This window comes from Nycticebus coucang, chromosome 15 (assembly GCF_027406575.1).
Source record: "Nycticebus coucang isolate mNycCou1 chromosome 15, mNycCou1.pri, whole genome shotgun sequence".
Classification (NCBI taxonomy): Eukaryota; Metazoa; Chordata; class Mammalia; order Primates; family Lorisidae; genus Nycticebus; species Nycticebus coucang.
Window position 1 is genome coordinate 41,484,375 of NC_069794.1, and position 144,179 is coordinate 41,628,553.

Genomic DNA, 144,179 nt, shown 5'->3' on the forward strand with positions numbered 1-144,179 from the left:
CAAGATGGGGGTAGAGGTAGGGGAATGAGGGAGGGAGGGGGTCACATTGCAGGGCACATGGCTGAGGGGAGACACACAGTTATAAAAGAGACTTTAGCTAACAAATGCAATAAGTATAACCTAATTCTTAGTACCTTCAAGGAATCCCAAACAATGAAAAAAAAAAATTCACTGATCATGCAAGTAAGGGAAAGAACAGATTTTATTTATAAGATGAGGAAGCCTCTACTGCAGACAGTGGGTCCTAGTGGGTAGCCCATATGAGCCTCTGTCTAAGGATTTATCTACAGCTTTTCCTATCCTGCAGGCAGGAGGGTTTGGGGGAGATGGAATGCCACACTCTTTAGTACCAGGAGCTTGTGGGCAGAAGTTAATTTAAAACTGTCCTTGTGTAGAAATGTAGTCTGATTCGGGTATGTTCTCTGCTTGGGAGTGGCAGCCTCTTTGTGTGTGTTTCCTGTTCCAGAAGAGGTGCCTTTAGCAGAACGCTGGACAGGTTGATTTTTATGAGCCTGTTTGTGCCTAGAGATGGAGCCTGTGATGAGGCTGATTTCTGAGCTCACCCAGGCCTAGAAAATAGGGACACTCAGTCTATCCTAAAATGGGTGGTCTCCTATATCAAAGGGATTAGATACTTGGATGTCTGAGTGGTAGGAGCTCAGGGCAAAGACAAAATGGGTAAAGGCCAGGATGATTAAGTGGAATGAATGAGTGATACGGTAAGTGATTTGTGGGAGATGAAATCTAAAAAGCAATACCATCCATATATTACTTGGGTAGGGTTTCTCCTACCTGACTCTCTTGGACTGGACTACTCTTTGCTGTTGGAAGGCTGTTTATTTTGCCTTCCAACAGCAAAATTTTATTTTAGTCAGGTTTCTTGATCCTCTGCTAGGCTTATGTATACAGTTTCTTATAAAATCTAGTTTTAGCCGATTCAGTTCACACAGAAGCCTCCCTCCTTGATATCTGGGCATCCTCAATAGCTGGTCAGGCCCCTCATTTTCTATCATCCCCCATGTGATATTTGATCACTGTGCTCTGTCTTTAGCACAGTTCAGTTAACCCCCATTAACCTCTGTTAACTCCTAATGTTTCCTCTTAGTAATCCTTTAAACCCCATCCTGCTGGGACAGGAGCAAAGAAGAAAGAGATTGGGCTCAACTCTGAATACAACAGTTGCCAGTTTTGTATTCAGAGTTGAGCCCAATCTCTTTCCTTCTGCAGACTCCATGGTAGTGGTTCCTCTACTTCTTGTGATGATCCCGAGTAAGCCTTCCTTCTTGTGCTTTGACAATTACGGTTGAATAATTTCTCTTAAACAGTTAATGGCATTGAAATAAGGATGCATACTGGGACTCCAACTAAGTTATATAAACTATAACATTTTCTCAAACCAATTTGAATCAGATATTCCTTTCCTTATGTTATCTGTGTGACATCTTATGAATATAATATTCTAAGGAAAACAAAAAAAATAAAATAAAACCTACTCTACTGTGTCCCCCAAATCAATTGTGGCTTCAAAATTTATGTCTTTCTATTATTTTTCCTTTGGAGAAAAACAAAAGTCATACTTTTTAAAACCCTTCTGCAGTCACATTACCATCCTTTAACTCCCTGAGGCAGGTTCTAACATTGCCTCTGCTCTCATCTGGTGCTCATAACCATGCACTACCCCAAATGTCATTGTGTCTTTGCATTTGCTTTTCTCTAACTCTTTACTTTTTGAAAATTATCTAATCACTTTAAATCATCCTTTCCTTTTATAATGTATTTTATCTTTCCATTCAAAGAAGATATTCTCTTTTGTAGCCAACCCTATAGTTTTGTATTTTCTAATAGATCAATCATCTATTCACTGTACTAATTAGTTGTTCACATTTTTTTCCTGACTGTTTAGATGGTAAGCATATGGTATTATCAAAAGTATATGGCTTTCAAGATAAAATACTATTTGTGTGAATTTGTGATTATAAAACTTTTTGTGCCTTGAGTTCTTTATTTGTAAACTGATAAAAAAATTATTTGTTTACGTACTATAACTTAGATGAGATTTAATATCAGAGTTTTGATAGTTCAGTATATTTAAAAAACACCTGTTTATATAAACTCCTCAGAATATTTATAAATATCAGCCACTTACTCTACATATGATATATGTAATAGGTATTGTTAAGCAAAAGAGTAAAATTGCATTTCCTTTCCATTCTGTTTCAAGAAAACTAGAGAAAAATATTTATTTCATATGACTATTTTGGTTCTTTTAGAAAAATATCTGATGAAGAACAGACACTTAGTAATTGCTGAGATATAAATCAAAAAGGTTTTTACAACAAAAGTAACAAATTCAGTTGACTTTTTAAATCATTTATTCCAAAATGACTTTTCTTTTTTTTTTAATCATTTTTTGAAGAATTCTGTTCATAGCTCTAAGGCCAGATAACAATCATTAGCATTTATTGACCTTTTGCAGTAGTAATTTAATCTTTTGGGGAATAAAGTTGATTAATCACAGCTTGACATATTGAAATTTGGCATAATTCTTTCCCAAAAGTGCTTATAGGGCAGCAAGTTCTAGGGCATTCAGTGTAATAACTAAGGCTTACATTACAAATAAAATATGCTCAGAAAAGTTTGCTGAAATTTGAGGTCATCAATTTTGGTAAAGTCATTCAAACCTAGAATGGTTTTACAAGAGTTGAGAGAATTGATCAGATGTATTAATCTTATCACTATCCAAAAATTAAAAAAACATTATGTATTAAGAAACTAAATAAAATAAAAAAAGTAAATATGTAATACAGATAAGAATTGAAGGGACTCTGTGAGTGAATGAGAGATTTTAAAAATATGAACAAGACTAAGGATTATCTCATTGACAAACATTCATCTTCATCTTCTAATAGGAAGAGTTTATTTTTCATCAAAAAATGTATTTTTAAGATCTCAACTAGAGAATTGTATAAGATTTTATCAATAACATATACTCACGGTAAACTTAAATTTGGAACTGAGACAAATGGGAGAAAGGCACAGAACTGGACATTTATTTTCCAGAGTGTACCAGGGTGGTGATATTCTTGCAAATTTCCAGTTAAGCAAAAAACTTCACAATTACAGAAGATAATCTTTCTTAGTTTACTTATATTTCTGTAACAAAATACCTAAGACTGGGTAATGTATAAACCAGTGAAATTTATTTCTTACACTTTTGGAGGCTGGGAAGTTTAAGAGCAAGGTTCTGGTGTTAATTGTTTTGTGAGGACATTTCTGTGCATCCTGACATGGCAGAAGTGGTAAAAACGGTATCCTCACATGACAGAAAGGCAAAAAGGGGTCTGGTTAGTTCCCTCTCATCCTTTTATAAGGTTGCTAATCCTACCTCTGAGGTCTCCATCCTTATGATTCAATCACCTTCAAACCAAAACATAAATCATGGATCTGGAAAAAGTATTTATATCAGAAATCTCCATAATATTTTCATAGTTTTTATTCTTTTCTACTCAGTCCTGTTTTATGATATTTCTAAGCATGGTAGGGATATATTGAATGTCTTCGTCACTTATAGAGTTTCATCCTTCACTATTTCTAATGTTCCTTTTTTTCTGTGTACTTTCATACATGGCTATGCACAATGAAAATTAAGTGAGATGAACGATGTGTATATTATTATTCAAAATAAAGTTTCATTCACTTTAAAAAAAGAAAATTTGGCTGAGTATTTATGGATAATACAAATTGGTGATTGTGATAGGGAACATCTTCTAAAAATGACCATTTTGGGATATGGCTTTAGAAGTTAGAGATCAACCTAGAGTAATTTTTTAACCACCCACATCATTCAGTAAGCTACCTAACACTGTCAGATACATCTCCCATTCCTGTGCTAGAAGAAAGGAAGTTTTCCTTAACCTATGTTCGGTATAAAAGTATAATTATATTAGGAATTTCTTTAACCAACCACATTTAGCACTATGGGAGTTTGGATTTTCTTCTCTGAATAGGTAGTTTGAAAAAGATCCAAATGTGCATTATGGATGGGATATTACTTATTCACATTACATAGAGGCCAAACAATTACGTTATTATTTCTACTCCCTAAAATGAAGATCCTAGGGAAGGCAAGGCTTCTGGAGATATGGCAACTGCTGTGATGAAAACTTATAGTGAAAATAAAGCTTATCTTGAAGGTTATTAAGCTATAGTGTAATTTCAGTAGCTCATTTTACTCAGTCCCTTATCTAAAAGTTGGCTGGGAATGAGTTGGACTCTGTGAAGGCAATAGGACATTGGGATGGAATTGAGTAACAGTGAATATCACAGTCCTCTCAAAGCCTCTGTGCCTGCCTTGTCAGTATAAGAAGGTTTTCTGTCTTTGCTTTTGAAGGTTGTCCCTGATTATCTTACAATGGTCTCACTTAAGGTCAAGGCTTTCCTTGACATTCACAAGTTTTCCCTATTTATAACCTGAAATAAAAAAAAGTTTTACATAGTGAATAACACAATATTTGTCTTCTTTTCAGAAGCAAAAATATATCTCTGGTAATAGGCAGTAAAATAGTTTAAATCAAATATAATATTGTATCGAACTTCGCTATAGAAATAAGACTTCAAGAAAAATTAACAAAGATTATGAAATATGTATCAGAGTTTTTACCAGCATGAATGGTTCCATCTCTTTACTTGGATAGTAGATTAGACCAAAAAAGTCAAACTGAATCTATGATTATTGAAATTGTGATGGCTGGAATTCCTCGTGCATGATAAAGGGGAAGGAACTACAAAACTTAAGAAAGGATAAATAGGAAAGACCATTTATTATATGCGACTTTCAAAAAGTTATGTAACAGTAAACCAATGAATTGTTTATTTTACAATGACATTGAGGAATACATCATAGTATTATCACTGAAAACACTGTAATGGTTATTCCCTATAGAACAGGAATAAATATGTGAAGTGCTTGAAATTATCTAATTAATTCCAGTGCAGATGATGAGGCCCTAGAGTGTAAGAAGGAAAGAAACATCACCAAACATCTGTAGGTGACATAATTACCTCAGGTGTACATAATTACCATGGTAGACGGCATGATTATAATTAGGATGTGTGGCATACTAAGCTATTGGTGGAAATAATTTTTCCCCAGGACAGAAAGAGATGACCAACCACCTAAGATACGAATAATGAGAATATAGAGTCCTGCCCTTTTATCCAAGTTTCAGACTTATTAAGTTGACAGTGGCAGTGTCCCTTGAAAAAAGGTAGAAAAAGCAAGGAACTTAAGATTTAAGGAAATATCCCGTGTTATTATAGGTTTATCTTAGGTTTATACTATAATTCCACCTAATTCCATTTTAACAATCCATCTGAAGAAACATTTGGCCATTTATAACTGTTCGTGTTTATTAAGGAAGAAACATTTACAATTATTTTATTAATTATTAGACACTTTTTCTGAGCTCTCAGTAATCCCTGGGGATACAGAGTGAAGACTGTAGTCTTGGAACTCTTTCCATCTCACTGTAGATTTTCTCTATCTATCAACCCAACCAATGAAGACTTTCTCAGATCCTGATATATTATTCAAATACATATATTTAGCAGTTAACAGAAACACCACCTTATTCTCTGACCTTAGAAATAGAAGTTATTATCTCGGAATGGGATAAGTTGGACCTCTAAAACTAAACTTATTTAACAAAATAGTATCACAACATTCCTGAGTAAATTGCAAAAAATAAGTGCTACTATTAAACTTTTGAAAAGTAGATAGCATATTCATACTTAGCTAACCTGATTTGTCTTTACAGATGGGGGTCTTGAAAAATTACAGTGGAGAAAATTAATGCATCCCCTGGTATAAAGCTATCCATCTGCTAAAGGCTTTTACTTCCTTCTTTAAGAGGAGACACCAGATGCAATTTGATTAACTCTATCAGGAAACAGCGGTATACCCTCATTTTCCTACTTCTGTGTCCATCAACCCTCCTGTTATAAGTTCTAATTAATCCATAGGGGCACTGATCATTGCACTACCATGTATCATAGTATATCGGTCTATGACATTTATGCTGTAGAAAGAAGTAGGTGCCCTGAATGAGGTAGTGGGACTTAACACATTCCAGAGGCTGAGAGATTAACCTCATGAAAATTCAGGACTCTTTTTTCCTAAGTGAAGTTTTTAGGAATCAGTTCCATTCTCCCACTATTACTAAAAGAAGCACAGTAATTATTGGGATTTTTCAAAGTTATAAACAAAATATACTGTTTAATTATATTGTTCTGACCCATTTTACTAAGTAGAAAGAAAAGATTTCCAGCTTATATAAGAACCCAAAGCAAGAAGATATTCTTCAACTTGCCTAGAGTTCATTTTGAAAGGTTCAGTCACTAGAACTCAGGACCCAATGGACTGAGTCGGAAGACAGGCAATAACCTCACAAGTAATGGTTAGGCTGCAAAGCAAACAAACAGAAGTCTTTTAATTCAAAATACATCTTCAGTACTCTGTATTTGTTTTGGAAATAAGTTGAAAATTTATTATTGTGATACTAGACATGCAAATATAGATAAAATAGAAAAATGAAACATAATATGGATGAGTGTAAACCATCTGGTTCTAGAGGGAATAGATATTAATAATATTTGAGAAATAAAAAGTTTTGCACAATACTTTTTATCCAGAATATAACGGATAAAAATACTGTAGCTATTACTCACTACACTTTCAAATACTTATTTAGAGAATGAAATGGAAGGCTTAGTCCCTATTTATGGATTGATTTGGAATCCTTGTTTGTTCTTAACATTTGTCAACCACTTTTTGAGGTTTTGCTTGCTAGCGGAGGTCTCCCATTCTCACTCCATCTCTGTATTTAACTCAGTCCAACTACATGCACAGAACATTTTTCCCACTGTGCTGCTGGGAGAGGTAGAGGTTCTCTGCTGTCTTGACAGACGATCCGAAGATATGTTTCATAATACGTGTACATAGTGATGAATCACAAATCACAGCAAGCAATAACCATTTCCACATGAGGACAGGAAAATTTATTGATATAAGCCTGGGAAAAAGTTATATAAAAATGTTTATTTAGGCAAAGACTAGACATTTAGAAGGTACGAACACTGAGCTACCAATCTCTTGTGCTTGGAATCATAACCTTTCAAAGGGGCTTTCCTTGGCCAGATTGCTCAACATATCTTTCAGCATAGTTTCTCTCTTAGGTCTTTCTTTCAACTTGCAATTTCACTGTATTCCTAGCCTACCACACAAATCTTTTTCCTTTTTTTTAGAGACAGTCTGACTTTGTTGCCCTCAATAGAGTGCTGTGGCATCACAGCTCACCGCAACCTCCACATCTTGGGCTTAGGCGATTCTCTTGCCTCAGCCTCCCGAGTAGCTGGGACTACAGGCAGCCCCCCACAATGCCCAGCTATTTTTTTTTCTTTTTTTTTTGTTGCAGTTTGCCTGGGGCCGGGTTCGAACCCATCACCCTCAGCATATGGGGATGGCACCCTACTCACTGAGCCAAAGGCGCCATCCATCTTTTTCGCTTTTTTTAAAAAAAATTATATTAACTTGTTTTGGCAAATGTAGTTCAAACAGAATGCATTGTTAAATTTTCCTACAACTCAAATCATTAAAGAAAGATGATTCTGCCTTAAATAAAGGTAAGGAAGTTTCATTCTTCATGAAGAAAATCAGTCAAGAATCAATCTCTGGAGACAAGGTAAGGAGGATACTTCTTAACATCCAAGGAATATGTTTATTTCTGTGAGAAGCACAGAAACCATACCTTCAAATGCATTAAGGTTAAAATAAAAAATGTTTTCCTAATAAAACTGAATATGCACATTATACTGTATAGTTAGATGTTACGGTTTTATTTCAGAAAATATTGATGAAGTGTTTCTAATTTTAAGAAAACCATTCTCATTTGTTTGTTTATTTATTTATTTTTTAGACAGATTCTCACTCTTATGTGCCAGGCTAGAGTGTCCTGGTGTTAGTCTAGTTCACAGCAACCTCAAATTCCTGGGCTCAAGTGCTTCCTGCTTCAACCTCCCGAGTAGGTAGGACTACAGGAGCCTTTGACAACACCCAGAAAAAATTTTCTATATTTAGGGGAGATAAGATCTCTCTTGCCCAAGCTTATCTCGAACTCCTGAACCCAAGGAATCTTCCTGCCTCAGTCTCCCAAAGTGCTAGGATGACTGGCGTGAGCCACTGTGCCCACAGAAAACATTCATTTAAGAATATACGAGATTTTTCTGATATAGCCTGGTAGTAATTTGAGAAGGGTGTCTTGTACATTGAAATTGTCCGTGCATGGGCGGTGCCTGTGGCTCAAGGAGTAGGGCGCCGGTCCCATATGCTGGAGGTGGTGGGTTCAAATCTAGCCCCGGCCTAAAACCACACACACACACAAAAAAAAAAAAAAAAAAAAAAGAAATTGTCCGTGCAAGTAATACATTACTTACAGGAACTGGAATCCTGTTTTGACCCTTTAAGGAATACATGAGGGATAGAATAATTGGGTAGAATTTTTCTCCCATACATAGTATGTGAGATAGTGGCAAGAGCGTTTCTTCAGATGGTTCTGGTGGCGTTCACTCAGTGATTTGGTCAAGAGACGAAGGCCAGGCAGTTTAGTTATTGAGGAGAGCAGTGTATAACAACTGGAGAAAAGAACGGTATAAACCATGCAACACATAGTTGAAATAGGCCATTGTAAGGAAAATGATTACAAATAGATTAGGATGATCATTAAAGCTTCTCAAATTGTGCAAAATAAGAGAGGATGTTACAGCGGTAAAACATTTTATAGAGCAGACATATATGAACCATATTTCAACAGTGAAAAATTGAAGTAAATATTATTTTTGTCTTTCATATAAAACAAGACAAAACTGAGCAAAGAACAAGAATATGAAGGCATCACTCTGCTCCGAATTAGGTAAACATTTCAGGTTTTCCAAAATCTCTGTGTGTATGCATGTGTATTTGTATCTGTGACTTTATACTCAAGCACGTACATTTGTTTACACACAGATGAGGGTGAGAGTGAGAGAGAAGAGAGACAGAGATTGTTTAATAATCTGACTGATATATTTGTTCAGATATTAGCATTTTGCTATTTCAACTGTGAGATTTTTAGTGTAGCTTTTTGGCAATCACCTTTTGAAGTAGATTATTTTTCCATCATGACAGGATTCATAGTATCCTGATTTTTAATAGGTAAGATTAGCGTGCATAATTTAATTTCAGACAAAGTAATAAATCTTATTGGGTAGAGCTACTAATTAGTCATTAATTTTGAACAGCTCATGTATGCAAAGCCCATGAAGGGATGATTGACAGACCTTCAAGACCCATAATTTGTGGTAGTATGTGAAAATGTCTTTATTTGATAATGTCTTTATTTTTCTTTTTGGTGACTGTAATGTCACTTTAAAATTATTTAAATGTAGCCTTTAAAAAATGCTCTTTACATTTCTGAAGCAATGCTTCCTTCATGACATTTGTCTTTGAGCGTTGCTAATAAGAATCTCTTCCATTACTTATTTTTGCAAATTTAATGAAATAGCTATAACATTTTAATACTTGCATCTTTATCACTTTTCTAATCTCTAAATCACTTCTATATACCTGTAATCAGTTTTCACCATTTATTATTAATAAGTTTCCATAAGGTTTGAGATAATCGTCTAAATCACATCTTGCTTTATACATTATAATTTTATTTTCATTAAAATTAGGAGCTAAGCATTAAACTCTCCTTTTTTCTTCCCTTCCCGTACCTTCCCATAGATAGAAAAATGACTACAACATATGAAAATCCCATTAAACGTAAATACCCCAAAGAGGACATCCACTGTGGATAAGAACCAAAGAACCAGTTAGATACATTAATTGGATCAGTTGATGGCAGCCAACTACTGTTGTTGGCTATCCTAGAGTTAACACAGAAAGGCACAAAAAAGGAAGTCACTGTGGTAGCAGCGGCAGGTATGTAGTGTCCTAATGTAATGAACTTCCATATATAACATGATGAAGTTATTACCATTTTCAATATTCAAACTGTCAGCAACAGAAAGAAACAGTAAGCCTCCAACTGTTGAGGGTGGCGTCTGGATACCTGGTGGAAAATTGGCTACTTTGGACCTTTTACACACTAGAAGGTAAAGCCATTCAGTTTTAAAAGGAACAGACCCATATTGCAACTAGTATTGGTTCTCTCCTCCTTCAGACAGCGTTACTCTTCACAGACTTACAGAATTTTTTGTTTCTTGCACAGAATTTCACATAACACGTCAGGTGAACTGGCACTTATCCAGCAAATATGCATACGTGTACCATGACCATTCTATCTACTGAGTGTCCCAGGACCATAATACCCAAAATCTAGAAGATTGCAAGAGCAATGGAGTCACAGGCGTAGCAAAAACACCAAGATGGTGCTTTTGTGGTATTTTACAACAGTAGGATGCCATTCTGCAGGATCTATCACAGATATTCTTATGGTGATGTATCCCAATAGGACATATACACAGTTCAGAATCCAGGAGCTGGAGGCAGAGATAATCTCACTTAACATCATTCTATGTGATGGAGGGCTCTTGGGAGGAATTTGGTGAAAATTACAGTAAGGAGGTAGGATTGGGCAGAAGAGAACTGAGCTATGTTACACATGACAGCTTCAGCTGCCTCACTGAAATTATCCTTGAAGAGTTTACCTGTTTGTGGAGTGAGTTGAGAACAGTAGACAGACTAGGGAAGGAGGCATTCTTCTGGTGAGAAAATTGAGTTGTTTGTGAAATTCGTGCTTCATGTCCCTGGAACTTTTGCTCTATGGATTTTGAGTTTTTGTATCCCAAAGGGGAACCATTTGCCTCATTTACGTTGTGAAACATGTAGCAACACCCTTATTTAATAAAAAGTACTGATGATCTTCAGGAAAATCAAGAACTTTGTGTTAGAAATCTAGCAGGCAGGAAAGGGATTCATCATCTTGTTAGGAAAACATGAACCTGACTATTGGGAGGAGGTAGGGAAGTAAGAGGGAATGTATTTGGCATTCAAGTGGGTCATGATGGGCTCGGTGCCTGTAGCTCAACAGCTAGGGCACCGGAAATATACAGTGGGGCTGGTGGGTTTGAAACTAGCCGGGCCTGCTAAACAACAATGACAACTAAAACAAAAATGCAGCTGGGCATTATGACCAGTGCCTGTAGTCCCAGCTACTTGGGAGGCTTAGGCGGAGAATCGCTTAAGCCCAAGAGTTTGAGGTGCTATGATGTGTGATGCCATGGCACTCTACGAGAGCAACATAGTGAGACTCTGTCTCAAACAAAAAACAAAAAACAAGTGGGTCATTATGGTGCCTTTCAACACTGCTTTGCCTACTTTTGAGGTTTAATAGATAAATCTAGTTACTCTGACATAAGAAGATCATATGAGTGATGGCTCAAATTTCTCAGAGATGAATGAAATCTAGGCTATGCCATCAGTAAGCCACCATCGTCATCATAAATTCTGTCTGAGCATAAGATGACTTTGAAAGAGACATTAGAGCAAACCACGAGTACCTAATACAGGCCTAAGGTTATTTGCAATGCCAGGGACTCTAGTTGAACACCTAATCTGCCTCTTTTCAGTTTAACCCAAGTCCATCAGAGTTATGAAGAAAATGTTTCTGGAATCTACATAAAAAATGTATCTGAACAATTGGTGACTGGATTGTGGCATCAGCTTTGATGCACTATGCCGCTGTCATTCCTCTTTTGGACTTATTTCCCTGATGAAAAACTACATCACCTAGGGTCATACCTCTTCCCTTGGACATCTTGTATTCGATGACTAATAAATGTAGATTAATCCCCTTGTCCCAAATTGGAACAACTCTGAAGGGAGTTCCGACTGGGTCAGTCACATTATTACTGATAATGCACATGTACAACGTGTGGTGAAGGCGATGTTAACCAGTTTGTTGTACGTATTTCAAATTGTATATAAAACAAGCACATTCTACCACATAAATGCATTATTGTACACAGCAATGATTTAATTAAAAAAAAAATCTAGTAAACCTCTTGGGTGCTAACTGCCCTCCCAATGTCTGCTTTCTTAGCATTCCAACTTAATAAAGGGCTTACAATAAATTTATATGTGCTCAGAGATATTATAAATATTATATATGTACAATATATATACAAATATACATGTAAATTATTTGCATTAATAGAAACATGGATATAAATGTGCTACTTACTGTTAATAGATATTTGATAGATAAGAATGTTCAATTATTTATGCCAGATAATCAGGTCGTCAATATAAATAAAATCATTTTCAAAAGCTATCAGACATAAGATATTATAAAATATGTATATAGTCAATATGTTTTTAAAACTACTGGGAGCATTGACTATTGTACAGTCGCAATCATAATATATTGAAATTTCTTTGGAACATATTTGCCAGGGATTCAGTTTTTTGAAATTAAAATTACATATGAGACATAAAATCATCTTAATCTTAGTGCTTAAAACATTTTTTTGCATGTGTGGGGGTTACGGGTTGTAAGCAGCAGTTCTATAGCCAATATACATAATATAAAAATAAAGCGGAGTATCAAGTATTAATATTCTAAAGATTCAGTGCTCCTGTCTGTTATTTGCTCCTTATCATAGTTGCTAATACTTACTCCTTCATTTCCAGTAAGGAGAACATTGTTTTAAATAAATGGGTACTTTTTAATGAAGTGTTAATTTATACTAACATGAAAGTGAAAATAAGCTGTGACAGAGCCTCATTAAGGATTCTTCTAGGAGGATAAAGAAACTGTAGAAATTAGCACAATTTTATTTTTAAATTAAATGCATTAAATTTAGAAAGAGTTTAGAAAAGCTATTTTGTTTCAGTAGCAAGTTTCTCAGAATAAAGCCTTTCAATTTACATTTTTTTATGTTATGACAGGAAGTAGAGGAAAACGCCATCGGTGATAAAATGCATGAGCCTTAGATAAAAATTGCCGCTTTGCTTTTTAACCTTTTCTCCTCTTTCCAAGGTAATGTAGAAATGGTTAGTTTTACTTAGGGAACTGTAGGAAAAAACTAGCTTTTATGTGTGCAGGATATATGTGAATACTGTGATTTTATTAATTGACATATAACATTGCATGTTTTTATTGTGTATAACATTATGCTTTAAAATAGGTATATACCTTGAAATGGTTAAATTTAGCTAATTAACAAATACACTACCTTGAAGGTTTCAATGTTTTCATAGAACACTAGGTATTGTTTTACACATGATAACTATGATTTTCATTGCTTAGTCTTGAAGGGATTCAATGTCATATTTATGTATTTTTTACATATCAAACTACTCATACTTCAAAATGTTTTTAAAAATAAGAAACAATCATTCAGAGCTACATAAATGACAGTAACTTAAATAAGTGACATAAAGTGACACATAAATCATTAATGAGAATCATCAGGAAGTTATTTTGTCAATTTGATGAAAAGCTTAATATATAAATGTATTCTCAAAGAATTCTTGGTAGTGTGGAGAATAAAAAACATGTGAAATCTTCTATAATTTAGTTGGAATACATGAAATTATGTGTGATCACGTTTGAAAATATACTAGTGCTCACTAACACAGAGATGACTAGAAATTTAATTGAATAAAAATAAATATTATCCCTGGGAAAGGATATGTTGGAGAAGATATGGTCCATAGTCCTGTCATTCAGCAATTGATAATTAAGTGTGGACCTGGATGAAGCTGTAGGGAGTGGTAGGATTCTCACATTATATAATTTTTTTGTGGATTACCAAATGCTTAGCCCAGAATCTTACATAGTGAGCTATTCAAAATGCCATACATTTGTCTTTATGTACATGTTTCCCTTTCTACAATATATTATTTATTTCTCTTTTAAGGAAATATACTTTTAAGTGAATAAAATTGAAAGTATAATATATCGTTTTTTACTCTATTAAAAATTAATAACATTACTGCTGTCTAATAAATTGATCTGTTAATTTGAAGAAAGTTATTTTCAAATGTGAATATTACAATCAATTTAGTTAAATACTAAATACTAGTCACATTCATAAAACACTATCATCTTATTATAACCATAAAGAATATTTAAATACTTACAAGCATGTAGGAATGCTTTAAGTGTAGCATTTGCAGGCAAAATTTATCTCAACTTTGGCCCTGAATCAAGGCCAGCAGTTTGCTGAAGCTGTTGGTTTCAAGCAGGAGCCTAAAGAATTATCTTTCTGTGGTCTGTTGGCCATTTCAGAACTTTGGAAATGTAATGGTCAATTCATTAGAAAGAAACAGTATGAGTCATTGGTGATAGATGTAGGCTAGTGTGATTTATAGTCTTAATACTGGGGTTCCAAAATACCCATAAAATATTATTATATTTATCTCACAAGGATATTTAAGTTATTTGTTAGAATTATAATGCTGTTAAATTTTAATTACAGCTCCCCAAAATGACTGTGGGTTTTTACCCAAAATAAAAAGATAATTCTACAGTAAAAAAAAAAAAAATTATCTCAAGTAATATTTTTATAATTTGAAAATTGTACAAGTATTACAGATAGTTCTCCTATTAAAGATGATCTTCACACAGAATTGCAGGTAGAAAACTTATTCACTGATTTCTTAGTAGTCATTCTTTATGTAAATATATACTAGGTACAATTAGGAAACCTGGTAAGTTGAATGGAATATTATTACAAATAACTTGAATATTTAATCAATGTTGAAGGCCAGTGCTTATGTCTCATTCCAAAGATTGAAAATAGTGAACAGTATCCAGAATATCTCATGATCATCAGGACATAAGTCAGAGGATTTTAAAGCATCAAATTATTCTATACCCCATACCGAAAAGGTTGAACATAAAACAATATTGTTCTTTATTTGGTTATTTATGGAAATGTTGTGTATATCAAAATCATCAAAACAGACATTATGAGAAATATTATGTAATTAAATATTTAATAAACATTTGTTTTATCAAGCATATAAAAGCATTACATCATCATTCTAAATACTAAGTTTTTAGAAAAAGTGATGCATAGTTTCTTAGTCTATGTATATGAAAATATAAGTTACAGTCATTTAAATAATGTAAAATAAAAATGCAAGATTTTATGCATAGCATCTTACTAATACTAAATGATCAATACATACATTCTTAGTTAATTTATTGAAATATTTAAAAAGTACCTGGAGAGTTCAAAAACTTGTTGTATTCCAATAAGCTAAATTAGCTATCTGGAACATAAGTTCCGAGTACTTATTCTTTTATAGGAATTGAATAAACTACTTCATTTACTTAAATAATAGACACATTGAAAGGATACATAAATTGGCCAAGAACTGAAGAGAGAGAATGGGTATTTTAAAAAAGAAGAGACAACCCAGTGATTTGTGTGATGACACAGGCCAGCTTTACATGAGCATAGAGCTGAAGAATAAAATTAGAAAGGTTTGCCAAGGCTGATTGTAGAGGGCTTATATTTTAGACGGGCCATGTCTACAATAGCAGCTATATTTTATTATTTAGTTACTATGTATTATAGCTTTTATTTCTACAAAAATTGCATAAATAACATTAGCATTTCTCCCCCCCCTTTTATTTTTGAGACAGAGTCTCACTTTGTTGCCCTCAATGGAGTGTTGTATCATCACAGCTCACAGCAACCTCCAGCTCTTGAGCTAAGGCAATTCTCTTGTCTCAGCCTCCAGAATAGCTGGGATTACAGGTGACCATCACCACATTTGGCTATATTTTTGTCGTTGTTGAAGTTTGGCTGGGGCCGGGTTTGAACCTGCCACCTCCGTATATGGGGCCGACATCCTACTCACTGAGCCACAGGCGTCGCCCTCTCCCATATTTTAAATAAGAAAATTAAAAATACATGAAATGAATTGACTTGCTTGAGGTCACGTAACTACCAACTTTCATAAATAAAATTTATAACCAAAACGTTTGATGACAGAGTCTGTACTCTGAAATGTATAGTCCAGGGCCATTGCAATGCATTAACTTATTTTGACCCCCTGTTTTATGAACTTTAGATAGACTAGTTCATGCTATTCTATAGGCAAATTAAGTTGGGCATCGGTTTAAAGTATACATTATCTATTATTAGGTTATGATATTGTTCACCAGTACTGAATTTTTAAAACATTGAAATTTATCCACATAATGTTTTCTATTAGGCAATAAAGCTGTAATTATAATTTTATTTCTTATTAGATTTTTTTTTAGGATATGGATGAATCTATACATGTATGATTTATTCCATTGAATGAATAATCATTATTTAAAAGATATTTATTATTAAAACATCAAATCAGAATTCATCATTATATTTTACAGTACTCAGTTTTCTATATGCAAGTTAGACAAATTAAAGCATAATTTAGTTCCATTACATTTTCATTTTCATTATTTTTAGATTACACAAATATTCTAGTTGTAAATATGCTGTGCATAATGGAAATAGTCTCTCTATTTTTTTTTTTTTTTTGTAGAACAGAGTCTCACTTTACTGCCTTCGGTAGAGTGCCATGACGTCACAGGACTCACAGCAACCTCTAACTCTTGGGCTTACGCGACGCCTCAGCCTCCCAAGCAGCTGGGACTACAGGCACCCACCACAACACCCGGCTATTTTTTTGTTGCAGTTCGGCGGGGCTGGGTTTGAACCCGCCACTCTCGGTATATGGGGCCAGCGCCCTACTCACTGAGCCACAGGCGCCGCCCAATATTCAGTCTCAAAACCACGGGTCGGGTCAAGCCGAAAAAAACTTGTCACCAGTCTTATGTGTCATTCTGAAAATGTCTGCACTTATACGTATTCTCCTGTGTATGTATATGCAAGTGGAGATTTTTAAAATAAAAATAACGTCATACTGGGGCGGCGCCAGTGGCTCAGTGAGTGGGGCGCTGGCCCAATATGCCCAGGGTGGCGGTTTCAAACCCAGCCCCGGCCAAACTGCAACAAAAAAATAGCCGGGCGTTGTGGCGGGCGCCTGTAGTCCCCGCTGCTCGGGAGGCTGAGGCAAGAGAATCGCCTAAGCCCAAGAGTTGGAGGTTGCTGTGAGCCGTGTGACGCCACGGCACTCTACCCGAGGGCGGTACAGTGAGACTCTGTCTCTACAAAAAAATAAATAAATAAATAAACAACATCATACTGTACATATGGCTTTATATTTAGATGTCTTTACATTTAGTTTTATTATAATTGGGTTATAAATATTTATTAATATACAGAAATGTAACAAAAATACATTATATTCCATATTATGTGTATGCAGAAAACAACAGCTTATCTATTGATGATCATTTAAATAACCATAATATGTATGCTGTATTTGCATATGTCACAGTGGGAAAGAAAAATATTTAGCAACTATGTGTAAAATTTTACTTTACAGCTACTGTAATCAAAATTTTCTTTAAAGTAGAATTGATTACACTTCCTTTAATAACCCTGACCCTTATATATGTTGTGAGACTTTTAAATTTACCAAAATAATTTCTCATTTATTATTTAAGAAGGCTCAGTAAGACAAATAATAAATAATGATTACTGAAAATATTACAATACGTATACCCAAAAATATCAATAAAATGTAAATACCTCCTTGAATAATCTAGGAACAAATAATCTATTTGTAAAATAGTAAAATAATATAAACTATAATTCAGAAAATAATAAATAGAAAGACAAGTATAAAAGAAGGTACTCACATTGCAGGAAATTAGAAAAATATAAATGTGTATGTGTATGTGCGTGGTGTCCTAACTGGTTTCCTAAGCTTTCTCCATCTATTGAACAAGGGATTGTTGTCTTTGTTATGGTGTCTTTTCTCAAATTATTTAGTTATTTGTTAACCAATTTTAACAACCACCACAATACATACTCATTACAAACAAGAAAGAAATAATCTAGAATTTTATAAAAATTCCAGGAATGCTATCACAAAATGATGCTATATACAAGCTTTAAGATATATTGAGTATTCTTCAAATAAGCAATTAATAGGATCAGAAATTTGCACACTAATACATGTTTTAAGAAATACGTTCAGGGGCGGCGCCTGTGGCTCAGTGAGTAGGGCGCCGGCCCCATATGCCGAGGGTGGCGGGTTCGGACCCAGCCCCGGCCAAACTGCAACCAAAAAACAGCCGGGCGTTGTGGCGGGCGCCTGTAGTCCCAGCTGCTCGGGAGGCTGAGGCAAGAGAATAGCATAAGCCCAAGAGTTAGAGGTTGCTGTGAGCTGTGTGACACCACAGCACTCTACCCGAGGGCAGTACAGTGAGACTCTGTCTCTACAAAAAAAAAAAAGGAATACGTTCAGTAGTTGTAAAAATGAAAGCAAGAATAAAAGATAGCTATATAATTTTACTTCTCAGAACATGTAAACATATCAGTAAGATATTAATGCCAAAATAAATCACAATAGTGATCCTGATAAAAATGAACCTGTATGAAAATTATGAATATTTTTGGTTAAATTAATATATATATATGTTTCTGTATTCATGTTCTGTTTAGTGGTGCATATAGAAAATAAACAGATTTTTATCTATGAACTTTAAGTTGCAATATAATACCCAATATTTCAACTGATTTTCTTGGAATATTCAAACAGATAATACCAGAAAGTGATGAATTAGAACCTTCCTTGACAAATATATCTTCTTAACTTCTCTTGTAACATTAGTTCTAACATAATTGTTCAGTGCTAATAGGAATTATATTTATCCAGTGTTGAATTTTTAAGCTATGTCTGATTTAGTATTTGACACAAATTTATATCTATATAATTAGATACATATATCTATCTATATTTCATAAAATGGCATTCTGTTAATTAAAATTACACTTTTATATTTGCTTAATATTTTGAAATATTGAAATAGATTTTCTATGATTGAACCATAGGCTAAAGTCCTATTTGCCGTATTGCATAATTCTTTGAAAGTTCTTCAAGCTTTTACTTTCTAATACTTTAATTAAGATATTTGCTTCAATATTCATAAGTGAGATTGTTCTGTACTTTTAGGTTTTGGCATTAATATCTTACTGATTCTGTCAAAGGAATTTCAAAGCACCTCTTTCCTTGCTGGGTTCTGAAACAGTTTAAATAACATTTGGCATTATCTATTCCTTGAAGTTTTCATATAATTGGCCTCGGAACCCAGCGCTTTTGAGGAAAAGTAATTCTTTGACAACATTTTCAATTACCTCCAAATTAATTGCCCGGTCTGGATTTTCTATCACTTTACTGAATATTAATACAAATAACTATAATATAAAATAATTCAGTACATCAGTCTTATTTTCGTATACCCAACTACTATAAAATACTCAGAATTAATAACTATTTAGAAAGAATAATAAAATAAAAACCTCCCCCAAAACATAAAAATACATAACAACTACAAATAATTTTGTGAAAAGTTGGGTAATACCAATGTAAAATAAAAAAAAAACTCTTGAAATTATTAATAAGAAACAAAGAAATTTTTGAAAATATTGGAAGACATACAATCATTTTCTACATGGATATACTCAAAGATATCAATTATGCCAACATTAATCTAATAATGTAATTCAGATACGCAATGCCACTTCTGTGGAGAGAGGATCAAAAGTGGCAAATGGATATCCAACCTTTGGATGGATTCTCTCAGCAACAGGCTCCAGGAATCCATGGACAGAAGGTAGAAGGGAAGTGAAGAAGGTAGAAATGGGGGGAGCTGCTCAACTGGACCAGAGATGACTGTGGTAGGTACCCACGTGTGTGAGAAAGACAGTGGAGAAAATCCCAGGCTCCACAGTTCCCCCAAGGATACTGCAGCTGGAGCAGGATGAGAGTTCTGGACTGATACAGAGACCTGATTGGAGGCTGTGCAGCTGTGTTAACTCCAGAGAGAAGAAACAGCTAGCTTGTGAGCCAAGGGTGCTACAGCTGATACCACTGTAGTATCTCAAACCAAGAATGCCACTTTTTCCCAAGGGTCAGACCTCTGATTTGTACTTCCTTCTCTGCTCTGCCAGGAGGGGATAGAGCAGGGAATCTCAGTATTTGTGTTATCCTGTAGGTGGATGATGTGCACCTCTGTTGCCATCACCACCATCAATATTGGGAGCCCTGGGCAGGGCAGGAGAACACAGGCCTGGAACCCACTGATGTGGCCTGGGTGATCCTGTCCAACCATACTTTCCGTGGGACCTGGGCAGAACATCCACCCATAGCCCTCAACACCCATTGCCAACTGCTGCAACAGCTTGGATCACTGTTATCTTTTCTGCTTGAAAGACCCCAAGGGGGAGACAAATGCCAGTACAGACACAGCCTCTGGATCTAGGTGTACTGTGTACTACAGACCTGCACCATCCTGCATAGACACCATGGATGCTGCACCTGACACATTCCCTGCCTTGTCTATGAACCGCCACCCCCCACCCCGCCACACACACACAAGCTGTCCTGGCCAATGTGCCTGAATTCTGGACCCTGTGGACCTACTCCAACCTATGTAGGCACCCTTCCCCACAGGTCCACTCTGTCAAGCCATCTCATTTGGCCCTGCACATTATCTGTGATCAACTAGCTCATTCTGTACTGGTGGGACACTGCCTAATGCACTGTGGGCCGGTGGGACCAGTACAACCTGTGATCTGCTGTATCCAGTGGCACCCAACATCAACTGCCACTCTCCCACATGCTGGGTACCTGACTGCCCAGGCCTGTATGCATGTGTATATGTCCAGTGGACATCCTCAGTCCCATGCATACATCATGTTCAGCAGCCCAGTCTTAACACATATAAACATTTGGCATCAGAGGCTGGCCCTACTACATTGGCCTGGTGACAACCACATGAGAACAGGGTGCACAGCAGAGCAGCATCATTACAGGCTCACAGTGCATTAAGCTTGTGATTTTGCCTGATTAAGCTTCCAGAGTAGTACCCAAGCATGGCATCTGTGGAAGGACCTATTTCTATTTTCACCAAATAACATGTAAAAGAGAACAGGTGTACCATGTCTGTGATCTGTTTTCAGATGAGAGAAGTGGCCCCATGTGGGAAGGAACCCACATAAAACTCTGGTAACATTAAAAAACAGGCTGTCTGGACATCCCCAAAAGATCACAATAGTTCTTCAGTAATAAACTTCAACCCAAAGGAAATTGTTGAAATGACAGAAAAAGAATTCAGCTTATGGATTTATCAAGTTAAGTAAAATTGAGGAGAAGGTAGAAAATAATCTCAAAGAAATGAAAAAAAAAAGACATTAACAAAAAAATTATTAAAGAGAAAGATAACAGTAAAGAGATACAGGAACTCAAAGAAATTTAAGAGTCAATTAGAAAATTTTAATACACTCCCCCAAAGCTTTAACAATATGTTGGACCAAGTAGAAAAAAAAAAAAATGGAGATTGAAGATTATGATTTTGAAGTAACCCAGTTAGCAAATATGTAGAGAAAAAAAAAAAGAAAAAAGAATTATCGGTAACTTTGAGGAGAATAAGGAGGAATAATCACTGTGAAAAATATGGGATTATGCTAAGTGAGCTAATATAAGAATTATCGGTAACTTTGAGGAGAATAAGAAAAAGAAATAGCATGAAAAACCTATTTGAGAGAAATAGAGGAAAACTTTGTGGTATTGCTAGAGGTTTAGATATCCAGGAACAAAATGATTATCGAACACCTGGAAGATTCACAGAAAATATACAGTCATCAGTCTGACCAAAGTCAAAGTGAAGGGGAAGATCCAACAAGTGGTGAGATGAAAACAAGTTACATACCAAGGAAAACATGTCAGAAAACAGCAGAACTCTCATTAGAAACTATTCAAGTCAGAAGAGAATGGGATGCCATTTTATTTATTTATTTATTTATTTATTTTGAGACAGAGTCTCACTATGTCACGTCGGTAGAGCGCTGTGGTGTCACAGCTTATAGCAACCTCAAACTCCTGAGCTTCAGCAATTCTCTCGCCTCAGCCTCCTAAGTAGCCGGGACTACAGGTGCCTGCCACAATGCCTGGCTATTTTTTTGGTTGTAGTTATCATTGTTGTTTGGTAGGCTCTGGCTGGGTTGGAACCCACCACCTCTGGTGTATGTGGCTGGCAGCCTAGCTGCTGAACTCAGCTTGGCTCCCGGCACCAAGCTGGGATTCCATTTTTAATCTTTCTAAATAGAATAACTGTCAGTCAAGAATTCTGTATCCTAAGTTTAGTAAATGAAGGAGAAATAAAGTCTTTCCCAGAAAAGCAAAGAATTTGTCACCATCAGATCTTCCCTACAGGAAATGCTTAAAATGTCCTATCCACCGAGAATAACAGTTATCACCAAAAGTAAAAGCACCTAAAAGTTAAAGCTCAGAAATCTTACAAAACAGTAACACAAGGAGGGGGAGGGAAGCAATTACGTATTATTCAACATGATGCACGGAACATTATCTCACATATTAATACTAAGATTTAATATAAATGATCTTATCGCTCCATTTAAAAGATACAGAATGGCTCAATAGATGAAAAAACACAGCCCAAGTGTCTGCCGTCTCAGCTCATCTAACTTGCAAAGGTGCTCATATACTCATGCTAAAGGAATGGAAAAAAAAATCTCCATGTATGAAAACCATAAATGAGTAAGAGTGCAAGTTCACAAACTTAATTATCAGACCTCATATATGTGTATATGTAATGTATACAATATTTCTTATATACAAATTTTCCATGCTTAATATTTTATTTAATTTTTGTCATAATAATTATAAGAACATGTTTATAAATATAATGGAAATTTAGAGCTATTTGGAAAATAATATTTAAAAAAATAAATTTTATTTATAGTGCAATATATCCTTTATTCCAATATTCGTTGAAAATCATGACTCTATTCTTCATCTCTATAACTTCTTATGTTACATTTTTATAAAAACGATATATAAAATTTTATATATTCCACACAATATATAAAATTTTGAGAGTTTGATTTTTTACTCAACATATTTCTTTTGATAGCCATCTAAATGATTGTATGTGTCAACATATAAACATATATTTTGAAACAGAGTCTCACTATATCACTCTTGGTAGAGTGCCATAGCATCACAGCTCACAGAAACCTCAAACGCCTGGGCTTAAGTGATTCTCTTGCCTCAGCCTCCCAAGTAGCTGGGACTACAGGTGCCCAGCACAATGCCCGGCTATTTTTTGTTGTAATTGTCATTGTGGTTTAGCTGGCTGGGGCCAGGTTCAAACCTGCCAGCCTCAGTGTATGTGTCTAGTACTGTAAGCACTGCGCTACAGGCACCGAGTCGTGCGTGTTAACATATTTTAATTGCTGTGTGATTACTGTATATCTGGTGATAAACACAAGGAAACTACTGCCAGAAATTTTACTAAGCTGGCTAAGCTGAAACTGTTTCAAAAATTTTTGACTTTTATCTTATTAATTTGAAATTCAATTCATATACCTTTAAGGCTATTCCTTATAATACTGTCTCTCACAAATAGACCATGATTTGGGGGGCATTCTTACTCAATTCATTGAGAATATCGGTAATATTATTCATCCAAAACCAGAAAAATGGTCTTGCCAAGAAAGAAATATTCCTTTAACTATACATGAATGAAGATGTAAGCAAAGTCACCATTTATTTTCTCTCATCACAGCATCATTGTTTTGCTATAGGCATTCTCTGAGTTACAAACATCTGACTTATGTACAATTTGCACTTATGAACAGAGGCAATTACAGGTAATAGGTAAATGTACCTGTGCCAACTTACATACAAATTCAACTTAAGAACAAACCTGGAGAATCTATCTCATTTGTGACCCAGAGACTGTTTGTACTTCAAAGTTTTTTCAAACTTTCTCTCTCTCTCTCTTTTTTTTTTTTTTTTTTATTTTCAGTTTTGGCCAGGGACAGGCTTGAACCTGCCATCCCCGGTATATTGGGCCAGTGCCCTAATCCTTAAGCCATAGGCGCTGCCAAGCTTTCTCATTTTTTATAACCACTTATTCCATCTATAAGCATATATTCTCTTTTAATTGTCCTAATTGAGAGCTTCATAAGATTTTAAAAAATTATAAACAACTAAAGATTTTTATTTTTAATAAAGTATATGAGTACTCTTAAGGATTCTCTGTCCTATTATTGGCTTCTCCGGGTAATTATTCAAATTAATACTAACGTTTATTAATTAAACCAAGACATGAATTTAAATAATTATTATGTATTAAGAACTATTCTCAGATCTGAAGATTTCCAGATAAACTGAAATAAAGGTTATCTTGGATCTCACAATGTTCAAAGTTTACAGAGTAAGACAGTTGTTAATCATATAACTGTACAACACAGAAAGGAAATCTTAACAGTAACTACAGAACAGAAATTAACATGTTAAGGAGAAAACAATAAGGAAAATTACAGACTTTTAATTTGAAATAATGGAAATTAGAAGACAATGGAATTACACCTTAATTTGATCTTTCTAGCAACATATTAATGACCATTAAAAACAAACTTTGCTACAAATATATGAATAGTATCTGCAGTTAGAAAGAGATAGGAAAAGCTCAATTTTATAAAATCTTATTTTTAGCAGGACATAAATATACTGCTAGATGACTCACTGTAACTTAAGTGCAAATTAAAGATTTGTCTGGCATGGCAGGTTGGAGAAGAGAAAGTAGTGACATTAGCATGTTAAATATGTATAAATTGACAAAATGTAATGCTGTGAATTTCTAAAAGTGAAATAACATACTTTGAGAGTGATGTTCCTGCATACATTATCAGAATTTATCTTTTCTTAATCCCAAACCAAAGATATCCTAGGAAAAGACCAATTTTAAACCTGTGATCCATATATTATGGTTTCTCCGGAAAGAAATTCTATGACCAAACACTATAGACAACATTTTATATTTTTCATTGAATATGATGCTATGTAAGATCAATAATTATATATCATTTGGATAACTGAACAAGTACTAAGAGAAAATGCCTCATTCACATATGACATAACTGTGTACACAGCAAATCTTTAATAATTGAAAACAACTAGTACAATTAACACGCGAATCTAACGAAACTACTGCTTAGTAAGTTAGTATACAATGCTCAATATATTTACACATGCTTGTACCATCAAATATTAAAAAAAGATAATTAAAAATAAATAACATAAAACAGATATGTGAAAATAATTTTAATGATGCAATGCCTGATCACCTCACACCAATATAAATAATATTGCACAAAAAGGAAAGTTTAATAATTTGAAGACATAACGTAGCTCCAGTTTGGAGTAGTTAATATTGTTAAGTTATCCCTAACATAATGTATAAATTCAACATAATCTATAAAGTCAATTTGGATCTGGTCACTTTTTAGAAATTGATAAGCTTATTCTAACATGTATTGTACATGGTAAGGACTTAATAAGGGTAAAACTACATTGAAAAAGAAGAAAATCAATGTTAGAAGATGTACAACACTAGATTTCCAGACTATTAAAATACTTTAATTTAGAGATTTTGGTATTATTCTAAGGATTGACAAAAGATGAATGAAATATAAATATACTACTCAATAAAATGACCTATATCTAGATAATCACTTGATATTTGACAATGACATCAATGCAATTAAATGGGGTATGAAAATCTTAAGAAATGATGGCAAGATAACTGAATATTCATATATGTAAAAGTTAACCTTGTCCCCTCCCTCATTCAATATACAAAATTTAACATGAAATGGATCAATGTAAATGTTAGACTTAAAATTGTAAAGCTTCTAGAGCATTTCAAAGAAGAGTAGATTTGTGTGGTGATTTCTTGGTAATCTTTCAAAACCTATAATAGAAAAATGAGACTTATTATGAATAATAAAAAATATACTTTTCACAAAAGTTGAAAACTGAAAGCAAACCAAAGGATAGATGAAGGCAAATGAAATTTATTTATCTGGCAAATGCTGATATTTAGAATATTTAAAGAACAATAAACTGATAGGAAATATTTTGATAATCCAGTTGAAAAAAATTGATGAATACTTTCAATATGTATGTCCTCAAATTTCTCTACATCATTACTTAACAATTTTCTTTTAATATATACTTAAAACATAATGAATTATAAGTACACACATATACTATCAGAGTGATTGGAATAGAAAGAGTGTTGAACCCAACTAAAGGGTAGAAAGTAAGCTGCAAAGAATACAATGAAGTATTTTTAGGTTTCCAATTAGTTTGAGCATATGCTGACTTTGACTTTTTTCACTTCTATATGTATGCGTGCATGCAAGTAATGAGTGCACATGTACACCAAAATACATAACTATATATTTTCAGGATTCCCAGGATTATTTATAACAGTTTTATTTTTAATAAGCTCAAATTGGAAATAGTCAAGATGTTCATCCGTAGTACAGATAAACCACATGTATATTTATTAAATTGAATGTTACACAAAATTAAAAGTGATGCAGGCAGCTGCATGGATTTAAATTAATGAAGATAACTTGAACCAAATAAATCACACAAAAGTTTAATGTTTACATTAAGTGGTTATATTTATAGAAATTTCTAGAATAAGCAACGCTAATCTATTTTAACAGAATTCAGAGAAGCAGTTATGAAGACCCATGGGAGAATTAAATGGAAAGGACATAACAAAATCCCTATGTTGAAAAAAAATTCTGTTTCAATCTGGATGACGGTCACCATAAGTAGGCATACATTAATATCCACCAAGATGCCTTCTTAAGAATTACGCATGTTATTCTTTGTAAATTGTACTTAATTTTTAAAGGGAAAAAAAGAAAAGAAAAGAAAACAAACAACCCCCTCCCACTCTTATGACTGAGAAGTCTATCTGTCTATCTATCTATTTGCATATAAATGTACATACTAAGGACTTAATAAGGGGATACATTGTACTTAATTTGTATATATAAATGAAGTGGAAAAGAAGGGAAAGAAAACAGAAATGAAAAGATGACATCTCCAAAAGCCCTAAACACGAGAGAATTTATTATTAGCCACATTGATCTACAAAAACAGAGAGGATATATTCTTCTAGACACAGAACAAAATTGATTTTATAAGCAGAATTTAGCTGCTTGAGCTCACTATATCACCCCCATTTATTCTCAGCATGCCTTCAACAAATAGCTGTCTGTTTTCAAAGGAAGTAATAACTTGGAAGGAATCTTCATAAAAATTTTTAAGCTATGCTATTTGATGTAAAGATGCTATAACGGGGTAACGTAACATAAAAAAAGGATATTTAAAGATCTCATAAAATTACCCTGAGAAGCAGGAATATTGTCAAGGAATAGTTCCATAGATTCACAAAGAAACTAATAACAAGATGATTTCCTCACAAAGACAGAAAAGTAGAGATATCAAGCAAAGAGAATACAGAGAAAAAATATATAAATGCAATTTTAGAAAGTTAAAGTCATTTTGAAGCCCCCATGAAAAGCAAAAATAAAACTGAGAGCCTTGCTTGGGAAATTGCAGCCAAGCTTGAAGAAAATACAAAAGTAAATGAAAATAAAATAAAAGTAAAACTATTCAATATGAAGTAAATGTAAAGAGGATCACTACATGAATAAAACTTGTTCTTTTTTCCACTCATCATGTATAGACTGGGTACCTATTATTTGCCAGCCATTATTCCAAGTTTTTCGAATCCAAAAATTTCTATCCTGATTTCACTTACATTCTAGTAGAGAAGTTAAGAGGATTCTAAGTTCCAAGATTGGAATAATAACCAACACTTGATTTCCTCTTATATTCTAGGAAATATTCTAAGATTTATGCACATAATTCCCCTATAATCCCATAAATCAGTATATGTTATTGCTAAGATTTTTATAAATAAAATGAGATACAAGGAAGTTAAATCCCTTGTCCAAGGTAATGAAACCAGTATTCAAGTCTAAAGCTATATGTTTCCAAGGTCCACATTTTTAGCCATTATATAATATACTACCCTCTCAGAGAAGAAAAAAAAAATGGATATGACACTAAAGTTAAATGAAAAGGAAGAGGGGATCAGGGAAGAACAATAGTGTCATAAACACACACATGTGCACACTTGCACACACAAGCACATCGTCAGACAATTAAGTTTCTGAACTCATCCTAGAAAAAGTGTTGCATACCTTCTTGCTGAGTATCACTAAGGTCATCTTGGAAGTACTCCTCTTGTCCATCTGGTGACCCCAGTGACCCTAGTGATATTCAGAAATGAGGTACATAGCACTTTTTCTAGGATGAGTTTCTGAACTTAATTGACCAACTTCATGTAGGTTTACATAACTCACTGATAAAATATAATATTAAACATACATGGATGAAAGGAAGATGGAGTTGGAATAAACAATCAGTATGTGAATTTTCTGCTATTTTTATAGCAGAAATTTGATACTTTTGTATGAAATTTAGGTGTATAGGTAAAACACAATGTCCTCAGCTCATTGTTTTTCCTTATGACATTAAGCCTTTTGGGGATTTTAAGTAGCAAATGCCTATAATGTAAAAGAATTTTAACTTAGTTTCCAAATTTATATGAACTTTATGAAAATTTCCTTTTTAAATTCATTGAGAAATAAATTAGCATATATGAAATAATTATGTTTGGTAAAATTATTAATATTTCTTCTTCACTAATTTTTCATAGAGGGGTATCTAATTCAATATTTTTTTTCTCCTTTTAAAATTTTGCCTAATAATATGTCAAAATTATTGAAATAAAATTACTTTGAAAAGCTAATCAACATGTCATTAAGATAGAGGGATTTATTTTTCATTTATAAAATAGAACATTTATTAAATTTGCTGTTTTCTGATATTACATAAAACATGTATTTCCTAACAAATATTTCATATTACTTATGTCTTCTGCTCTTCTTAATTATATACTTATCCTCAATTAAATTACACATATACACATACATGTATGTTTTAGACATGCATGTTTATATACTTATATGTATAAATATGTGTAAATGTGTGTGCATATGCCTACACATATATAAATGTGCATATTAAATATATTAATTTTCATTATAACTAAATGTGCATTCATATATAATTATGTATAATTCAAATAAATGTGTATGCATACATATATACATACTATACAAACAATTTGATAGATATACATTGATCATCTTATATATACACCATTTTTATATATAGTTCATATAAATGTATATAATAATTTTACTTTATTTGCACTCTATCATTTTTTAAAGTTTTTTCTTCATCTAATTATTATAATTTTTAATTTTTTAATTTATAGTTTTATTTGCATAAATTTAAGGGGTGTAGGTGTATTTTTGTTACATGTAATCTGGGCCTTTAGTATAACCATTACCCTAAAAGTCCTTGTTTTTTATCATGTTATTAAGATATATTCAGTAAAAATAAAGTGAAAAATTAGTTTGTTTTTATCCTTAGTTCTATAGCAAAAATTATTTATAAGTTCTTTTGTATACCTTCATAATATACCTTCGGTATGTGTTTTTCCAAAACCTTTCAGAAGCACCAAGATAGAATTTGTGGTTATGATGCTTAACTTCAGCTGTCAACCTGGCTGGAAATACCTAGAGAACTGGTAAAGCGTTAGTTCTCTCTGTTATGTCTATGAGGGTGCTTGGGAGGGGACTGGCATGATAGTCAGTGGATTCAGTGGATAAAATTCATCCTCAGTGTGGGCATCCACCATCCAGTGGGCTGGAGGCTCAGAACAAGAAAGAAATGAAAAAAATGTCTTCTTTATTCTCCTCTCATATGTATAACATGTGCGTAAATATAAGAACTCATGCTATCTGGTCTTGTAATTCCATTACCTACACCAGCAGCTCTGTAGTTTCTCAGGCCTCTGTCCTTCGAATGAGAATTTACACTCTTAGCTCTCCTGGTTCTGAGGCTTTTTGACTTGAATTGATCCTAGCTATGATATTCCCTGGATCTCCAGCTTGCAGACAATCAGCCTGTGGTGGGACTTCTTAGCCTTCATTATTGTCTATCTATATCTATAAATATACTGTATCTAAATATCTATCTATCTCTATCTATAAATGTACTGTACTGGTTCTGTCTCTCTGGAGAAACATAACAAATAGAAATGTGCAAAGATTTTATTAGGAATATAGCTCCATAAGAGAAAATTAGTTGGGAAGAGTGTAAGAACAGTCACATTACAATGGAAGTTTGACCATAAATGAAAGGTCATAAAATTGATATCCTAGAGTGCTATGTAGTTTAAGAAAGTTTTGGTCAGGATGTCAGGGGAGAGTTTAGTGCCTTCCAGAAGTGGACTTGCGGTAGAAGCATCCTGCCACACTCTATAGTTAGGTGGGAGCAGTCTGTGAGAAATTTGTGTGGAATGGAAATCAGAGAGCCACTTCTGGTGACTTTTGTCAATTGACTTTCTGAAGTAAAGAACTCAAAGTCAAACTTTAAGATGTCAAACTACTAATAATGCATAAATGGTAACTGTTTATTATAGAGCAGTACTTTAGTACTTCTTTTCTTTCCTCTGAAGAACCTGACCACTCATTATAGTATGTTATCCTCAGTGTGTCAACCATTCTTGTAATAGCTGAATCATCAACAAATATCTAGTCCAAAATGCAACATATAATGCAAGACAATTAATTGTATGCTTTTTTTTCTTTCTGGTCGGGGCCAGGTTTGAACCCACTACCTCCAGTATATGGGGCCAGGAGCCCCACTCCTTTGAGCCACAGATACTGCCCTTGTTTTTTCTTTTCTTTACCAGCATTTACTTTACTAAGTTTGTAACTCTGAGTACTTTCTTCTCTCTTTTATTTTTTTTATTAAATCATAACTCTGTACATTATGTATTTATGGGGTACGATGTGCTGATTTTATATGCAATTTGGACTGCTTACATTAAACAGATTAACATAGCCTTACCTCACTTACTTAATTGTTGTGTTAAGATATTTATACTCTACTCTTAATAGATTTGACATGTACCCTTGCATTATGCACAATAGGTGAGATCCCACCAATTGCTGTCCCTCCACCTGGCCTCCCACCTCCCCTCCCCTCAACCTCCTCTTCCCTCCTTCATTCTGGGCTATAGTTGTGTTTTATCATTAGTATGAAAGTGTGAGTGATTATATATTGGTTTCAAAATAGTACTGAGTACATTGGATACTTTATCTTCCATTCTTGAGATACTTTACTAAGCAGAATATGTATGTATATACATTTTTTTAAAAAGCTAGATAGACTTTAGTCAGCTTTGTGACCTATGGCTGTCTTTCTAGTGGACCTGGGGGCCATCTCTTTAAAATTCAACCATCAAGGAATATAGCCCACCTAAATCACAGTTTTTGTGGGAGGGTAGGAGCCAAACTTCCACGGGTGTCTTTTCCCAAGTTGCAAAATTACTTTCTGTAATAGAAATGAAAGCTTATTTTTCCTTTGGATAAAGCCAATGAAGTAACACAGATTTTCACCCCAACCCTAGGTAAATTCAGGGTGATCTATGTGTGACAAATGGTGCTGTCAAGTTCTCTTTCTTGAAAAGTAAACATTGATTATCCATAAAAAATACTGAGTGAATTTTTGAAATGATCAATATTTAAGACGATAGATGTGCTAATTTCCTTGATATGATTATTATACATCTATTGAAACATAATTATATACCCCAAACATGTACAATTATTATTGTATGTCAACTAAAAATGTATGTAATGAGTTGTATCTGCTTAGATATATAAAGGAATGACATTTCCTTTGATATTGTAGCCTCTTAGAGGATTGCTATGAAATGTATCACATTCTAGTTTAATGAATATTCAATAATAAAAATTTTTTTCTCTACTATTCTTTTGAAGACTATTTCTGCTTTGAGAGAAGATGATATTTTAAATTACAGTTCTCCATAGCACTTAAGAATAAGCTATTCTTTATTGGATATTTATTTTCAATTAATAATATCTATCTATCTCAATTAAAATTATGAGGTCAGACAATTAAGTGCTAACTCATTATAGAAAGAGCACTATGATTGGTGGACTAGGCCTGGCTTCAGTGAGCAGCTTCCCAAGGGAAGACCTTAGAAGGTGACCATAGTGATACTCAGCAACGAGGGATGTAACACTTTTTCTAGGATAACTTCACAAACTTAATGTCTTTTCTCACACAATGATACCTCTGGTGGCCATTGCAGAAAAGGGGTGCCAGAATGAATTTCCTGCAAGGGTGGACTAGACTCTGGCTATTTTTTTCCATTATTTTTTACAAGTAGCATTTTCTTTACACACCTTTTTAATGATTTTATATTCTTGCATCACATTAGTAATAATTACCTTAACTTCCTTAAATATATTTAACATCTTTACTTTTTTAGTCTATCTGTTCCAACAATTTTATTTCAGATAGCATATGACATTGATTATTTACATTTTTAGAGGAAGGCATTTTTGTATTTTGGTCTTGAAGCGCATATCCTATTGAAGACATCAGCTGACCTTTTTTGAAGGCTAGTAGAGAAGAGCAGAACAGCACTTCAAGTCGGTATTACATCCAGTGAATTTCAAAAGAATAGATCAGCCTCTTGGCAGAACATCTAGGACCAAAGAACCACAGAATTTTGGTTACTACTTCACCAAAGGTAACTAACTCACAGTTGAACTTTAATTTCTTTAGGAGAAATCATATTTGAAAAAAGCATTTCCTCTCATAATCATCATCTTCCCTGAGAATTTTGAAGGTTAAATATTAAATAAATGAAATCTAAAGGTAAACTCATTAACTGGCATTTTCAAAAGTCTACAACACTAGCAGGGATTTCTGAGACCACAATATTACTGATGCAATTTGGCACATTACATGTCAACACTTGAAAATGAAAGACCGTGAGTAAAAGGAAACAAGAGATTAGATATTTTATACCAAAATTCTTTCATTGCCTCTGTAGAAGTATCTGCTAAAAGCTCAAACCTGTTTCCCCAACTCCAAGTTAATGTCATATGTTGGGGTGATAAGAGAATTCAAGTGAATTCAAATTCCCCTTTGAAATTTCTCACATTTCTTGTTGTGTTGTTACTGCTGTTGTTCGGTGCACAAAACCAAGCTCTGCTAAGTTTTATTTATTTTTAAATAAAAATTGTATCTATTTAAGGTGTACAGCATGATGTAGTGATATACATATACATAGTGAAATGATTACTAGCTTAAAGCCAATTAACAAATATATATTTTGTTTTTTGAGACAGAGTCTCACTGTGTTGCCCTCAGTAGGGTGCTGTAGTATCACAGCTCACAGCAACCTCAAACTCTTGGGCTAAAGTGATTTTTTTGCCTCAGCCTCCCGAGTAGCTGGGACTATAGGCAGCCACCAGAATGCCCAGCTATTTTTTTGTTGCAGTTGTTATTGTTGTTTAGCTGGCCCTGGTGGCCTCAAATCTGCCAGCCTCAGTGTATGTGGCCCTACTCACTAAGCTACGCACCAATTAACATATTCATCATTTCACATAATTGCCATTATTTTTGTGTGTAGTGAGCGGACCTGTAATCTGTTCTCTTAGAAAATTTCCACTCTACTTTGTATACAAGAGTATTGTCACTGTAGTCACTGCAATATTATTCACAATAGCTTAGTTGTGGAAACAACCTAAGTGTTACTCAGTTTTTATTGAAATTGATTATAGCTGATTTCCTTGACCTTTAAAAAAATGTATAATCTGTATTCATATTATAAACTACTACAAAACTTGTCCAATGTTTTTTTTTTTTTATTATTATAAGAATCTGCAAAAGAAAGCCAGATAGAAAAAGGCTTAATGCTGGAGATAATAGATAAATAATATTAAAACTACTTAATTTCTAATTCTAGATTTGAATCATCATCTGACAATTCCTTAATAATTTAAGATACTTATAACTTTAACTCTTCATTTGTAATTGGACTCCTGTGTTGTGAGCATTACATGAAATTAAGTCTCAGTGGTACATAATTTATGACTCATGCACTTGTAAATTAAATGGAAAATAAATTAACTTCACCATGAATTTCTAAGTGTATTTTGTAGTACCCAGAGTAAAAAAAATGCACACACACAAAAAAAATTGTGAAATTGTCCATTAAGTCAGATTTAAATCAGTCATGCCGAGAGAAGAAGATAATACCATAGCAATTAAACAATTATACTCACAATGTACATTAAAAATGGATGCAAACAGTGTACATTATGTAATTAAGTATATTCCATAATATAAATGTTAAACTACTTAAAAATTTAAGAAAAATCAAAAGAATAAGATAAATAAAATTACTGTTATGTAGGTATTTTGTAGAAAAAGTAATTTATATATTAGAGAACATGTTGGTGTTTTAGTTACAATATTTTCTACTAAGTTTAGAATATCTCCTTTTATTTCATAGAAAGTATATTGGAGGACATATGTAATCCAAAAATAAATTGAGTAAATATATTAAGTATGAAGATCAAATTATTTTAGCTTGTTTGGTTAACTGAAAATACAAAAACATATAATGAAACATTATATGAAACTCACAATCATGCCTGCCTTTTCTCTCAAAAAGAACCTGGAGCCTGTAAAAATGTTTCCTTATATGGCAAAGATGGCATTTTTCAGATGGCAAGATGATTCTGGATTTCTCATATGGGCCCTACTAGTCACATCTGTTCTTATGAGTAAAAAAACTTTCCCAACTTTGATCAGTAGGAAGTGTGATTGTGGAAGAATAGTCACAGATGTGGTGCTGCTGGTTTTGAATATAGAGTAAGAGGGCATCAGACCAAGGAATACTGGAAGACTTTAGAAGCTAGAAAAAACAAAGACATTGATTTTTTTTTTTTTTCCCCTAAAGCCTCTATAAAGGAATGCTCACACTTAGCCTTTAGGCCAGCAAGATGAGTATTGGTAGGTAGTTCTGATACTGGAATTTCATCCTTAGTAGGTTCTTGGTCTCAGTGATTCAAAGAATGAATCCCCAGACCACCGATCAGTGCTAAGACAGGATTTATTTACAGAAAAGAATACAAAACCACCAAACTCCAGGCAGGGAGAAAAAAAACAAATAGGAGAGAAAAGCTCCCTCTTTCTCTGTGTCTGACTCTGGGCTCTTTGTCCAGGGGTATATATAGTCTCACAGGGCTCTCTGTAGTTGCATTTAGTTCATCTGGGTTGCAAATGAAAGGCTACAATCCCTTTCATTCCCAGGCCAAGGAAATTTGCATGAACTTCACCAGGCCTAGAAAATGGTGGTTCCCTGTTCAGCCTCAAATGCAAGGGAAGGGAAATCTAAGGTGCTGGTGTCTTCCCAGCAGTTTAGGTTCCTCCGGGTACTGGAGCCTCCTCTGGGTGGGTGGGGGGCTACACCAAACTGGCTGGGGCACCACCTGTCCTGTATCACTTCTATCTCATAGAATTTTAAGATAATAAATTTGTTGTGAATTAACCTACTAAATATAAGGTGAATCAAGAAAGGCATGATAGAAAACTAATGAAACCTATGCATTTTCTTATTTTCAAGAAGACCCACTATAAAAAAAACATACAAAGAAACAAACAAACCAACAAATAAAAAACCTTCTAGCCTAGAGTCTCCAAAATCTGATTTCAAAGAAAATTAGTTTTCTGAATATTTCTATTAAAAAGATGACCGTATCACATACATTTATTAAGCTGATCAGACAATCTCCCATTTTAAAGATCTGGAATATATTTTAACATTACACAGTACATTCTTGCCCACTATTATGTAATTTGTGATGTTTAAATACTTAGTACTGCTGCATTAAAGTACAGGTTTGTTTGCTCATAAGAAAACGCAAAAGACACATTACAAACTAAAAACAAAACAACAATACAAAACAAACAAAAGAAAGAAAGCTCTAATTTTACCTTACATAAACCACTAATATCTGAACCTATAAAGAACTTACAAAAATTCAGTAAAGAAACACCATCAAAACTGAGAAATCTTTGAAACTGAGAGAGCATTAATCATAGGTCCATTCAATGAAAATGACTCTTCTAACATGTTGAGAAAATAATCAATATCACTCATGATAAAAGAAGGCATATCCACAATTGACAAAGATGCAGTTATTTTGTCTATCTAAAATCCAAAAGTTTGACAATATACTCTGTAGGTATGATTACAGGAAGACAAACACTCTCATATAATGATTGTACATATGTAAAATCGTATAATTTTTATTTAGCAATATTCAGCAACATATAGTTAAATTATATAAGTATTTTCTCTGACAGCAGTCTCAGTTGGAAATCTATTTTAAAAGGCTTAATATATTAAATAAATATATATGTATATGTATGTATGTATACATATGTGTATATATACATATATGTGCAAAAAAGTATTCCTGGTAGCACTACTGAAATAAACAGAGACCAGAAGCAGCACACACATTCATAAAAATTAATGGGTTAAACAAAATATGTTATAGCCACAACAGTAAAGTGCTATTCAGATGTAAAAAACTGGGTGAGAATATATCTACATACCAATAAGGAGGGATCCCTGGTCTGTATTATGCTACAATAAAGACAGGTAATTGAGTAGTATTTATTACATGGCAATTTTATGGGACTAGAGAGACACATAAGTAAATATGCATAGATACTTACTTGTTCAAAAATATTTTCAATATAATCAAAAAATTAAAAAGGTACAATTCATTATACAGAAAGGAAATGTGCATAATGGCAGAGGAGAGGATTTATTTGAGACTTTTATAAATTAAATTTTGGTATATTGTTTTGAGTTTTGAATAATGTAAGTATTTTTGAGTACTCATATGGAACAGAAAGCTGAAGCACAGGCAAATCAATACATAAATATTAAATCACATTAAACTAATTGATATTCAGTTGATGGCAAACTGCACTAATAATTACTTAATGAGACATAGTAAAACAATATTTTCAGTGTATATTTTTAGTGATATATTTTCTAAGAAAAAACTAAAGGGAAATCTTAAAGTGCTTTTAAGATTTATATACAATAATTAGTTATTATTTTGAAGCTGCTACTGATATTGTAGAATTAAGTCAACATATATTAATGCCAAATGATATCAAAATGTTTTTATTAGAGAAAAGTGGTAAAAGCATAAAAACAAAAAATATAAATGCAATATAGTAATGTTACAGTTGAATTATAAATATAGTTATTAAGTTATGTTCCCTAGTTATATTTCCCTATATGTAATCAAATATATATATCCACCCACACAAACACATATAAACTCATTCACTACATACGTTTTTTCTAGTACCGTCAATGAAAGGAAAGCCTAAAAACAATAACGACAAACATATGGCATCAAAACTTTTCTATCTAAATGTCATTTCCTACTAAAAGAAAGCAGGGCTACTTATAAAAACAGGTGATTCTATGTCAAAAGTAAAGCAAAAAAAACTGTACAGAGAAAAGCCCAGGATCATATTTTGTTCCAAAGCAATACTAGGTGACATTGTTACCGGAACTTTGTCTCGCCAAATAAGATACCGGAGTTTCAGGTTCCTGGTCTCCGTGATTTGAGGAATGAATAGACAGACCACAGGATCAGTGGTAAGTCAAGATTTATTCACAGAAACAAAAATTACAACAACTACGAAAAAACAAACCTCCTGGCAGAGAGGACCCAGGAGAGGAACAAGCTCTCCTGCTCCCAGTTCAAAGTCTGTCTTCTGGCTATCTGCTCAGGGGTTATGTAGTGGCAGGGGGGTTGTTCGACCCCAACTCAATGTTGACTTTTACAGTGTGGGTCTTCATCAGTTATAGCCAGCTGTCCAATGAACTCTCAGGCCTTGGAAACTGACAAGAAATCCACCAGTCAGAAGTGCAGTGGAGAAGGCAGAAAGGCGCCAGTGTCTCCCCTGCAGGTGTCCAGCCTTCCAGCAAGCTGGTTCCTCCTTTCGCAGCAGCATCAACACCTCCAGGGCTAAGGCCGCAGGTCACGGTGCCACTTTGTCCTGCATCAACATTCTTAGGAACATTTCAAAAGGATGCAGGACCCGACTTGAAAGAGTTGCTTTTCACCAATGATGGGAATATTTAATTACAAAGAAGAAAGCAGCTAAAATGTTTTATGCAAGCGCATATACATTGCACCCACTCTCTATCGTTTGTTACTTATTTCACTGTTACGTACTTTATTGTGCACTGTTGGAGGTTGTTAGAGTATCATCATTATAAAATATTGATAAATACAAATCAAAAATCAATAATATGAATAGAATTTCAAGTTATATTTTAGGAAACTAAATAACAGGGAAAGTTCTCAATACAAGATTCTAGCTGTAGTAGTTTTCTTGAGCTGCTATAACAAATCACCACAAACTGGTTGGCTTAAAACAATAGAGATATATTTTCCTACAATTGTGGAGTTTGGAAGCCTAATTAAGTTGTTGCTAGGCCTGTGTTCTCTCTGACAACTCTGCGGACAGTATTTCTTAGCTTTGTCCTAGCATCTGTTGGCTGTTGGCAATTTATGGCATTCCTTAGCTTGTACATATGTAACTCGCATCTCTGATTGTACTGTCATGTGTCTTTCTTCCATCTGTGTCTATCTGTAGCTTTGTTTCCTTTTTTTTTTTTTTTGAATGACTTCCATGATTAGAACAGAGTCCACCGATTTACTGTTGAGGCGGAGCAAGATGGCAGCCGAGTAACAGCTTCCTTGCATCTGGGCACCGTGAGTCTGGGGATATAGGACTCCAGGCATCTCTGGCTGGTGGTATCTGCCTATCATCACCCCTGAGAGGATACAGGGAGTCAGCGTGAGACTTCTAGACCCCAAGAGGAGGACTAAAACAGCGGAAAACCGGCAAGTGGTCGCATGTGTTCAATCCGTCTAAACCCACCTGCAACTTCCACAGGCACGAGAACTTAAAGAGCAAGAGGAAGTGAAAGGAAAACTAGGGCAAGGAAACAGATAAAAGAAATCACTCATGAGGAAGACTCAGCAGAAAACTCCAGGCAACATGAAGAACCAGTCCAGAACAACCCCGCCAAGGGACCATGAGGTAGCTACTGCAGAGGATTCCACCTACACAGAAATGTTAGGAATGACAGAAAGGGAATTTAGAATACACATGTTGAAAACAATGAAAGAAATGATGGAAACAATGAAGGAAACTGCTAATAAAGTGGAAAATAACCAAAAGGAAATTCAAAACAGAATCAAATAAGAGATGAACGATATGAAGAATATAAAAAGGATATAGCAGAGCTGAAGGAAATGAAACAGTCAATCAGGGAACTTAAAGATGCAATGGAAAGTATCAGCAACAGGTTAGACGATGCAGAAGAAAGAATTTCAGAGGTAGAAGACAAAGTCTTTGAGATAACTCAGATAGTAAAAGAGGCAGAAAAGAGGAGAGAGAAAGCAGAACGTTCACTGTCAGAATTATGGGACTTTATGAAGCGTTCCAACATACGAGTTATAGGAATTCCAGAAGGGGAAGAAGAATGCCCCAGAGGAATGGAAGCCATACTAGAGAATATTATAAAAGAAAATTTCCCAAATATCACCAAAGATTCTGACACACTGCTTTCAGAGGGCTATCGGACCCCAGGTCGCCTCAACTCTAACCGAGCTTCTCCAAGACACATTGTGATGAACCTGTCCAAAGTCAAGACAAAAGAAAAGATTCTGCAAGCTGCCAAGAGAAAGCGCAAGTGGACCTACAGGGGCGAATCCATCAGAGTGACCGCAGACTTCTCTAATGAAACTTTCCAAGCAAGAAGACAATGGTCATCTACCTTTAATCTACTTAAACAGAACAATTTCCAGCCCAAAATTCTGTACCCTGCTAAGCTAAGCTTCAAAATTGATGGAGAAATCAAATCATTTACGGATATACAAACATTGAGGAAATTTGCCACAACAAGACCAGCTCTACAGGAAATACTTCAACCTGTTCTGCACACCGACCACCATAGTGTATCAGCAGCAAAGTAAGAACTCAGAAATCAAAGGACAGAACCTAACTTCCACACTGATGCAAAAGATAAAACTAAGCAATGGACTCTCACCAAATAAGACAAATAGAATACTACCACACTTATCAATTATCTCCATAAATGTTAATGGCTTGAATTCCCCACTGAAGAGACATAGATTGGTTGACTGGATTAAAAAACACAAGCCATCCATTTGCTGTCTGCAAGAAACACACCTGGCTTCAAAAGACAAATTAAAGCTCCGAGTCAAGGGTTGGAAGACAATTTTTCAGACAAATGGAATTCAGAAGAAAAGAGGAGTTGCAATCTTATTTTCAGATACATGTGGATTTAAAGCAACTAAAGTCAAAAAAGACAAAGATGGTCACTTTATATTGGTCAAGGGAAAACTACAACAAGAAGACATTTTAATTCTAAATATCTATGCACCCAATTTAAATGCTCCCAGATTCTTGAAACAGACCTTACTCAGTCTGAGCAATATGATATCTGATAATACCATAATAACAGGGGACCTTAACACTCCTCTTACAGAGCTGGACAGATCCTCTAAACAGAAATTAAACAAGGATATAAGAGATTTAAATGAGACCCTAGAACAACTGTGCTTGATAGACGCATATAGAATCCTCCACCCCAAAGATAAAGAATATACATTCTTCTCATCACCCCATGGAACATTCTCCAAAATTGATCATATCCTGGTACACAAAACAAATATCAACAGAATCAAAAGAATTGAAATTTTACCTTGTATCTTCTCAGACCATAAGGCACTAAAGGTGGAACTCAACTCTAACAAAAATGCTCTACCCCACCCAAAGGCATGGAAATTAAACAATCTTCTGTTGAATAACAGATGGGTGCAGGAAGAAATAAAACAGGAAATCATTAACTTCCTTGAGCATAACAACAATGAAGACACAAGCTACCAAAACCTGTGGGATACTGCAAAAGCAGATTTGAGAGGAAAATTCATCGCTTTAGATGCCTACATTCGAAAAACAGAAAGAGAGCACATCAACAATCTCACAATGGATCTTATGGAATTGGAAAAAGAAGAACAATCTAAGCCTAAACTCAGTAGAAGAGAAGAAATATCCAAAATCAAACCAGAGATCAATGAAATTGAAAACGAATCATTCAGAAAATTAATGAAACAAGCAGTTGGTTTTTTGAAAAAATAAATAAAATAGATAAACCATTGGCCAGACCAATGAGAAATAGAAAAGTAAAATCTCTAGTAACCTCAATCAGAAATGATAAAGGGAAAATAACAACTGATCCCACAGAGATACAAGAGATCATCTCTGAATACTACCAGAAACTCTATGCACAGAAATTTGACAATGTGAAAGAAATGGATCAATATTTGGAATTACACCCTCTCCCTAGACTCAGCCAGGAAGAAATGGAGCTCCTGAACAGACCAATTTCAAGCACTGAGATCAAAGAAACAATAAAAAATCTTCCACCCAAAAAGTGCCCTGGTCCAGATGGCTTCACTCCAGAATTCTATCAAACCTTCAAGGAAGAGCTTATTCCTGTACTGTAGAAATTATTGCAAACAATTCAGGAAGAAGGACTCTTCCCCAACACATTCTATGAAGCAAACATCACCCTGATACCAAAACCAGGAAAAGACCCAAACAAAAAGGAGAATTTCAGACCAATCTCACTCATGAATATAGACGCAAAAATTCTCAACAAAATGCTAGCCAATAGATTACAGCTTATCATCAAAAAGGTCATAAATCATGATCAAGTAGGCTTCATCCCAGGGATGCAAGGCTGGTTTAACATACGCAAGTCTATAAACGTTATCCACCATATTAACAGAGGCAAAAATAAAGATCACATGATCCTCTCAATAGATGCAGAAAAAGCATTTGATAAAATCCAGCATCCTTTTCTAATTAGAACACTGAAGAGTATAGGCATAGGTGGCACATTTCTGAAACTGATTGAAGCTATCTATGACAAAACCACAGCCAATATTTTACTGAATGGAGTAAAACTCAAAGCTTTTCCTCTTAGAACTGGAACCAGACAAGGTTGTCCTCTGTCATCTTTACTATTCAACATAGTGCTGGAAGTTCTAGCCAATACAATTAGGCAAGACAAGGAAATAAAGGGAATCCAAATAGGAGCAGAAGAGGTCAAACTCTCCCTCTTTGCTGACGACATGATCTTATACTTAGAGAACCCCAAAGACTCAACCACAAGACTCCTAGAAGTCATCAAAAAATATAGTAATGTTTCAGGATATAAAATCAATGTCCACAAGTCAGTAGCCTTTGTATACACCAATAACAGTCAGGATGAGAAGCTAATTAAGGACACAACTCCCTTCACCATAGTTTCAAAGAAAATGAAATACCTAGGAGTATACCTAACGAAGGAGGTGAAGGACCTCTATAAAGAAAACTATGAGATCCTCAGAAAGGAAATAGCAGAGGATATTAACAAATGGAAGAACATAACATGCTCATGGATGGGAAGAATCAACATTGTTAAAATGTCTATACTTCCCAAAGCAATCTACCTATTCAATGCCATTCCTATCAAAATACCAACATCGTACTTTCAAGATTTGGAAAAAATGATTCTGCATTTTGTATGGAACCGGAAAAAAAGCCATATAGCTAAGGCAGTTCTCTGTAACAAAAATAAAGCTGGGGGCATCAGCATACCAGATTTTAGTCTGTACTACAAAGCCATAGTGCTCAAGACAGCATGGCACTGGCACAAAAACAGAGAAATAGACATTTGGAATCGAATTGAAAACCAAGAAATGAAACTAACATTTTACAACCACCTAATCTTTGATAAACGAAACAAAAACATACCTTGGGGGAAAGACTCCCTATTCAATAAATGGCGTTGGGAGAACTGGATGTCTACATCTAAAAGACTGAAACTGGACACACACCTTTCCCCACTCACAAAAATTGATTCAAGATGGATAAAGGACTTAAATTTAAGGCATGAAACAATAAAAATCCTCAAAGAAAGCATGGGGAAAACACTGGAAGATATTGGCCTGGGGAAAGACTTCATGAAGAAGACTGCCATGGCAATTGCAACAACAACAAAAATAAACAAATGGGACTTCATTAAACTGAAAAGCTTCTGTACAGCTAAGGAGACAATAACCAAAGCAAAGAGACAACCCACACAATGGGAAAGGATATTTGCATATTTTCAATCAGACAAAAGCTTGATAACTAGGATCTATAGAGAACTCAAATAAATCCACATGAAAAAAGCCAACAATCCCTTATATCAATGGGCAAGAGACATGAATAGAACTTTCTCTAAAGACGACAGACGAATGGCTAAGAAACACATGAAAAAATGTTCATCATCTCTATATATTAGAGAAATGCAAATCAAAACAACCCTGAGATATCATCTAACCCCAGTGAGAATGGCCCACATCACAAAATCTCAAAACTGCAGATGCTGGCGTGGATGTGGAGAGAAGGGAACACACTTTTACACTGCTGGTGGGACTGCAAACTAGTACAACCTTTCTGGAAGGAAGTATGGAGAAACCTCAAAGCACTCAAGCTAGACCTCCCATTCAATCCTGCAATCCCATTACTGGGCATCTACCCAGAAGGAAAGAAATCCTTTTATCATAAGGACACTTGTACTAGACTGTTTCTTGAAGCTCAATTTACAATCGCCAAAATGTGGAAACAGCCTAAATGCCCACCAACCCAGGAATGGATTAACAAGCTGTGGTATATGTATACCATGGAATACTATTCAGCCATTAAAAAAAATGGAGACTTTACATCCTTTGTATTAACCTGGATGGACGTGGAAGACATTATTCTTAGTAAAGCATCACAAGAATGGAGAAGCATGAATCCTATGTACTCAATTTTGATATGAGGACAATTAATGACAATGATGGTTATGGGGGGGAAACAGAAAGAGGGAAGGAGGGAGTTGGGCGGGGCCTTGGTGTGTGTTACACTTTATGGGGGCAAGACATGATTGCAAGAGGGACTTTACCTAACAATTGCAATCAGTGTAACCTGGCTTATTGTACCCTCAATGAATCCCCAATAATAATAAAAAAAAATAAATTAAAAAAAAAAGTGCTCAGAACAATGTGTTAGGCTCTCAACAAATGTCAGTTGTCATTCTCATCAGAATGAAGATGAGAAAGAAGCGCGATCAGAGCCTATTCCCTTGGCCTGTCTGCTTGTTTCGGAAATGAAGATAAACACCATGCTGAGAAGTCAGGAGGGAAAGAGCAGATGTGGTCAGATGTTAACACATCTGGGAAGTCTGGAGAAGGGACTGCGGGGAAGGAATTCTTTGTATTCTTTTCGCAACTTTTCTGTTATGTCAAAATAAAAAGTTAAAGAAAAAAAAGAATAGGGTCCACCCTCATTTTATTGCACCCTCATTTTAATCTAGTGCACCCACATTTTGACTACAAATGAAAAAATCCTAATTCTGAAAGTGATACTGGAATTTTGTCTTCAGTAGGTTCTTGGTTTCAGTGATTTGAAGAATGAATTCGTGGGCCACAGATCAGTGGTAAGACAGGATTTATTTACAGAACACAAAAACACAGAAGCTGCCTAGTCAGGAGAGAAAAGCTCTCTCTATCTGTGTGTCTCTCTCCCCAGCTCTTTGTCTAGGGGTATATATAGTCACATGGGGCCCTCAGTAGTTATATGTAGCGTATCTGGGACCCTCTGCAGTTATATTTACCGTGTCTGGGACCCTCTATGACCTATCTGGGACCCTCTATAGTTACATTTAGCATGTCTGGAACATGAATGAATGGCTATAATCCCTTTCATTCCCAGGCCTAGGAAACTTACATGAAATTGACCAGGCCTATGAAATGGGGGTTCCCTGTTCAGCCAAATGCAAGGGGAGGGAAACCTAAGGTGCTAGTGTCTCCCCAGCAGTTGTCTGGCACCTCTGGCTACTGGCATCTCTTGGGGGGCTCCCCCTGCCTACTCTCCAGCCTGATGGTTCCTCTGCTGCTGCCACCACACCAATACCACCAAGGCTCCACCGAGTTGGCTGGGATGCCACTTGTCCTGTATCAAAAGTATATTATGAAGATGTTTGTATACAATATGAATGTTCAACAAAGATTAACCTTAGTAGAGGAGATTTTAATAACCGAGAAGATAGAATGATTTGTTCTTTATGTATGAGTCAGCCTCTTTCTCCAGCAGCTCCCGTCATTACCCAGAACACTCATGAACAAAGTGACCATGGTAGCAAGGATGGGGATTAGGAATGGGCTCAGCAAAATAGATTCTGCTTCAGCCACTGCTGAGTGCCCATGTTACCAGCAGCAGCAGAGTCTGACACGGATTCCCTGATATGAGACCATTCCCTGGTGTGATCATCCAGCTACCTGCTGGAAGCACTTCCATCATGAAAGGAGCATTACTTTGGTCTTACTGGATTAAACATCCTGTATACAGATTTGCCTTTTTTTTCCATGGAAGCTTCTGTCAAATCTATTATCTTTGGAATTACAAAATTCCTCATCACCCATCATGGTGTTTCATGCTGCACTGTTTCTGACCAAAGGAATAACTTCACAGCAAATGAAGCATGACAATGAGCCAATGGTGGTGCAATTTAGTGGTGTTTTGAGTTCCCCAACATACTGAAACATCTGGATGGAGAGAATGATAGAATGGTCTTTTGAAGATTCACTTTTAGTTGCAAGCTAGGTACGAATGTCGTGCAGTGGTAAATCAATGTCCTGCACAAAGCTGTATGTGTTGTGAATCGGCTTTCAATACATGCTGCCATTTCCTCTAAAGCCAATATTCATGGGTAAAAAAAGTGTAGAAATGAAAGTGATATCATTCACTGTTAGCTCTAGTGATTCAACAGAAAAAAAATTTCTTCCTATCTGCAGGACATTATGCTCTGCTTAGTTTCAAAAGGAGGAGAGATTCCACCAGGAAATACAGTGCTAATTCCACTCAACTGGCAGTTAAGATGGTCATCCATTTACTTTGACCTCCTCATCCCTTGAATCCAAATACTATTCCTGAGCTGCATATGTTTCTTGCTATGCCTATTTAGCATAATGTTGTCTTATCAAATTCTAAATTTGTTACTTCCTGAATTTTCCAGAAGTTTAGAATATTTTAACTTAATCCAGCTTTTCTTTTCCACATACTTAGGATCTAGACTTTGAGATTAAATCTTACTCTCTATCCATTCAATTCTTTATGTTAGTCACAATTTTATTTGCCTACAAAATTTGCCAGTTACTGTGCGCATTATTTAATTTTGTAATCTATTTTTTCCTTTTGAGTTTATTTTTTTTTTTGTTTCTGGATATCCTTTTCAAAGAGTTCTTTTATAATGCATCTTCAATAAGATCAGCTAGATAAAAAATTCTGGATAGAAAATTATTTCTTTATGGTGCTTTGTCAGTAGCCTCTAATGATTCTGATTAAAAGCATCATGTAGGTTTATTTTATATTATTTCATGGAAACATAAAATTTATAATGTTATTCTTATGGATGATTATTTAAAATTTGTTCCTTTTAAATATTTTACATGTTAAGAGGAAGGGTGATTGGTGGGACCTCACATAACATGCACAATGTGAGGGTGTTCAGCATGCCCACTGGGTGAAGGGCTCAAGTACAACTTGAACTTTAGCTGGGAAATGAGAACAACGTAACTTAAAATTTTCTACCTTATATTAATTTGAAATAATAAATAAATAAATAAATATTTTGCATGATAATATCATTATTTGATGTTGTTTCTTATTATTTTCTAACTATCTTTTCAATTCTAGAATATTCTTCACTATTATCTTTTAAAATAGTAGAAAATAATAATTTCTCATTTCTTTGCTTTTTGGACAATATATATGTGCATGTAAATACATAGTTTCCTAGGATATGTAAGTTCAAATATCTATATATGTCTATCTATTTATTTGTATCTATTTATCTATCTGATCTCTCACAGGACATTTATTTTATATTCAGGAGCCATAACTGACTTTTTAAACATTTCTCATCTCTATCTAACTGATCTATTTTGTTTGTTTTAGCTCTTTTCACTGAACTATTTAATCTATCACTTGTGTTTGGATTTATATGTCCATGCTTATGTTTATGCTATTCTATTTTTTTCATGTAGTTCTTGATTATGTTCTGTAATACTTTTCTTTTGAGATGATTCTGATTACTGGCTTCTTGATGGCCTCTCTAATAATTTTTTTTTTATTTTTGCCCTTAGTAATTCTTGCCAGTTTATGAGTCTTACAGTAGCTGCCTTCATTACCCAATCATTGCAATTTTTTTGTCTCCTTTATTGATTACAAAGCATGAATAGAGCTATAAAGAGACACTAAGGTAATAGCTATTCAACTCCTCTTCACCACCTTGGCTTTAACTTTCTTTTGCAATTCAGGTGCTTGCAGATTTGTAACTTTTGTTTGTTTTGATCCTAAATATGGAAGAAAAAAATATATATTTATATATAATAAATAAAATATGAAATATATACCAGGGATGCCAAAAATGTAGCACACATTAATAAATGTTATATATGTATTAAGTAGAGTATATTATATAGAGTATATTATGTGTATACTTTGGGCACCTCTTCTAATTCCAGAAGTCAAATGTGGCTCGTTTTCTTCTTTTTTATTGGTATATACTGAGTATTACAATTTTAATACAATATGTATAATAAATATACATAATGACTAACTTTACCTTGTTATCTACTGGTTTTATCTATATCTATAAATATTTTGGATTTATATATACATAATATACATTATTTATAAATATGCATAATGATTAACTTTACCTTGTTATCCACTGGTTTTATTCTAAGTCAATTTCAAGGGAATTTATGGGCTAGCTTTATATCTGAGTTGCAGTATATATTTGAAACTTTTATCATCCTTTGTAAGCTAAATATCAGCATTTCAGGTCAGATCCAGTATTCTTTTAATTGTTTTAATATGATTTTTGTGGAAAATAAAATTAAGATAGCTACATAACAAAGAGTTACATTCCTAATCACAAAAGCTGGTTATTGGTCTCTAAGGAAAAGATGCCAGAAGTCAAATATATATTTAATTTGCATTATATATAAATTGCCAGAAATATCATGCCCCGAAAATCAGCATCTTTAGATATGATCTGATTTTCAATGACAGTAAAAAAAAAATTAAGAAATGTCCTCTATCTTATTACTCCAATCATGCAACCACTTTATTTATTTAATAATAGTAAGAGATTTCTAACTGGTTTTAGTATAACTGTAATGAATCATTAACATATTATAAAAATAAATATCTTTAGGGACATTTATACCCACCTTCCTGATTTTCTTTATTTTGTTGTATTAATTATACATCAGTTTTCCATTGGAGCATGGTTTAAAAAGAAAAAGCAGCGTAGACTTCTAGCTGTGTTGGAGACAGTCTGTAAAGCAGGCTAATTGTGAGAGAAGTGAAATTAGAGAAAGAATGAACAAATTCATTTATCTGTTATCCAAATTTTAATGTTGTCTGGAAGTTTTGGAAGCATCATAGGTGTACTTTCCTTTAAAGCTGTTTGTTTTTCTCACTTCTTAGAGGATCCAACAAGTAACTTTTTAAATGTCGGACTATAGTTATGAACACATCCTGCAGGCAATAAAAGCATCTTTTTTTCAAGTAACCACAGCTGCTGGAGGATAAGGTGGCAGCAGAAGCAGCAGGGCAGGCAGCAGGAAAGCCATCTGCTCTACAGACAGCAATATGGAATTCCTTGGAATTGTTGACTAAACAAGCTGATTTAAGTATTGGGGGGGGACTTCTGAAATCAAAACTTCACTTAACAGGTTGCTATCTTGAAAGGAAGACCTTCATTTTAATTTTATATTTTCTTTTTTGTTAAGTTACTGTGTATGCACCCTCTAACTTTACTAGATTTGCAGACTGTGCTACCTAATTTTCATATTAACTGTGTAATCAACTATAGACAAACCATGCGATAGTTTCCCTAAACTCACAGAAAATTATGAGATTAATTAGTTAGAGGAAATTACAACATACAAAACAACCATACAATTATCTGGACTTAATTATTAATTACATATGTTGATTTCCTTTTTGGTCATATCATTACTTCATGAAGAAGGGAAGTGGAAAAATAATTAAACTTATACTGGTCAATTAGGATAGAAAATAGAATAAAGCCATAAATAAAATATTTGTGAATGTTTTCAATAAAGTTCCCACCACATAATCAATAAAGATGGCAAAATTCAGTGACTTATTACTCATTCTTAAAAATAATTTAAATATGATCATTGGAATTGGAATCCTAAGAGGAAAGTTGAAAAATGCAGAGGTTGGCAGATGCTACATTGGGTCTGGTCAGTACAACAGTGCTTTGTCAAGACCTTACCATGACCCAAAGAAATGGTCCTACAGACTTCTGCATGCCAAAAGAGCTGATAAATTCTTTTTTTCTGACACACGGAAGGGGTTTTCCTGGATGGGGTATATACTGATATTTTATAGTCTTGGTATACTTTCCTGATTATAAGGTAATAAATTGCCATGCAAAAATTAAAAAAAATAAATAAATATAATCATTGATAAAAACAGAGGGAAAGATGGCATGAGTAATTAAAACGTAATTCAAAGCATGAAGCTAGTCAAGGAATTCATTTTCCTCTCCCAAATGCAATTTATAAGAGCCATAAGCAAATAACTCTACTGAAATTTGATTAAATCTTCTTCTACTCACTTTAGTCTTTATATTTTGCCAAAATCAGAAGTAATAAATTAATATAAAACAATATGAATTCTGAAACATTAAAATGGTATAAATTTTTCTTAATTAAGTCTCTCAACTTTGCAGTTGACATTTTGGGTTTTCTTTTTTGGAAATACATAAACTGTTACATTTCTAAAGAAAGATGGTTTATTATATAATTGTGCATGTATTATAGGTACACACCTCATCCAATATATAATAACTTCATTTCTTATAAAAAAATTATTACTAAGTTAATTAATTATAAAAGAATACAATAGAAAATAAATTAAAATTATTTCAAAAAGGAAATAAACATGAATTCGGTTTTGCCTGGAATGCTGACGGCCTAAATGTTTAAATCCTCATCCAAATAGAAGCATGCTAAATTCTGCCAGTTCTATCACCTATCTACATTTTTCTCAGTGCTCTAAGCACACAATATTAACCCCTGACAGAAAACAAACAAAAATGAATCATAAAAATCCCATAAAATAAATGATAAACTTTCCATGTTTATGTCAAAAGCACTCATGAAAAGATTGAGCTATGGAATGACTATTTAAAAAAATTAACAAGTTTAAAAATTAAGCTATTAAGTTATGTAAGCTAGTAATACAAAAAGTAACAGTTAAATACCTTGGAGTTGGTCAAAAGATTTAACCATTTTTATTTTTGGTCTTTCATTTCATTTTGGAAAATACTGATTAGAATATATCTTTTAAGATGGAAGTTATTAAACTGAGTTGGATCTTGGACCTCACGAAGAACTAGATAAAATAGGGAAGGAAAACACCAAGATGTTTACTTCTCCAGATCTCTCCTGAGCTTTTTCTTTCACTTCTTCCTTACCTCTCTTCTCCTTCTCCTTTCTCCTTTGTCTTTCTCTCTCTTTCTGACTCCCTCTCTTTCCTTACACACATATACACTCCCAGTTATTAATAATTTTAGAAAGTTTCATTGACTTATTAGATTTTATGCTTTTGCAATTAGATTTTAGGATTATTAATAGAATATAGATTAAAGGTTGTTTTAAATACGGCTTAAGATATGCCATCCTCATCATATGGCATCCTCCCACTGAGACTAGATTATCACATGGTTTTGTCTTTTTCAACATTCAAGTCTCAGATGAAATACCTCAAATTCCACATCTCTACCTAAGTTGTCAACCCTAGCTATATTCTATTTCCCTTATTTGTATTTATAGCATTTATCATCATTTGAGATTATCTTTCTGATTTATTGAATTCTTGTTTTCAACTAACCTTTATCAGATTGGATACTACCCAAGAAAAAGAAAGATGTTTGTTTTGTTAATTGCTACATCAATGACGCCTCTAACAATACCAAACTCAAGGAAGTGTTCAGTAAATATATGTTGGAAAAAAAAAAAAGGAAAATGTAGGGCGGAGCCTGTGGCTCAGTGGGTAGGGCGCCGGTCCCATACACCAAGGGTGGAGGGTTCAAACCAAACTGCAACAACGACAACAACAACAACAAAAAATATCTGGGCGTTGTGGCAGGGCCTGTAGTCCCAGCTACTCAGGAGGCTGAGACAAGAGAATCTCCCCCCGGGAGTTGGAGGTTGCTGTGAGCTGTGTGCTACAGCACTTTACCAGGGGCGATAAAGTGAGACTCTGTCTCTACAAAAAAGAAAAGAAAAATGTAAAGAAATACTATTAATGAAATAGTATTAAGAGAAACATTAATGAAATTTAGTCATCATTCAGATTAAATAATTGCTTGTGATAAATAACATTTTCCTTAAAAGTGTTTCTTTAATAAATGCGTATGTCATCCATCCTTTCCATCTTATTCACATTTTTGCTGTATCTGAGAAAAGCCTTCTCTCAAGGAAGCTAATTTTTAAAACCAGCATTAACAATATACTGTTAGTATTCCAGATAAAGTCTGTTCACTGATTGTCATGAGATATTGACCCTTTAAACATGCGAGCCCACTAATAGCAGGAAACAAATATTATAATGAAACTAAAATACAGTAGAACCTGTGTAAGTAGATCACACAAGGGACTGTAACAAACTGATCAACAAATGGAGGTGGTCGACATAAGAAACAGCCTACTGTCCTACTACACACATGTGATGTATGTCCTGTCTATGAAATTAAGGTCAAGTTAAGGAGGTGGTCAATTATGAAGGTTCTGCTGTATGTGAATGTTATAAAGGAAAAACAATTTACAACATCTGATTAAATATCTGAGTAAGAATCATTTGTGCTCTCTTAGAACTTTGCACCTATTTTTTCTCACTCATTATAGGGAATTGCAATAACTATTTTTACTTTCTCTTGATAAAATGAGGGCTGAATGTGTCTTTGTGTTCAACTTCCTTACTTAACAGGATGTATGGGACTTGGTAATATCTCAAGATCTATAACTTAGGAGGAAAATTTCACATGATTGCAAGAGGGACTTTACCTAACAATTGCAATCAGTGTAACCTGGCTTATTGTACCCTGATGAATCCGGCGCCTGTGGCTCAGTGAGTAGGGCACCAGCCCCATATGCCGAGGGTGGCGGGTTCAAACCCAGCCCCGGCCAAACTGCAACAGAAAAATAGCTGGGTGTTGTGGCGCGCGCCTGTAGTCCCAGCTGCTCTGGAGGCTGAGGCAAGAGAATCGCGTAAGCCCAAGAGTTAGCGGTTGCTGTGCGCTGTGTGACGCCACGGCACTCTACTCGAGGGCAGTACAGTGAGACTCTGTCTCTACAAAAAAAAAAAAAGTTCTTTGGCTCAGAATTAATAGAGTATCATTAATATTCATAAAATAGCAACATAAATATTTTGGAATCATACAAATGAAATTAGATTTCTTTGTTCATCTCTCCAAACTTTCAAAGAAATAGTAGAAAATTTTAGGTCCCAGCATTTATTCTCATTTGATACTGAAATTTTTTAAATTGATATTTAATGTGGGCCATTATAACTTGTTTGTTTAATATTCACTGTTTATGAATTTTAAAATAGTTTTCAATGTACTTTAAATTTGTAAACATATTAGTTGCATAATTAAAAGAGTTTATATTGATTCAATCTTTAAAAAAATCACAGAAATGTCTCTATATGACACATATTTTTAAACATTCAGCATCTTGAATGTTGTCAAGCGATTATTAACAAAGTTTTACATATATTATATAAAACATTTCATGACATTACTTTTGCTATCCAAAAAAGTATATTACACATAAAAATTAACTTGAATTGAAAATAAAACAATCACTTTTGCCTGAGTATTTTAGTTAAGTTTAGCTAACACCTTGAAATTATAATCTGGGGCTAGGAGGGTTGGCTCACTCCTGTAATCCTAGCACTCTGGGAATGCTGAGGCATGGATTGCTTTAACTCACAAGTTTTAGACCAACCTCACCACATCTCTACTAATAATACAAAAAAAAAAAAAATTCTGAGGCAAGAGAATCGCTTAAGCCCAAGAGTTGGAGGTTGTTTTGAGCTATGATGTTATGATGACATCATGGGACTCTACCCAGGGTGACAGCTTGAGACTTCTATCTCAAAAAAAAAAAAATAAATAAAATAAAATAAAAAGAAATTACAAACTGGTGCATTTTTTTAAGATCACAAATTAAATCATTGCCTGGATCCAATGTATAACAAGCACATATATAGAATGATATTGTCTACTAATCTACTTTTTTTAACTAACCTATTAGAATTTAGTTCAATGAAATTTATTTTTGTGAATGCTAAACTTATGTATCTTTAGAACTTTTAAGATAATTTGAGCATATGATTTTAAATGAAAAGATAATTTTACAATTTACCCATAAAGAATATTTGTAGGATATACATCTGGCCAACCAAAAACTGAAGAATACCCAAATAGAAATTATTAATCCTACCATACTGTCATTGTTACCATGACAATTTGTAATAAGCACAATTGTAATAATATGTGCTTTTGAATAGTTACTATGGGTTGGGGATTGAACTATTCTCATCAGTCCTCACAGTAAACATATAAATTAAACTTTATTATTTCCATTTTTAATAAGAAATCCTAGTTCAAAGAAATTAAGTAAATTAAGGTCTTGAGTTTGGGAGCTGGAAAACTGACTTAGGAATTTTAGTAAACTGAAATAAACCTTCAAGCATAATTATTTATATTTACATGAATATATTAATATATTTCTAGCAATATAGTTATTTATTTTATTACTTTTTTTACATGTATATTTTATTTGAAAGTTTTAGCAATTTATAGAGTCCAAATGCTAAAATCTTAGTCCTCCAGACTCTCATCAAACCTATGTGAGCATCGAAGGTTTGCAGACTCAGCTACTTCGGAATTAAACAAATGTTTGCCTTTACAGAATGCACTTTAATTTAAACACACACACATTCACACTGCAGTAAAATACTCTTTTTGCAAAAATTCATTTCCCTTATTTTACATACAAGCACTGTTGTTATTTATCTAAACAAGAGGAAGAGATTTAAGCCCATAAAGGTGGCAAAATATAACTCTCTGGCATACAGTTTAAATAGTCACAAATCACTATAGGAAAGCACAGCATCTTCATTGAAAATGGTTGCAACTTTGTGTTGACAAGCTTATTTATCTGCTTCTCTTCATTATAATTCTTCTATTCTAGTGTTTGTCATTATTTATTGTAGACAACTATGTTATGCTGAAAGGGCAGTGGATTAGGAAATATTATTTGAATGAAATAGCCTTTTTATTAATGACAGAAGACATTTAAAAACAAAAACATGCTTTAATACTGCCAATTTTGCTGAAGTTTATTTATTATATAAGGACAAATTATTTATTTTTGAAAGATACTTTGCACCACCAATCCACAAGAACATAAAAATTACTATCAAAATTTGTAGTGGTTTAATTGAGAAGAATGGTGTATGTAAAAATCTAAGTTTCAGGTTGCTTTTATTTAATATTACTTGGATACAATGCATTGAGTTGTACTTTCACTATACAAATTAATACCTGTACATTTGCAAGCTGATACAAACATATTTGCATATCCAAAAATCTAGTGATAGTCCAGTGAAGCTGAGTGAATGAGAGGTTTGGTCAATGATGTCAGTAATACACCCAGGTGGCCCTGGGAAGAGGCATGTAACCATTAGAAGGTGAAGGAGACTAGTAGAAAGATTAAGAATTGTACCCATTGCCCAATATAAAAGTGGCACTTATGGTTACTACATACCATGGAGAGGGGATGTAGTTACAGGGTCATGCTAAATACAAGCTTGAGGAAGATAAGATATGGGCCCAGGAGAAAGAAAATGTAAGGTTTCATAAAGCAAAATGTCTCCTGAAATTTCCAATTACATTTGTTTTATTTGTATGTAGTGAATTAAAAAGTAGACTTTATGCTTCAATCTTTCCTTTCTGTAAAATAAATTAGAATATTCAGTATAAAAATGCCTTTTTATGGTTATTAAGAGTATTAGAAAATACATATTTAATATGTGTCTAAATTATTGGGACAGGAAAACATTTTTAGAAATGAATCATATTTCCCAAAAACATTGTTAAATGTCATTATTTTACTTTGTTTTATATTATGAGCTGTGATTTGAGAACATGTGCTTCTGAATCAATAATTTTAATCAGGCAAATTTTAGTTAAATATGATAAATTTTTGTTAAATATAATATTTGAACATAATTATTTCTAAACACCCACTTTCAAGGTTATTAGTAGAGAAAAATAAAGGCAAGATAATTTTGAAAATACCTGACAATATCTACAATGAACAAACATAAAGGGAGTTTGAGAGCAAGAGTTCAAGATAAGGTAGTAATTGGTTAACGAGATAAATGAATAAGGATCTTTGAATAACCTTATTGATGACATGGAACTCTCTCTCTCTCTCTCTGGATGCTTCAGCAGAAATAAGGATTTGGACAATCCTCATGTCTGAGCCAGAGAAGGAAAATGAAGAATTAAAAAGAAGAAGAAACATTTTTCATGAGTTCCAAATATCTCCAATGACCTCTAGATTTTCTTAGGAGAAGAATGAGAATAGAAAAGAAGAGAAGTTGCAGGTTTTTGGGTGGAAAGTGGTCCACGTGGAAATGTTTTCAAACATCATTGCATAACATAGCTACATGAGCTAAGAAATCTTAAAGAATAATTATTCCCAAAAGGGATATACATGAAATAATTATAAGATCAAGAAAAAATTTTCCCCCAGTATATACACATTAGATGACTAACAGACAATGCCATTATCCACCCTGAAAAAAATACTATTAACTTTTGAAAGTTATCAAATATCTAATTTTACTCTTGGGAAATAGTAATTTCTGAAGCTATTGGAATTAATTTATTACATGATTGCTTTACGCATATGTGAACCTCAATTCTAAGTAAAGTAACAACAAAAGATTAATTCCTTTGCTTAAAAATAAAAATGAAATTTTATGAAATTTAGAATAAGTAATAAATAGTAAATGCACGTAAGTGTAAGAAGAATAATGTTTTTTGCAATAATTTTAATCCATATCATGGTTAACTAAAATTGAAGCAACTGTTTTATGTTCAGCCAGTTGATTTATTTTCTTTCACTTTATTTTTATTAAATTAAAAAATACTAATGTAGGCTTAGCCTGGCAACATGAAAGATATTTGGCAGATTGCTCAAAAATGCTTATATTTGTAACGAATTATGGTGTGATTTTCCATTGACTAGCATTACTGGCTTTCTGTGAGTTGACATATAATAAAGAAACTGTAATATTGGGAGACAGAAAAAAAGATTCAAAATCTATTTTTTGAGAACAAGGTAACAGAATAAGAGATAGTGTTTATTCAGCTACAAAACCCCAAATATGGACAGTTTTCCACAAAAGGAAATATCCAGGACAGAGCTCAAAGTTCTTTAAAGAATTTGAAGGAACACAATGGAGCCCACACCTCCCAAAGGAGATAATGCACAAGGAAAGAATAATTCGTGAGGTCAGCATACCTGAGTCAACAGGAACAAACCAAGAAACAAACAAAGGCAGAGGCTATGTGTATTAGCTGCATCGCAAAAACCAGTGTGGACCCCAGCAGTCTGGAACATAAAGGATACCCCCATGTTTTGTTGAAGTAGCCAACAGCTAATTCTGCTGGGGAACGCCTCTTCTGGGGAACTCCAGAGAGGAAGATGAGACCACACACCCTTCCCTCCCACTAAATTCCTGCACTGTTGTTTTACCCCGGGACCAGAATCACACTTGTCCAACCTTGCATGTACCCATGACTCCTGGGTGCACCAGGCCACCTGAGCCACTGAGTGTTTCATGAGGCTATCCTATGGCCACTCATATCTCAGCTGCCAAAACCATCACAATAACAAGTTAGTTTCCCTGGGCTGGATTCATGGTCTCTCTGCTCATACTTGAGCTCTGGAAACTAGCTCAGCCACCTTAAACAGTTTACCTGCATAGAAGACCTAGGGGCTGCCACAGAACAGCTCTAATCTCTGAATATAGCTTTCAGACTTCAAACCCATGCCTCAAACACCAGAACTACTACCAAAGCAAACCAAATTCAATAGCACATAAAAGGATCATTCTCTGTGATAAAGAGGCATTTACTTCTTTTTTGCCAAGACAGTTCAACATATGCAAATGAATTGATGTGATGCCATTCAACAAAATAACAGTTAAAAATGACACAGTGACCTCAAGATAGAAAATAAAATTAACAAAATTTAACACCTTATCATAATAAAATAATCTCAATAAAGTAGGAATAGAAGGAATTTACCTCATCATAATGAAATATGGAAAGTTTATAGTTAACATTATACTCAGTGAAAAACTGAATATTTTTCCTACAAGATGAAGAAAACAACAAATATATCAACTCTTCACCACTACCACTCAGGATACTAATAGATTTCCTAAGCATAGCAATTAGGCAAGAAAATAAAACATAAAAGACATCCAGATTAGAAGGGAAATGTAAAATTATCTCTGTTATAGACTATCTGATCCTATTCATGTATATAGAAAACATTTAAGACTCCATAAAAACAAACCAAAAAACTGTAGGAATCTAACATGTATTTGCAAATTATATATTTATCTGACAAGGGACTTTTATCTAGAAGACATATAGCATGCCCAAAAATGTGTCCATATTTTAAAGATGTTATCTATGCACTTTTAGAAGTCGAGTTAAAGGTACCATTATTGGTCCGGTGTACCTAGACATACTACACATGTCCATTTTACCAAAAGTGTACACAAAAGTGTACCAATGTGTACACTTTGGGGGAATGATATATTTTACATGGCTGAATACTTTCAAGACATACGGTTCTGTTCAAATATTTGTGAATTTTTAAAAATATAACTATTAGTAAATGATAATTCCTATATTCAACGTGGGAAGAAAAACACCAATTGTTGGAAATCTCAATGATTAAATTGGGGTCATAGAATTACTTTAGTTTTCTTAAGAAATATTTCTGATAATGACTTATAAATAGAAAATAATTATTAATTAAACAACCAGGTCCCCTCAGGTGTAATACTAACAAAAAATCTGAGGAAAAAATAGGTCAAAATATAATATCCTTGTAATTATAATATTTTGTATCTTTATACACAAACATGCATCAGCCTACTGATTAATAGCTATCCAAACTTAAAAATTCCTTTATCTCTGGCCAGACCATATTTTATTCTTTTTAATTATAAAGGGATAGAAATTTAATAAAACTAGCATTTTGGAGAGCATGATATTTCACATATTCATTGAATGTTGTGCCATGCAATACCCAGATAATATTATCCTGCTTCCTCAGTCTTCTGACAGAAGATGTGAATCTTTGAAGTAATGTTAGATCTTAAAGCTGATGGTACTCAGAAGTTGGCTCATAAATGACTTCAGACGTGTTTTATCCCAGTTTACAACCAAGACTCTTTGGAAACAAGTAAGTACTTCTTTACAGAAGACAAAGAGATTATTCTGATCTATTTACCTTTTTTTTTTTTTTTTTTTTTGAGACAGAGTCTAGCTTTGTCCCCTTTGGTAGAGTGCTATGGCATCACAGCTCACAGCAACCTCAAATTCTTGAGTTTAAGCGATTCTCTTGCTTCAGCCTCCCAAGTAGCTGGGACCGCAGGTGCCTGTCACAAAGCCCAGCTATTTTTAGAGGCGAGGTCTCACTCTGGCTGAGGGTGGTTTCCAGCTCCTGAGCTCAGGCAATCCACTCCTTTGGCCTCCCAGAGTGCTAGGATTACAGTCGTGAACCACCATGTCTGATCTATTTACTCCCCGCCCCACAATCTATTTACTATGTACAGTCTGTTAAAATACAATTCAGACTTTCTCTTACTCTATGAAAAATTTAATGTGACAAAGTTTCTCTTTAAGAAGACAAACTTTAAACTATGGAGCTGAAATATAGGTACAAAATACAGCGAGTGAAAAGCCTTTATAAATCCCATGCTTTAAGCAGAAGAATAACAAATGATGCACATTTGATCTCTCTGCTTCCCATTCAGGCAATGATAGGATGTCCCCCCGTTAGTTATATTACATGGAGAAAATGACTGAAATATGGGCTCAATTTAAATGCTACAATATGAATGGCAAGACCTGGAACTGTAACATGTACAACATAAGAAACTTTAAGAAACGACCAACCTGATGCTCCAACTGGGGACATATTGCCATGATCATTTTATGCTCTTGAGGAAGAAACTTTTTTTTTTTTTTTTTTTTTAGTTATAAATAAGATCGTTTGCATTTATTTTAGAATGGAAAATATGAGTTTGGTGACTTTATTTATTTATTTATTTATTTTTATTAAATCATAACTGTATACATTGATATGATCATGGGGCATCATACACTCGCTTCATAGACCATTTAACACATTTTTATCACAGTGGTTAACATAGCCTTTCCGGGTTATCTCTGTTACTGTGCCAAAACCTTTACATTCTACATCTACCAAGTTTCGCAAATACCCCTGTAAGATGCACCACAGGTGTGATCCCACCGATCCCCCTCCCTCTACCCACCCCCCTTTCCCACTTCCCCCTATTGTTAAGTTGTAACTGGGTTATAGCTTTCATGTGAGAGCCCCAAATTAGTTTCATAGTAGGGCTGAGTACATTGGGTACTTTTTCTTCCATTCTTGAAATACTTTACTAAGAAGAATATGTTCCAGCTCCATCCATGTAAACATGAAAGAGGTAAAGTCTCCATCTTTCTTTAAGGCTGCATAGTATTCCATGGTATACATATACCACAATTTATTAATCCATTCGTGGATCGATGGGCACTTCGGCTTTTTCCATGACTTAGCTATTATGAATTGGGCTGCAATAAACATTCTGGTACAAATATCTTTGTTATGTTGTGATTTTTGGTCTTCTGGGTATATGCCCAGCAGAGGAATTACAGGATTGAATGGCAGATCTATTTTTAGATCTCTGAGTGTTCTCCATATATCTTTCCAAAAGGAATGTATTAATTTGCATTCCCACCAGCAGTGCAGAAGTGTTCCCTTTTCTCCGCATCCACGCCAACATCTCTGGTCTTGAGATTTTGTGATATAGGCTAGTCTCATTGGAGTTAGATGATATCTCAAAGTAGTTTTGATTTGCATTTCTCTGATGATTAAAGATGATGAGCATTTTTTCATATGTCTGAAGGCCGTGCGCCTGTCTTCTTCAAGAAGTTTCTCTTCAAATCCCTTGCCCAGCCTGCGATGGGATCCCTTGTTTTTTTTCTTGCTGATGCGTTTGAGTTCTCTGTGGATTCTGGTTATTAAACCTTTGTCAGAGATATACCCTGCAAATATCTTCTCCCATTCTGAGGGCTGTCTGCTTGCTTTGCTTACTGTGTTCTTAGCTGTGCAGAAGCTTTTTAGTTTGATCAAATCCCAGTAGTGTATTTTTGAAGCTGCTTCAATTGCCCGGGGGGTTCTCCTCATGAAATACTCACCCAGACCAATTTCTTCAAGGGTTTTCCCTGCATTCTCCTCTAGTATTTTTATAGTTTCATGTCTTAAGTTTAAATCTTTAATCCAGTGAGAGTCTATCTTAGTTAATGGTGAAAGGTGTGGGTCCAGTTTCAGTCTTCTATAGGTTGCCAGTCAGTTCACCCAGCACCATTTGTTAAATAGGGAATCTTTTCCCCCATTGAATATTTTTAATTGGCTTGTCAAAAATCAAATAGCAGTAAGTAGCTGGATTCATCTCTTGGTTCTCTATTCTGTTCCAGATATCTACTTCTCTGTTTTTGTGCCAGTACCACGCTGTTTTGATCACTATTGATTTGTAGTAAAGTCTGAGGTCTGGTAGCATAATTCCTCCTGCTTTGTTTTTATTTCTGAGTAATGTCTTGGCTATTCGAGGTTTTTTTTGATTCCATGTAAAACAAAGTATTATTTTTTCAAGATCTTTAAAGTATGACAGTGGAGCTTTAATAGTGATAGCATTAAAATTGTATATTGCTTTGGGTAGTATGGACATTTTAACAATGTTGATTCTTCCCAGCCATGAGCATGGTATGTTTTTCCAATTGTTAACATTTTCAGCTATTTCTTTTCTTGGAGTTTCATAGTTATCTTCACCTCCTTTGTTAGATAAACTCCCAAATATTTCATCTTATTTGGCACTACTGTGAATGGAATAGAATCCTTAACTGTTTTTCAGCTTGAGTATTGTTGGTATATATATATAGGCTACTGATTTATGAATGTTGATTTTGTAACCTGAGACACTGCTGTATTCCTTGATCACTTCTAAGAGTTTTGTAGTAGAATCGCTGGTGTTTTCTAGATATACAATCATATCATCTACAAAGAGCGAAATTTTGATATCTTCTGAACCTATATGAATCCCCTTGATCGCCTTTTCTTCCCTAATTGCGGTAGCTAAAACTTCCATAATGGTGTTGTCACAGACCCCTGTGATTCAGTTGCCAGAGACCTTTTAAACTCTCCCACCTGAGACAAGTGCTGACTGAGACAACTGATTTGGACTTTTTGAACTGAGCCAATCTCCCAAGAACTATTCAAGTGGTGCCCTGGATGTGTGGTGGTAGGAAGGTTTGATTTTCCTTTTCCAATTGTTGCCTATGGGGGGTGTGGTGACTTAATTGCTGGTATTTCTCCCCAACTGAGACTTCAACCCAGAGTAACTGTTTCACTAGGGTCAAACAGAGACCAACTGAAAACACGACGGAACACTTAGCCCCACTACACCAAACAGGTCCCCAGTATCTAAGGCCATAGAACTGTACAGGTCCTTGACAAAGCTCCAAGGGAAAAATCAAATTTTGTAAAATAATCATGGGGCAGAATCAGCACAAAACCTCTGGTAACATGAGTAACCAGAATAGATCAACCCCCACAAGGAAAGATATGGCCGATGTAACTGAAGATCCAATTCATAAACAGCTGGCCGAGATGTCAGAAATCAAATTCAGAATTTGGATTGCAAACAAGATTGATAGAATGGAGGAATATTTGGAATTAGAAATTTGAGGAGCAATTCAAAAGTCAGAATTAGAAATTTAAGGAGAAATTTGAAAGTTGTCTCAAGAATTTAACAAATTTTAAGACCAAACGACCAAAGATTTTGATGCACTGAAGCAAGAATTTGCAGCCCTCAAAGATCTGAAAAACACAGTAGAATCCCTCTGTAACAGAGTGGAGCAAGCAGAAGAAAGGATTTCTGACATTGAAGACAAAACCTTTGAATGCTCCCAAACTTTCCAAGAGGAAGAGAAAAGGAGAGCAAAAATGGATCATTCTCTCAGAGAGCGCTGAGATAATTTAAAGAAGGCTAATATCTACCTCATTGGAATCCTTAAAAGTGATGAAGTGACCTTACAAGGCACAGAGGCTCTTCTGCATGAAATTATGAAAGAGAATTTTCCAAACAAGCCAAGAGATTCTGAAATTCAGATAGCAGACAGTTTCAGAACCCCAGCATGACTGAATCCGAATAAGAAATCCCCCAGGCATATCATAATTAACTTCACTAAAGTTAATATGAAGGAGAAAATTCTGAAAGCAGCCAGATGCAAGAAATTTATTACCTACAAAGGGAAGAATATTAGAATGACTGCAGATCTCTCTGCTGAAACTTTTCAAACCAGAAGAGGTTGGTCATCGACTTTTAATCTCCTAAAGCAAAATAACATTCAACTCTGGATCCTGTATCCAGCTAAACTGAGTTTCATTTATGATGGAGAAATTAAATACTTTCATTACGGTATTTAATTCATATGTTGAAGAAACTTGCCATAACCAAACCAGCTCTTCAGAATATTCTCAGACCTATCCTCCATAATGACCAGCCCAATCCTCTACCACAAAAGTAATCTCAATCAGAAACTTTTGATCAAATTCCAACTTCCACAGTGGTAAAAGGATTAAAAATGTCCACTGGACTTTCAAAAAACTCGATACCCAAAATTTTATCAGACTTATAAATATTGTCCATTAATTTGAATGGCTTAAACTGTCCTCTAAATAGGCACAGGTTAGCTGACTGGATACAAAAACTCAGGCCAGATATATTCTGCATACAAGAGTCACATTTTACTTTAAAAGATAAATAAAGGCTCAGGGTGAAAGGATGGTCATCCATATTTCAGGCAAATGGTAATCAGAAAAAAGCAGGTGCTACAATTCTGTTTGCAGACACAATAGGTTTTAACCCAACAAAAGTAAGGTAGGATAAGAATGGTCACTTCATATTTGTTAAGGGTAATACTCAATATGATGAGATTTCAATTATTAATATCTATGCACCCAACCAGAATGCACCTCAATTTATAAGAGAAACTCTAACAAACATGAGCAACTTGTTTCCTCCAGCTCTATAATAGTCAGATATTTCAACACTCCTTTGGCAGTGTTGGATAGATCCTCCAATAAGAAGCTGAGCAAAGAAATTTTAGATTTAAACCTAACCATCCAACATTTGGATCTAGCAGACATCTACAGAACATTTCATCCCAACAAAACTGAATACACATACTTCTCATCAGCCCATAGAACTTACTCCAAAATTGATCACATCTTAGGTCACAAGTCTAACCTCAGTAAATTTAAAGGAATACAAATTATTCCCTGCATTTTCTCGGACCACCATGGAATAAAAAGTTGAGCTGAATAACAACAGGAATCTGAATACTCATACAAAAACATGGAAGTTAAATAACCTTATGCTGAATGATAGCTGGGTCAGAGATGAGATCAAGAAGGAAATTGCCAAATTTTTGGAACAAAACAACAATGAAGACAGGAATTATCGGAATCTCTGGGATAACGCAAAGGCAGTCCTAAGAGGGAAATTTATAGCACTGCAAGCCTTCCTCAAGAGAACTGAAAGTGAGGAAGTCAACAACTTAATGGGACATCTCAAGCAACTGGAAAAGGAGGAACATTCCAACCCCAAACCAAGTAGAAGAAAAGAAATAACCAAAATTAGAGCAGAATTAAATGAAATTGAAAACAAAAGAATAATACAACAGATCAATAAATCAAAAAGTTGTTTTTTTGAAAAGGTCAATAAAATAGATAAACCTTTGGCCAACCTAATCAGGAACAAAAGAGTAAAATCTCTAATCTCATCAATCAGAAACAACAAAGACAAAATAACAACAGACTCCTCAGAAATTCAAAAAATCCTTAATGAATATTACAAGAAAATTTATTCTCAGAAATATGAAAATCTGAAGGAAATTGACAAATACTTGGAAGCACATCACCTTCCAAGAAAACCAGAATCAAGTGGAAATGTTGAACAGGCCCACATCAAGTTCTGAATTAGCATAAATTGTACAAAACCTCCCTAAAAAGAAAAGCCCAGGATCAGGTGGCTTCACGTCAGAATTCTACCAAACCTTTAAAGAAGAACTAGTACCCATATTACTAAACATCTTCCAAAATATAGAAAAGGAAGGAATACTATCCAACACATTCTACAAAGCAAACATTACCTTGATCTCTAAACCAGGGAAAGACCCAACAAGAAAAGAAAATTATAGACCAATATCACTAGTGAATAGTGATGCAAAAATACTCAATAAGATCCTGACAAACATAATTCAGCAACACATCAAACAAATTATACATCATGACCAATTCGGTTTTAACCCAGGGTCTCAAGGCTCATTCAAAATACGTAAATCTATAAATATAATTCAGCACATAAATAAATTAAAAAACAAAGACCATATGATTCTCTCAATTGATGCAGAAAAAGCTTTTGATAATATCCAGCATCCCTTCATGATCAGAACACTTAAGAAAATTGGTATAGAAGGGACATTTTTTAAACTGATAGAGGCCATCTACAGCAAACCCACAGCCAATTTCGTATTAAATGAAGTTAAGTTGAAATCATTTCCACTCAGATCAGGAACAAGACAAGGCTGTCCATTGTCTCCACTGCTCTTTAACTGTCATGTTTTTGCAAGTGTGAATTTACCACATATTTTGGACTGCGTATATGTATTCTCCCAAAATTTCTCTATTGAAATCATAACCCCAATAGATTGAGATTAGAAGATGAAGTCTTTAAGAAGTAATTAGATCACGAGGGTGGAGCACCTCAATAATAGGATTTGAGACTTTATTGGAAGTAAAGGACAGCTAGCATTCTCTATTCTTTGTCAATAAAATAGCTCCTTTTGGCTCCATGCCATAGGACAAAGGTTACTATGCAGGCCACATGCAACAAGGCTGATGGGTTCAAACCCAGCCTGGGCCAGCTAAACAACAATGACAACTGCAACAAAAAAATAGCTGGGCATTGTGGTGGGTGTCTGGTTTCATCTACTTGGGAGGCTGAGGCAAGAGAATCACTGGAGCTCAAGAGTTTGATGTTGCTGTGAGCTGTGATGCCACAGCACTTTACCAATGGGCCACATAATGAGACTTTGTCTCAAAAAAAAAAAAAAAAAACTCCTTTCAAAGTAAACAAAAAACTAAATGTTGCAGGAACATTGCTTGGAGTATTTCTTGTTATTAATTAAAGTTAGTAATCATAAAATAGAATTTAAAAATAAATGTGTACTTTGAATTTCAAGTGTATATAATAGCAACAATACTATAATGTTATTTTAGGGAACCAAAATTATATAAATTTGATGTTATATAAAATGTATATAAAATATTATTTAAAAATTTATATAAAATATTAATTATTAAATAAGACATATTTTGATATAAATTCACATTGCATTATTCCACTAGCTCATCATGTAGTCACAGGAAATTTATGTAATTAAAAATTCTGGTCTGATTATTAAAAGAGCATCAGAATGTAAATCAGCATACATATAATAACATTACTTTCTCAAGATTAAAATGAAAGTTATTTTCTCATTTTTTTATTGTTGATTTTTTTTACTTGCATATAGTCCCCAAATACTACAATTTTCCACTTATTTTGAAAATTTATCATATGTGTATCAAAACAACATCTTTTTTTCTATAACACCTAACTGAGCTATTCATAGTTTCTTTAATACTGCATTTATATTATCACCCATGCTTTTAATTTGAGCTGTTAAGTAACTGTATTCATTCATGTTTTTCTTGTCCTAATAAATTGATGTTAGGCTAAATATTACAAAGTATCTATTGCAGAACTGGGATACACATACACACATAGAGTGAAATTTATTAATAGAAGATACAGTATCTTTTTCAAAAAGCATGGTATGAGAAACTTAGAAAATACCTAATACTAATGCTTGAATGTCATATTTTCCTTAAAAGGAATTTAACTGTTGTTATACTCTTTAAAGGCTATATGATAAAATATTTCACAGAAATAAAATATTAGCACATGATTTTCTTCATTTTCTTAAAAATGTTTAAGCATATAGAATATACTACATTGGCTAATGTACATCTGTCTTTTAGAGTACAAAATATGAATTTAATTAAATACTTAAAATAAACATCATTAGCAAATAGAATAGAAAACATAAAAACATAAAGTCTACACATCTTTATAGCCTGACTAGAAACTGTTGACTATTGCATTTTAGACAATTGACTGTAAGATGGGTAATTTTTGAAAATGTGAAAGATCATATTTTATAATAATTTTCACAGAATGTGCTCAGATATTGTGAATTTTATATATTGATACAACTGACTTTTACAACATTTTTATCCAGTTTACTTTAGAGTATTAGAATAACATGAATTTCAAATAATCTTTGACACAAGGATATGATGTTAAATGATCTAAGCTGCCATCAAAATGAGAAAAGAAGCAAACATGTGAACACACCGATAGTGACTTTGCAGAGTCTGATCCGTTATGGATGAGCCAGTTCTTTGCCAGACTGATTACTCTGTCATTCACTGGAGCCTATCTTGTCTGGGGCTGTCATGTTTGGTCTTTGACATTAACAATAAGATTAGGCCCAGCGCTGACTATCACAACAGCGGCAGGAGCAGAAAGATAGTAAGGAGCTTGTTCTGATACAATTACATTTAAAGGGAGACCACTATATCTGTACTTCTAGAAAATTATCCTCCAGCTATCCCCAGTGGGGGGAAAAAAAAGATGGCTGAATTTTTATACACTTTAAGTTCATGGCCTAAAAAAAGGTTAACAATGTTCTAGTTGAAATGGTTAGTACACCTTTGTTCAAGTGGTGAAAATTTCTAGAGAAATTTATGCAGTCTATATTTAATAAGTAAAGAATAATTTGAATGAGCTTAAATCTTCCCTTTGTGCTTGGCAATACATTATTTCTGAGCATGAAGGGTTGTAAGTTCGTGCTGTGCTTCCTTATTCTCAAATGCATTTGATTAGTGTCTACATCACAGAAGGAATCATGTTCCAAAAAATCGACTATAGGAAAGTGCTTCTTCTTTTAAACAAATATGATTTTTCTTTATTTTCTATCTCAAAATATATATAAGATATAGAGTTGTTATGTACTTTGTATCCATATTTTATACCTTTTGGTAAGAAACTTTTTTCTTAGTGCGTAGGCTAATGCAAAGTAATAGTATTGCTTAATGTTTGTGTTCTCTGATAAAATACAGTGAATTGTAGAAAAATGGCAGGATGCAATGAAGAATTCACAATTATATAAAATAAGTTGATATCATTGTAAAAATAGTATTTAAAATTGTATTGTAAAAAATAATAGTATAATTTTCTAATTCATTGCAACAAATTACCACACACATAGGGAATTAAGCCAACTTACCTTTGTTACCATGTAGGTACCATGAGATAAAAGAATTTTAGCCATTTCGTGTCCAGCTCTTTTGCCAGTGTAGTCTGGTAATTAATATATTATTTGGATTAAAGGCTCACAATGCTTCAATCAAGATGCTGGCTATGCTGGATTCTTATCTGGAGGACTGATTGGAAAGAATCAGTTTCCAATATCATTGAAGTAGTTGGAATAATTTATCCCTTTGTAACTCTAGGGTAATTTTATGCTGAATATGTGGGAGCCACTCTTACTTTCTTGAGCCCCCTGCAGTTCATAGTCATGCAGTCTTCTCACAGGCCCTCTTACAAATGTTAGCATGCTACTTTAAAGTCAGCAAGGGTGTCGCTCTCCCTCCAGTCTGCTAATCATGAGTTTTATATTAATATAATGTAATCTGGTTGGGAGGGAACAGCCCATCTTCTTTCCCATATGTTTTTCATTAGAAGCAATTCACAGGTTTCACTCTTACTCAGGGATGTGATACATTGGTAATCATTCTAGCATGTGGGCTGCACAATAATCATGAGAAAATTTTATTTTATTGCAAGTTATTGTGATTTTAATATAACAAGAAAAAAATTGAAAAGATACATATATGACAGTTCATTTGCACTTAGGAGGTAAGTGAGTTTTAGAGTAGAAGAATATCTAGTTAAGGACATTTCTAAGGTGAGCTTCTACCATATCCCATAAATAAAGACATATCTTATATTTGAGGCATATCTCATAGTTGGAGTTGCATTTCATATCCTTAGCATATCTGACCACGTACTCAGATTTGTGTTTTTGGATATTGCTAATTGTGATCTTGTTAATACCAAAATCTTCTGCTGTATTTCTTTGCCTGCTCCTTTCCAGAAAATACAGATCAACCTGTTCCTTTAATATTAGCTCTTTGAGTTCTTTCCTTTGGGCCATTATGTCTTACTTAGCTTTAAAATTTTTCAGTAATTGTAGGATGTGCCTGCAATTCAGACCAGTCCTTCATTTTGGAAAAATGTTCCAAAATACCTGATAAACAATAGGCAATTAGGCTTAATTCAATGTGGGATAATAATAAAACATAAAAAAGAACTTGTACTAAAGAAAAAATAATACAACTAAAGTGTTAAGCTCACATCTTCTACCCCTGAGGTAGAGTAAACTCAAATGGTCATGTGATAGAGGAGAAATGTTTTAATTATAGGAGAAAGTAGATGTGGGACTTTTAGCAGATATGTAAAACACCATCAAAATTGTAATATTAAATGTTTATTTGTGAAGATAAAATATGATGACTGGATCTAGTAAAAATAGAGTGAAAAAAATTAAAGAGGTTTTATAGAAAAACTATTTCCTACCATGTTGCTTTATTAAGACTATGAAACCATTTTACAAAAGGTATACAGTGTCACTATTTAAAACCTTTGAAGACTGACAAGGAAAACTCCTCCAAACAGTTCTTCAAAATACAGCCCTTCATAAGTGCTATTGACAACAGTATTATTTTGAATAATGCTGTAACAAGATGATCTTATTATTTTTGCTTTCCCTTTTTATTAGAAATATTCTTGGCATTTTACCCCCTTTGTAGACATAATTAATTGTCCCTCCAAAATAAATGAGGTTAAGTGTGTTTTCATTTGAATGAGTATGTTTAATCTCTTTCTCAATGATCATGGGAAATTTTAAGAAAAAAGTTTTGAGGAAAACCAGAATACCACAATTTAATTAAAAATATGTTTGATAAAATCATTTTGATATTTTCATACAACTTCACACTACGGATTTCTGTCTTAGATGCTCAGTTCATCATTCTACCCTTGAAATATTTTTAGATGTCAATTTCTGTTACTTCTAATGAGGTAAATTACCTCTGAACAGATATCTGAGTGAGGGTATGTACCAGCTGATAACTGCTGGAACAATCAACAAAGAAATAGCAGTAATTGGAGGTTTCATAGTGATATTTGAGGTACATGTTTGACCTTTCCCAAGAAAAGTGAGGGGAGGAGGCATAGTGGTTAGAACAAAGTGAGTGGATGATTCTAAAAATATATATAGTGAGATCAATTAGGGATTTCCAAATTTTGGTAAAGATATTGGATTTTATTCTGAGATGTAAATGTTGGGAAAATTTTAGAAGAGATACACTAGTTTCTGTATGGAAAAGTAAGTCTACAAAAAGACAAGAGTGGATTCAAGAATAGCAGATAAAATGATTGTAATCTAGAGAGAGAGGATGTTTCTTGGAACTAAGAAAGTTGTGACAAAAATAGGGTGAGAAATCATCAGATTCTGGATCTACAGTTAATAAAAAGCAATAAAATTTCCTAATGAATTAAACATATATGTGAGAGAAAGAGATTAAGAGAGTATAGAATAATTTCATAGATAGAGGCATGAGAACTGTGTGAATAAAATTAAAAATAACCAAGTTGAGAAAATGAAGTAAAGGTTGGTGGGGCAGAAGCAGATATGGGAAGAAGTAAACTACTGTCTTTGGACACATTAACTTGTTTTACATTTAGGAACTTAGGGTAATGGTTGAGGCTGGAGAAATACATTTTGGAGTCATTACCAAATAAATGATGTTTAAATATTTATGTGTAAATGACATTAACTGGAAACTGAGTATAAACAAAGCAGAGAAGTATGAGAACCAAGCCTTTATTTTGACATGAGAAGATGTAAAGGAAAATCCCATAGTTTTAGAGTCAATCTAACAGAAGGCAGTTTGTTTCTCTAGAAAGTTGCAGGGAAAAAAGCAACCAGTGAAAATGTGTACCAGGAAAAGAAGTATAATTTCAGAACACATACTACTTAGTGAAGCATTACAAGAATGGAGAAGCAAGAATCCAATGTACTCTATTCTAATAGGAAGGCAGTAGATGAGCTAATACAAGGGTCAGGTAGGGTAATGAGCAAGTAGGGAGGGGGAGGAAGGAGAGGGACAGGAAGTGACAGTGTATGGCTCACCTCTTGACCTCTTGGGGGTGGGACACAATTATAAGAGGGACTTTATCTTACAAATGCAATCAGTGTAACCTAATTCTCAGTACTATCTATGAATCCCAAACAATAAAAAATAAAATATATGAATATTGGAGTCTAGGGCAGAATAATGATAAGGAAATGTAAAAACAGAATTGACAGGATTACGATTTTACCTGAGGTTTACAAAATGTTGTGTGTTTTTCACCTGCTACAACTACTTGGGAACAGAAAAATAAAACGTAGCAAAGTAGGTCTTAATTATTGTTAGTATTTTGCCCAAAATATTTGACCAAGAGTAAACCATAGGTAAGTGATTACATATGTAAATGAGTGATTAGAATGATGGTTAATGAAGGAGATAATAAAATGAGGGAGGCAAAGAGACAGATGGTAAATACAATGAATTTGAAGTTCTCATACAAATGAAAAATTTTAAACTGAGGTTCTCCAGTGATCTAGTTCAAAAGTGAAAATATAGCCTTATAAATGCCAGATACTTGGAAGTCAATTTGTGAAAAGCTTGCAGATATCAGGTTTTTCTAGTGTTTGACTGTGGAAGTAGATCACTGAGTGGCTCCCAAGGCAAGGTCTTGATGGACAAAAAAAAATTAGAGTACTGAAAGGAAACATCTAGGTAGAGTGGCTATTTCAATGATAATGGCAGAATAGATGGAAGGAAATGTATACCAACTGTGAAATCTTCAGTAAAAGTCATGGTAAGTACCTAAAAGAACAGGGGCTAGCAAGTAGAACAACTGGAGCCAGGTGCTTCTTGTCTGATCCACTTTTGCAGTGATTGCACCACGTTCACCTATTTGTGGCCATCTTTTTGATTGTGTTCCGTGTTCAGAATCAAACTGGTCAAGCCATGTTTCATCTCTGGTTACAGAAAAATGATTCAAGGACATGACCCCACTTATTTAAAATTTCTACTGAAAGTCTGCTCTTGTCTGTAGTTAATCAGAGCACAACAGGTTTGACACCTATCAAATGGAAATGTATTCAACTTTAAATTTTCAGACAGAATTGTGTGAATAAACTGAGATGTCTGTGGTGTTGTCTACATTCAATTAAGGCATGAAAATGAATAGTTTTTTTTTTCTGGTAAATTGATGTGGATGATCTGCTTCTGCAAGCTTCATCTTCAACATCATGTCATTTTTCCTTAAAATGAATTATCCATTTGTAAACTGCTGATTTCTTTGAGACATTGTCCCAAAAAAAACTTTGTATAAAGCATCAATGGTTCCACCATTTTTCCATCCAAACTTCACCATAAATTTGATGTTTGTTCTTATTTCAATTTTAACAGAATTCATGTTGCTTTGATAGGGTATCTAATCCTTCTTAGTGCCTCAAACTACATTCTGTTCAGATATGCTATAACAAGTTATTATAAGTTTATTTTTTCTGCCCTAAAACTTTGAAATCCATGCATAGTTTTTTTTTTTTTATATAATACACATTTTCCATAAACTTTTGGAAATCCTTAGTAATATATAAACCACAGACGCGCCCAAAAACAAGTACATGATTTTTACTTGCATGAGTTTCTGCTGGCACAGGCCATTTAAAGGGAGATCTACCTCTCCTCCCTCAACACACACACACACACACACACACACACACGAGTGAGTCTATATTATTTATATATAAGGAAATAAAATTACCAAACAGATAAAATACAATAAAAACAATTACAGGAACAGTGTACTGAATGCACTATCAGAATCTCTTAAGACCTTCCCCTCTATTATTTATAAATGAGGTATCAAAAACTCAGAGAAGCAAATTCAAAGCTATCTAGACCAAAAGTATTCACATCAGTATTCCAATAACCATACTTTTAAATTTTATATTATATATCATAGGATATAGTAATAATTTAATAGCACTCTAGTCCATGTTCTAGTTATAAAACAATGTGGGTGTTTCTGTATATATTTGCATGCATATCTGTGTAAAGGACTGTTCAGAAAATTTTATATGTCTTTTCCAGAGTGAGTATTCATTAACTTTTCTACTGGCCACTTCTTTTATCATTATACCTTATTAAGTGACAAGATACTTTTGATATTGTCAGCTCAGACCACTGAGACTAAATTGACAACTTCAGTCAATGTTGTTTTGCAAAAATGTATAATGACCTAAGCTCCTCAGTCTAATGCCAAACCAAGATAAAAGAAGCCACATATAAGGACCTTAGGAACACTGATACTGGCAAAAATTTTCAAATTTTATATTATTTTTTTTCTGATTAACACAATTAAGATTTATTTCTTGCTTAAAGTTTGATTGAGGCATGTTAGGCATCCCTTCTCCATCTTGTTATGTCATCTGAAACACTGGTCTTTAAGGTTACTGTTAACATGATTATTAAAAAAAAACCTGAGTATTTTACCAAATTTTTTAAAGGTCTAGGCCCAAAACTAGTTTTGTTTTTTTTTTTTTTAAATACTGGAACTAGTTATTGCTCACATAAAATTATAGTAAGTTCGAATTTCAAAATTTGATTATGCCCCATAATCTTTCCAGTGATCTCTATATTATGCTGAAGAAGAATTTGAGGACTAGGGACATGTTCTAAGTTTTCCTATATCTCAAGACTAATTATAGTCAGGCAAATTAACAAAAATATTTTTTATGGTACCTAGGCCATTGTAGAGCACCTATGTATTGTCATATAATATTTTGTTCTACAAATAAGAATTACATTTACAAATTTTAGGAGACTTGCTAACAGAGTTCATGTACAAAAGTTAAATATATACAATCTAATTGCTATGTAGATAGTGTCCTATTTTCAATGTACTCTATGTCCATCTTTGTATGTAGAAATACAAAATGTCTTTTAAGAAAAATACACAAAAAGTCACATAATTACATTTATCTTTCCTTTCAATTGTGATTTTTGCAATTTTAAAGAGATGTCTATATTCACAATATTTAAGGTATTCCTTCAATTAATATTGTATAATGCAAAAATAAATTGTCAGTAGAAAAGTAAATGGTTTCTACACAAATTCAAGATTCCTTTTTATTCTAAGCTACAATGTTAAAATCTATATGGAATTTAAACTAGTCTTTAATTTATGATTTAATGTTTTAAAATGCTAAATGATGAATTTATGTTGAATTTAATATTTTATGCACAAATTTGCTCTATTTTCAGTCAGTATTTTACATGGCTTAATATGTTTTATGACTTCATCTTTAGAATAATCTGTTTCAACATATTATTGCCAATCCTTTTTTTTTTTTTTTTTTAATTTGGCCAGGGCTGGGTTTGAACCCACCACCTCTGGCATATGGGACCGGCGCCCTACACGCTGAGCCACAGGGGCCGCCCTATTGCCAATCCTTTTAAAAACAAATGCTCTGAAGTTTTATGTTCCATTAGCAGTGTAGACAATATTCTGCCTAGAGAAATTATCATTACAACTGTTAAAGAAAATATTATCTGAATATGAGACAGTGTTATCACAAAGTGCAACATTAGGATCACTAGTAGATGAAAATAGATAGTGATAGGTTTTATTTGCACATATGTATAGCTAAAATATTAGTTAATATCCTATGCTTCCTTTTTTATGTATTGCATTTGATTGAATGTGATGATGTATTTATGCATCTTTGTCAAAATATGTAAAAGGAAGTATAAAAAGTGCTAATACTTCAAGGAAGCCTCGCTTTTAAAAATTATACAAAAGGAAACTTTTCCTTTCTATACTTCTGCCAGGTTATCTTCTGCTACCTGAGATGACAAGTCTTTTTCTTGCTCATTTCAAATATCAAAAGTTTGTTAAAATTATCAACCTGTTATGATGTATGTGTGTGTGTGGTAGGAAGAAGGGAGTTTTTGGTCATAGGAAGGACCGTTCTTATTTATTTTTTTTAAGTAACTACAAGCTTTGAAACATTGAAAAAGTCTGGAAGATAGATTAAGAACATCCTAATTGCAGGGTCAGAGAGATGTGAAAGGATGGTAATTAAAATTCTGAGATCTTGAGATTTGAACACAGAATTAAAAAAATAAAAAAAAAGGAAGAACAAGAACACATTCCCTCACTTTCTTCATATCAGTGATATTGTAAGGAGTTTTGTTTCTTTTCGTCTTGTTTCCCAGCAGGAAAGATGCTTATTATGGTATATCCTTGTTCATAATATCTTCATGATTAGTCCTCTATTCTCTGATATAAGTAATTGAAGTTTTTCTAACTTAAGTCAAACGTAATATAAAAGTACCTTTTAGACAAGTTCCCTGATCATCTTCCTTCCCATACGCACTTTCAAAGTATTTTTCAAATCTAACTTTTTCTCTGAAGAAATGTGCATCTGAAAGGCAGGCTTTCGGTTGCCAGGTGGTCAGTTTGAAGCCACACAATCTGCTACTTAACCTTTTGGTCAGACACATCAATGTTCATATATTCTAATTAGTAAATTTTATTATTACCATGTTACGGCACACCTTCTGCTCAACTGCTTTCACTGTCTAAGCTACCCTACATGCTTCTGAACTAATGTGCTATTTCCTAGGACAGCATAAACTTTACAGGAGACAGGTGCAGACAATTCCACACAGTACAGACTAACAAATCTATGAAGAGAGTATTATGCCTATGTCAGAGCTCTTTACTCTCAATAGACTACTACTGCACAGAGCAGTTCTATTTGTGTCAAGAAACATAAAAAGAGTAACTTTTAATCATTTATCTAGTTTTTTAAACTTTTTCTTTTTTTAAGCCCTATTTAATACCTCAATTATTTAAATACACTTTAAACAAAAAAAATTTAACCAAGAAATAACTATGTGCAATATCTTCTCTGAGAGCTTTATGTCACTTTTATGCATCAAGTAAAAAGATTTATACACACACACACACACACACAGAGTAAAACCTCTGTAAGTTGACCATCCAAGAGACTTTAACAAATTGATCAATATATGGAGATGGTTAACATAAGGAATTAGGCCTACTATACTGATATGTACCTGTGGTATATGCATATGAAAATGAGGTCAATGTAAGGAGGTAGTCAATGTAGGGAGGTAGTCAATTTGAAGGTGATACTGTGTATTATACTAATGTTTGGTTTATAATACTTTCATGTCACATCTCATTCCTGACACCACTTGTCAGGACCCAGGACTGGCCAGGTCTCGGGCCTGGCTTAACTAAATTCTGGACATGGACCACTCAGTTACCTTGCACTGGTATAGTTTCTCTTAGGTGCCTAAGGGCTATCTACTTTAGCTGGAGAGAGAGTGTCTTAGAGAGAGTAAAGCAGTCTTCTTAGAAAGATCTTAGTCTTTAGCAGAGCTTGGTAATCTTCCGCAGAGTGACGCCGCACTGGCGTTCTGCAGGCAGGAGAGGAGACAGAGTCAGAGTAAGCGAGTCTGTGATAGAATGTGCATGCTCCCAACTGCCTTCTCCTCCAGCCTAATATAAGGCTGATCTCATGCCGCTCAACACCACAGGTGTAGAGACTGCCAATTCATCACTGCTCTCATCTCGCGAGCTCTCATGCTTGTTAGGAGAGCTAAATCCCTCTCCATGCCCCTTCCACCAAGGTGTTCCATTATTGAGCTATACAGGTATTTCTTATAACTCTCACTCCTCCTAGTCATAGGTGATACAGGCTGCTACACTTTCATAATAATTTCTAGGGTCCAATAAACTTATCTGATAGTTAAAAATTATGTCTTCCAATTTTCTTTCAATTGACACTTAAAAACAATGAGCAGATATTTGTGCAACTTCTATTAAATATCTAGAAATCAGTTTAATATTAAATAATAACAGTAATGGCAGCAGCAACAACAATAATAATAGCAAGATCTCCATAGCACTTAGTCCACATCAGGTATCCATCTATGTGATTTACATATGTCAGCTAACTGTGTATGCACACAAGTATGTACAGACACAGACGTATATATATATATACACACAAACACACACACATACACACACACACACATATATATAATTAATTTTTATTACCTTGCAACTTAACTTTTAGGGTATTTCAATTAAACAGAAAACATTGGGTGATGAAAGCTAAATCATTCTCTAAGAATATCATGCATTTCATCAAAGCAGAGCATTTGAGTTTTAAAAACACAAATTATAAAACTTAAAAAGAGTTAAATTTCATAATTTATACTTTGATGGAAATATTTAATGGCATTATCTACCAGAAGTTGACTTTATTTTTCAAAAAAGATTAATGGTCAAATACAGAGACACATAAGTACTTAGATATGATTATTTTTTTATAACTCAATGTGTATCTCATTAAGTTCATTTATATTTTCCACATCATCTTATGGCCACACACTGAACACAAGAAAAGAGAACATTATAAATATGGATAAGGCAATTATGGTAGCATTATCAGCCACTATGACACCATTTCGTAGAAAAGAGTCTCCTTTTCCAAGAGAAAGTTTCTCCCAGATTCCCCAACACATTCAGCTGAGAGAAGCATCACAGAGGTAAAATAAGAGCCCTCAGAGGAAACATTCATCTGCTTTTTGGCTGATACACCATTATGAACCACAGGTCAGAATGGTTGCATTCCACCCTCCTCCCCTACTTCCTTTGCCAAAGATATTGAGGGTGAATTTCTTCATACCACATATTTTGATTATTTTAACGATTATCAGAAAGCTAAGTGCTTAAAGTTAAGCATGGTCATGCAGTATCATTATTAAACTGTTCATATTGACGAATCCAATTTTCGAATCCAAGCTTTCTCTGCCCTACACTACACTCTAATGGTCTATTTTTTTAATAAGAAAATATTTCCTCTAGAATTTTTATGGTTTAAGTTTAACATTTAAGTTTTTGATTAATCTTGAATTAATGTTTGTATTTGGCAAGTGATGGGGGTCCTGTTTCATTCTTTTATGTATTGCTATCCAGGTTCCTCAGCCCCATTTATTGAATAGGACTACCAGATATTTGTGCTATTTGTGAAATTTGGGACTACCTTTCCCTAGTGTATGTTGTTGTCTTCTTGTTGAAGACCAGTTGGTTGTAGGTAGTTGGTTTTATTTCTGATTCTTCCTTCTGTTTCACTGGTCTGTTTCATTACTTTAAAACATTTCCCTGCTGCTTTCTTTTTCTAGAATCTTGTAATATAATGTGGAGTCAGATAATGGGATGCCTCCATATTTGTTCACTTTGTTTAAGATTGCCTTTGTTATTGGGCTCTTTTTGGTTCTAAATGAAGCTAAGGATTAAATATTCTATATCTGTGAAATATGACATCAGTATTTTGATGGGACTTGAATTTGTACATCACATTGAAACATGGACATGTTAAGGGTGTTGATTCTACCCACCCAAGAGTATGAAATGTTTTTCCATTTGTGTCGTCTATAATTTCTTTCATCAGTAGTTTCCTTATAATGTTCTTTCACATCCTTGGTTAAGTTTACTTCAAGGTATCTTCTTTGTTTCATAGCTGGTAAGTGGTATTGAGTCCTTGATATGATTTTTAATTTGACTATGATTACAATAGTATATAGAAATGCTACTAATTTACATGTCTTGACTTTATAACTTGAGACATTGCTAAATTTATTTATCAATTCTCGGAGTATTCATTCAGAATCATTAAGGTTTTTTTTGTTGTTGTTTGTTTTACTTACAGGAACATATCATTAACAAACAGTGATAGTTTGAACTCCCCTGTTCTTTTTTGGATACTCTTTATTTTTCTTGCCTGACTGGACTGGCTAAGACTTTCTGCACCATTTTGAATAGAAGTGGTGACAGAGGGCACCCTTGCCTTGTTCCCATTCTCAGGGAAATGCTTTCAACTTTTCCCCATTCAGTATGATATTGGGTGTGAATTTGTCATACATGGCTTTATAATTTTAAGTATGTTCTTTCTATGCCAAAATTATTGAGGATTTTTAACATGGAAGTGTACTGGATTTTACCGAATGCTTAAAAATTCTTCTGGAAATGAACCTAGGCAAAGAATGCATCACTAAGACCCTATAGCCAAGTACGGCTAAAACAACAATGAATAAAAGGAACCTGATTCAATAAAAATTTCTGAACAACAAAGGAAATATTCAACAGAGTAAAGAGAATATGTACAGGAGGAGGAGACAATATTTGCAAACTATACATCAAATAAAGGCTAATATCCAGAATCTACAAAGAACTCAAACATCAAAAAAACAAAATGTGGAAATAGACATAGACATAAGTTTTGCAAAAGAAAATACTGTTAGCTGTACAGAAAATACTTCTTAGCTTATCATGTCTCATTAATTTATTTTTGGTGTTACTGCAATTGTCAAGGGGCTCTTTTTCATAAAATCTTTTACCAGGCCAATTTTGGCAAGCATTTTCCCCACACTCTGTTCTAGAATTTTCTGTCTTAAATTTAAAACTTGTATACAGTGAGAGTCAATTTTTGTCAATGGCAGAGGAGTAGGTTCAAGTTCAGTCTTTTATATGTGGCTAATCAGTTCTTTCAGCACCACTTATTAAATAGGAATTCTTTCCCCCAGTGCATATTATTTTTTTATTTATCAAAAATCAGATAGTGTGGTCCCAGGGGACAGAGAAAGTTCCATAGAGATGCAGTTTGAAGGAGTCTGGATGGGGTACTGAAGCAGGGGTGCCACTGTGTGGAAGTTGGATGTGTGGGAGAAACCTAGTGGGGAACCTGTCCCTACCAGGACACACCCTGACTTACGGCATCCTAGTCAAAGATGTTGTGGCCACAGTAGCATAGTATGCCTTCCTGGCATTAGACTACCCAGTCATCTTGTCCCTGGTGAACCACTGCAACTGGGAGCAGCAACAGACTATATAACACGCAAGGTTCTGGGGGGAACAGCATCATGTTGGGTGGGCTGCTTCGCACTCAACTGCCCTAGCCCAAGGAGTTTTGAAGGAAGATCTTGGTGAAGGGGAAGAAATTAAATGTGCTTGAGGAGGATCTTAATGATAGAAGAGGCAAAGGAGTCGCCTAAATGCCTCATTAGGAGACCCTAAATGACACAGAATTGAAGCCTGAGCTCCAGGAGCTGAGCCCATGGAGGAAAGACAAAAAGAGAAGGCAATGAGTTTGGGCAGCAAAATACCTGGCAATTAAGCCGTGTGTACCCCAGTGGCCTGAGGACAGACTCTTCCAACTACAACCTCCAGGAACTTTGGAATGCAGGCTGACAGATGGTGGCTATGAGTATGCAGACTGCAGGGCTTGAAATGGATTATCTATGATGAGCTCTTCCACCAGAGTGGTGGCTGTGTCTGGGTGCTGAAACCAGACTTCCTCCATAATGCTCAAAGTTCCTTCCACCCAGAGAGTCCCATTAGCTCTTTCAAGGCCCAGACCCTCTTAATCCAGGTGATTGGTGGTCACCAACTCCCTAAAGTGAACAAGACCAAAGAGGCATCCATTGTGGATCCACTTGTGAAAGTGCAGATCTTAGTGTCGGTCCAAACACAACCCAGCAAGACACCAACTATGTGCAGAATGACGGTTTTAATCCTTACTGGGGGCAGACACTATGCTTCCAGGTCCTGGTGCCTGAACTTTCCATGGTGCCTTTGTGGGAAAGGGTTATGACTGGACATCCCAAAATGACTTTATTGGTCAATACACCCTGCCATGAATATGCGCGCAACAAAGTTACTGCCACATACATCCATTCTCCAAGGATGGCACCAGTCTGCACCCAGCTTCCATCTTTGTGTACATCTGAATCTGGGAATTTCTGGAGGAGAATGGATCCTGAGGCTCAATCCCATACCCGGATCTGGGACTAATCTTTCCCATCAACTCTGGTGTGAAAGCATCTTGCAATTAGAAATCCAGAGAGGTACTTGGAACAGAGAAATCTAAAGAAGCATTATCCCCACTGCCCAGAGCCAGTGGAAGAATAAATGAAGTTTCAAGGCTTCCTAGGCAGAGTTTGTGTACTGAGACCTGACCCAGAACTGTACTGACTCCCAAGAGAACACTATGCAGTGCTCAGGGTCCTCACTGGCATAAATAGAGCTTCTCTTCCCAACCCCACACCACCAAAAATCAGATGGTGACACGGATTCATTTCTAGGTTCTCTGTTCTATTTCATAGATCTATATCTCTATTTTTATGTCAGTACCATATTGTTTGATCACTATAGACTTATAACCTAAAGTCTGATAACAAACCTCTAGATTTGTTTTTATTTTTTATAATAATGACTATTTTGTTTTCTTTTCTAGTTCTGTATGAAAAGAAATATTATTTTCTCAGGTTCTTCAAAGTGCTATGATGGAGATTGCATTAAATCTGTTAGTATATACTAAAAAAAATCATTTTACCACAGAACATTTACACCAGAATGTTTATTGAAGCTCAATTCATAATTGCCAAGATGTGGAAGCAACCCAAGTGCCCATCATCGCATGAATGGATAAATGAGCTGTGGTATATGTATACCATGAAGTACTATTAAGCTATAAGAAAAGATGGAGACTTTGCACCTTTTGTGTTTTCCTAGATGGAGTTGAACACATTCTTATCAGTAAAGTATTTCAAGAAGAGGGGTAAACAAGTATCCAATGTACTCAATACTATTATGAAACCAATGTATAAACAACTATGCATCTGCACAAAAAAAAAAAGAAAAAAAAATCGCAAGTATATATTCTACCAAGGGAGAGGGAATCTCTCCCCTCTTTAGCAGGATTTCACCTAATGTGAACAATGTGAGGGTTATCAGCACACCTCATGAGTGACAGGTTTAACTACAACTTGAACTTTACCTCAGAATTGAAAACAATATAAAGTAAATATTTGTATCCGCATGTTAATGTGAAATTAAAAAAAGAAAGCAAGAAGAAATTGAACCTTGAGAACAGACACACATGAATTATAGATATACTCCAAGCAAAGTAATTTATCTTACTTTTTTTTTTTTTTTTTGATTATTGTCAAATTATTTCAGGGGTAGATAGAAAACTCTGTTCCAATAAATAGTATTGTATTTGCAAAATACCTAAAGCAAACAAAACATGCGGCCCAGGGAAAGGTATTTCCAGAATTCAAATTTTTAAAATAGCTAGTAACAATTATTGCCAACACAAGCACATTATTTATATTCTGCTAACATTTATTTATTTTATTTTTTTATTATTTTTTTTATTAAACCATAGCTGTGAACATTAGTATGATCGTGGAGCACCATACACTTGGTTCATAGATCGTTTGACATATTTTCATCACATTAGTTAACATAGCTTTTGTAGCATTTTCTTAGTTATTTTGCGAAGACCTTTACATTCCACATTTACTAGGATTCACATATACCCTTGTAAGATGCACCGCAGGTGTAATCCCATTAATCCCCCTCCTTCCCCCTTCCTCCCCCCTCCTTCCCCCCTCCCTCCCCTCCCTTTCCCCTTTCTCCCTATTCTTAGGTTGTAACTGGGTTATAGCTTTCATGTGAAGGTCCTACATTAGTTTCATAATAAGGGTGAGTACATTGGGTACTTTTTCTTCCATTCTTTAGACGCTTTACTAAGAAGAATATGTTCCAGTTCCATCCATGTAAACATGAAAGAGGTAAAGTCTCCATCTTTCTTTAAGGCTGCATAATATTCCATGGTGTACATATACCACAATTTATTAATCCATTCATGGATCGATGGACACTTGGGCTTTTTCCATGACTTAGTAATTATGAATAGGGCTGCAATAAAGATTCTGATACAAATGTCTTTGTTATGGTGTGATTTTTGGTCTTCTGGGTATATGCCCAGTAGGGGGATTACGGGATTGAATGGCAGATCTATTTTTAGATCTCTAAGTGTTCTCCATATCTCTTTCCAAAAGGAATGTATTAATTTGCATTCCCACCAGCAGTGCAAAAGTGTTCCCTTTTCTCCACATCCACGCCAACATCTCTGGTCTTGGGATTTTGTGATATAGGCTAGTCTCACTGGAGTTAGATGATATCTCAAAGTAGTTTTGATTTGCATTTCTCTGATGATTAAAGATGATGAGCATTTTTTCATATGTCTGAAGGCCGTGCACCTGTCTTCTTCAGAGAAGTTAATCTTCAAGTCCCTTGCCCAGCCTGCGATGGGATCCCTTGTTCTTTTCTTGCTAATGCGTTTGAGTTCTCTGTGGATTCTGGTTATTCAACCTTTGTCGGAGACATAACCTGCAAATATCTTCTCCCATTCTGAGGGCTGTTTGCTTGCTTTACTTACTGTGTTCTTGGCTGTGCAGAAGCTTTTTAGTTTGATCAAGTCCCAATAGTGTATTTTTGAAGCAGCTTCAATTGCCCGGGGGGTCCTTCTCATAAAAAACTCACCCAAATAAACATTGTTAAAATGTCCATACTACCCAAAGCAATATATAATTTCAACTCAATCCCCATTAAAGCTCCACTGTCATACTTTAAAGATCTTGAAAAAATAATACTTCGTTTTATATGGAATCAGAAAAAAAACTCAAATAGCCAAGACATTACTCAAAAATAAAAACAAAGCAGGAGGAATCACGCTACCACACCTCAGACTATACTACAAATCGATAGTGATCAAAACAGCATGGTACTGGCACAAAAACAGAGAAGTAGATGTCTGCAACAGAATAGAGAACCAAGAGATGAATCCAGCTACTTACTGTTATTTAATCTTTGCAAGCCAATTAAAAACATTCAGTGGGGAAAAGATTCCCTATTTAACAAATGGTGCTGGGTGAACTGGCTGGTAACCTGTAGAAGACTGAAACTGGACCCACACCTCTCAGGTGTGTAGCATGCAGAAAGTTGGGATGAACTAGCACTGGGGCTATACCACGTGAGCACAACAGAGACAGAGAAGCATGATGAGTCTGGAGTTATTTCCAGAAGAGTGATATTAATGAAAGATGTGGACAAAATCCTGGGTAAAGTGAAAAGTCAGATTATGAGACATTTACTGATGGTTAGAAAGTTGCAAGGGATCAAAAAATTAAAAAACTGAAATGATGTGGAATATTTGCAGTAGAAATAATATAATAAATAACAGAAAGGTATGAATCTATGGTCATAAAATGGAAGATCAGAAGAATATAACTATGGGCTAGGTACTGTGGCACATTCCTGTAATCTCAGAACTTTGGGGGACCAAAGTGGGCAGATCACTTAAGGCCAGGAGTTCAAGACAAGCCTGGACAATATAGTGAAATCTCCCTCTACAAAAAAATTGTAAAAATTTGCCAAGCATGGTGGCATATGCCTGTAGTCCCAGCTGTTCAGGAGGCTGAGGCAGGAAAATTGGTGGAGCCCAGGAGCTCCAAACTGTAGTGAGCTATGTATGATTGAGCCACTGCACACTAGCCTGGGCAACAGAGTAAGACCCTCACCCTAAAATAAAAAGAAGATTATAACTGTGAAATGGGGGTTGACATGGAGTAGACTGAACTCTGGAGGTAAAAAAAAATAACAATGTGTGGTGAAAGTGTACAATGAAGTATTTTTTTTTCTTTTTTTTTTTTATTGTTGGGGATTCATTGAGGGTACAATAAGCCAGTTTACACTGATTGCAATTGTTGGGTAAAGTCCCTCTTGCAATCATGTCTTGCCCCCATAAAGTGTGACACACACTAAGGCCCCACACCCCTCCCTCCATCCCTCTTTCTGCTTCCCCCGCCATAACCTTAATTGTCATTAATTGTCCTCATATCAAGATTGAGTACATAGGATTCATGCTTATCCATTCTTGTGATGCTTTACTAAGAATAACGTCTTCCACTTCCATCCAGGTTAATACGAAGGATGTAAAGTCTCCATTTTTTTTAATGGCTGTATTCCATGGTATACATATACCACAGTTTGTTAATCCATTCCTGGGTTGGTGGGCATTTAGGCTGTTTCCACATTTTGGCGATTGTAAATTGAGCTGCAATAAACAGTCTAGTACAAGTGTCCTTATGATAAAAGGATTTCTTTCCTTCTAGGTAGATGCCCAGTAATGGGATTGCAGGATTGAATGGGAGGTCTAGGTTGAGTGCTTTGAGGTTTCTCCATATTTCCTTCCAGAAAGGTTGTACTAGTTTGCAGTCCCACCAGCAGTGTAAAAGTGTTCCCTTCTCTCCACATCTATGCCAGCATCTTCAGTTTTGAGATTTTGTGATGTGGGCCATTCTCACTGGGGTTAGATGATATCTCAGGGTTGTTTTGATTTGCATTTCTCTAATATATAGAGATGATGAACATTTTTTCATGTGTTTGTTAGCCATTCGTCTGTCTTCTTTAGAGAAAGTTCTATTCATGTCTCTTGCCCATTGATATATGGGATTGTTGGCTTTTTTCATGTGGATTAATTTGAGTTCTCTATAGATCCTAGTTATCAAGCTTTTGTCTGATTGAAAATATGCAAATATCCTTTCCCATTGTGGAGGTTGTCTCTTTGCTTTGGTTATTGTCTCCTTAGCTGCACAGAAGCTTTTCAGTTTAATGAAGTCCCATTTGTTTATTTTTGTTGTTGTTGCAATTGCCATGGCAGTCTTCTTCATGAAGTCTTCCCCCAGGCCAATATCTTCCAGTGTTTTTCCTATGCTTTCTTGTAGGATTTTTATTGTTTCATGCCTTAAATTTAAGTCCTTTATCCATCTTGAATCAATTTTTGTGAGTGGGGAAATGTGTGGGTCCAGTTTCAGTCTTTTACATGTAGACATCCAGTTCTCCCAACACCATTTATTGAATAGGGAGTCTTTCCCCCAAGGTAAGTTCTTGTTTGGTTTATCAAAGATTAGGTGGTTGTAAGATGTTAGTTTCATTTCTTGGTGTTCAATTCGATTCCAAGTGTCTATGTCTCTGTTTTTGTGACAGTACCATGCTGTCTTGAGCACTATGGCTTTGTAGTACAGACTAAAATCTGGTATGCTGATGCCCCCAGCTTTATTTTTGTTACTAAGAACTGCCTTAGCTATACGGGTTTTTTTTCTGGTTCCATACAAAACGCAGAATCATTTTTTGCAAATCTTGAAAGTACGATGTAGGTACTTTGATAGAAATGGCATTGAATAGGTAGATTGCTTTGGGAAGTATAGACATTTTAACAATGTTGATTCTTCCCATCCATGAGCATGGTATGTTCTTCCATTTGTTAATATCCTCTGCTATTTCCTTTCTGAGGAGTTCATAGTTTTCTTTATAGAGGTCCTTCACCTCCTTCGTTAGGTATATTCCTAGGTATTTCATTTTCTTTGAAACTATGGTGAAGGGAGTTGTGTCCTTAATTAGCTTCTCCTCTTGACTGTTATTGGTGTACACAAAGGCTACTGACTTGTGGACATTGATTTTACATCCTGAAACATTACCGTATTTTTTGATGACTTCTAGGAGTCTTGTGGTTGAGTCTTTGGGGTTCTCTAAGTATAAGATCATATCATCAGCAAAGAGGGAGAGTTTGACCTCCTCTGTTCCCATTTGGATTCCCTTTATTTACTTGTCTTGCCTAACAGTATTGGCTAGAACTTCCAGCACTATGTTGAATAGTAAAGGTGACAGAGGACAACCTTGTCTGGTCCAGTTCTAAGAGGAAAAGCTTTCAGTTTTACTCCATTCAGTATAATATTGGCTGTGGGTTTGTCATAGAGAGCTTCAATCAGTTTTAGAAATGTGCCACCTATGCCTATACTCTTCAGTGTTCTAATTAGAAAAGGATGCTGGATTTTATCAAATGCTTTTTCTGCATCTATTGAGAGGATCATGTGATCTTTATTTTTGCCTCTGTTAATATGGTGGATAACGTTTATGGACTTGAGTATGTTAAACCAGCCTTGCATCCCTGGGATGAAGCCTACTTGATCATGATGAATGACTTTTTTGATGATAAGCTGTAATCTATTGGCTAGGATTTTGTTGAGAATTTTTGCGTCTACATTCATGAGTGAGATTGGTCTGAAATTCTTTTTGTTTGGGTCCTTTCCTGGTTTTGGTATCAGGGTGATGTTTGCTTCATAGAATGTGTTGGGGAAGATTCCTTCTTCCTCAGTTTTTTGGAATAATTTCTGCAGTACAGGAATAAGCTCTTCCTTGAAGGTTTGATAGAATTCTGGAGTGAAGCCATCTGGACCAGGGCACTTTTTAGTTGGAAGCTTTTTTATTGTTTCTTTGATCTCAGTGCTTGAAATTGGTCTGTTCAGAAGCTCTATTTCTTCCTGGCTAAGTCTAGGGAGAGGGTGTGATTCCAGATATTGATCCATTTCCTTCACATTGTCAAATTTCTGGGCATAGAGTTCCTGGTAGTATTCAGAGATTATCTCTGGTATCTCTGTGGGATCCGTTGTTATTTCCCTTTATCGTTTCTGATTGAGGTTACTAGAGATTTTACTTTTCTATTTCTAGTTAGTCTGGCCAATGGTTTATCTATTTTATTTATTTTTTCAAAAAACCAACTCCTTGTTTCATTAATTTTCTGAATGATTCTTTTGTTTTCAATTTCATTGATTTCTGATTTGTTTTTGGATATTTCTTTTCTTCTACTGAGTTTAGTCTTCGATTGTTCTTCTTTTTCCAATTCCATAAGATCTCTTGTGAGATTGTTGATGTGCTCTCTTTCTGTTTTTCGAATGTAGGCATCTAAAGCGATGAATTTTCCTCTCAAAACTGCTTTTGCAGTATCCCACAGGTTTTGGTAGCTTGTGTCTTTATTGTTGTTATGCTAAAGGAAGTTAATGATTTCCTGTTTTATTTCTTCCTGCACCCATCTGTTATTCAACAGAAGATTGTTTAATTTCCATGCCTTTTGGTAGGGTTGAGCATTTTTGTTAGAGTTGACTTCCACCTTTAGTGCCTTATGGTCTGAAAAGATACAAGGTAAAATTTCAATTCTTTTGATTCTGTTGATATTTGTTTTGTGTTCCAGGATATGATCAATTTTGGAGAATGTTCCATGAGGTGATGAGAAAAATGTATATTCTTTATCTTTGGGGTGGAGTGGTCTATATGCGTCTATCAAGCACAGTTGTTCTAGGGTCTCATTTAAATCTCTTATATCTTTGTTTAATTTCTATTTAGAGGATCTGTCCTGCTCTGTAAGAGGTGTGTTAAAGTCCCTTGATATTATGGTATTATCAGATATCATATTGCTCAGACTGAGTAAGGTCTGCTTCAAGAATCTGGGAGCATTTAAATTGGGTGCATAGATTTTTAGAATTGAAATGTCTTCTTGTTGTAGTTTTCCCTTGACCAATATAAAGTGACCATCTTTGTCTTTTTTGACTTTAGTTGCTTTAAATCCACATGTATCTGAAAATAAGATTGCAACTCCTCTTTTCTTCTGAATTCCATTTGCCTGAAAAATTGTCTTCCAACCCTTGAGTCGGAGCTTTAATTTGTCTTTTGAAGCCAGGTGTGTTTCTTGCAGACAGCAAATGGATGGCTTGTGTTTTTTAATCCAGTCAACCAATCTATGTCTCTTCAGTGGGAAATTCAAGCCATTAACATTTATTGAGATAATTGATAAGTGTGGTAGTATTCTATTCGTCTTATTTTGTGAGAGTCCATTGCTTAGTTTTATCTTTTGCATCAGTGTGGAGGTTTGGTTCTGTCCTTTAATTTCTGAGATCTTACTTTGCTGCTGATCCATTGTGGTGGTCAGTGTGCAGAACAGGTTGAAGTATTTCCTGTAGAGCTGGTCTTGTTGTGGCGAATTTCCTCAATGTTTGTATATCCGCAAATGATTTGATTTCTCCATCAATTTTGAAGCTTAGCTTAGCAGGGTACAGAATTCTGGGCTGCAAATTGTTCTGTTTAAGTAGATTAAAGGTAGATGACCATTGTCTTCTTGCTTGGAAAGTTTCATTAGAGAAGTCTGCAGTCACTTTGATGGATTTGCCCCTGTAGGTCAACTGGCGCTTACTCCTGGCAGCTTGCAGAATCTTTTCTTTTGTCTTGACTTTGGAGAGGTTCATCACAATGTGTCTTGGAGAAGCTCGGTTAGAGTTGAGGCGACCTGGGGTCCGATATCCCTCTGAAAGCAGTGTGTCAGAATCTTTGGTGATGTTTGGGAAATTTTCTTTTATAATATTCTCTAGTATGGCTTCCATTCCTCTGGGGCATTCTTCTTCCCCTTCTGGAATTCCTATAACTCGTATGTTGGAACGCTTCATAAAGTCCCATAATTGTGACAGTGAACGTTCTGCTTTCTCTCTCTTCTTTTCTGCCTCTTTTACTGTCTGAGTTATCTCAAGAACTTTGTCTTCTACCTCTGAAATTCTTTCTTCTGCGTGGTCTAACCTGTTGCTGATACTTTCCATTGCATCTTTAAGTTCCCTAATTGACTGTTTCAGTTCCTTCAGGTCTGCTATATCCTTTTTATATTCTTCATATCGTTCATCTCTTATTTGATTCAGTTTTTGGATTTCCTTTTGGTTATTTTCCACTTTATTAGCAATTTCCTTCATTGTTTCCATCATTTCTTTCATTGTTTTCAACATGTGTATTGTAAATTCCCTTTCTGTCATTCCTAACATTTCTTTTCAGGTGGAATCATCTGCAGTAGCTACCTCATGCTCCCTTTGTTGGGTTGTTCTAGACTGGTTCTTCATGTTGCCTGGAGTTTTCTGCTGATTCTTCCTCATGAGTGATTTCTTTTATCTGTTTCCTTGCCCTAATTTTCCTTTCACTTCCTCTTGCTCTTTAAGTTCTTGTGCCTGTGCACTCAGGGTTACAGGACCAGAAGTGTGAGAAGGTTGAAGAGCAAAAAAGGGATGAAAGAAAGGAGGAACGAGTGATAAGAAAAAAAAGATAGATAGAGAAAGGAGAGGGGGTGGGGATAAGGAATATTGACAAAAAGAAGAGAGGCACAGAAAGATGGAGACAGGGCAATATAGGTGTACAGTAGGGTACTTTGACACAATCTTAAAAAACCCCACCTTCTGGGGGTGCCCAGTTTGGTGGTTTCCTTGAGGTCAGCAGCTCTTTGCTAACCTGATCAGACACAGTACCCCACCTCCACCAAGTAGAGAGGAAAGACAAAAATGCTATAAATCAAACCAAAACAAGCAAACAGAAAACTTTACGGGGATAAAATTGGGTGAAAAACCAAATGATAGCGGTAGAAGCACTAGCAAAAATGAAGTTCTAGTTATTAAAAAAGGCAGCGATGGGAAATTATAATTAAACTAGAAAAATTAAGAAAGAAAAAGGGATCTGTATGGAAAAGATTGAAATTAAAAAATAAAAGAACATCAACAACGTCAAAATAGACAAACAAAAAAAAACAAACAAACAAAAAAAGAAAAAAATACACAACCAAAAACAAAGCAGTTTGTATATGTTATTGAATATTGTCTGGGCAACACGTGGTCTTCTGGGGTATGAGATGTTAGTAACAGTTCTGATACGACTGGAGGCTGCTGATTTCTCAAACCCCAGCAGGTAGACACCCTAAATCTCTCTTCAGCCCACTTAAAAGGCACTTTGAACTTGTAAACTTGCTGAGCAGAAGCTTTCCCAGCTTTCTCGCTGGAATCACTGCTGAAGTGGGTATCCACTTACCCAGTGTGCTAAAACCAGTCTCACTCTGCCCCTGAGGGTTAGGGCTGCAAGGCGGCTCAGACCCCACCCTTAGGCTACTTGGTTGCTGGGTTACCAGCTCCCACCCGTTTCTAGCTCTGTGACCCTGAGGGCGGAGCTTGCCGGGGCAGATCACTGGCAATGGTTCCGTGTGACCCACCTCCAAACGCTATTAGCTCCGTCTGGCTCAGCGGCTCAGACTGGGGCCCTAGACAACGGCCAAAGTTCTCCACACTCCCGCTCAGGCCTTCCCCAGGGAAGTTCAACTCAGTGCCAAGTCCAAGGACATCAAAACAGTTCACAGGTAAGGCCTTTCTGGTTTGCAGTCTCGCTGCTACTGAACTTACAGTTGCAGGCGGGTTTAGACGGATTGAACACACACGACCACTTGCCGGGTTTCCACTGTTTTAGTCCTCCTCTTGGGGTCCAGAAGTCTCTCGCTGACTCCCTGTATCCTCATAGGAGTGATGCTAGGCAGTTCCCACCAGCCAGAGATGCCTGGAGTCCTTTCTCCCCAGACTCACCGTGCCCAGATGCAAGGAAGCTGTTACTCGGCCGCCATCTTGCTCCGCCTCCACAATGAAGTATTTTTTATTACTTCTCAAATAATCGTGTTGGAAATGAGCCAGTTGATAAAGCCATTAAAAACTACAGAGGAGATGTTGGGAGGTCATCAGGGAAAAGTAAGCTAAAGGAATAGAGGTAGTAAATCTAGACACGAACTACAAAAGAGCTCCATTTTTAAAAATAATGTAGAGGATTGGAAATTTGGAAGTGGAAATGAGAGCGAGGAAGATACGAACCACATGTGCAAGTTCTGGACCATACGACTTGAGAGACAGTCAGAGAGAGATTTTCTACTTGAGAGATTTAAAAGAAAAATAAATGATCATGGTTCTATTAGAAACATTCAGGAAAATTACGAAGGATGTTGTAATTTTAAAATAGAAATATTGTATTTTATTTTTTACTTCAAAATATGAGGGAAGCACAGATTTTTTTTTTAATTTTTATGCAGATATCTCATATAATGCTTAAGTTCAAACTTTACTGTGCCTGACACCAGAATAGGTAAGCTTTTTTTCCCCTTCACCACCCACTTCCCTCTCAAATTCTTGTATTCTAATATCCTTTACATCTCTTTGTGTTCATGTGTGCCCATGATTTAGTTCTCAATTATTAGTGAGTGCGTCAGGTATTTGTTTTTTCTATTTCTGATATTCGTCACTTAGGATAATGGTCTTCAGCCCCATCCCAGAGGTTGCAAAAGACATTATTTAATTTATAGTGTCTTTTTGGTAACATGACTTCTGTTCCTGTGGGTAGATACCCAGGAGTAGGATTACTGGATCAAACGGTAGGTCTACTTTCAGTTTTTTGAAGAATCTCCATACTAATTTCCACAGAAGTTGGACTAAGATACTGTCCTACCAATAGTATATAAACATTCCTTTCTCTTTGCATCCATCCCAGCATATTTTATTTTTAACTATTTAATAATAACCATTCTGACAGGGATAATAAGGTGCTTTCTCACTGTGGTTTAATTTGTATTACCCTGATGTCGACCATATTTTTCATACCTTCTTAGCCCTTTGTCTACCTACTTTATTTTAATTATTCTCAAATTTATTGTCTAGTTCTTTTTAGGCACTCTGCCTTGTTTATCTATTTTTCAATATTACCTTTAAAAAAAAAAACCCTTAGTTTCTTGAACTCTATCTTCTTAAAATGAATACATCAAAAAGGGCAGGACACCCTTGCCATGGCACCAGAAATGTCCCACAGTAATGACAGAAGTCCTTTAATAATGTTTCATCAAAAGTAAGATAAAAAACTCGCCCAACCCAATTTCTTCAAGAGTTTTCCCTACACTCTCTTCCAGTATTTTTATAGTTTCATGTCTTAGGTTTAAATCTTTAATCCAGTGAGAGTCTATCTCTCTATTCAGTGAGAGCTGAAAGTCAGCGGCAGAATATTTCACAACCCTGCTGATTAGTCTGCTTTTAAATTCATATGCACAAATATCAAACACTCCATGGCAACCCACATGTCTAAAAATGCCATTATTCAATTTACTACATTGTTCATTTACTCTATCTTCAAAATTCTTTTCTTTTCATCCTCAACCAATAAACACCACCAAAACAGAAACACAACTCAAATTTCTTTAAGCACATATTTTATTAAAAATAAAAAAAGGTAGAATAAATCTAACAGCTCTACATCATCAAAAGGCTGACTGCCTAAATCTTTGTTTTACTGCAATACACACACACACACACAATGGAAGATCACTGCTAAGCCAATAAGTGAGTTATTTTTACCTTAAATGACATATAAAACATTGTCTCAGACGTTGACCTCAGAAACGTATGTATAATAACTAAAGACAGCACAAAGCAAAGGATGAATAAGTTATATGAGTAGTGAAAAATGAGGCAAAGGAAAAAAGGCATTCTAAGCATAAAACCCAAAGTTTTAAAAACAAAAGAACATGTTCTTTAGCAAAGTTAGTTTTATGGCTTGGTAGGTTAAAGTGTGTGTGTGTGTACTGGGGGGAGGGGGGAGAGACATTTCATACTGAATATTTTCTGCCTCCAATTTAAGATTATGCAATAAATTGCCTATGTAGCCAAAAAAAATAAACCTATACCTGGATGAAAATGACTACCTCTACTCAAATATCGTTCTTCTCCAGCATCATCCAGTTCTAGAGATTAAGCCTGGGTAACCAGTGTACGTATTGCACCATCCTTGATGATAAGCCTGCTCTCAGGACCTCTGATGCTCTTTTAAATATCCAAAGAAAAGCAGTATGACTTTTGTTTGACCAAAAATCTCCTTGACTCCTAAGTGATGATTTCAATATCTGCTTATCAAGGATAAGGAGATGATTGGTCCTTAATAAGAAAAATGTAAAAAAAAAAATATCAAATGATAGAGGATACTCAAATTTTTTTATATTACTAATTTTTAATTAGTACATTTAGTTGCCAGATATTAAGCTAATGACTTCCTGTCAATTGTAACATTTAATTTACACAACAAGACATCAGGTAGAAAATCATTTTACCCATATATTGTAGTGTGGCTGGAAAGAGTAAAATTGCTGGACTAAGACTTACTGTTTAACTTAGTTAAGAAGGAAGAAGAGAAATTTTAACCAAGCAGCTGTCAGCAAAGGCCATGCTACACAGAAATTACACATGTCTTCCGCTACAAAAAAAGAATAATTAGCAATATATAAATGAAACTTTTTCTCATTAGTTAACAAATATAAGGACCGGCTTCACTAACTATTCTATTACATCTGTACATTTTTAAAGAAACTGTATTTATACATGATTTGGAAACAAAATTAAATATAATTATTGGAGATACATTGAGCATATCAATGTATTTTTAAAAACTTTCAATTTTTAAAAATGTGTAGATAGTAAATTTAAATAAAGTTTATTAATATATTGTTATGCCAAATTATGGCTTATATCATTCAATATAATCAAAATTTGTGTTTGATTCAGTTTTCTGTGTTCTCTTTTATGTTTTTCAATAATTATTGAAAGAATCAGTTTATTATTGACCAAGTGACTAACCACCTGGGAAGAGGTGACACTATCGATAAGGCTGACTTGTCTTATGAACATGTGATGTTGATTAGCCAACACATTTTAGTGAGCTATTATTTAATAAGTGTCTGGTAATGAAATAGAAAATAACCATCCTTTTTCAAACTATCTGCTTCTATAACATTCAGTTTGTCTTCTCTCAGTCAGAATAGTGAAAATCATGAAGAGTATTCTGTTTAATTATTACAGCCATTTCAGCTCCTTCTTATAAAGATACCCCGAGCTTGATGACTGCTTCAGAATTATTAATATTTCTGACTTAGAACACGCACACACAGCTGCACACACACACACACACACATGCACACAATTATTAAAGTCTTCTGTTTCTACTAACACTTCAACATTTGTGACTTAAAACAGCCATTTGTGGATCAGGAAGGGATGCAGGCAGTTTGGCAGGCAATTCTGCTTCATGTGCTCACTGGGGTTCACTGGGCTGAGTTGGTAGTTTTCAGCTGGCAGCGTGGCCAGATGGAAAGTTTCAAAGAGACGCTTCTCACAAGGAAGTCTTCCATGAGAAAGAAACTTGAGGATTCCCTGTCCGGGCCTGCAAACCGTGGCAACTTTATGTCTGCTACTTGCTATTAGAATAATAAAAGTAGTCCTGTCCAGATGCAGGAGAAGGTATACAACGTACCTGTTTTGTTTTTTTTTTTTAAATTGTCTTATATATTTTATGCATTGTGTACCCTTTAAAGCATGTGTGTATGCATCCACTCTCAGGTAGATTCTCTCTATTAGATGTATATAGATGCATACACACACACACAACTCTCACATGATGCTTTAATGTGTATATATACACACATTGTAGAGTGATTCAATCTTACTAAGTAATGAATCCATTACCCCACATAGTTATCATTTTTGGGGTGGTGAGAACACTTATCATTCATTCTTTCTGAATTTTTTAAGAATACAATAGATTACCATTATATAAGTCATAATGTATTTTTTGATTGAATATAATTCTGCCTTGTTTTCAATCAAAATAAGCACAGGGACATGTATATAACTATATTTCAAAATATATGCTTTTCTTAAATATATTAAATAGCCTTATTACATAGGAGAAAGGTTTTCTTTTCTTCATTTTCCTTGAAGGTTAGAGTAATTTCACTGTTATATCATTTTAAAAGCCATAACCTTTATTTAAAATTATTGTAGCACATTATTTCAAGAATAATTCTATTTACATGCTTATCAAATTATTTGTTTTTTAAAAAATGCAATTTTATTTAAATTTACTTTTTGTACATATGATTTTAAAAATACAAAGTTTATAAAAAACACATTGGAATATGCATTATAATATACTATTTGGCTCCAATAATGATACTTAGTGTTGGATTATTTTTGAATCCTTCCTAAGATCTTTATAATAGCTTCAAAAATACAATCATATCCTTCTTACTCTAATTTTGTAAAGGAAGGAAATTATTTGGTTATCAACCAAAAGCAATGGAAGCTTCTGTAAATCACTTCAATTTATAGGCATCTTCTGGCATTATAACACAAAAATATCTGCTGACAGCAGACCACAACTACTTTATTCTGAGTGGTAAAATTAACATGCAGACCAATAAATGGGGATTTTAGTTACAATTCATTAATATGTTGTTAAGCTTTTTTTTTTTTTTTAAATTATCCATGTACAAGGGAGACAGCATCAGCTCCTGACAGCTCTCCCCTATATGCTTTCTGTAAACATAAAATGAAGCGACATCCCACTCATTCTCTCTAGAAAGACAGCTTTCAGAGCTTTATGCAAATAACATGACCCTCTAGCTGTGGCACATTCTTCAAAAAGACACCTACCTTCAAAACTGACAGCAAGTAATAATGTGACAAACGAGCATACAGCCCGCACATGTGCCACATATTTCACCTAGAATCCTTGGATGTGATAAAATTAACGTGACCTCTATTGCCAAGGACATTATAATCAATGCCACAGTGTTGCAAAGGAGAAGCAGAAGTGGGGACTATGTCCTTATTTAGTAGGCTTTAAGTTAAAGCTTTTTAAAATCAATTTGCCTTTTTGCCTTTTTATTTTATTTTACTTTTTTAGCCTCACTTATATAATTTCTATAGTCTTCATTACAAGATGAAGGCACCACATTTCCTAATAGTTGGGGAGAAAGCGAGGTCACATATGATATACTTGAGTAATTAGTCTGTGGGTAAGTAATATAAAACTTTAATGAATATTGATATTGAGATTAAAGGCTTGGCTTATTGTTAGTATAGCCTGCTGTACGTTTTGCTTTGTTTTACAATTGATTTTTCCCTTTTAAATGGAGAAGACAAATGATGCATCTTTTTCTTTTTTATTGATGAGAGAATTATGCAATGAAGTATAATAAAATATTTCCAACTGACTTTGCAAAAAGGTAATGTATAAATGAATTGTTGTTAGTATATCCACACACATGAGTGCAGTAAGCACTCCATGAGAGCTTTATTGTATCTTAATTGTAGCAATCAAATTTAAGAAAAAACCATAGGGCACTTTTAAAATCTGCTTTGACAGACTTTTGGCAAAAATTAAAAAGTTCTAAACAAAAATAATCTTTGTGGCACCAAGCTGAGATCTAGGCCACCAACAGATATGAACATCAAAATGTAGCAAAAGGAGATTTAGATGTTTGCTTGTAATTATTTTGGAGCCACTAAACAGAATCATATCTGTAAATAATTTATATTTGGTGACCATGGTTATTTAAGATATGTGTAAAATAAATAAGAAATAATAAACTCTATGATCACCCATCTATAAATGGGGTTGGAAGGGAAAAAAGTAAATTAAGTTCATTCAAAACACAAACAAAAATCATTTGATACCAGTTTCAAAATTATACATTTTCCCCTACGAGCCACTGATTTTTATATATGTTGAATAAATCTAGGTATTAATTATATATGGTGATTATAACTATGTAATTATATATGTTGAATATATACACATGTTGTAATAAAAAAGACATGTTTTGATTATTATGTTACTCAGCCATGGCATCACATGTTAGAAGAAGGTATCTATAAACTCTCAGAAATAAAAACATATTAGTAAATTGGGGATGAATTTTTAATATTATAACTAAAGACCAGTGGTCTTTAACATTATACATTTCAAAAAAGGGAAATATAAAGCTAGGTGTTATTTTACGAGAAAATTCATGTGTTTATATATTTCTAATCACACTGGGGTGAATCTGCAGAGAACTATGCTGAGGTTAAAAAAAAACAAGTCAACCCCAAAGGGTTAAATACATGTGATTCCATTTATGTCTCTTAGGTAACATGTTGAAATGTCAAAACTTTAGAAATGGACAATCACAGATAATAAAAGGAGGGAACCTGGTAAGGAGATTTGCACATTGTATAATCCTTTCTGTGTTTATAAAAGTATAAAAAAAAAGTTTAAAAAAGTGTAACATATTTCAAAGATTCAGAAGCACATAAATTATAGATGATTTCTAAACATTAATTCTGGTACACATTGAATCTGATATTTTTAGTTTATTATGAATTCATCTCTATTTTTGTCAAAATTATGCATGTGAGTGAATAAAGACAAATATTTCTTCAAAGTTTACTTGAGAAAAAAGTAGCACTCTGTGTTTAGTCACATATTCCATGCTTCCCAGAGGCACACCCACTTAATTACATTAGCTGCTCAATTTGACATTGACCTTGTGTCTCTACATGTTTATATTTCTACTTCTTTCCCTCCATTAGGAAATTTCCAATTATCTGCAATTTTGGCATGAGGATTTAGGTCTCTTTTTTCATAGCAATCCTGAGACATATGCATAGAGCCCTGTCACGATGGGCCAATAAAATTGCGTAATATATATATTTTTTACAAAGAATGTTTAGTTTTTACATTATTATGGCTTTGTAGACACTACTCAGAACTGGTGCACGGTGATTTGCTATAATCATTGTTCTACAGCTCTTATTCAGTATATGTGCGTATTGTTCTTATTTTAGTATATGTGCATATTTGTGTTCTTTAACTTAAAATTGTTTTTATTTTAATGCTGATTTTGTTGTGCACTGAGGTTTTAGGACTTGTTTGGTTGTTTTGGCAGAAACATTGCATTCATGATAGGCATATCTACATCCAGAGAAAAATTCTACCTCTGTAAAGACAAAAAGCTGACCTTTCCGTAATGAAAGTGGTCCAGTGTAAATCACCCTCCACTAGGTAGCTGACTGATCAGCACAAAGAATGGTATACTATCAGGGGGCCACTGTTGTTGTCTGCTGCTGGCAGATTAGACACACAGGAGTGGCTGTGGCCAGAACATTCTTGATGGGTGGAAGTCAGTGCTGCTGAGCCCAGGTATAACATCCATCTCTGCAACCATGGGCAGCAACAAGGGAACCAGAAGGAATTTGGTAGCCACAGTATCCTTTGCATCATTACGCTGTTTCATACAGCATTGCTTCTGACAAAGAACCTCACTTCACAGCCAAGAATGTTCATGAAATTCGCTAGTCCTACCCTGTTCCCCACCATCTTGAAGGAGCTAGATTGTTGCAAATGGCAGAATGGCTTTTGAAACCTCAGTTACAGCACAAGCTGGATGATAATGACCTTGCAGTGCTGGGGCAAGGGTTTCCAGAAGACTGTGTCTGTTTTAAATCAGCACTCAATATACAAAAGTATTTTTTTTTTTGATAGATGAGATGCATGGTAGATGAGAACAGAGGTTGGAAATGGAAGTGGCTCCTGGTGACCCACTAGAAAATTTTTTGCTTCCTGTTCTCAGATGCTATGCTCTGTTGGCTTAGAGGTCTTAGTTCAGAGGGAAGAATGTGTCCATCAGGAGACAATGATTCTAATCACATTGAACTGGATGTTAAAACTACCACCACCTGGCCACTATAGGCTTGTTATGCCTCTGGGCTAAGGGTGGAGTAATGCTGTTGACTTGGGTGATTTAATCAGATTACCAAGAGGAAATTGGACTGCTACTCCACAATGAAGGTTAAAAAAAAAAAAAAAACGAAAAGAAGGGCAGTACCTGTGGCTCAACGGACTAGCGTGCCAGCCCCATATGCCAGAGGTGGTGGGTTCAAACCCAGCCCCAGCCAAAAGCTGCAAAAAAAGAAAAGAAAGAGAATGTTTGAAATATATGAGATCCCTTAGGACACTTTATTTTACAATGTTCTGTGTTTAAGGTCAATGGGAAATTGTAACTCAATTCAGATTACTAAAAATACCTCAGACTCTTTAGGAATAAAGATTTGGGTCACTCAGCTAAGTAAAAAGGGAACACAGAATGTGAGGTGAAAGAGGGAAGTTATAAATACCACTTACGATGATGTAATTAGTTAGAGAAATAAAGATTGTAATGTCATGATTATTTCCTCATTATTTTGTTAAGGAAACATTTGTTTTTGTATAAACCTAGATTAACACAAATTAAACAAATGCTTTTGTTTTCTTCTATTATTTTCTCATCATGTAATATAAGATGCATTGAGTTTATATTAGTATTTAAGCATAGTTCACTTTACATTATAGTATTTAAGTTATGGAATGTTGGGAGAAGAGTAAACACAACTCAAAGAATTTACTTCCCATTTAAGAGAAGAGATTAATAGATTTTTTGTATGTAGAGTACTTGTACTTTGACCTATGACCTTGATATTGTCTTTATTTATAGATTAAATATGGTTTATGAGATGCATATGACAGCAAAACTGACGAATTGTTGACTTCTGATGAATTATTTTGTCAACTTGACTGGGATAAGTGATACTCAGAGACCTGGGAAAACATAATTTCTAGGTCTGTCTATAAAGGAATTCCTGGAAGAGATAAGAATTTAGATCAGTAGACTGTGTAGACTGAATAAAGAATATATGACTTCACCAATTTCAGTGGGCATAATCCAATTACCCTGTGGCCACAAGAGAAAAAAAAAAAGAGAGAGAAGGGGAAAATTCTATCTTTTCTGATGACATACATCTTTTCCTGCCACTGAAAATCAGGGCTTCTGTTGTCTAGCCTTCAGAATCTGGAATAGTCCTAGGCCTTTGTACTTGGACTGAATTACACTACCAGATCTCCTGCTTCTCAGCCAACATAATCGAATGAGCCAATTCCTGCAATAAATCCCACATATGGGTGTGCATGTATCCTCTTGGCTCTGTTTCTTCAGAGAATTTTGACTAAAATATTTATATTATCAATTTTATTTTAAAGCTTTTTTAGCTTTCCATTTACTCATTTTTAATTTGGTAGTTATATTTTACAATTATAATACTTCCTCTTATAAAATATTCTCATTTATTTTTTTTCCTTTCTTATTTTATATTTCTTTTATCAAATACCAATTTCTTGTATATGAAAGAGATACTTTCTTAACTACTGGTTCATTTTGCTTAATTTATGTCTGCATCTCCTTTATCCTATAAACAACATTGTTCTGCCTTTAAGTATTATTATTTTCTTATGAGATCAGCTTTTCAGAACAATTAGTTTCCAATTTAGTTTACTTTTATCATGTAAAAGTAATGATATTATTCCATTCGTTCAAGAGCAGGTATTCATTCTATCTTTACACCGAATGTTTTCTTTGATTTTTATCTGTGAAGTAAGGTAGATGAGACTGTTCTTTTTTTTTTTTTTTAATTTTTTTATTAAATCATAACTGTATACAATGATATGATTATGGGGCATCATACACTCACTTCATAAACCATTTGACACATTTTTATCACAGTGGTTAACATAGCCTTTCCGGCGTTATCTCAGTTACTGTGCCAAAACATTTACATTCTACATTTACCAAGTTTCGCAAATACCCATGTAATATGCACCACAGGTGTGATCCCACCGATTCCCCTCCCTCTACCCACCCCCCCTTTCCCACTTCCCCCTATTGTTAAGTTGTAGCTGGGTTATAGCTTTCATGTGAGAGTCCCAAATTAGTTTCATAGTAGGGCTGTGTACATTGGGTATTTTTTCTTCCATTCTTGGGATACTTTACTAAGAAGAATATGTTCCAGCTCCATCCATGTAAACATGAAAGAGGTAAAGTCTCCATCTTTCTTTAAGGCTGCATAGTATTCCATGGTATACATATACCACAATTTATTAATCCATTCGTGGATCGATGGGCACTTGGGCTTTTTCCATGACTTAGCTATTATGAATTGGGCTGCAATAAACATTCTGGTACAAATATCTTTGTTATGAATGTCCTTTTATCAGCCTTATTGATATTTAAACACAGAGTAGCTATTAGAATATGCAATTCATTTTTTTGCATATTAACATAATTGTGTGAACACCCCCATAATGTAAGTTTAAAATATCTTCCTCTTTCAAAAAGAAGCTCCATTGTCTGGCTCAGTGCCTGTAGCACAGTGGTTACAGCACCAACCACATACACTGAGGCTGGTGGGTTCAAACGCAGCCCAGGACAGCTAAACAATGACAACCTCAACCAAAAATAGCTGGGCATTGTGGTGAGTGCCTGTAGTCCCAGCTACTTGGGAGGTTGAGGCAAAAGAATTGCTTAAGCCCAAGAGTTTGAAGTTGCTGTGAGCAGTGACACCAGGACACTCTACCAAGGGTGATATAGTGAGACTCTGTCTCATAAAAAGAAAAAAAAAGAACTCCATTCTCATTATCAGTCACTTTTCCCTGTAGCCACATGAAAACCACTAATCTATTACTTATCTCTATCAGTTTGATTTCTCTGGACATTTATTGTAAGTAGAATCACTACCAAATTTCCTTAATGACTAACAATATTTTCAAGGTTCAACAATGTTAAAAATAATAGCAATACCTCATTAATTTATATCACTGAATAATAGTCACTAAATGGTATTCTATTATATCGTATCTTTAAATATTCTATCCATCAGGTAATGGACTTCTGAGTTGTTTCTACATTTGGCTTTTATGAATAATGTTGCAGTAGGAAGCATTCTCTCCTATTTTTTGGAAGGATTTTTGAATGATTAGTATTAATTCTTTCTTACCCACCTTTTTGGTAATGTTTGCCATTGTGGTCACCTAAGAATATTTTCTGTTTGTTTGATTTGCAAAAAGTTTTAAATTACTAATTATACGAGGGTGGTGGGTTCAAACCCAGCCCTGGCCAAATTGTAACAACAACAACAACAACAAATAGCTGGGCATTGTGGCGGGTGCCTATAGTGCCAGCTACTCAGGAGGCTAAGGCAAGAGAATCACCTAAGCCCAAGAGCTGGCGGTTGCTGTGAGCTGTGATATTACAGCACTCTACCAAGGGCGACAGAGTAAGACTCTGTCTCTAAAAAAAAAAAAAAAACACTAATTTTAGTTGTTATAGGTCTATTTTAATTTTTTGTTTCTTCTGAATCAGTTGTGGAAGTGTTTATTTTTATAGCCATGTTTCAGTTTCATCTAACTGTATTCATTATCTAATGTATTAATATACAGTTGTTCATAGAATTTTCCCTATAACCTGTTTTTCTTTTTCTTTTTTGAAATAAGAAGTGATGTCCTCTCTTTTATTCATAATTTTAGTGAATAATATTATCTATGGAATTTCTAAGTTTTGTTTGCTGTTTTGATTTTTATTTCAGTCAGCCAAGCTTAGGATTAATCATGTGTGCTGATATTTACAAGGAACCAACTTTTAGTTTCCGTGAGTTTTCCTATTGTGTTTCTATGTTCTGTTATATTAGTTTTTTCTCTAATTTTTATGATATTCTTTAATTTTTGAGCTTGCTTTAGTTTTAGTTGATAATGAAAAAGTCAGTTTTCTGATTTGATGTCTTTCTTATTTTATAACATAGATGTTTGGTTCAGACAGTTGACAGCATTGTCAGTTCTTGGTAGGCACTTAGCAAAAAAAAAAAAAATGACCAGGTACATCAAAAGCAAGGCAAATATGAAATGAAGTTTATTGGGGAAGTTAAAATTGGCTCACAAAGCAAGAGCAAGATAAAGGTTTTCAGAGTGAGATACATTCACCACAGACAATGAATAGGCTGCCCCTCTGTCATATCATAAAAGGCTCTGATAATGGTCTTGCGTCTTGTTTTATACACATTCTGTCTAGATAGGGCTTTCCTTATCACTCAAATGTCACCATGAAACCAATTAAATGGACAGGTAATGACGTGATAATTAGCCTCAGGTTACTCTATGTCACTCCATATCCTCTTGTGCCTGAGTTATTTGACCTGTAGGCTAGGGGATCCCCTGCATTCCTTGGAAGATAATCAACAATTCCTACTTTCCCCAGGTGTGGTAGTTTATCATGGTAGGATTAAGGTAGGAACAGCACCAAGATGAGAACTGCCCTTGTCCTTTCAAGATGGGGAATTGTTTGAAGCAGCACCAAGATGAGAACTGCCCTTGTCCTTCCAAGATGGGGAATTGTTTGAAGCAGCACCAAAATGGAGAGTGATGTGTCTTCATTTTCACCCAGAGTCAGTCCAGGAAGAATATGGGATTTTCCTCAGGTCCTTGGATTATGGGGGAGACCTTGAAAGAGTTGACTTCATTTTTCTGGTGGCCTTGAAACCATCTTGGACACATACTAGAAAGTGTTCTCTCCTCACTCACTTCTCTTCTGATGAATTATTCCTGAGTCTCTTGTGGTCTCACTGGCTGGATATCTAGGATTTCAGAGGTACAAACCAGTGGCAAATTTCTATGCCTCCATTTACACTCTGGATTTCTCAAAACCATTTAAAGTTTGGTTTAGAACATATATTTCTTTCCAAGTCAAGTCATATGATAGACCCACAGGATGGAATGTCCCCACATACTTAAGAGGATGATTGATATAGGTCCCAAGGTCTTGTTCTATGTTTTAGCTCTACTAAACGGTAGGCTTTATGGACAAACGTTAGTCCCAACTACCTCCTGCTTCCCACCCAGTCATGGAATGAGGAAGGAAAGGGGAAAGACTATACCTACTGGGGTCTATTAGAGCTGGGCATGCCAAGGAAAATACCTGAGTCATTCACCAAGGAACTAATGTGATTTGTAGGAAATGGGACTGTGCACAACCCCTGAAACTAAGAGTCTCTTAATTTTTAAGTAGCAGGACAATCTGTTGATATAGTGACTTAGTTGTTTATAAAAGTACTAGCACCAGTGATTGGGTGGCCAGCCACAATAAGGAAGACAAAACCAGGGGAAGGAAACATTGTTTAGTCTTAATGTGGGAAGGATCCTTAAGCACCCCATCAAATTGGAAAGAAAAGTACATTATCAAAACCAACTCAAAGCCCAGAAGCCCAAGAGTTACAGCACAGAGCCCTCGTTCTTAAAGTAAAACAAAATGAAATACTTCTTTTACCATGAAGAACATGTTCCTAATGACACACCCAAGAACTCACTGTGCATTCTGAGAAATGAGGAGGCTGGAAAAGTGAAAGCAAGCTCCAACATCCCTTCAAGGGCTGGCTGCAAGGCAGAAATATCTGAAGCAAAAGTGTTTTCATGGAAAAAGGTGAGCTGGCTTACCTAGACAGTCATCTAAGTCACCCCACTAGAAATGTTGTGTTCAGGCAGTTGATTGCATTCTCAGTTCTTGGTGTCCTCTTGGCTGAAGAATGACCAGACAAATACAAGGCAAAGATAAACACAGTTTATTGAGGAAGAGAAAGATAGGTTTACAGAATAAGAACAAGATACAAATTTACAGAGCAAGATACATTCACCACAAATGAGGAGTGGGCTCTCAGTCATAACAAAAAAGACTCTGATAATGGTCTGGTGTCCTGTTTCATACTGTATTGGGCCCTCCTCATGGCACAGATATCACCATGGAACGACTTTGATGGACAGGTAATGACATGAGAAATAGTCTTAGGTTACTCAAGGTCATTTTCAAAACACTACTGTGTTTGGGTTGCCTAGCCAGTGGGCTGGGGGATTCCCTGCATTCTTTTGTAGATTATAAGGGGATCCTCCTTCTCCCAGGTGTGGTGATTTCTCTGGGCAGAATTAAGGTGAGACCACACCAAGATGGAGCCTGCCCTTGTCTTTCTTCCCCAGTGGAGCAATGGCTTGAGCCAGCACTAAGGCAAGGCACCCGCTTTGTTACTTAAGAAGTCTCTGAGGCCCCTTGCTATCTACATAATATAGACATTGTATTTATAAATTTCTTTGTGAGAATTACTTTATATGCTTGCCCTAAGTTTTAATATGGTTTATTTTCATATTCATTTATCTTAAAGTATTTTGATTGTACATATGATTTATTCCTGAGTCATTATATAGATGTGTTTTGTAAATATCTATTTTTTTTAATGGATTTTCTATACTACCTATGGTTAAGACCACTTTGGATGGACAGTATAGCTATATGATATTAATCCTTTTCAAATTCATTCGAGCTTTCTTAATGGTCTAGCATATGATCTATTCTAGAGTATGTTCTATGTGTACTGTTGTTATTGGGTCTATTGTTCTGCAAATGGCTATTAATTTTAGTTGCCTTAACATGTCCACAATTTCTCCTTCCTTGGTCATCTGCCTATATAATCTATCTACTATAAAATGTGGGGCTTAATTTCCCCAAATAACCTTGTGAAATTGTTTATTTCTCTTTTAATTGTTTTAATTTTTTTATCATTTGAAGTGATGTTGTCAGTATATATTATTATGTCTTCAAGATGAATTTAACTACATATTTTAAAATTATAAAATGCCTTTTGTCACTTGTAAGTTCTTTATTCTGAAATTTTATTGTGTTATACAGGTAATGTAATATTTCCAGCTTTTATGGTTAAAATTTACATAGTATATATCTTCCAATATTTAAAAATTTAAAGCTATTTGTACATTAGAATTTAAAATGTGTATCTTATAGACAACATATAGTTGTATCATGTTTTTATATTCACATTCTTAGTTTTCTTTTTTTTTTTTTCTTTATTGCTGGGGATTCCTTGAGGTTAGAGAAAACCAGGTTACACTGATTGCATTTGTTAGGTAAAGTCCCTCTTACAATCATGTCTTGCCCCCAAAAGGTGTGACACTGAGACCCTACCCACTCCCTCCTTCCCTCTTTCTGCTCTTCCTTTCCCTCACCCCTCCCTCCTTCTTTCTCTCTCTGCTCTCCCCTTCCCCCACGCTCATCGTGTCATTAATTATCCTCATATCAAAGTTGAGTACATAGAATTCATGCTTCTCCATTCTTGTGATGCTTTACTAAAATAATGTGTTCTACTTCCATCCAGGTTAATACAAAGGATGTAAAGTCTCCATCTTTTTTAATGGCTGAATAATGTTCTATGGTGTACATATATCATAACTTGCTAATCCATTCCTGGTTTGTGGGCATTTAGGCTGTTTCCACATTTTGGTGATTCCAAATGAAACTGCAATAAATAGTGTAGTGCAAGTGTCCTTATGCTACAAGGATTTTTTTTTTCTTCTTTGAGTAGATGCCCAGTAATGGGATTGCAGGATCAAATGGGAGGTCTAGCTTGAGTTCTTTGAAGGTTCTCCATACTTCCTTCCAAAAAGGTTGTATTAGTTTGCAATCACACCAACTGTATAAAGTGTTCCCTTCTCTCCACATCTATGCCAGCATCTGCAGTTTTGAGATTTTGTGATGTGGGCCATTCTTGCTGGGGTTAGATGATATCTCAGAGTGGTTTTGATTTGCTTTTCTTAATAATTAGGGATGATGAGCAGTTTTTCATGTGTTTGTTAGCCATTCATCTGTCTTCTTTACAGAAGGTTCTATTCATGTCTCTTACCCATTTATTTATGGGAGTGTTTGCTTTACTCATGTGGATTAATTTGAGTTCTCTATAGATCCTAGTTATCAAGATTTTGTCCAATTGTGTAGGTTGTCTATTTCCTTTGGTTGTCTCCTTGGCTGTACAGAAGCTTTTCAGTATAATTAAGTCTCATTTGTTTATTTTTATTGTTGCAATTGCCATAGCCGCCTTCTTCATGAAGTCTTTCCCCAGGTCTATATCCTCCAGTTTTTTTTTTATGCTTTATTTGAGGATTTTTATTGTTTCATGTCTTAAATTTAAGTCCTTTATCCATCTTGAATCAATTTTTAAATGGAGAAAGGTGTGGGTCCAGTTTCAGTCTTTTACGTGTAGATATCCAGTTCTCCCAGCACCATTTATTGAATGGTGAGTCTTTCCCCCAAGGTATGTTCTTGTTTGGTTTATTGAAGATTGAGTGATTGTAAGATGTTAGTTTCATTCCCTGGTTTTCTATTTGATTCCAAATGTCTTTGTCTCTATTTTTGTACCATGTTGTCTTGACCACTATGGCTTTGTAGTACAGCCTAAGATCTGGTATGTTGATGCCACTGGCTTTGTTTTTATTACTAATAACTGCCTTTGCTATATGGGTCTTTTTCCGGTTCCATAGAAACTCAGAATCATTTTTTCCAAGTCTTGAAAGTACAAAGTTGGTATTTTAATAGGGATGGCATTGAATCGGTAGATTGCTTTGGGAAATGTAGACATTTTAACAATGTTGATTTTTCCCAGCCATAAGCATGGTATGTTCTTCCATTTGTTAATACCTTCTGCTATTTCCTTTCTTAGGATTTCATAATTTTCTTTATCAAGGTCCTTCACCTCTTTTGTTAGATATATTCCTAGGTATTCCATTTTCTTTGGGGCTATGGTGAAGGGAGTTGTGTCCTTAATTAGCCTCTCATCTTGACTGTTATTGGTGTATACAAAGGCTATTGACTTGTGGACATTGATTTTATATCCTGAGACATTACTGTATTTTTTGATGATTTCCAGGAGTCTTGTGATTGAGTCTTTGGGATTCTCTCAGTGTAAGATCATGTCGTCAGCAAAGAGGGAGAGTTTGATCTCCTATGTTAGCATTTGGATGCCCTTTATTTCTTTGTCTTGCCTAATTGTAATGGCTAGAACTTCCAGCACTATGTTGAATAGTAATGGTGACAGAAGACAACTTTGTCTGGTTCCAGTTCTAAGAGGAAAAGCTTTCAGTTTTACTCCAGTAAAATATCAGCTAGAGGTTTGTTATAGATAGCTTCAATCAGTTTAAGAAATGTGCCACATATGCCTACACTCTTCTGTGTTCTAATTAGAAAAGGATGCTGGATTTCATCAAATGCTTTTTCTTCATCTGTTTAGAGGATCATATGGTCTTTGTTTTTGCTTCTGTTAATATGGTGGATAACATTTATGGACCTGGGTATGTTTAACAAGCCTTGCATCCCTGGGATGAAACCTACTTGATCGTGATGTATGACTTTTTTGATGAGAAACTGTCATCTATTGGCTAGAATTTTGTTGAGAATTTTTGCATCTGTATTCATTAGTGAAATTGGTCTGAAATTCCCCTTTCTAGTTGAGTCTTTTCCTGGTTTTGGTATCAGGGTGATGTTTGCTTCATAGAATGTGTTGGGGAAGATTCTTTCCTCCTCAATTTTTTGGGATAATTTCTATAGTATGGGAATAAGCTCTTCCTTGAAGGTTTGATAGAATTCTGGTGTGAAGCCATCAGGACCAGGGCATTTTTTTGTTGGAAGATTTTTTATTGTTTCTTTGATTTCAGTGCTTGAAATTTGTCTGTTCAGGAGCTCTATTTCTTCCTGGCTAAGACTAGGGAGAGGGTGTGATTCCAAATATTGATCCATTTTCTTCACATTGTCAAATTTCTGGGCATAGAGTTTATGGTAGTATTCAGAGATGATCTCTTGCATCTCTGTGGCATCAGTTGTTATTTCCCCTTTATCATTTCTGATGGAGGTTACTAGAGATTTTACTTTTCTATTTCTGGTTACTCTGGGCAAAGGTTTATCTTCTCCAAAACTAACTCCTTGTTTTGTTAATTTTCTGAATGATTCTTTTGTTTTCAATTTCATTGATCTGTGAATTAATTTTGAATATTACTTTTCTTCTGCTGGGTTTAGGCTTAGATTGTTCTTTGTTCTTCTTTTTCTAATTCCATAACATGGCTTGTCAGTTTGTTAATGTACTCTCTTTCTGTTTTTTGGAGGTAGGTATCTAAAGCTATAAATTTTCCTCTCGATACTGCTTTTGCAGTATCCCACAGGTTTTGGTAGCTTGTGTCTTCATTGATGTTATACTTGAGGAAGTAATGATTTTCTCTTTTATTTCTTCCTGCACCCAACTATCATTCAACAGAAGGTTGTTTAATTTCCATGCCTTTGTGGGGGTTGAACGTTTTTGTTGGACTTGAGTTCCACCTTTAGGGCCTTGTGGTCTGGAAAATACAAGGTAAAATTTCAATTCTTTTGATTCTGTTGAGGTTTGTTTTTTATCCTAGGATATGATCAATTTTGGAGAATGTTCCACGGGGTGATGAGAAGAATGCATATTCTTTATCTTTTGGATGGAGTGTTCTATATGCATCTATCAAGCACAGTTGTTCTAGTGTCTCATTTAAGTATCTTATATCTTTGTTTAATTTCTGTTTAGAGGATCTGTCCAGCTCTGTAAGAGGAGTGTTAAAGTTCCCTGTTATTATGGTGTTATAAGATATCATATTGCTCAGACTGAGTAAAGTCTGATTCAAGAATCTGGGAGCATTTAAATTGGGTGCATAAATATTTAGAATTGAAACGTCTTCTTGTTGTATTTTTCCCTTGAACAATATAAAGTGACCATCTTTGTCTTTTTTGACTTTAGGTGTTTAAATCTACATGTATTTGAAAATAAGATTGCTGTTCCTCTTTTCTTCTGAATTCCATTTGCCTGAACAATTGTCTTTCAATCCTTAACTCAGACTTTTAATTTGTCTTTTAAAGCCAGGTGTGTTTCCTGCAGACAGCAAATCATGTTTTTTTAATCCAGTCAGCCAATCTATGCCTCTTCAGGGGGAATTCAAGCCATGAACATTTATTGACATAATTGGTCAGTATGGTAGCTTTCTGTTCATCTTATTTTGTGAGGGCCCATTGCTTAATTTTATCTCTTACATCATTGTGGAATTAGGTTTTGTCATTTAATTTGTGAGTTCTTACTTTTGTTATGATGGTACGTGTGTAGAGTAGGTTGACGTATTTCCTGTAGAGCTGGTCTTGTGGTGAATTTCCTCAGTGTTTTTATATCAGTAAATGATTTGATATCTCTTTTAATTTTAAAGCTTAGATTAGCAGGATATAGAATTCTGGGCTGGAAATTGTTCTGTTTAAGTTGATTAAAGGTAGATGACCATTGTCTTCTTGCTTGAAAAGTACTATTAGAGAAATCTTCAGTCATGCTGATGGATTTGCCCCTGTAGTTCAACTGGTGCTTATGCTTGGCAGCTTGAAGAATCTTTCTTTTGTCTTGACTTTGGACAGGTTCTTCACAATGTGTCTTGGAGAAGCTCAGTTAGAGTTGAGGTGACCAGGGGTCCAATATCCCTCTAAAAGGAGTGTGTCAGATTCTTTGTCAATATTTGGGAAATTTTCATTTATAATATTCTCTAGTATGGCTTACATCCCCATGGGGCATTCTTCTTCCCTGTCTGGGATACCTATAACTCATATGTTTGAACACTTTATAAAGTCCCATAATTCTGTCAGTGAACATTCTGCTTTCTTTCTCTTCTTTTCTGCCTCTTTAATTATCTGAGTTATCTCAAGAGTTTTGTCATCTCCCTCTGAGATTCTTTCTTCTGCATGGTCTAATCTGTTGTTGATTCTTTTTATTGCATTTTTAAGTTCCCAAACTGACTGCTTCAGTTCCTTCAGCTCTGCTATATCCTTTTTATATTCTTTATATCATTCATCTCTTATTTGATTCTGTTTTTGGATTTCCTTTTCATTATTTCCACTTTATTAGTAGTTTCCTTCATTGTTTCCATCAGTGCCTTCATTGTTTTCATCATTTGTATTATAAATTCCCTTTCTGTCATTTGTAAAATTTATTTATAGGTAAAATCCTCTGCAGTAGCTACCTCATAGTCCCTTGGGGGTTTTTGCACTGGTTTTTCATTTTGCCAGGATTTTTATGCTGATTCTTTGTCATGAGTGATTTCTTTTATCTGTTTCCTTGCCTTAATTTTCCTTTCATTTCCTCTTGCTCTTTAAGTTACCATGCCTCTGGACTAGTGTTTTGATGAGTCCTTTTGGTACAGGACCAGAAGAATGAGAAGGTTAAAGAGCAAGAAGGGAAAAAGAAAAGGAAAAAGAGAAAGGAGAGGGGTTGAGTAAAAGGGATTATTGACAAAAAGAAGAGAGACACAGAAAGAGAGAGACAGAGGAATATAGGTGTATAGTATGGTACTTTGACCCAACCTTAAAAACCCCCAGCCTCTCGGGGTGCCAGGTTGGGTGGTTCCCTTGAGGTCAGCAGCTCTTTGCTAGCCTATTTGGATGCAGTACCTCACCTCCACCAAGTAGAGGTTAAAGACAAAAATGCCATAAGTCAAACCAAAACAAGCAAATGGAAAACTTTATGGGATAAAATTGAGGGAAAAACCAAATAATAGGGGTAGAAACACTAGCAAAAATGAAGTTCTAATTGTTAAAGAAGGCAACAATGGAAAATTATATTTAAACTAGAAAAATTAAGAAAGAAAATCAAGAAAAAAAGAAAAATCTAGAGATAAAATTTTGAAATTAAAAAAAAAAAAAGCAGTATATATACCTTGCTGAATATTGTCTGGGCAACAGGTGATCTTCTGGGGTATGAGGTATTTATCACAATTCTGATATGGCTATACAAGATGGAGACTGGAGGCCTCTGCTGATTTCTCAAACCCCACAGGGTGAAGAGCCTAAATCTCTCCTCAGCCCGCTTAAAAGTCACTACTAACTTTGGCTAAGCAGAAGCTTTCCCAGGAAAGCACTTGTTTTGGGGCTCACTCCTGAAGTGGCTGTGTACTTACTCAGTGTGCCAAAACCAGTATCACTCTATGCTCCTGAGGGCCAAGGTTGTAAGGTGTCTCAGTCCCTACTTTTAGACTGCTCAGTCACTAGATTATTCGCTCCCTCCCGATCTTTGCTCTGTGACCCTGAGGGTAGATCTTGCTGAGGCAGTTCTCCCACAGTGGTTCTCAGGGCCCCATAGCCGAACACTATGAGCTCCATCTGGCTCAGCAGCTCAGTCCAGGGCCCTAGACAATGCTTAAAGTCCTCCGCACTCTCACCCAAGTTTTCCCCAAGTCCCCAAGTCCAAAAAATTAAAACAGCTCAGAGGGAAGGCCTTTCCAGTTTGAAATCTCACTGCTGTTATACTTACAGCTGCCGGTGGGATTAGACAAAATGAACACGTGCAACCACTTTCCACTTCTCCACTACTTTTGTCCTCCTCATGGGGTCCAGAAGTCTCTTGCTGACTCTCTGTGCTCCAAAGGAATGTTTCTGGGCAGATCCCACCAGCCAGAGATTCCTGGAGTCTTCTCTCCCCGGTCTCGCCATGCCCAGTTGCAAGGAAGCTGTTACTTGACCACCATCTTTTTCCTTCCCCCATTCCTATAATCTTTTATGTCACATTCTTAGCTTTCTAATTAGTTTAATCTGTTTAATGAAATTGCTGATTGTCAGGATTTGTATTTGCCATTTTGCTATTTGTTTTTCATGTGCCTTACCCATTTGCTTGTCTCTTCCTCCATTATTGTCTTCTTTTGTTGTAAATAAGTACTTTTTGTGCTGTTTCTTTATTAAACTTTTTGAGATATTTTCTTTGTGACTACTATGTAGATTACAGTTAACCTAATAATTTAAAGTTTTAAAGTAATTCAGATCAGATTAATATTAACTTAATTCAGTAGCATACTGAAATAATGCTCTAATATAACCCATTCCTGACTCTTGATTTGTGTGAAAAATATTTTTATAATATTACAAATTTAGACATTGTAAATGTATTGATATATTATAAATATTGCTTTATAAAGTGGCTACTTAAATAATAACATAGAATAAAATAGTAACAAAAATATTAATGTGTTTCTTTTATGTTTATCTGTGTAGTTGTTGTTATAACTGTTCTTGGTTCAGATCTGAGTTATTTATTGTCCTTTCATTTCAGTTTGAAATATTTCCTTTATTATTTCTAGAAGAAAAGGTCTGCAAGTCACAGATTATCTCAGTGTAGTTAATTTCTCATTCATTGGGAAGGATAGTGTTTAGATACAGAGTTTTTGGTTAACAGACTTTTCCCTCCCTCCCCCACTATGTTAAATATGGTGTTCTACTTTTTTGTCTGGACTGCATAATTCCTAATATGTAATGACTTCTTTCCCCTCTTGCTGTTTTCACTAGTTTCTCCTTGTCTTTTGAAAGTTTAATATTCTGTGTCTATGTGTGAAACTTTTGATTTAATAATACTTGGAATGTTTTGAGTTCTTGGATGTATATAGATTAATATTTTTCATCTTATTTGTAAAGTTTTTAACCAGTATTTTTCAAACAGTTTTTTAAAACTGTTTAAGTTTTTAACATTATTTTTTCATTGTGTCTCTATTTCTAGGATTCTCAGTGTGTGTATTTTGTTACAATACATGGAATTCCACAGATCTTTGAGTTTCTTTTTATTTATCATTATTTTTTCTTTCTCTTTCTTAGATTAATCTTAATTGAGTATTTTGAATTTCACTAATTCTTTCTTCTGTCAGACCAAATTTGCTGTTGAACCCCTTTAATGAATTTTATTTACCATCAAAATTACTGCTGATTTTTCTCTATTTTTTGATATTTTCTATTTAATAGGGTACTGTTGCTGTATTTTCATTTGATTATTTAGAAATTATTTTCTTTCATTTAAAAAATATGAGCTGATGTAAAATCTTTGTCTAGCCACTCCAGTATCTATGTTCACTCTTGAACAATTTGACTTATTTCTACGTTAGAACCATACTTTTGTATATTTATTTATTTATTTGTTGTTAAAAACACAGCACTTTAATTAACATGAAGTAGTAGCTCTGAATATCAGATGGCCCTCCTCTTTGGGGTTTGTTGTCATTGCTGTTTAGTGCTTGGTTGTAATATAACTGATGTTGTAGCAATTTGGATTTTATAGTTCCTTCCTTGTGCTGATTCTATAAAGTTTGTTTCACAGTTTGTGACCACTGAAGCCGTGGATTGGTTAGCTAAATGATAAAGTAATGGTGACCAGAAATTTTCTTAAATGTCTTAAACCAATAATTCTTTCACTCTACACCAAGAAACACTTTGTATACAATAAGAGACTGTCTCAAAAAAATTAATGAACACAAATAAATAGTTTTTATATTTGCCAAACTGTCAAACTGAAAATCAAATCAAAGACACAATACCCTTCACAATAGCTACAAAAAAAAAAAAATACCTAGGAACATATTTAATTAAGGAAGTGAAAGACATCAACAGGGAGAACTATGAAGAAAAGAAATTGCGGAGGATGCAAACAGATTGAAAAAGATATCATGCTCATGGTTCAGCAGAATCAACATTATTAAAATTTCTATATTACTGGGGCAGCGCCTGTGGTTCAGTGAGTAGGGCGCTGGCCCCATATACTGAGGGTAGCAGGTTCAAACCCTGCCCCAGCCAAACAGAAACAAAAAATAGCCAGGCTTTGTGCAGGCACCTGTAGTCCCAGCTACTCGGGAGGCTGAGGCAAGAGAATTGCCTAAGCCCAAGAGCTGGAAGTTGCTTTGAGCTGTGACACCATAGCACTCTACCGAGGGTGACAAAGTGAAAAAGAAAAAAAGAAAAGAAAAAAGAAAATTTCTATACTACCCTACGTGATTTACAAATTCAGTGCAATTCTCTAAAATATCAATGTCACTTTTTGCTGATAGAAAAAAATTATATATATGAATACTTCACAGGGAACCAGAAAAGACTTTGAATAGCCAATGCAATCTTGTGCAATACGCACAAATTGGAAGGCATCATGTTACTAGACTTCAAAGTATATTACGAATCATAGAAATCAAAACAGCATGTTTCTGGCACAAAAAAAGAGACATAGACTTACAGACCAGAAGAAATAACCCGAATATGAAATCATCCTCATGTTGCCTCTTGATCTTTGACAAAGCTGACAAAAACATACAGTGGGGAAAAGAATCCCTATTCAATAAATGGTGTTGGAAAAATTGGTTAGCCACAAGCAAAGACTAAAAACAGGACTCATGCCTTTCAGCACTCACAGAAATTAATTTATGATGGACAAAAGACATAAACCTAAAGAATAAAACTATAAGAATTATAGAATAAAATGTTGGAAAAACTTTTATAAGTATTGGCCTAGGAAAGAATTTATGAAAAAGACACCAAAAGCAGTTACAGAAAAAAAAAATAAATACAGAAGACCTGATCAAATTAAAAGCTCTGCACATCCAAGAATCTGATCAATAGAGCAAATAGGCAACCCACAGAATGGGAGAAAATATTTGCAGGGTATACATTTATAAAAGGGCTAATATCCAGAATCGACAAAGAACACAAGCAAATCAGCAAGAAAAAAGCCAACAACCCATCTAAAAGTGGGCAAAAGACATGAACAGAAACTTTTTAAGTGAAGATATATTAACAGCCAACAAATACATGAAAAAATGCTCAACATCTCTTATCATCAGGGAAATGCAGATCAAAAACAGAATGGGATCCCACCTAACTCCAGTAAAAATGATTTTTATCAAAAATTCCAAAAACAACAGATGCTGGCATGTGTGCGGAAAGAAAGGACCACTTATATACTGTTGGTGGGACTGCAAACTAGTACAATATCTATGAGAAATAGTTTGGAGATAACTCAAAGAATTTAAGATAGACTTACAACTTAACCCAGTAATACCACTCCTAAGCATTTACCCTAAGGAAACACACCATTGTATCCAAAAGACGCTTGCACACGAATATTTATAAGAGGAAAGTTTACAGCTGCAAAGAGTGTAAGCAACACAAGTACCCACTGATACACAAATCAAAGAATATAATGTAGTATATGCATATTCTGGAATCCTCAGCTATACACAAACAATGGTAGTTTAGTATCTTTTGTAACAACTTAGATGGAACTGGAGACCGTTTTTAGAAATGAAGTAGACAAGAATGGAAAATCAAACACCACATACGCTTATTACTAAGTTAAAACTAATTGATATGCACTTATGTGCACATATAGAAGCAAAACTCAATGAAAATCAAGCAAGTGGGAGGAGGGAAGGGAATTCACACCTGACAGGTATGATGCACACTAATTGGGTGACAGGCACCCTTATAACTTTGACCAAAACAATACAGAGCAAACTATGTAAGTAACACTTACATATTCCTGTAATGTTCTAAATAATAATAATAATAATAATAATAATTTTAAAATAAAATACTGATTTTGAAAAATTTTCCAGAATTTTAATTGGTTTTAGGGAGGGATAGTTTTGCAAAGGTCCTTACTTCACCACTTCAGCTGTTCTACCAATATTATTTTGTTTTAAACATTGAGTTTTATTGCATTGATTTTCTTTTCTCACCTTTATATCATGAAACAGAGAAACATATTTTATTTGTTGGTAACACTACCAAATGCAAACATTTTTCTGGTCTGATTTTCCTGTCATTGTTGCTCATTTCAAATCTGGATTTATGAAGAAGGTATCAGGTTTCATAATGATGATAACAAGAGAATTGTTTAAGTTGGATTCAATGTATATGTTTTCAGGTTTACTCTCTCTTTTTTTTGTCTCTTTTACTCTTTCTTCCCTTTTTCTAAATCTAAAGTAAAGACAAGGTTCTGGATACTCCTATGAAATCACAGATGGCAATGATTTTAGATTCAATTGGATCTGGCAATACCACTCCTAGGATTTACCCAAAGGAAAAATATCAATTTGTCAAAAAGACACTTGCACTGAATGTTTATAAGGGCCCATCTTCTTGTGGGAAGCTCATCTCAAACCTTTTGCCATACAGATGGAGATTGAATGTCATTGCTGCAATAGGCACCTAGCTATTACATTTCCAGATCATAGTCCTTAGTACCTAATTTTTTCTTGATAAGCCAAAGGACTACTACTCCTATATTTGTTTATTCTTGTGGTCATTTTATCTCTTTAACCTCAGTATTAAAATTATTATTGAAATATTCATTTATATCCAGCTTTTGAGTGTGTAACATTGAGGCATCAGTATAACCTTTGTCCTCCACATTCCAGACTTCTTTTTTCATCACAAACATGACTTTCATTTTCCTCCTTATATTCATTTCAGTATCTACCCATCCCTTATATATATTTAGTTGTGATTGTTTTTATGAAAATTTATCTATGACATAACTCCTGATATCCTTTTCAACTTCTTTTCTTAGAATTCACTTTTTTTTTCACATGTACTCTTCAATTCTGTTTTATGGGTTACACATTTTCCAATCTCTTTGAATTTCAAGTTTTGTGCCCTATCTTTACTTATCCTTTAAAGGATGAAGTTTTTGACAAGCTAGATATATTATTTTTTGTTCAAATAATATAAATGTTCTTATGTCTTATCAAGTGTAGAAACTATCTTTAAAATAAACTTTTGTCTACAGCATTTACCATAGTTCCTTATTTATTTTATATACTATAAATTATATTTGCTAAATAATAAAACAAGTAATCATATAGTATATGATATAGGAAATGAAATCATGATTACGTAAGATAAGAAAATACAGTGCTAACTACTGCTCACCTGTAGTTTGTTTTCATTGTTACAGGGTAAAGTAATTAGCTTTATAAATTTTTTTTTGCTTGTAATTCATATGCCTCATGTGCACAAATCCAAGTTCCTATTCACTAAAACAAAACAATACAGTTTAAGCAGTTGAAAAACATTCCACAAATAATTTGATTTATTTCAGAAAATCTCAATTTCATGGATAAAATGAGTGACCATATGCATTAAAGAATCAATTTTAGCATGGCTAGTATAGTGTTATATAAACAATGATCAGATGATTCAGAAGGGTTAAGCATTTTCACCTGTGGTAAGCCATTTGAAGTAATAATTCACTTTTAAGTCAAGTAAGAGCCAGGTGCACATTTTCTGAGAGAACTAGACTTAGTATTTTTTTACAAAAGCAGGAAAAAAATATGTATATATGCGGGCTCAGCAACTGTGTCTCAAGTGGCTAAGGTGCCAGCCACATACACCTGAGCTGATGGGTTTGAATCCAGCCCGGGCCTGCCAAACAACGACGGCAGTAACCAAAAAAAAAAAAAAAAAAAAAATAGCCAGGTGTTGTGGCAGGAACCTGTAGTCCCAGCTACTTGGGAGGTGGAGGCAAGAGAATCACTTGAGCCTAGGAGTCAGAGGTTGCTGTGAACTGTGATGCCATAGCACTCTACCCAGGGCAATAGCTTGAGGCTCTGTCTCAAAAAAAAAAAAAAAGATATATATATATCCAATTAATTTTATTATTTTGTCATGATTTAAAAAAAAAGCACATGACATAGAATATTTTTAAACCAAAATTTAAAAATTATAAAATATTTATATGCCACTTCATGCCTGATAATTGCCATTATTACGTAATGTTTATTCAAGTTGTAAAATGTCCTATATATTTATACCTATCTATGTTTTAACCAAAGGGCACTATTACAAATACTTTACCTATTATTTTAAAGGATAGAAACACTTATGAAAGAATTTTAATTATTCTACAGCATTACTATTATGTATCCTTTTTATTCTCATCGGTATGTATGCCATACCATGATTAGCTTATCCCTATTATTGGATAATTTGGATATATTGATTATGTTTTAATATAAAAATTGCTGTCATAAATATTTATGCATATGACCCCAATAATGTCCAAATGTGGAAGTATGTATTTTATGTCTGCACTGTTTCTCAGAAATTTTAAATTTATTAAAACACACAAAACATAGACTATAGTTTAAAATGTTGTGGTATGGGGGTGGCGCCTGTGGCTCAGTCGGCAAGGTGCTAGCCCCATATACTGAGGGTGGCAGGTTCAAACCCGGCCCCGGCTGAACTGCAACCAAAAAAAAAAAAAAAAATAGCTGGGCATTGTGGCGGCTGCCTGTAGTCCCAGCTACTTGGGAGGCTGAGGCAAGAGATTCGCTTAAGCCCAGGAGTTGGAGGTTGCTGTGAGCTGTGTGATGCCATGGCACTCTACGGAGGGCCATAAAGTGAGACTCTGTCTCTACAAAAAAAAAAAAAAAAAAATGTTGTGTTATGTTTTACAGATCTGTATTTTTAACACAGTTTTAATTATTATATTTATTCATTTAGTAAATAAACTTTAAACAAATTTATCACTTTCACAGAATGTCTCAAAAATATCTACTTTACGTTTGCCAGTTCTACCACATAATTCCATATAACGTTGATTCTAATTTTGTGCAATTTCTACCTCAACCATATTTCTGATAGAGAAAAGTAGACCGACTGCTACAATTTAAATATTACTAAATTATTCCACTGTGGACACTTGAAATATTTCAGACAGAGGGCTTGATGTTGTAATTTGTCTTTATTAAGTAATATAGATTTACTGACTCTTGCACCTACATAATTCAAATATATTTTTAAATAACAACAAGTTTTCACAGTAACCAATAATTACATAATCTTTTTACTCTCTTGTTAAGATACAAGTGCACTTTAATTAATTTGAATATTAGAATGGTAGATAAAATGTCAAATAAACTGCTTTTGTATTTAGAGGATTGCACTACCAAATTAAAAAGGCAATTTAAATTTTTGATATAATTGTTTTTATTTATTTGTCTCAATTTTAGCATACATTAATTTTTATAATTTTTTTATAATTTTTAAATGCAGATTTAATGTAACAAAATGACATTTCTACATTTCAATTAATAATGTGTTTACTTTTAATAGTTCATCTTATACAAATGTATCAAAGAAGTGTAATTCCACTTACAGGATTCATATTTAGCATGTGTTTATACAAAAAAGCACAGATAATACTTAAAATGTATAGTAATTTTTTCTAATTATTTTTAGAATAACTAATAGTTGTCCTTAGTTACATAGCCCAATGTCATAGCTAATCTGTTCGCCCTAGCCACAGTGGGTTGAGCTGTTTCCATCATCTCTGCTTCAGCTGGGCCAGGATAGGAGCAGGAAATCTGGGTGCCTTTGTGAAAGAGGGAGGTGTGAGCAGCTTGTGTGCTGCCCAGCTGCCTGCCTCAGCTAATCTCATTGAGAGGATCCGTGCTTCTGATTTCAGGCTCACTGGGCATCCACCCTTCTGCTGCCTGACCATTCTTCAGGGGCACTAAACACACACATACTAAATTTAAAAACAACCAGGGCCTGAACCCAGGGAGACAGAGAGCAAGTCTGGCAGCTCAGTCTTGGTCTGGTCTCCCCAGGACTCAAGAACACCATCCAAAGGCCTGGGATCTGGGGACTGTACCTAACCTGATCTGTGGAATTGGTTTGTTCTTACTTTTTGGAGGCAAAGATGGGTTTCAATACCTTTTATAAATTTATGGCTTTGGAATTTCTTCTTTGGATCTTTTTTCCAAAATTTCAAAATTTGTGGTCTTCAGTTTTCTGAGACCTCCTTGCTCTCTTCACAATCCCATTACCTCCAATGGCATGACTCTTTTATTACTATTCTTTATACCTTGATGGCTCTAAAATTAGGTTCTGACTCCAAAACTTTCTCCATGGTATAACATGGATTATTATGTTTTTCAAATGACCTGATGATGATTCATTTTGAGATTTCACAAAACTAGATTTCTTCAGTCTGTTCAAACCTCACCTTAGCCCCTTTCACTCATCCTATTTTGGAGGCAATCCAGTTTTAGGTATATAAATTGGCTTGCCACAATTCCTAATGAGAACCATTGGATAATATGTGCTTCCTCCCTTCTCTCATTGCCTGCTACACTTTTACATCTCCTGTCTACATAAACGCTTTCTTGTTGCACGTGTACTTTTGAATATTTGATTGATTACAAAATCAGTGTACACAAATCAGTGGCTTTCACAAACCCCAACCACAGTCAAGCTGAGGATCAAATCAAAGACACAATAACTTTCTCAGTAGTAAAAAAGAAAAGAAAATACATAGAAATATATTTAACAAAGGAGATGAAAGACTCCATATGGATTGTAATGAAACACTGAGGAAATAAATTACAGAGAATGGAAACAGATGGAAAGATATACTATGCTCATTGATTGGCAGAATCAACAATGTTAAAATGGCGATAGCACCCAAAGTGATTTAAAGGATCAACATAATCCCCATTCAAATACCAATGGCATTTTTTTTTTCTGCTCTAGAAAAAATAGTTCTACATTTCATATGAAACCAGAAAAGATCTCAAATTGCCAATGTAACCATATGCAGTAAGAATAAAGTAGAAGGCATCGCTTTTCCAGACTTCAAGCTATACTATAAGGCTATAGTAACCAAGACAGCATAGTGCTGGCACAAAACAGAATCATAAACCTATGGATCAGAACAGAGAACCCAGAGATGAATTTATTCATTTATTCTCATCTGATTTTTGAAAATACAGTTAAAAACATACACTGGGGAAAAGAATTCCTATTCAATAAATGGTGCTGGACAAACTGGATAATCACATGTAATGGACTAAACCAGGATATACATCTTTCCCCACTCACAAAAATTAATTCACAATGGATAAAGGACTTAAATCTAAAGCAAGAAATTATAAGAATTTTAGAAGATTAGAGAAAAATTCAATTCAGTTCAAGTGAAGGGCGGGAGCATGAGGAAGAAGAGAGAGAGGAAGAGTAAAGAGGATTGGCATGTTCCCACTTAATGGGCAAATGTTGGAAGTGGGACACAACTATAAGAAGAATTCTGCCGGGCGGTGCCTGTGGCTCAGTGAGCAGGGCGCCAGCCCCGTATACCGAGGGTGGCGGGTTCAAACCCGGCCCCGGCCAAACTGCAACAACAACAACAAAAAATAGCCGGGCGTTGTGGCGGGCGCCTGTAGTCCCAGCTACTCGGGAGGCTGAGGCAGGAGAATCGCCTAAGCCCAGGAGTTGGAGGTTGCTGTGAGCTGTGTGACACCACAGCACTCTACTGAGGGCGATAAAGTGAAAGTCTGTCTCTACAAAAAAAAAGAAGAATTCTACCTAACATATGTAAACATTATAATCTGTTGTTTTTACTCTTTTTACTCTTTTTTAATCTGAAATTAAAAAAATAATTAGAAGAAAATATTGAAGAAAAACTTGTATAGATATGAGCCTGTACAACAAATTCATGAAGAAGACCCCAAGACAATCAAAGCAATAGCAAAAATAAACAAACAAAAAGCTTCTGCACAGCCAAGTGTACAAAGAGCAAATAGACAACCCACAGAATAAGAGAAACTATTTGCATGCATCTGATAAAGGACTTATAAACCAAAATCTACAAAGAACTCAAGCAAATTAATAAGAAAGGCTACAACAACCCCATTAAAACTGGTGAAAGACATAGAAGCTTTTCTAATGAGAACATATAATTTTTGAATCCCCCCCAAACTTAACTACTGTTGATTGAGACCCTTACTGATAATAAACAATTAACACATATTTGGTGTATGTATTATATAGTATTCTTACAATATGGTAAGCTAGAAAAAAGAAAATGTTATTAACAAAAAACCATTAGGAAGAGAAAATATGTTTACAGTACTCTTATGTATTTATGTATTTATTTATACCATAAATTTACAACTGTTTACAAGATGAGTCATCTATCCACAGATTCATGCAACAAATTCATACAACCACAGTTGTGAGTCTCAATCAAGAATATACATTAAGCAATTCAACTTTTCCTTGTAATATCATGGCTTTTCTCTGCTTCTTGGTGGCACTTTGTATGGGTCTCACGGTGCATTCCAAATTTTACTGTATTTTCATTGAACATAATGAAAAATACACAAGTACCAGTAGAGATCATTTTTACTGTGATATACAATTTACTGAAGAGATGAACTGCTTAAGCTGAGATGATGACCTTCCCATGGTGTTCAAGTAACACTCACAACACTTGAGTTAATCCTAATATCACCAGGAGTTGGCTACAAAATTATTATAGTAGTCAAGTATGAACTGTACTTAATTTTATGAAGTTATAATTGAATAATGTATCTTTACATTTGTTTACATTTCACTTTACTGAAAATTATTTCATTTACAGTCGGTATATCATTTTGTGCATGACTTTTGATCAATTTTAACTTTTGATAATATATTTGTATATTTTGTTATAGTCAATTATAAAATAGACTGATATCTTAGTATATTATTTAAAGTGTTCATGACATACCTTTTCTCAATTTTTAAACTATTTCCAAACTACTCACTTCCGCTGCGAGATTTTTCCAATTGTTGTGAATCTCCAGAAAAATTTCCATATTTGTATAAATACATGCTAATATGTACTTTATTCTTTAAAAATGTTAATGACTATGTAAACCTTCAACAAGCCAGAATACTTTTGCTGGATGGGGGGGTCTTGCCCCAGTGTTGATACCTGGTCTCTGATCAGGGATGTGGTGGCTAAATATTGGGGCGATTGTGTCCATTTCTTAAAATAAGACAACAATGAATTTTGTCACATTGATTGACTCTTTTTTCATGCAAGATTTTTTCCTGTAGCATATAATAACTGTTGGATGGCATTTTTTCCACAGTGGAACTTCTTTCAAAATTAGAGTCAATACTCTCAAATCTTGTTACTGCTTTATCATCTACATTTATGAAATATTATTTATTATCATTGCCACTGTGTTCACGGCATCTTTGTCAGCTGTAGATTACATCTTAAGAAAACACTTGCTTTGCTTATCCGGAAGAAGCAATTCTTCATTCATTTGAACTTAATCATGTGATTAGAGCAATTCATTTATATCATCAGGTCCACTTCAAAATCTTCTTGCTGTTGCTTCCACACCTGTAGTTACATCTTTCTCTAAAGTTTTGAGCCTCTCAAAATCATCCACAAGGGTTAGAAGCAATTTCTTTCAAACACTAGCCAGTATCAACCAATACACTTAAAATATTCAGTAAACCTCGCTTTGAACAAATGTGCAATCATCCATGCTTTTTTAATCCTCCATACTCTATTAATCATCCATTAATAGAACATAGACATAATGGACTTAGCATAACTCTTAGAAACTGTATGATTTTTGAAAAGGAAAATGAACTTTGACTTCAACTTAATGTTGCCAGTGACATAAACTGTCGGGAACCAGCCCCAAGAAAGCTAGGGGATCCCTTCCAGTGGCTTAGTGGGGCAAGAGGACGTAGAAGAATGAAAAATAAAAGACAAGAGACACAAAGAGAGTTTAAGAGTAGCTAGTGTTGGGATGCTGCACGCCCTTCCCCGTGAGGCTTCCAGCTTGCATTTCCAAATTCCAGGCTAGCTCCATATTTATTTTATACACCAGTGTTTCAATCATAAATCTCATGAGGGTAAGGCAAACAATCCTATCATACTTCTTGCTGTGCTTGCATTTTTCTAACTATTTTTTTTTAATTAACTACGTTAATTGTATGGATTTACTTGTTACTTTTATTGCTTTAAGGTATTTTGTATTTATGATCTTAACACAAACAGATTATGGAACCCTGAAAGCAGTCCCGGAGCAGGCCATGAGTGAAGACCCCAATTAGACCACACACACAAATCACAAAAGTGATCGCTAATATTCAGAAAGCCTCATGTCCAGATGCACAGGCTCCTCTGGCCATAACAAGGCAACAGAAGAAGAGATATTTTATCTCCTTATCTGATAGGGAGCAATTCTTGCTGTGTTCAACAAAGTTCAAACATTCTACATTCTCAACTCCCAAAATCACTTTCCAGGAGCTAGCTGCCCCCGCACCCCCCCAAAGAAAACACACACACAGGAATCCTCTGCAGCTCGCATTGTAGCAGAGGTACTATGGAGACGGGAGAAGTTTCAGCAAGGCAACTTTGAGAGTTTTAAAGGAGCAGGCCTTCCACAGCACTTTGCAATGAAATTAGGGCTTTCATGAATCACTTCTCTCTTGTATCTCTTTTTCTTCTTTGTCCATCCTCTGTAATCATATTCCTATTCCTAATTCAATTCCTAATCTATTTACAACTAATTAGTTTCAAGCTTATAAAATCATTATTACTAATATTGCAAACATCAAGATATGACTCTTCCCCTAAGCCCTCCCACACATGCCCACAGGAAAGCTATATCTTCTGGGTAATTTGGTACAGCTTCTACATCAGCATTTACAGCTTTATCTTGCACATTTATATTAAGGAGATAGCTTCTTTCCTTAAACCTCATGAGCCAACATCTGCAAGCTTTTATTTTGTAACTTCCTCACCTCTCTCAGTCTCCATAGAATTGAAGAGATTGGAACTTGTTCTGGATTAGGTTTTGCCTTAAGAGAATGTTGAGGATGGTTATATTTTATCCAGACCACTAAAAAACTTTCCATATGGGGAGGTGCCTGTGGCTCAAAGGGGTAGGTAACCGGCCCCAAATGCAGGAGGTGGCTAGTTCAAACCCAGCTCTGGCCAAAAACTGGAAGGAAAAAAAAAAAAAAAAAAGCTTTCCATAGGAACCATAAGGGTGTTTCACTTTCTTATCATTTTTGTGTTTATTGGAATAGCACTTGTAATTTCCCTTGAGAAATTTTCTTTAGAATTTAAAACTTGCCTAACTGCTTGGCAAAAAAAGTGTAATGTTTGGCCTATCTTGGCTTTGTACATGCTTTCCTCACTAGGCTTTATAATTTCTAGATTTTGATTTGATCTGAAAGACATATGACCTTTTATTTACCTGAACACTTAAAAGACAATGTATCATTATTAATTTCCATGTTGTATCTCATGGAATGGGGAAGTCCAAGAAGAGAAAGAGAGACAGGAAAATGGATGGGAGGTAGAGCAGGCAGACTACTGCCATTATTAATTCATTCCACTGTTTTATATGGCTCCGTGGCATCTCAAAGCAATTTTAGTAGTAATATAAAAGATCAACAATCATAGATCACCATAACAGATAATAATGAACAAGTGAAATACTATGCCAATTATCAAAATGTGACTTAGACATTAGTGAGCATGTGCTATTGAACAAATGATGCCAATAACTTGCTTTACAAAGGTTTGCCAGAAACCTTCAATTTATAAAAGCTCAATATCTATGAAACACAATAAAATTAAGTATTCCCACATGTATGTGTATATGCATATGTGTTATAGTTGCTGTTGTTATATATACATATATCTATGTACACACCCACATGTATATTTTCACCTTTTCTTAATCCATTCATCATTTGAACATACTTAAGCTATTTCCAAATATTGACTGTTGTAAATAATGCAATGAGCAAGAGACCAGCTACTGCTTCAAGATGGTGATTTCATTTCCTTTGAGAAACCCTTGTACATTTAATGATTATTAATTTTAGGACTGATTTGCAAAGCAAAATATAGGAGATTTGTGTGGTTTATAATACAATGTGCTTTTTATCAAAGGGATATTTTTTTTTTCTTGGAAAGTTACATAATGACAAAAAGCCATTTGTTATGTTACTATATCAGAATGATAACTAGTTTCAAATATCTTTACCTTCTGACATAAATGTGTAATACTTATTGATTTTATGCAAAATAAATTGAAATATTTTTAAGTGCATAAAATAAATTGATGCGTTGAGATCATTAATGAAAACCCAGGACCTTTTTTTATTTGTATTTTCAGTATAATATCTTTCAAAGTCAAAATTTAGCAAGAAAAAAGAATTAAAATAGCTAAATATTAGAAATTAGAAAGAATTTTGTTAACTAAAATTATCTAATTTTCATATAAAATTGTTACTTTGTTACTTTGAAAGGAATTAGCATTTCTTTTCAAAGTGCAAATGCTACCTATATGGGTGAATGAATATTTTTAGAGAATTCTATCAATCATGGACATTGTTAACACTCCTTTTGTCAATTATTTATTATAGCAGAATATTTTTAGAATTTAAATATCACTATTATTTAAATAAGTTCCTGAGATTTTACAAACACATTAGCATTTTAATGTTACATACTGTAAAATAAGATTCATGTTATAATGAAAATTATACTTACTGCAATTAGGTACTGAGAAATATAGTAATTAGAAATAAATCACTTCAAATTATGCATCTTCTTGTACTTTTGAGCCTGATTACTTTTTAATATGTGACAGCATTCTTCAGCAGCTCTTGCTTCCTCATTAGTGCATTGAAATTTGATGTTTCCTTTATGGAACATGTGCACAATTTATTTATTGCTAAGTTATGAATTTCAGAAAATTAGGTTCTATGTTCATTAAGTCTGAATATTATGATAAATGAAAGTATGACTTTTGAGTCTTTAATGATATATGAACTAACCAACACATAACTTATTTTCAAGTATTGCTTTTGTAAAATATTACATTGAAAAATAAATTTTGCAAATGTTTTCCTTATTTCCTCATACCTAAAGTATCTCCACATAGCAATAGAAGACACTGCCATGTATGTGCGTATATGTGTGTGTCTGTTAACATGATGATATGGTGATATATATTATATGGTATGTCATTAATTATATTTATCATAAAACAATATTAATTCACAAAACATGTTTTTATTAGATTATATAACAAAAGCCCTCTGATCTAGACTATGTGGTTAGTAAATGGTTTTCTGAGAAAGTTTTGCTACAATAAGATTGGGAAGTGTATACTTATGTATTTTTACTTTCTTATTGATTCTAATGTGGGTTCATAAACTTGCAAGTAGAGATGATAAATGGACAGTTGAGAATGTGTTTCTGAGCCTTTTAAAAGCAGTCTCATTTGTGATATAAACTTGAGTTATTGATTTTAACATAAAAATTAAAGTTCTCTATATATAGGTTTTTTTTTTAATACAGAAATAATAGAAACAGAACATAAAAGGTAATAACATTTGGTACATTGATAATGACCTGAGGATTTGAAAACAGTTTGACATGACAAACAGATTATATATATAAAAAACTCAAGACATGGAAATTAAGAGAAATATCAAGAAGTAGCAAATTAACTCTAAGCTTTACCCATTAAGGTTTAAGGCTTTACTATATTTCTTAATGTGTAAGGTATGTACATTAAATCAGTGATTCTTTTTAGTAAATAATTTCTACATGTCATGATGTATTCTGTGTCCTAGAGATTAAATATTGAATGAAACAAAGCCCCTGCCCTTATGGAAGTTTTCTCATTAAGGAAAAAAAAAAAAAGATTAAGCCAAGCACCTTCATACTGAGTATCTGGGAAATTTTTAATTATATAAATAAGTATAATGGACAATGAGAGATTTCTCTAAATTAAAATAATGTGAATCCACTGAACTGGCATAATGTTAAAGTAAAGGAAACATCTTTAAGATTTTACTTAGCCTGTTTGGACAATAAGTAATTCAGTTAATTATTTATTGAAAGATCAAATATAAATATAAGTACCATTTTTGACTATGAAGGTTTCTGAAACTTTAGATTGAGAAAACTATGAAACTTGGAAAACATACCTCTTAAGTATCAGGATGAGTTTGCAAAACCATGTCAATGAGATTACAATTTTAAGTGATAACTTAAAAAGAAAGACATGATAGGAATTTTGAAAGTGCTATTTTGTTTTCAAAAACATTTTTTTTTAATTGTGTGTTAATCTGAGGGTACCTATGACTAGGTTACATTGTTTGCATTTGTAAAGTCAAGCCTGAGTTGCAGTGGAGTCCTTCACCAAGAAAGTGTGCCATATACCCCTACTTTGTACTTGTTACATGAGAACTTACTGAACCCCCTTTGAAAAAAAAATCTGGGATAGATGAGAATATATGGAATATATGTCAGATGGGAATATATATTCTCATACATTCCAGACTTACAGTCTAATGAGTAGGTCAGGTTAAGGACTGTAGTAGCAAATATATAAAGGTTCAAACCCAGTAGAAATCAAATGGTCAAGGTAAATAATTTGAAGGCGATTGTGGTGATATTCAGTAATGAGGTACATTTTGATAGCACATTTCCTAGAATGAGTTTGTGCACTAAATTCTCAGACCTCATATTATATATATATCTGCATGTATTTGGATTAAGAGTTTTTTTTCAAAAAGCTTATTTCTACTTTTTAGAAAATTAATGCATAAGTGATGACAATTATTTAACTACACATGCTTTGCATTGTAGGAAAGTCTTTTGTGTTTAAAAGCATCAGGATCATTCAGGAATTGGTGCTAAAATAGAAGTAAAGAGACTATCAGCCCAGAATCATGAATTATTCATAGGTAACTAAATCACTGGACTGAAAGCATGTATCTTTTCTAGGAGGTATTAATAAAATAAAGGCAATGCTAAAAGCTAAGTCTTGTTAAGAGATAACAAACCTGGTTTATTAAATTAAACCCAGTTTTTAAGTTAAAATAATGTGAATCCACTGACTGACAGAATTTTAAAGTAAAGGAAGCATCTTCAAGATTGTACTTAGCCTGTTTGGAGAATAAATAATTCAGTTAATTATTTGTTGGAAGATCAAATATAAATATAAGTATCATTTTTGTACTGCATAATGTTCTATAGAACCATGGTTTGTAAAAGTGACTAATGGCCTGGGAAGTGTGTTCTTACTAGTGTTATCTGAGGCATTTTTACTGTTTATATGCTATCTTGCCCCAGATAAAGGAGTTGTTTTGTAAACATTTACTTTAATTTTACATCATTATTAAAATATTTCTTGAGAATTAAAGATGCATTAAAGAATTTTATCATCTTTGTCAACATTCACAATCTATTCATCAAGATGCTCATTTTTCTAAACATTTTACCTCAGTATCACAATAGACACTATAGTCACTTATCCAAGGTAGGAATAAACAGCAATTCCTTAAAGGTGCCTTCTCTTAGCTTTCCTGGTTAAAAAAGACAAAAAAAAAAAAAAGAAAGAAAGAAAAATTATCACCATTTCTAAATAATTCTTTATTTGACATCTTTCAAATCAAGTGACATAATTCTACTTCTGTCAACCAGTAAATTCCATATGAGCAAACAGAAGTAGAAGGGGGAACAAGTTATGTTATAGTTATGGATTATGCCTGCATATTACCTTGTAAAATCCACAAACCTATTAATTTACAATTTATTTAACTCTCTAAATCAGACATAGATACAGATATGTTTACTAATTAATTATTAGTTACTGGTTGGGTGTGGTAGCTCAACACCTGTAATCCCAACACTCTTGGAGGCCCAAGCTAGGTGGATCACTTGAGCTCAGGAGTTCCACACCGGCCTGAGCAAGGGTTAGTGAGACCTGTCTCTACCAAAATTAGAAAAAAGTAGCCAGATGTTATGGAAGGCACCTGTACTCCCAGCTCTCAGGAGACTGAGGCAGGAGAATTGCTGGATCCCAAGAGATTGAGATCACCGTGAGCTACAACATGACGGTACTTTACCCTTGGTGACAGAGTTGAAACTGTGTCTCAAAAATAAAAACTAAAAAATACTAATAATTATTAATTATGAACATCTGTGTGACTCTTGCAGCTAATCTCTGACAAAAATTATCTATTTGTTTAAAGACCAATCCACCTAACAATAGAGCTACTAAATTTGAGGTTTATGTTTAAGAGTGAAACTATCTTTACTTTAACTGCTTCTAACTTCCTTTCATATTCAATTGTCCCTTCCTATGATTGGAAAACTTACCCTCTCCCAAGTTCCTATGTTGAAATATTAGCTCCCAAGATCATGGTTTTAGGAAGCAAGGTCTTTGGGGAGGTGCAGCCTTCATGAATGAGATTACTGCAGCTATAAAGAGACCCAAGAGAGCTGGCTAATCCCTTCTGCCATGCCCTGTGGGAAGGTAAGGGGAAGGCAGCATCTGTGACCACCAGGCCAGCACTGGGCTCTGAGTATGCAAACAACTTGATCTCAGATATCTCCACATTTACGAACTGTAAAAAAACAATTTTTATGTTTATAAACCGCACAGTTTATGATACTTTATTACAGCAGCTTGAAAAGATGAAGGCATCACATGTATATGATATAGTAATACATATGTGCCTATTTATATGTTATATAATATAGTATATTGATGTAATATATGTGCATATATAGTATATATAATAGTTAGGAATATAAAACATTGGTCTAAACCTCCTTTCAAGCGTTGATAATCCCTACTTAATAGTTTTTCAAACATTTCCTAACAAAAGCTCAATGCTCTTAATATTGAATATTAATATAATTTCTCGGAACACCAAGCCTTTTTCCAACATGAAATATCATTATCCTATTGTATATGTCTAATACTTTTGCATATAGTTATTGCAAGAAACTTAGTACACCTCTGGCATGTTAGCGATATCTATACCGGAATTCCTTCCAATCACAGAGAAAAATGAATGTTACAAAGCATTTGAGTGTTACACTCAAACATTTCCAGAAAAATTATTTTATATAAGGGAAAGCATGCATGCTTTAGAATTAGTATAACATATGCTTTAATCCTGGGTCTCTCACTTACTGGCTGTTTCAGGAAGTTTATTTATCATTAAAAGATTCTTCATTATTCATGTGGGAATAATAATATCCAAAATATAGGATTATAGTTATTAATAAGTGAGATAAACCCTGGTGCTATTCTTAGAGCTTACTGTTGCCTCTTTTCTTTTCCCCACTATTCACCAATAGTGATAAAATTATCATCTTTCTGTACATACCAGTCATGAGTTCAAATACTATGCTGATTATATTGATAATAATGAAATTACATTTACTAACTTTGATTTGCTATCCTTGTCATTAGCTAATAAGGGAATTGCTTTTATTGAAGGTGATAGTTTGCTTTGTATTCCTCTCTCTGTATTGTATTAATCTACCTTTGATTAAAAAAGCTGTTCTCCATTCAAAAGAAAACCACCAAACTCATTATATAAAGCAGAAGAAAAATTAAATAAATTTGTATTATTATCTGAACCTATTCTCACCTCCTGGTAATACTATTTAAAATAAATGAAGTTTAAAATAAATTCCAAGTGTCTCAAAGGATAATAAGAAATTGAGATTGTTATGTATCATTTGAATTGTGCATTTTTATATATAATACACATATAGCACATAATACATAGATATTCTATGTAACCTTTACCCAATTTCCCCCAATAGGAACATGCTTTAAAACTATAGAATGATAGCACAACCAGGATATGACATGGATACAGTCAATGGTCAAAAGTTCCATTACCTATTATGAAAATTATGTTGCCATCTCATAGCCATATTCACTTATTGCTCCTCTATTTCTGATATCTTGAAATCTAATATCCATTTGTATATTATTGTAATATCATATATATTATGTACATGCAAACATATAATGCATAACTTTTGGTACTGGCTTTTATAGTTAGCATAACCTCCTAAGGCATTCATCAAGGTCATTATGTGTTTTAGTAGTTGATTCATTTTTATTTTTGAAGACAATTCTATTATATATATGTATGTACATATAGTTTAACTCCTCATCTGTTGAACGACATATCTGTTGTTTCTGCTATGAATAATATTTGTGTGTAGGTTTTTTGTGTGAACATAAATTTTCATTTCTCTGGGGAAAATGCCAGAGTGTGCAATTGCTAGGCCGTATAGTTGCTGCATATTTAGGTTGATAACAAATTTTTAAACTGTTTTCCAGAATGGCGGTACTATTTATATTCTAATAAGCAATGTGTAACCAATTCATTTTTCTGAGTCCTCATCAGCATTTGGTGTTATCACTATGTTTATTTTAGCCATTGTTATAATTGTTATCTCACTGTAATTTAATTTTCATTTCCTTGTATATTGTTATCTTACTGTAATTTAATTTTCATTTTCTTAATGATGTTGAACATCTTTTCGTGCAGTTATTTGCTTTATCATGTATATATCCAATTTGGTAAAATGCATGTTTATAATTATCCACACCCTTTATCAACGGATAGCTTATTGTTTTAATATTCAATGAAGTTCTGACAATTAGCTTCATAAACTTGGGACCATGTTCTTACATTTGTAGCATTGTACAGATAGCTAGGTAAAGTTTCAGAACTTCAGTATACCACTGTCTCTCAGCTGTGTCCGTGTTGACGTGTGGCAGTTTCTTGCTGTCTTGCTGAGTAGTGATCAGGATTGTTATTGCATGTTTTTGTGTGCTTTCTCGGGAATGTCAGAGGTGGAATTAGAGCAACATTGCATTTCTTGTAAAACTTTTCAAGAGTGGAAGTGAAATCAAGGACATGTTCTGAGTTTATGGGGATAACACCATGAAGGAAACAGCAGTGTACAAATGGATTAAATGTTTTTGAGGGGAGAGAAAGCATCATTGATGAGAGATCAGGACAGCCACTAACAGGCATAACTCATGAAAACATTGCAAAAATTGAACTAATGGTGAATTAAAATTGTCAGCAGACTGTCAGAAGTATTGCAGCCCAAGTAAACACCGATAGAGAAACAGGAGAATCTTAATTGAAAATTTTGGTATGAGAAAGGCACCTGAAAATATGGTCCCTAATGAGCTCACTGATGAACAAAAAGCAAAGGAGAAGTTTGCCAAGACTTGAGGAGAGATAAGATGATGTCATGGATCATGGTATCACTGGTGATGAAACATGGGTGTGCCAGTTTGACTCTGACTCTTTGCCAAGACTTGAGGAGAGGTAAGATGATGTCATGGATCATGGTATCACTGGTGATGAAACATGGGTGTGCCAGTTTGACTCTGAAACATGGGTGTGCCAGTTTGACTCAGTGCACAGTGGAAGTCAGCCAGTTCACAACCAAAACATTCTGTCCATTCAAATCAAAAGTAAGTACAATGTTGCTAACCGCTTTTGATATTAGAACATTGCTCATTGTGAAATTATACCAACTATACAGTTAACAGTTTGTGTTTAGAAGTGCTGAAAGGTTGCGTGAAAAAGCTAGACAAAAACAACCTGTACTTTTTGCCAAGAACTTGTGACTCTTGCATCTTGACAATGTACTGGCTCACACAGCACTGTCTATGAGGGAGTTTTAGCCATTAAACAAATAACTGTATTTGAACACCCTCCCTACTTACCTGATCTGGTCCCCCATTCACCAATTTCTTTACCCAAAGATAAAGGAAATGTAGAAAGGAAAACATTTTGATGACACTCAGGATATCAAAGGCAGTATGATGATAGCTCTGATGGTCATTCCAGAAAAAGAGTTTCAATAGCTGGCATTGATGCAAGGCTTCCCAAGGGAAGTCCTTGGAGGGTGACTATAGAGATATTCAGCAAAGAGGTATGGAGCACTTCTTCTAGGATGAGTTTGTGAACTTAATTGTCAGGTCTCATATCAACACTTTCTTGTTGGTATACGGCTTGAAAATATTTATCTCCATGTGCCCCACATATTTTTTAAAATTTATTTTTATTGTACAGGGTGGCAATAAAGTTCACGTGTGAGTCAATTAAATTGCACACAAACTTTATAGCCACCCTATATACATATTTGTGGTGTTCAATATAATATTTTGGTTTGTGTATGCATAGTAAAATGGTTGTTATGGTTAAATGAGCTTACATATCTATCCTCCTCCACAGTTATCATGTATATATGTGTTCATAAGAGCACCCAAAACTACTCTAGTAGCAAATTTTCAATATTCATCACAATATTACTAATTACAGTACTCAGCTGTACATTAGGTTTCTAGACTTATTCATACTGTGCATTTCAATCCAGTTTGCTCCCTTTGACCTACCTTTTCCTATTTCCTCCCTCTCCCCATCTCCTGGTAAACCACAAGTCTACTGTTTCTACTTGTTCTACTCTTTCTATATGTTTGCTTGTTTTTAAGATTTTGCATTCAAGTGATCGCCTGTCTTTTCATCCTCAACATGGATCCCTTCAGAAAGCAAACATTTTTCCTTGATGAGATCTAGTTTGTCAGCTTTTTAAAACAAATCATACTCTTTATGTCAAGTTTAAGGACTTTTTACCGTTTTACTAAAAATATTAATATTTTGAAATTGAAAATTTAAGCTTATGATGCATTTCAGTTCATATCTTGTGGGAGATTTATCTTGTTTCTTTTTCTTTTCATATTAGTGGATGTCTAATTTTTATAGCACTATTTATTGAAAAGTTTACTCCCTTTACTGAATTAGCATCATTTGATTGTTAAATGTTTTTTTTTTTTAAGATTTTAAGTGATTTCTTTCTGTAACCCAGGAATACTTAGGCTCTCTTCAAAGCCCATATAATTAACTTTCTTTTCTGGAAAAGTGTCATTTAATAAGCATCCAGGGTAATTTGTAATGTAAAATTTTGAGAAACATAAAATTAATATTTTTTCCAATTATCAAAGCAATATTCTTTAAATAAATGATAAGAAAGTGAAAGGAAATATAACCTCATTTATGCTATATAAAATGTAAATTATATTATGGAAGTATATAGGCTTTGAGCTTCTAAAACTCACATTCTAACATAGTCTTTGTAAATACTAATCTTGTACTGGTATACTACTGTCATGATCTAATAACCAATATTGAAATGAGAATATAAGACAGATAAGTATTTTATGAATGTTTTCAGTATAAAAGGCAATCTTTATTCTAAGACTATAGTATTTGTCTTTATTTGAAATTAAAATATACAATTATTTTTAAGTTATTTTAATTCCAGATAACCATTACAATGCATTACATTTTTTCTTTTTTTATTTAAAAAAATATGGGGGGGAAGGTTGAAGCGTTTTTCTGTTTTATGGACAAATTGTATCATGCTTAAATCAGAGCCTTCAGTGTACCTGTGATTAAAACCGTATACATTCTATTATGATGGGCAGATTTTATTCCTCCTTCTCTCCCACCCTTCCCCCTTCCTAGTTTTCAAAGCCCGATAAATCACCTTATGACCCTATATACCTCTCATTTAGCTCCCACTCATGAGTAAGAACATGTGATCATTTGTTTTTCCATTCCTGAGAGACTTCAGTAGGATATATTTCCCTCCTTTTTATGGATGAGTAGTACTCCATGAAGAGTGTGTGTGTGTGTGTGTGTGTGTGTGTGCACATATGTATACACATATGCCACATTTTCTTTATCCATTACTCAGTTGATGGGCTGTTAGGTTGGTTCTGCTTCTTTGCACTTGTGAATTGTACTATGATAAATATTCAAGTCCTTTTTTTTCGTAAATTTACTTGTTTCCTTTTGGGTAGATACTATTAGTGGGGTTGCTGATCAAATGTTAAGTACATTTTTAGTTCTTTCACGCATCTCCATACTATTTTCCAGAGTAGTTGTACTAATTTTCATTCCCGCCAACAGTGTATAAGGGTTCCTTTCCCACCACATTCGTGGCAACATATGTGTGTTGTGAATTTTTTACATGTAAGTATGTGCAGTTTTATTTGTCATTTAAAAATCGAAGAAAAGGAAAAACTTACAAATTCATTCCATGAGGCAACTATTACCTAGATAATAAAACCAGGTAAAAGTATCAGAAAGAAAGAGATCTATAGTCAATTATCCATTATTAATGTAGACACATATTCTTAAAAATTTAGTAAACTGAAAATAGCAACATATAAAAATGATGCTATGGGCGGCGCCTGTGGCTCAGTGAGTAGGGCGCCGGCCCCATATACCGAGGGTGGTGGGTTCAAACCCAGCCCCTGCCAAACTGCAACAAAAAAATAGCCGGGCGTTGTGGCGGGCGCCTGTAGTCCCAGCTGCTCGGGAGGCTGAGGCAAGAGAATCGCTTAAGCCCAGGAGTTAGAGGTTGCTGTGAGCCGTGTGACGCCACGACACTCTACCCGAGGGCAGTACAGTGAGACTCTGTCTCTACAAAAAAAAAAAAAAATGATGCTACGACATTTGGGTACTACCACCAAAAGTGCTTATCTCACAAATGCAAATACGATGTAGCATTCAAAATCCGCCAATGTAATACAATAAAATATAAAAAATTCAATTGACAGAGATAAGCTTTTGACAAATCCAATGCTGGTTGGTTTGTTTATTTATTTATCTCTACTTATTTATTTATTTGAGACAGAGTCTCACTTTGTCACCCTTGGTAGAGTGCTTTGGCATCACAACTCACAGCAACCTCAAACTCTCGGGCTCAAGCGATTCTCTTGCCTCATCCTCCCAAGTAGCTGGGACTACAGGCGCCTGCCACAAAGCCTGACTATTTTTAGAGATGAGGTCTCACTCTGGCTCAGGCTGGTCTCAAATCTATGAGCTCAGGCAATCCACCAGAGTGCTATGTTTACAGGCATGAGCCACTGCACCTGGCCTACTGATTTATTAGTAATCCCCCCATAAAGCCAGGAATAGAAGAGAACTTCCTAGATCTCCTAAAAGTCATCTATGGAAGAGTTCATATCATACTGGCACTCATATCATACTTGCTGGTGAACAAGACAAGAATACCTTCTTTTACTACTCTATTCAATGTCACACCTGGGGCTTTACCAGGTGTATCATACAATAAAGAGAAACAAATGGCCTACATATTGGAAATCTATGCAGATGAATGATCCTTGCATATCAATTTTTAAGGAATTCACACATAAATACAGAACAATACTGGAACTGACAAATTATTTCATTAAGGTTGCAGATTATGGGAACAATAATAAAAAGTAGAATCTTTGTAAACTGGAAATGAACAACCTCAAAATGAAATCAAGAAACAATTTCATTCATAGTAGCTCAAACACAAAAAAATTTAAATAAATTTAAAATAAGTTTAAGGCTTAACTACTTTTTTAAAAAGTTTGACAGAAATCAAAGATCTAAATAAATGGAAAGCAGCTAATATTCAAAGACAACACAACTTAATTTGATAAGATCATAATTTTCAAAAAGTAGATCTGCAGATTCAATGAAATATCCACTATCCTTTTTCATAAATTGGACAAATGAACCTGAATTCCATACATAAATGCATAGGAAATTAGATAATCAATATTAAAAACAGAACTGAATGACTTGCCTTGTAAATTTTGGTGAAAGCAGTATTTGTTACAGAATAGCACATTAGGGGTAAATAATTTTTAAGTTTATTGATAAGCACAGTTTTCCTTCAGATAGGTTTAGAGTAGTCATTTCTGCTACTGTAGACAAGAGTTAGACTGCAATTAAAATGTGTTATTGCAGCCGGGTGTGGTAGCTCATGCCGATAATCCTAGCACTTATTGGGGCTGAAGCTGGTGGATTATTTGGGCTCAGGAGCTAGAGACCAGGATGAGCAAGAGCTAGATCCTTTATCTACTAAAAACACAAAAACTAGCATGGCATTATGGTGGGTACTTGTAGTCCCAGCTACTCAGGAAGCTGAGGCAAGAGGAAATCTTAAGCCCAAGATATTGAGGTAGTTGTGAGCTACATTGCCATGGCACTCTTTCCAGGGCAACAAAGGGAGACTCTGTCTCAAAAAAAAAAAAAAAAAAAAGATAATAATTGTTGTTGCAGTGATAACCTTCTGAGCACCAGAGAATTCAGATTCCTTTTGTCATACTTTGCTAATATTGCCAAGGTTTGCTGTCTTCCCTGTGTGCTGCTTTTAGTGATGGTCTGTCTCTTACATTTGGCTTTTAAATAATGGTCATTCTGACAGAGGTAAGTTGGTATTTTATTATTCTGTATACTAATAATAGCTAAACTTAGAGTCAAATCACAAACTCAATACCATTTACAACAGCCACAAATAAAATATCTAGGACTATACCTAACCAAGGAGGTGAAAGATCTTTACAAGGAGAATTAAACAACACTGATGAAAGAAATCATAGATAACACAAACAAACATCAAAATACTCCTTGCTTATGGATTGGAAGAATCAATGTTGTTACAAATGTCCTTACTGCCCAAAATTACTTACAAATTCAACTCATTTCTTATCAAAATACCAAAATCATTTTGACAGTTCTAGAAAATAACAGTTTTAAACTCTTCTTGGAATCAGAAATAAGCCCAAATAACTAGGGCAATCTTAAGCCAAAAGAACAAACCTGGAGGCCTTACATTACCTAAATTCAAATTATACAGAAAGGCTATAGTAAACAAAACAGTATGGAACAGTATAAAGGTAGACAAATATACCAATGGAATGGAACACAGAAATAAAACTGTATCAGTAAAGCAGACAAAAACATGCTCAGGGAATAGGATGCACTACTCAGTAAATGGTGCTTGGAAAACTGGATAGCCACATGCAGAAGAACGAAATTGGAATCTTCTCTCTTACCATATAAAATAATTAACTTAAAATGTATCAGTCTTAAGTGTAAGACCTGAAGCCACAAAAATTCTATAAGAAAGTGTAAGAAAAACTGTTCTAAACATCAGCTTTGGCAAAGAATTTATGGATAAGATCCCCCAAACAAGTCCTCAATAAGAAAAATAAATAAATAAATGAGACTTAATAAAACTAAAAAGTTTATGGACAACAAAGGAAGTGATCAACAGAGGCAGCAGATGCCTACAGAATGGGAGAAAATATTCACAAACTATACATCTGACAAAGGAATAATATCCAGACATACAAAGAACTGAGACATCCTCAAAAATGAACATCAAATAACACTATCAAAAAGTGGGCAAAAGACATACACAGATTTTTCTCAAAAGAAGACCTGATAGTGCCCAAGAAAGAATGTATATGAACTATAATCAACATCACTAATTTTCAAGGAAATAAGACTGTATTTTAATATACTTAAATTAAAGTATAAAATGTTCAGAAAACCACGTAGAACATTATTTTTTCCTTGTCTTGGTGTATGATTTTTAGAAAGTCTAGAAACTTGTTACCAATAAGCTAAGAAACAATTGTGAGTTTTAATGAATAATAAGCCGTCAGATTTAATTTTTAATTAAAAATCCCAAAGCTCTGAAAAGTTATAAAGTATTAGAACCTTACTCTATATAGATGAGTAATATTGCAGAATTAACAACTACAACTTTATGCTAAAAGTCATTCATGCATTCTTATGGCTAATTACTCCATTTACAATCTGATTTACTTAACACATGTATTTACTGCATTTACTACACTGATTCTTCCATAGAAACAGAATACAAGTTGAAGACAAACTGACATCATCATTTCAATCCTGTGTGCACAAGTGGTCAATGAAATGCTACAGATTGGATGAATTATCTCACATCGTGCAATGTTGCTAGAGCCTAAATTTATACCTGTATTTCTTAAGTCAAGGTTGCATTTCAAATAGATATCTTCAAACTTCATAGACAATCAATCATGAACAATGACAACAAAATGAAAAGGTAAAACTTGACACATTAAAATGCTTCCCACGTAAATGAAAATACATAAATTTAAGAAATATGTGCTCTTTTCTGGAGCACAGTATATATATAAATACATATAATTAATAATCACTATATCACTAATAATATATATTATTTTGTGAACAATAATATTTTAATTAATACAAAATGTATAATACAAGGTGTCTATAAAGCTTGTGTGCTCATGTACAATTTAAAAAATTGCACACAAACTTTAAGGACACCATGTGTGTACATGGATAAGTAATGTGAAATAATATATACCATATGTTATATGGTCACTGTGATATTTACCTTGTTAAAATAGATACATTAAGTAGCCTGTTTAAAAGATGGTAAGAATAAAATGCAACTTCAAAAAAGTAAAAGTGAAAATATATGTAATTCTTTCTACTCTTGAAGAATATAAAAGCAAATCCAACTGTGATGATCATAAGTGCATATCGCTGTGTGATGTTCCTTCAAGTTTGTCTCACTCTATTAAGAAGTTAAGGAGCCGCTGTAACTAATAAACCTTAATATTTCAATAATTTAACAAAATAAACATTTATTAATCCCTGCCGTAGAAATGTGACTGGTGGTGGTGTGGGAGTGGTGAATTCAAGCTGACAGAAACTCTACAGGCTTCAAGCTAGTGCTGTGCACGTCTACCTTGACGTTAACATCTAGTGGGCGATTGGGGAGAAAAATGTTTTATTAGTCATTCTGAAATTGCTGGACAAATAATCGCTAGTGACTAGATATGGCTCTGTCATTAAAAGAAATGGAGAAGTGGAGCTTAGCTCTGAGCTCAGAAGAAAAGTGGTCTGAGTTTTGTTAACTTCTAAGTGTTCCCTGTCATATTTAGACATGTGTAGTGGTTATTAATAGTTTGATTCCATGGCATTAATTTGTATTTAAATTGAAAAGAAAAGAAATTTTGTCTCTAAATCACATCCAAGAAAAATTCAAATGTCTTCATAATTAGCAATAAAATCATAGAAATTTTAAGGTCTCTAATGAATGTGAAAATAAAATAACCTATCATTTTTGTATAACTGAACTTCTTATTTAGAAACTGAAGAAATAACTTACCAAGGGAGGGGGGGATGGGGAGGTTATGTGTTTCCATAACCAGAAATGTTTTTGTATTTGGATGGTATATGGGTTTAACACTGTAGTCTTAGACATTGTATGACACCATTTATGTATGTTAGAGATAGAAAGCTGAAGCTTAGATGATAGCTCAACTACAAGTGGCTGGTGAAGAAACAAATGCAGTGTCCATAACTCTCAATCTTGCTTTTCCTACTGCTTCACATTGTCTCACAACATGAACGTCATCTTTGCTGTGAACTGTCGTGAATGCCAAAAGACACACCAGATCGTACATCATCACTGTAGCAAATAAAATGTAAGAGACCAATGAGTGTTACATTCAAGTTATTTTCCAACATAAATATGTTTTATGTTATTTTTAATTGCTCATTTAAAAATATTCCTGACACTAACTGAATACAAGAAGGATGGACTTTTTCACACAGCATAATTGAACACGCTCACATACTGAACTCACACATTCAACATTTTATAATCACTCATGCTCATTGTCAGTGTGAATAAAATGTCAGTGCATTAAGTGAACTTTCTTTGTTATAATTGGATGTTATAGACAGTTTCTGCCAGGATTAATTGAACTGGAATATTTCTTAATGTGTTATTATTTTTTTTATTAACTTTAGCTTTAAAAAATAGAATTGTCTTCTCACCATTCTATTTAATGGAGCACTATAAATTACAGTCATTTAGAGGATTAAAATTCTGCAAGTTATCCTTGGGAGCAACAAATGAAAACTTTATTAGAGAGGAAAGAGGACTCATTATTAGTTTCTTACATTCAAGTATTTGTAAGATTGGAAGATAATATCAAAAGATTATTTACTGGCTATCAATACAGACATTTAATAATTCAGCACACAGTTGATAAACATTTCAACCTACATAATAGGTCCTGGGGGCACCAAGGTTAATAAGAATGCTGCTCAGCCTACTGACAGATCATAGTTCAGAAGGCAAACATAACTCTAGTTTCATAAGACAGTATTATACTAGAGGCAGTTGTATTATCCTCTAGAGAGAGAGGGCAGTGAGAAAATGCTTGATGAACTGAGGAGCACTTTGCAAATGGTATGACATTTAAAAAGGTCTTAAAGTGTGAATAGAAGTTCAGCATAAGAAAGGAGAGGTGACACTTTTATAAATGAAATTATATGAAGATGTGGTACAAAGAAAAGAAAACAATCTCTCCAAAAACCATCTGTAGGCAATATTAGATTACAGAGTAGCACGGAAGAAAGGTGCCCAGGTTCTGAAGTCCAGAATGCATTTACAATGTTGGCTTATATTCCTTTATTGAGACATGAGTCACAAATGGCCATACCCGCAAGAGTGGTTACATAAGTGTATGACCTGTGCAGTTGCACAGGGCCCTATGCTTCAAAAGACAACGTGCTTATTTTAAATCTCTGCTCGTGTTTTCTTAAATTATATATTATGTTTGAACAAAGGGCCCCATGGTTTCATTTTGCACTGGGATTTTCAATCACGTAGCTGGTTCTGCACCTAAAAGTGAAGGAGGCTGGGCAGCATACTCAAGCTATGGGCTATTTAGAAGTCATGCTTGCTTTTGATAGCTGTTTAGCAGGCTTTTCTATAGAAAGTTTAATGAAGCAATTCTATAGCCCCAGTTAATCAGCAAGAGACTATGTGACATGCTTACCATAATGAGCTAGTTCTGACTCTGAGTGCAATGATGTTATTTTTCCTATTTAAAACTATATTTGGATAACTTAAAGATATAAATGTGGAATTTGAAAATACTGTCATGAGAGATTGAAATATTATTGGTTTGCCTTTTTTTTTTCAGCAGAGTACCATTGGTTGCTGCTGTGTTTTCCCTGAGGGAACTGTATAAAAGAGATGCACCTAACAAAAATTAATAAGAATTTACTAATCTGGAGGCAGTTTCTGTGTGAGAAACAGTGTGTTACACAGCTTTATCAAAAGCAAAATAAGTTAAAATTTAACTTTTATTTGAAGAGACAACTAATTCAATTCCTCTCCATAAAGAAATAAGAACACGGAGCTTATCTTAAGAAGTATGACTTTAATAAATAATAAACAAATGGGAAAACTGTGACTCTGTGCTTACATTTGAGGATATTGGAAAGAGATTATCTCTAATCAGCTTGATGAGCTAATCAGGAGGTTTACTTAAAAGCCAAACCTGCAAGTAAACATTTCAACAACAACAACACAACAAAAAAGAAGATAAAGTAATTAAGAATACCAAACAAACATATGCAAGGTTTTAGGTACAGAGTGCCCTTGGTTGCTGCTGAAAAGTAGAGATTTAAAATAAATTTTAAAATAACAGATGCAAGGAAAGAAACATGTGATTGGGTACAGAAGTAGAGTTTATGAATTTAAGCTAAAGGCTAGAAAAAGAAAAGAAGAGATAGGGAAGAAGAGAAAATAGGGAAAAGAAAAGAATGGATGTGAATACCTCCAGGTAT

General features: G+C 34.5%; 1 non-coding gene and 1 pseudogene across 1 annotated transcript; both read left to right on the plus strand.

The window, feature by feature from the left end:
• Positions 1-14,239: 14,239 nt before the first annotated feature.
• LOC128567110 (small nucleolar RNA SNORA2/SNORA34 family) lies at positions 14,240-14,376 on the plus strand. Its single transcript, XR_008374773.1, has one exon. It is a non-coding gene; the product is annotated as a small nucleolar RNA SNORA2/SNORA34 family (small nucleolar RNA).
• Positions 14,377-19,691: 5,315 nt separating this feature from the next.
• On the plus strand, positions 19,692-80,907 carry LOC128566431 (1-phosphatidylinositol 4,5-bisphosphate phosphodiesterase delta-4-like; annotated as a pseudogene).
• The last annotated feature ends 63,272 nt before the right edge of the window (positions 80,908-144,179 follow it).